The sequence below is a fragment of the Sphaeramia orbicularis genome, chromosome 5 (genome assembly GCF_902148855.1).
Source record: "Sphaeramia orbicularis chromosome 5, fSphaOr1.1, whole genome shotgun sequence".
In the NCBI taxonomy this organism is placed as follows: domain Eukaryota; kingdom Metazoa; phylum Chordata; class Actinopteri; order Kurtiformes; family Apogonidae; genus Sphaeramia; species Sphaeramia orbicularis.
The window spans coordinates 2,538,267-2,682,445 of record NC_043961.1 but is presented as its reverse complement, the minus strand read 5'-3'; the positions used below and the strand labels follow the sequence as shown (position 1 = coordinate 2,682,445).

The 144,179-nt window shown below is 36.5% G+C and overlaps 1 protein-coding gene and 1 long non-coding RNA gene across 2 annotated transcripts; both read right to left on the bottom strand.

Moving 5' to 3' along the window:
* Positions 1-45,921: 45,921 nt before the first annotated feature.
* LOC115420243 (protein Wnt-4a) lies at positions 45,922-122,443 on the bottom strand. The gene is made up of 6 exons (XM_030135510.1): positions 121,903-122,443; positions 59,545-59,626; positions 57,184-57,337; positions 52,498-52,629; positions 51,028-51,170; positions 45,922-46,832 (listed from the first exon to the last, which is right to left on the bottom strand). The coding sequence occupies exons 1-6, from the start codon at positions 121,977-121,979 to the stop codon at positions 46,362-46,364; spliced, it is 1,059 nt and encodes a 352-aa protein (XP_029991370.1). The 5' UTR covers positions 121,980-122,443; the 3' UTR covers positions 45,922-46,361.
* Positions 82,871-92,698, bottom strand: LOC115420245 (uncharacterized). Its single transcript, XR_003935525.1, has 3 exons — positions 92,687-92,698; positions 85,424-85,430; positions 82,871-82,972 (listed from the first exon to the last, which is right to left on the bottom strand). It is a non-coding gene; the product is annotated as an uncharacterized LOC115420245 (long non-coding RNA).
* Positions 122,444-144,179: the final 21,736 nt, after the last annotated feature.

The following is a 144,179-nucleotide window of genomic DNA, read 5'->3' as shown; positions in this document are numbered from 1 at the left end:
AGGTAAAAATGTGGCGCCTCAGAAAAGCAAAAATACTAAAGTATAAAAATGTAACAAAAAAATTCTAAAGTAAGAAAATTTATAAGTTTGTTTTTTTTATGTAAAGTATTGAGATAAAATAGAAGCAGTAAAATCCAGTAAAATGAGGCGTGTCTAATGTGGAGTTACTTGAGTCACAGGAAATGGAAGAATTTTAGAAAAAAAAAAAATGCAGATTTTTATTTCCCATGAAAATATAAAATGTGTAATTATTTTATTCAGAGACAGTACACAATAAAACATTTTAAATAATGTGGATTTTAAAAAGTTGCTGTTTTTTGAGCATGCTTATCACTTTCCTAAAATAATTGCCTTACTCATTTTTTTGAGGAAACACAAAAATCTTAAACAGAAAGTGGGTATTTGATGATTCAGGCAAAAAAGTCAATTTGTCAAAAAAAAATGAGGAAGGTGACGATATGTGAAACAGACAAACAATCATGGATTTAAATGTATTCCTCATGGATGATGTTTAGTGGGAAGTAGGTAAAAATGTGGCGCCTCAGAAAAGCAAAAATACTAAAAGTATAAAAATGTAACAAAAAAATTCTAAAGTAAAAAATTTTATAAGTTTGTTTTTTTTATGTAAAGTATTGAGAGAAAATAGAAGCAGTAAAATCCAGTAAAATGAGGCGTGTCTAATGTGGAGTTACTTGAGTCACAGGAAATGGAAGAATTTGGAAAAAAAAAAAAAAAAACATTTGTTTTTCCCATGAAAATATAAAATGTGTAATTATTTTATTCAGACCGTACGCAATAAAACATAAACCTCAAAACCAGGACAGATGTTTGTTCCAGGGTTGTCCTGCTCGTTCCCACCTGCAGTTCCTGAACCAGTGGAAGTTTCAGAAGATGTAAGTATTTGATTCTTTTATTTAGTTTTTTTATTTATTTATTCTTCTGTACAGCACTTCTGTCCTCTGTGGTTGTTTTAAAGTGAAGATGGATTGAATTAGATGTAAGTGGAGACAAAAACCACTACAGCACAGGTGTCAAACATGCGTCCCGGGGGCCAAATCTGCCCCCCCCCCATCAAAGGTTCCATTGCGGCCCTGCAGGATGAAAGTGCATAAATGAACCTGAACAGTCCAGGTTGAACAGATCCTTTTGGTTCAGGTTCCACATCCAGACCAGTGTGATCTACAGTCAAAAGAACAACACAATAACCCATGACTAATGACAACTGCAAATTTACTGTGAAAAATTATGTGGAAAAAATTTAAGTGAAAAAAAACATAAGATTACACTGTGAAAATATTTACATTTACAAAACTATTCTTTCACAATAAAAATGCAATAAAAAAAAAAAAAGATGAACAATCCGAAATGTGCAATTGTAACAATATTCTGCCTGTTCCTAAATGTTTGGTGCATTTATGGATCCACTGTGATCTGCAGTTGTGTTCAGAATAACAGATGGAATATTGGAGAAATTGTTCAAATTTTAGTTCCAAACTCCAAAATTTGAACAATATTCTGTCTGTTCCCAAATGTTTATGGAACACTGTGTGTAAATGTACATGTACAAATAAGAAGTCGAGGTATCATTTTGTTAAAATTGCACTAATTTTTCAAATGAAATTTCTGTTTTTTTCAAGTTATTCACTTTTTTTTGTAAAATGTAAATATTTTCATAATTTAATTGGGATTTTTTTTTGTACTAAAACAAAAAGAAAAACTTGGATTTGTCATTATTTATAGGTTATTAAGTCATTATTTCACTGGTTCTGGCCCGCTGCAGATCAAATCGGGCTGAATATGGAACTGAACCAAAATGAGTTTGACAGAACTGCACTAAAGTTTTCAGTTGTTGGTTGAACAGGACAGAGCAGCACAGCCAATGACCTGGAGGGGGCGGGGTCTGAAGCGTCTCCTGTGCATTTAAAGGGCCAGCGCTCCAAACCACCTTTCTGGTGTCATTCCTCAGAAATAGTGTTGAAGATGGACCTGTGGAGTTGAATGAATGAAGAATTCAGAGCCAAGCAGCAAGGTTATTATCGTTAACGAAAACTAACGAAATGACAACAACTAGAATTGTAAAAACATTTTCATTAACTGAAATTAAGAAAAACTAGAATTAAAAAGAAAAAACGATAACTGAAACTGTATTGTGTGTTTACAAAACTAACTAAAACAGATAAAAATTATGGATAAAATTCCCTTCGTTTTCGTCTTTGTTAACGTCAGATTGATATAAAATCGATTTATTTCGCTCTAGCAATTTTAGCTGTTGTCACCATACGACACTTTTTGGTCCGTCGCTTGTGTTCACTTGTGGTTTCCAGTCGTCTTCTGGTCCCCACTCTACCTGGAAACATGGAGACTAAAGCAGCAGAGTCCTGTCTGGGATTGATTTGAATACGACCACAGAGAAGAAGAGAAAAGAGACCACTGAACTAAAACTAATACTAAACCAAGGATTTAGAAAATAATGGAAACTAATAAAAACTAGTAAACCTGCTGAAAAAACTAATTAAAACTGAATTAGAGAAAAAAAAGTCAAAACTAAATAAAACTAAACTATAATGAAAAATCCAAAACTATTGCCAAGCAGAGCATGTACAGTTCATGTAGACCACAGGGAAATGTTTGAAAAAGAAGAATTCCATTTAAAAAAGCAAAATATGACCCGTTTAAATTACACTGGTCAACAACAAATTTATTGTTTCAGTTTTTGGAGCTGATTTAGGATAATTTTGGTGCTGAATCCAAAAATCACATTCATTTTGCTCAGTCAGGTCAACTTTCTGAACTATGCTACATATTGGCTTTTGAACATTTTTGCTTACATTTATGGGCATTTTCACATCATATGATACAAAATTCCTTCATATTTCTTACAATAAATGAGTTCTGAAGATTTTACTTTTGCCAATTCATGATTAATGTTTTTTTTAATCTTACAGGTGAATGAAATGGCTTCGACTAGAAGATCTTGCAAAAATAAGCCTGATGTATTCTGCTACATCTGCACTGAATACATAATAAATAATAAATACATCCTGTTAGAAAATGATTTTTTTTTTTCTTTTAAAACCTATTTTGGGTGAGAACTACAGGGTGGGGAAGCCAAATGTACACTGAACATTTAGTTGTTATTTCTCAGCAGACACTACGTCAGTTGTTTTGAACCCAAACATATACTGATGTCATAATCATACCTAACACTATTATCCATACCTTTTCACAAACTTTTGCCCATATGAGTAATCAGGAAAGCAAACGTCAAAGAGTGTGTGATTTGCTGAATGCACTCGTCACACCAAAGGAGATTTCAAAAACAGTTGGAGTGTCCATAAAGACTGTTTATAATGGAAAGAAGAGAATGACTATGAGCAAAACTATTACCAGAAAGTCTGGAAGATACTATTAAAGAAGAATGGGAGAAGTTGTCACCCCAATATTTGAGGAACACTTGTGCAAGTTTCAGGAAGCGTGTGAAGGCAGTTATTGAGAAAGAAGGAGGACACATAGAATAAAAACATTTTCTATTATGGACATTTTCTTGTGGCAAATAAATTCTCATGACTTTCACTAAACTAATTGGTCATACACTGTCTTTCAATCCCTGCCTCAAAACACTGTACATTTTGCTTCCCCACCCTGTAAATAAATAAAAATGATAATAAAAAAAATACATAAAAAACAATAATGAAAAAAAAAAAAATTCTTATGAACCTATTTTTCATGAAGTTGCAAAAATGTCCACTCAGCTGGATACCATGTGTTTAATTTTTGACGCAGAAACATGTATTTACTGATAAATTGTGTGAAAACTATGGGGAGGGCTTATGATTCTGGGGGTTTATCCTCAGGACAGATCTACACAATGTTACCAACTCATGTCAGAAAAGATATGTAGTGTCTTAAAACTTTAATAAAGATATGTGTAAAAAAAAACAAAAAAATCCATGAATATACAAGAGAACAGCTGTAGAAGAGCTGTCCACTGTAGTGACCAGTGTGCATGAAAGGGTTAATGCATTGTACAAACTATGTGAAACAAACACTGATATTTCATGTAGTAATTTAATAATTAATGACAGTTTCAGCAAAGTAGAATTATGGACGTTTATTAAAGCTGCACTAATCCATATTTTTACACATACAAGCGTATAGAAGCACAAAAAATGATTTTTGTCAGTTATACAGAGTTGTTTTTTTTTACTTATTGGATTGGATTTCCAACCTTTAAATATCCACTTTCAGCAGGTAAACTAAACAATATCCTGCCTTAAAACAAAACACAATTAACCCATAAGGACCCAGTGGTGCTTTGGTGGCAGTTCCCAAATGAATTTTTCTCTATATTTAACGTTCTTTTAGTAACTTATCACCATTTATTATAATATTATCTTCTGTATTTTGTGTTTCTTCAGCGACAGTCAGGTATTGTTGGTAGAAAGAAGGAGGACACATAGAAGAAAAACATTTTCTATTATGGACATTTTCTTGTGGCAAATAAATTCTCATGACTTTCAATAAACTAATTGGTCATACACTGTCTTTCAATCCCTGCCTCAAAATATTGTACATTTTGCTTCCCCACCCTGTACATAAAAAGTCAACTGATAAAGTCACAAAAATGTCATCAATTTTGTAAGAAGATCAAATTTTTCAAAATCAAATTAGCAAAAAAAACCTGACCTGATTGAAAAAAACAGATGTCATTTTTGGATTTAGCGGTGCAAAATGGTCCGAATTCAGTTGAAAAAACGAGACAACTTGCACAAAACATTTCTTTGTAACCCAGTGTAATCAGAAACAAAACGTGGTCCGGTTCTGAACTGACAGATGGTGTTTTCTAGTGGTTCATAATAAAATCTCCCCAGCTGCATTTATCCCACACACACACACACACTCATTGTTTTTCAGTGTGTTTCTGTAAAGTCCATGCTCTCAGATCAGTATCACTTTCACAGCTTTACACAGATGTCCAAGAATTCCTCCGAAACGCGGCCGATGAGGGTTAATATCCCAGGTTCGGTGACCTGGATCATCTGCGGCGTCCACCCTCATCCACCCCACCAGGCCTTCACACATTCCCTGCCTTTCTGGAGTGCTGTCTGTCAGCGCCTTCTTCTGCTAAAGAGACGCTGACAGCCATTAATTATCACACAGGCTGAACCGAATGCATTCCACTGAGCTGAACGATCTGCATGTACGTCTGTGCACACACACACACACACACACACACACACACACACACACACACACACACACACACACACACACACACACACCACCTGGCCTCCATTGGTCTTCATCATGTTTGACAAATGAGTCCAAATGTTTTGTCCTCTGGGATCGTCCAATCACAGCGGAGCCTGGCCGAGCATCTCCTGTGGGTGGGGCCAGCGTCCAACACACACACACACACACACACACACACACACACACACCAGGATCCACTTCCACACAGTTCGACACAACCTGGTCTGAGTGGAATGTATGGAACTGTACACAAACCAGCGTCAACACAACATCACACTGTGTTCTCCAGTTAACGGCTGCTTCAGGGTTCAACAGTCACATGCAAATAGAAACAAACACATGTTTTACCATTAAAGAGTGAACCACTTATACCAGCAGAGTCACAGTCGTTTTCTTCCAGGTTCCACGTTCAGCTCAGTATGATCTGCAGTGGGCCGGACCAGGCACATACCTGCATAATAACCTGTAAATAATGACAACTCCAAATTTTTTATGTGCAAAAAATAACATGAAATGATGAAAACATTTATATTTTACAAACTTTCCAAACAAGAAAGATGTGAATAACCTGAAAAAACTGACATTTATGAAGAAAAATAAGAAGAAAAATCAGATCTACCCGGACACTAAACAGACAGAATGTGGTTAAAATTGCACTGATTTTTCTTCAGACAGTTCAGGTTGTTCATATTTGTTCAGGTTATGGATGTTTTATTATTAAAGGAGATCAGAATTTATTGTTCTTTGCAATAAACCACAGAGAAAAAAATTGGTGTTGTCATTATTTAGAGGTGTGATGTCAGATTATTTTTTTCACATGAAACCAAGAAGAACATTTGGAGTCATTTTTTTAGGTGATTCTGCTGTTTGACAGTTCAACGCCCTCAACTGTTCATATCTGCTGCACTCTGCAAAGTCATCCTGTGGGCCAGTTTAGGCCCCCTAACCCCTAACCCTAACCCCCTAACCCCTAACCCTAACCCCCTAACCCTAACCCCCTAACCCCCTAACCCCTAACCCTAACCCCCTAACCCCTAACCCTAACCCCCTAACCCCTAACCCTAACCCCCTAACCCCCTAACCCCTAACCCCTAACCCTAACCCCCTAACCCCCTAACCCCTAACCCTAACCCCTAACCCTAACCCCCTAACCCCCTAACCCCCTAACCCTAACCCCTAACCCCCTAACCCCCTAACCCTAACACCCTAACCCCTAACCCTAACCCCCTAACCCTAACCCCTAACCCTAACCCTAACCCTAACCCTAACCCTAACCCCACTAACCCCTAACCCTAACCCCCTAAGCCCCTAACCCCCTAACCCTAACCCTAACCCACTAACCCCTAACCCTAACCCCTAACCCTAACCCTAACCCACTAACCCCTAACCCTAACCCCCTAACCCTAACCCCCTAACCCTAACCCTAACCCCCTAACCCTAACCCCCTAACCCCTAACCCCTAACCCCTAACCCTAACCCCCTAACCCCCTAACCCCCTAACCCCTAACCCTAAGCCCCTAACCCTACCCTGGTGTCCACATACTATTGGACATTACACACTTCAGCTCATATTTGCTTCAGCACACACACACACACACACACACACACACACACACACACACACACACACACACACACCTGTTGAAATCAGGCTGTCTGTGTTTTGAGGTGATTGTACGATGATCAGAGCAGATACTGACTCATGATGAAAAGCACACTCAGGCTGTTTGTCGTTCTTCAGCAGTAAGTCACAGTTCAGATATTGCAGCTACACATATGAGGGCATGTGTGCAGTGAGTTACATAAAAACACATCTGAGCCTCTGTCACCGGCTGGACCAGACCTGTTAGACCTGCCTCTGCTGGACTGGACACCGTCTGTGCAGGTCCAGAGTCCACAGGTCCAGAGTCCACAGGTCCAGAGTCCACAGGTCCAGTGTCCACAGGTCCAGAGTCCACAGGTCCAGAGTCCACAGGTCCAGAGTCCACAGGTCCAGTGTCCACAGGTCCAGTGTCCACAGGTCCAGTGTCCACAGGTCCAGAGTCCACAGGTCCAGTGTCCACAGGTCCAGAGTCCACAGGTCCAGTGTCCACAGGTCCAGAGTCCACAGGTCCAGAGTCCACAGGTCCAGAGTCCACAGGTCCTGCCCACACATGGAGTGCAGAGGGGGGTTCATGGAGATGCTGGCACTGGAGGATACACCCTCCAACAGGTAGGATGGCTGCAGGACCCAGAGGATACACCCTCCAACAGGTAGGATGGACCCAGAGGATACACCCTCCAACAGGTAGGACGGCTGCAGGACCCAGAGGATGGACACCATGTCATTGACAGCTCAGACATCCTGTAAACCAAGGACAGTATGAGACAGCTGGAAAAGAAAAGGTGTGTCTGAGTTGTTGAAGCTTTAAGTCAGACCAGGAGAGTAACAACAGCTCCTGTTCATGTGGAATGTTTCAATTGTCAAGTTCTCGTTGGATGAATAACAAATTTATTACAGATATTATACACATGCAGACAGGGGTCAGAACATCGTACCAGAAACGATTCAAAGTGGTTCAACCGAAGAAAAACTACCTCAGGTGAGTTAATTGTCAGAAGTTTTTAAGCAAATTTGAATAATTTCACAAAATGACCATTTTTGAAACACATACTATAGCCTTACCACATGACCACTGGGGGGCTCTAATGAAAGTTGGAATAAATGTTTAAAACACCTTGTAAAACATCCAGATTGCCTTTTAAAATAACAATGTGCACTTTTTGAGCAAATTTGCAAATTCTTTGAAAATTGAAAATTTTGAAGCACATACTATAGCCTTACCACATGACCACTGGGGGGCACTGATGAGTCTTGGTGAAACAGTTTAAAACACCTTTAACACATCCAGATGGCCTTTTTAAGTAATCATGAGCACTTTTTGAGCAAATTTGCACATTTTTCTGAAATTGGAATTTTTGAAGCACTTACTATAGCCTTACCACATGACCACGGGGGGGGGGGGGGGGCACTGATGAAAGTTGGAATAAATGTTTAAAACAACCTGAAATGTGTCTGGATGTTCATTTTTATTTACCGTGAACACTTTCAAATGTATTTGAAGAATTTTCTGAAATTGAAAATTTTGAAGCACATACTATAGCCTTACCAGATGACCACTGGGGGGCACTGATGAGTGTTGTGGAAATAGTTTAAAACACCTTGTAAAACATCCAGATTGCCTTTGAAAATAACAATGAGCATTTTTTGAGCAAATTTGCACATTTTTTGAAAATTGAAAAATTTGAAGCACAGACTATAGCCTTACCACATGACCACTGGGGGGCACTGATGAAAGTTGGAATAAATGTTTAAAACAACTTGAAATGTGTTTGGATGGTCATTTTTATTTACCATGAACACTTTTAAATGTATTTGAAGATTTTTCTGAAATTGAAATTTTTAGAGCACATACTATAGCCTTACCACATGACCACTGGGGGGCACTGATGAGCGTTACAGAAAATGTTTCAAAAACCTAGTAAACCATCCAGACGGCCTTTTTAAATAACGAGGAACTCTTTTTGAGCAAATTTGCACATTTTTTGAAAATTGAAATTTTTGAAGCACTTACTATAGCCTTACCACATGACCACTGGGGGGCACTGATGAAAGTTGGAATAAATGTTTAAAACACCTTGTAAAACATCCAGATTGCCTTTTAAAATAAGAACGTGCACTTTTTGAGCAAATTTGCAAATTCTTTGAAAATTGATTTTTTTGAAGCACATACTATAGCCTTACCACATGACCACTGGGGGGCACTGATGAGTGTTGTAGAAATAGTTTAAAACACCTTGTAAAAAGTCCAGATTGCCTTTTAAAATAAGAACGTGCACTTTTTGAGCAAATTTGCAAATTCTTTGAAAATTGAAAATTTTGAAGCACATACTATAGCCTTACCACATGACCACTGGGGGGCACTGATGAGTGTTGGAATAAATATTTAAAATACCTAGAAATGTGTCTGGATGGTCATTTTGATTTCCCATGAGCACTTTTTAAACATACTTGAAGATTTTTCTAAAATTGGAATTTTTGAAGCACATACTATAGCCTTACCACATGACCACTGGGGGGCACTGATGAGTGTTGTAGAAATAGTTTAAAACACCTTTAACACATCCAGATGGCCTTTTTAAATAATCCTGAGCACTTTTTGAGCAAATTTGCACATTTTTCTGAAATTGAAATTTTTTAAAGCACTTACTATAGCCTTACCACATGACCACGGGGGGGCACTGATGAAAGTTGGAATAAATGTTTAAAACAACCTGAAATGTGCCTGGATGGTCATTTTTATTTGCCGTGAACACTTTTAAATGTATTTGAAGAATTTTCTGAAATTGAAATTTTTGGAGCACATACTATAGCCTTCCCACATGACCACTAGGGGGCACTGATGAGTGTTACAGAAAATGTTTCAAACACCTAGTAACACATCCAGACGGCCTTTTTAAATAACGAGGAACTCTTTTTGAGCAAATTTTCACATTTTTTGAAAATTGAAAATTTTGAAGCACATACTATAGCCTTACCACATCACCACTGGGGGGCACTGATGAGTGTTGTGGAAATAGTTTAAAACACCTTGTAAAACATCCAGATTGCCTTTGAAAATGACAATGAGCATTTTTTGAGCAAATTTGCACATTTTTTGAAAATTGAAAAATTTGAAGCACATACTATAGCCTTACCACATGACCACTGGGGGGCACTGATGAAAGTTTGAATAAATGTTTAAAACAACTTGAAATGCGTTTGGATGGTCATTTTTATTTACTATGAACACTTTTAAATGTATTTGAAGAATTTTCTGAAATTGAAATTTTTGGAGCACATACTATAGCCTTACCACATGACCACTGGGGGGCACTGATGAGTGTTGTAGAAATAGTTTAAAACACCTAGTAAATAGTCCAGATTGCCTTTTAAAATAACAATGTGCACTTTTTGAGCAAATTTGCAAATTCTTTGAAAATTGAAAATTTTGAAGCCCATACTATAGCCTTACCACATGACCACTGGGGGGCACTGATGAGTCTTGGTGAAACAGTTTAAAACACCTTTAACACATCCAGATGGCCTTTTTAAGTAATCATGAGCACTTTTTGAGCAAATTTGCACATTTTTCTGAAATTGAAATTTTTGAAGCACTTGCTATAGCCTTACCACATGACCACGGGGGGCACTGATGAATATTGGAATAAATGTTTAAAACAACTTGAAATGTGCCTGGATGGTCATTTTTATTTACGGTGAACACTTTTAAATGTATTTGAAGAATTTTCTGAAATTGAAATTTTTGGAGCACATACTATAGCCTTCCCACATGACCACTAGGGGGCACTGATGAGTGTTACAGAAAATGTTTCAAACACCAAGTAACACATCCAGATGGTCTTTTTAAATAACGGGGAACTGTTTTTGAGCAAATTTTCACATTTTTTGAAAATTGAAAATTTTGAAGCACTTACTATAGCCTTACCACATGACTACTGGGGGACACTGATGAAAGTTGGAATAAATGTTTAAAACAACCTGAAATGTGTCTGGATGGTCATTTTTATTTACCATGAACACTTTTAAATGTATTTGAAGAATTTTCTGAAATTGAAATTTTTGAAGCACATACTATAGCCTTACCACATGACCACTGGGGGGCACTGATGAGTGTTACAGAAAATGTTTGAAAAACCTAGTAACACATCCAGATGGCCTTTTTAAATAACGAGGAACTCTTTTTGAGCAAATTTTCACATTTTTTGAAAATTGAAAATTTTGAAGCACATACTATAGCCTTACCACATGACCACTAGGGGGCACTGATGAGTGTTACAGAAAATGTTTCAAACACCTAGTAACACATCCAGACGGACTTTTTAAATAACGAGGAACTCTTTTTGAGCAAATTTTCACATTTTTTGAAAATTAAAAATTTTGAAGCACATACTATAGCCTTACCACATGACCACTGGGGGGCACTGATGAGTGTTGTAGAAATATTTTAAAACACCTAGTAAATCATCCGGATTGCCTTTTAAAATAACAATGAGCACTTTTTGAGCAAATTTACACATTTTTTGAAAATTGAAATTTTTGAAGCACTTACTATAGCCTTACCACATGACCACTGGGGGGCACTGATGAAAGTTGGAATAAATGTTTAAAACAACTTGAAATGTGTCTGGATGGTCATTTTTGTTTACCATGAACACTTTTAAATGTATTTGAAGAATTTTTTGAAATTGAAATTTTGAAGCACATACTATAGCCTTACCACATGACCATTGGGGGGCACTGATGAGTATTACAGAAAATGTTTCAAACACCTAGTAACACATCCAGATGGCCGTTTTAAATAACGAGGAACTCTTTTTGAGCAAATTTTCACATTTTTTGAAAATTGAAATTTTTGAAGCACATACTATAGCCTTACCAAATTACCACTTGGGGGAACTAATGAGTGTTGTAGAAATATTTTAATACACCTACTAAATCATCCGGATTGCCTTTTAAAATAACAATGAGCACTTTTTGAGCAAATTTGCACATTTTTTGAAAATTGAAAATTTTGAAGCACATAGTATAGCCTTAACACATGACCACTGGGGGGCACTGATGAGTGTTGTAGAAATTGTTTAAAACACCTTTAACACATCCAGATGGCCTTTATAAATAATAATGAGCACTTTTTGAGCAAATTTGCATATTTTTCTGCAATTGAAATTTTTGGAGCACATACTATAGCCTTACCACATGACCACTGGGGGACACTGATGAGTGTTACAGAAAATGTTTCAAACACCTAGTAACACATCCAGACAGCCTTTTTAAATAACGAGGAACTGTTTTTGAGCAAATTTTCACATATTTTGAAAATTGAAAATTTTGAAGCACATACTATAGCCTTCCCACATGACCACTGGGGGGCACTGATGACTGTTGTAGAAATATTTTAAAACACCTAGTAAATCATCTGGATTGCCTTTTAAAATAACAATGAGCACTTTTTGAGCAAATTTGCAAATTCTTTAAAAATTGAAAATTTTGAAGCACATACTATAGCCTTACCACATGACCACTGGGGTTTACTCATGAGCATTGGAATAAATATTTAAAATACCTTGAAATGTGTCTGGATGGTCATTTTTATTTCCCATGAGCACTTATTAAACATATTTGAAGATTTTTCAAAAATTGGAATTTTTGAAGCACATACTATAGCCTTACCACATGACCACTGGGGGGCACTGATGAGTGTTGAAGAAATATTTTAAAACACCTAGTAAATCATCCGGATTGTCTTTTAAAGTAACAATGAGCACTTTTTGAGAAAATTAGCAAATTTTTTGAAAATTGAAATTTTTGAAACACATACTATCGCCTTACCACATGACCAGTGGGGGGCACTGATGAAAGTTGGAATAAATGTTTAAAACCACTTGAAATGTGTCTGAATGGTCATTTTTATTTACCATGAGCACTTTTAAATATATTTGAAGAATTTTCTGAAATTGAAATTTTTGAAGTACATACTATAGCCTTACCACATGACCACGGGGGGGAACTGATGAAAGTTGGAATAAATGTTTAAAACAACTTGAAATGTGCCTGGATGGTCATTTTTACTTACCGTGAACACTTTTAAATGTATTTGAAGAATTTTCTGAAATTGAAATTTTTGGAGCACGTACTATAGCCTTACCACATGACCACTGGGGGGAACTGATGAGTGTTACAGAAAATGTTTCAAACACCAAGTAACACATCCAGATGGTCTTTTTAAATAACGAGGAACTGTTTTTGAGCAAATTTTCACATTTTTTGAAAATTGAAAATTTTGAAGCACATCCTATAAACTTACCACATGACCACTAGGGGGCACTGATGAAAATTTGAATAAATGTTTAAAACAACCTGAAATGTGCCTGGATGGTCATTTTTATTTACCATGAACACTTTTAAATGTATTTGAAGAATTTTCTGAAATTGAAATTTTTGAAGCACATACTATAGCCTTACCACATGACCACTGGAGGGAACTGATGAGTGTTACAGAAAATGTTTCAAACACCGAGTAACACATCCAGACGGCCTTTTTAAATAACGAGGAACTCTTTTTGAGCAAATTTTCACATTTTTTGAAAATTGAAATTTTTGAAGCACATACTATAGCCTTACCACATGACCACTGGGGGGAACTGATGAGTGTTGTAGAAATATTTTAAAACACCTAGTAAATCATCCGGATTGCCTTTTAAAATTAAAATGAGCACTTTTTGAGCAAATTTGCACATTTTTTGAAAATTGAAAATTTTGAATCACATACTATAGCCTTACCACATGACTACTGGGGGGCACTGATGAGTGTTGTAGAAATTGTTTAAAACACCTTTAACTCATCCAGATTGCCTTTTTAAATAATCATGACCACTTTTTGAGTAAAATAGCACATTTTTCTGAAATTGAAATTTTTGAAGCACTTAGTATAGCCTTACCACATGACCACTGGGGGGCACTGATGAGTGTTACAGAAAATGTTTGAAAAACCTAGTAACACATCCAGACGGCCTTTTTAAATAACGAGGAACTCTTTTTGAGAAAATTTTCACATTTTTTGAAAATTGAAAATTTTGAAGCACATACTACAGCCTTACCACATGACCACTGGGGGGCACTGATGAGTGTTACAGAAAATGTTTCAAACACCTAGTAACACATCCAGATGGTCTTTTTAAATAACGAGGAACTCTTTTTGAGCAAATTTTGACATTTTTTGAAAATTGAAAATTTTGAAGCACATACTATAGCCTTCCCACATGACCACTGGGGAGCACTGATGAGTGTTGTAGAAATATTTTAAAACACCTAGTAAATCATCTGGATTGCCTTTTAAAACAACAGTGAGCACTTTTTGAGCAAATTTGATAATTTTTTGAAAATTGAAAATTTTGAAGCACATACTATAGCCTTACCACATGACCAGTGGGGGGCACTGATGAGTGTTGTAGAAATATTTTAAAACACCTAGTAAATCATCCGGATTACCTTTTAAAGTAACAATGAGCACTTTTTGAGAAAATTAGCAAATTTTTTGAAAATTGAAATTTTTGAAACACATACTATCACCTTACCACATGACCAGTGGGGGGCACTGATGAAAGTTGGAATAAATGTTTAAAACCACTTGAAATGTGTCTGAATGGTCATTTTTATTTACCATGAGCACTTTTAAATATATTTGAAGAATTTTCTGAAATTGAAATTTTTGAAGTACATACTATAGCCTTACCACATGATCACGGGGGGGAACTGATGAAAGTTGGAATAAATGTTTAAAACAACTTGAAATGTGCCTGGATGGTCATTTTTACTTACCGTGAACACTTTTAAATGTATTTGAAGAATTTTCTGAAATTGAAATTTTTGGAGCACGTACTATAGCCTTACCACATGACCACTGGGGGGAACTGATGAGTGTTACAGAAAATGTTTCAAACACCAAGTAACACATCCAGATGGTCTTTTTAAATAACGAGGAACTGTTTTTGAGCAAATTTTCACATTTTTTGAAAATTGAAAATTTTGAAGCACATACTATAAACTTACCACATGACCACTAGGGGGCACTGATGAAAATTTGAATAAATGTTTAAAACAACCTGAAATGTGCCTGGATGGTCATTTTTATTTACCATGAACACTTTTAAATGTATTTGAAGAATTTTCTGAAATTGAAATTTTTGGAGCACATACTATAGCCTTCCCACATGACCACTAGGGGGCACTGATGAGTGTTACAGAAAATGTTTCAAACACCAAGTAACACATCCAGATGGTCTTTTTAAATAACGAGGAACTGTTTTTGAGCAAATTTTCACATTTTTTGAAAATTGAAAATTTTGAAGCACATACTATAGCCTTATCACATGACCACTAGGGGGCACTGATGAGTGTTGTAGAAATATTTTAAAACACCTAGTAAATCATCCGGATTGCCTTTTAAAATAAGAACGTGCACTTTTTGAGCAAATTTGCAAATTCTTTGAAAATTGAAAATTTTGAAGCACATACTATAGCCTTACCACATGACCACTGGGGGGAACTGATGAGTGTTGGAATAAATATTTAAAATACCTAGAAATGTGTCTGGATGGTCATTTTTATTTACCATTAACACTTTTAAATATATTTGAAGAATTTTCTGAAATTGAAATTTTTGAAGCACATACTATAGCCTTACCACATGACCACTGGGGGGAACTGATGAGTGTTGTAGAAATAGTTTAAAACACCTTGTAAAAAGTCCAGATTGCCTTTTAAAATAAGAACGTGCACTTTTTGAGCAAATTTGCAAATTCTTTGAAAATTGAAAATTTTGAAGCACATACTATAGCCTTACCACATGACCACTGGGGGGAACTGATGAGTGTTGGAATAAATATTTAAAATACCTAGAAATGTGTCTGGATGGTCATTTTGATTTCCCATGAGCACTTTTTAAACATATTTGAAGATTTTTCTAAAATTGGAATTTTTGGAGCACATACTATAGCCTTCCCACATGACCACTAGGGGGCACTGATGAGTGTTACAGAAAATGTTTCAAACACCAAGTAACACATCCAGATGGTCTTTTTAAATAACGAGGAACTGTTTTTGAGCAAATTTTCACATTTTTTGAAAATTGAAAATTTTGAAGCACATACTATAGCCTTATCACATGACCACTAGGGGGCACTGATGAGTGTTGTAGAAATATTTTAAAACACCTAGTAAATCATCCGGATTGCCTTTTAAAATAAGAACGTGCACTTTTTGAGCAAATTTGCAAATTCTTTGAAAATTGAAAATTTTGAAGCACATACTATAGCCTTACCACATGACCACTGGGGGGACTGATGAGTGTAGGAATAAATATTTAAAATACCTAGAAATGTGTCTGGATGGTCATTTTTATTTACCATTAACACTTTTAAATGTATTTGAAGAATTTTCTGAAATTGAAATTTTTGAAGCACATACTATAGCCTTACCACATGACCACTGGGGGGAACTGATGAGTGTTGTAGAAATAGTTTAAAACACCTTGTAAAAAGTCCAGATTGCCTTTTAAAATAAGAACGTGCACTTTTTGAGCAAATTTGCAAATTCTTTGAAAATTGAAAATTTTGAAGCACATACTATAGCCTTACCACATGACCACTGGGGGGAACTGATGAGTGTTGGAATAAATATTTAAAATACCTAGAAATGTGTCTGGATGGTCATTTTGATTTCCCATGAGCACTTTTTAAACATATTTGAAGATTTTTCTAAAATTGGAATTTTTGAAGCCCATACTATAGCCTTACCACATGACCACTGGGGGGCACTGATGAGTGTTGTGGAAATAGTTTAAAACACCTTTAACACATCCAGATGGCCTTTTTAAATAATCCTGAGCACTTTTTGAGCAAATTTGCAAATTTTTCTGAAATTGAAATTTTGTAAAGCACTTACTATAGCCTTACCACATGACCACGGGGGGGCACTGATGAAAGTTGGAATAAATGTTTAAAACAACTTGAAATGTGTCTGGATGGTCATTTTTATTTGCCGTGAACACTTTTAAATGTATTTGAAGAATTTTCTGAAATTGAAATTTTTGGAGCACATACTATAGCCTTACCACATGACCACTGGGGGGCACTGATGAGTGTTACAGAAAATGTTTGAAACACCTAGTAACACATCCAGACGGCCTTTTTAAATAACGAGGAACTCTTTTTGAGCAAATTTTCACATTTTTTGAAAATTTTGAAGCACATACTATAGCCTTACCACATGACCACTGGGGGGCACTGATGAGTGTTACAGAAAATGTTTCAAACACCTAGTAACACATCCAGACGGCCTTTTTAAATAACGAGGAACTCTTTTTGAGCAAATTTTCACATTTTTTGAAAATTAAAAATTTTGAAGCACATACTATAGCCTTACCACATGACCACTGGGGGGCACTGATTAGTGTTGTAGAAATATTTTAAAACACCTAGTAAATCATCCGGATTGCCTTTTAAAATAACAATGAGCACTTTTTGAGCAAATTTACACATTTTTTGAAAATTGAAATTTTTGAAGCACTTACTATAGCCTTACCACATGACCACTGGGGGGCACTGATGAAAGTTGGAATAAATGTTTAAAACAACTTGAAATGTGTCTGGATGGTCATTTTTGTTTACCATGAACACTTTTAAATGTATTTGAAGAATTTTCTGAAATTGAAATTTTGAAGCACATACTATAGCTTTACCACATGACCATTGGGGGGCACTGATGAGTATTACAGAAAATGTTTCAAACACCTAGTAACACATCCAGATGGCCGTTTTAAATAACGAGGAACTCTTTTTGAGCAAATTTTCACATTTTTTGAAAATTGAAATTTTTGAAGCACATGCTATAGCCTTACCAAATTACCACTTGGGGGAACTAATGAGTGTTGTAGAAATATTTTAATACACCTACTAAATCATCCGGATTGCCTTTTAAAATAACAATGAGCACTTTTTGAGCAAATTTGCACATTTTTTGAAAATTGAAAATTTTGAAGCACATAGTATAGCCTTAACACATGACCACTGGGGGGCACTGATGAGTGTTGTAGAAATTGTTTAAAACACCTTTAACACATCCAGATGGCCTTTATAAATAATAATGACCACTTTTTGAGTAAAATAGCACATTTTTCTGAAATTGAAATTTTTGAAGCACTTACTATAGCCTTACCACATGACCACTGGGGGGCACTGATGAGTGTTACAGAAAATGTTTCAAACACCTAGTAACACATCCAGACAGCCTTTTTAAATAACAAGGAACTGTTTTTGAGCAAATTTTCACATATTTTGAAAATTGAAAATTTTGAAGCACATACTATAGCCTTCCCACATGACCACTGGGGGGCACTGATGAGTGTTGTAGAAATATTTTAAAACACCTAGTAAATCATCCGGATTGCCTTTTAAAATAACAATGAGCACTTTTTGAGCAAATTTGCAAATTCTTTGAAAATTGAAAATTTTGAAGCACATACTATAGCCTTACCACATGACCACTGGGGTTTACTCATGAGCATTGGAATAAATATTTAAAATACCTTGAAATGTGTCTGGATGGTCATTTTTATTTCCCATGAGCACTTATTAAACATATTTGAAGATTTTTCAAAAATTGAAAATTTTGAAGCACATACTATAGCCTTACCACATGACCACTGGGGGGCACTGATGAGTGTTGGTGAAATAGTTTAAAACACCTTTAACACATCCAGATGGCCTTTTTAAGTCATCATGATCACTTTTTGAGCAAATGTGCACGTTTTTCTGAAATTGAAATTTTTGAAGCACTTTCTAAAGCCTTACCATATGACCACTAGGGGGGCACTGATGAAAGTTGGAATAAATGTTTAAAACAACCTGAAATGTGTCTGGATGGTCATTTTTATTTACCATGAACACTTTTAAATGTATTTGAAGAATTTTCTGAAATTGAAATTTTTGAAACAAATACTATACCCTTACCACATGACCACTGGGGGGAACTGATGAGTGTTGTAGAAATAGTTTAAAACACCTTGTAAAAAGTCAAGATTGCCTTTTAAAATAACAATGTGCACTTTTTTGAGCAAATTTGGAAATTCTTTTAAAATTGAAAATTTTGAAGCACATACCATAGCCTTACCACATGACCACTGGGGGGAACTGATGAGTGTTGGTGAAATAGTTTAAAACACTTTTAACACATCCAGATGGCCTTTTTAAGTAATCATGAGCACTTTTTGAGCAAATTTGCACATTTTTCTGAAATTGAAATTTTTGAAGCACTTACTATAGCCTTACCACATGACCACGGGGGGGCACTGATGAAAGTTGGAATAAATGTTTAAAACAACCTGAAATGTGCCTGGATGGTCATTTTTATTTGCCGTGAACACTTTTAAATGTATTTGAAGAATTTTCTGAAATTGAAATTTTTGGAGCACATACTATAGCCTTACCACTTGACCACTGGGGGGCACTGATGAGTGTTACAGAAAATGTTTCAAACACCTAGTAACACATCCAGATGGTCTTTTTAAATAACGAGGAACTCTTTTTGAGCAAATTTTTACATTTTTTGAAAATTGAAAATTTTGAAGCACATACTATAGCCTTACCACATGACCACTGGGGTGCACTGATGAGTGTTGTAGAAATTGTTTAAAACACCTTTAACACATCCAGATGTTCTTTATAAATAATCATGAGCACTTTTTGAGAAAATTTGAAAATTTTTCTGAAATTGAAATTTTTGAAGCACTTACTATAGCCTTACCATATGACCACTGGGGGTACTGATGAAAGTTGGAATAAATGTTTAAAACAACTTGAAATGTTTCTGGATGGTCATTTTTATTAACAATGAACACTTTTAAATGTATTTGAAGAATTTTCTGAAATTGAAATTTTTGGAGCACATACTAAAGCCTTACCACATGACCACTTGGGGGCACTGATGAGTGTTGTAGAAATAGTATAATACACCTTGTAAAACATCCAGATTGGCTTTTAAAATAGCAATGTGCACTTTTTGAGCAAATTTGCAAATTTTTTGAAAATTGAAAATTTTGTAGCACATACTATAGCCTTACCACATGACCACTGGGGTGTACTCATGAGCATTGGAATAAATATGTAAAATACCTTGAAATGTGTCTGGATCGTAATTTTTATTTCCCATGAGCACTTTTTAAACATATTATAAGATTTTTCTGAAATTGGAATTTTTGAAGCACATACTATAGCCTTACCACATGACCACTGGGGGGCACTGATGAGTGTTGGTGAAATAGTTTAAAACACCTTTAACACATTCAGATATCCTTTTTAAATAATCATGAGCACTTTTTGAGCAAATTTGCACATTTTTCTGAAATTGAAATTTTTGAAGCACTTACTATAGCCTTACCACATGACCACTGGAGGGCACTGATGAAAGTTTGAATAAATGTTTAAAACAACTTGAAATGCGTTTGGATGGTCATTTTTATTTACCATGAACACTTTTAAATGTATTTGAAGAATTTTCTGAAATTGACATTTTTGGAGCACATACTATAGCCTTACCACATGACCACTGGGGGGCACTGATGAGTGTTGGTGAAATAGTTTAAAACACTTTTAACACATCCAGATGGCCTTTTTAAATAACGATGAACTCTTTTTGAGGAAATTTTCACATTTTTTGAAAATTGAAAATTTTGAAGCACATACTATAGCCTTACCACATGACCACTTTGGGGCACTGATGAGTGTTGTAGAAATTGTTTAAAACACCTTTAACATGTCCAGATGGCCTTTTTAAATAATCATGAGCACTTTTTGAGCAAATTTGCACATTTTTCTGAAATCGAAATTTTTGAAGCACATACTATAGCCTTACCACACGACCACTGGGGGACACTGATGAAAGTTGGAATAAATGTTTAAAACAACTTGAAATGTGTCTGGATGGTGATTTTATTTAACATTAACACTTTTAAATGTATTTGAAGAATTTTCAGAAATTGAAATTTTTGAATCACATACTATAGCCTTCCCATATGACCACTGGGGGGCACTGATGAGTTTTGTAGAAATAGTTTAAAACACCTTGTAACACATCCAGATTGCCTTTTAAAATAACAATGTGCACTTTTTGAGCAAATTTGCAAATTTTTTGAAAATTGAAAAATTTGAAGCACATACTATAGCCTTACCACATGACCACTGGGGGGCACTGATGAGTGTTGTAGAAATAGTTTAAAACACCTTTAACAAATCCAGATGGTCTTTTTAAATAATCACAAGCACTTTTTGAGCAAATTTGCACATTTTTTTTTAATTGAAAATTTTGAAGCACTTACTATAGCCTTACCACATGACCACTGGGGGCCACTGATGAGTATTTGAAAAAAAAATATTTAAAATACCTTGAAATTTGTCTGGATGGTCATTTTTAATAACCATGAACACTTTTTTAACATGTTTGAAGATTTTTCTGAAATTGGAATTTTTGAAGCACATACTATAGCCTTACCACATGACCACTGGGGGGCACTGATGAGTGTTGTAGAAATAGTTTAAAACACCTTTAACACATCCAGATTGCCTTGTTAAATAATCACGAGCAGTTTTTTTAGCAAATTTGCACATTTTTCTGAAATTGAAATTTTTGAAGCACATAGTATAGCCTTACCACATGACCACAGGGGGGCACTGATGAAAGTTGGAATAAATGTTTAAAACAACTTGAAATATTTCTGGATGGTCATTTTTATTTACCATGAACACTTTTAAATGTATTTGAAGAATTTTCTGAAATTGAAATTTTTGAATCACATACTATAGCTTAACCATATGACCACTGGGGGGCACTGATGAGTGTTGTAGAAATAGTTTAAAACACCTTTTACACATCCAGATGGTCTTTTTAAATAACGAGGAACTCTTTTTGAGCAAATTTTCACATTTTTTGAAAATTGAAGTTTTTGAAGCACATACCATAGCCTTACCATATGACCACTGGGGGGCACTGATGAGTGTCGTAAATATAGTTTAAAACACCTAGTAAAACATCCATATTGGCTTTTAAAATAACGAGGAGCTCTTTTTGAGCAAATTTTCACATTTTTTGAAAATTGAAGTTTTTGAAGCACATACTATAGCCTTAGCACATGACCACTGGGGGGAACTGATGAGTTTTGTAAATATAGTTTAAAACACCTAGTAAAACATCTGGATTGGCTTTTAAAATAACGATGAGCAGTTTTTGAGCAAATTTGCACATTTTTTTGAAAATTAAAAATTTTGAAGCACATACTATGGCCTTGCCACATGACCACTGGGGGTCTTTCTGAATGACCAAAAAAATGTCTTTTTCAAATATCAGTTTCCATTTCGAGTTACAAGTTTGTATCATGTTTGATACATCGGGTCTCAGTGCTCAAATATTATTTTTGAACAAAAAAACCATAATTTAACACAAACATGTCTGACAAATTTTTAATTCTTTTTCTAAATGGTCCCAGTTCTTCCTCCTTCCTCATTAATGTCAGTCTCTTAGTGTCACTGGAAAGGCCTCTGGTGAATGAACTCCTCCCCCTGGTGGATTATCTATGTATTGCATGTATCTAATTGTATACATCAGGGTTTTCACGACAAAAAAAAAAACAATCACACTGATCATTTACACTGTAAAAGAAATCTGTAATTTAACAGAATTTCCACTTTTTATTTTACAGATTTTTCTTGTATTTTAAAGATACAGGAAAATATCAATGAAATGACAAAAACAGACTGTGATTTTACATGTCAAATGGAAAATAACATGAAAAAACTGTAACTGTGAAGAGCCATAAAATTTCATTTTTCAAAAGATTTTTTTTCACAGAAAAATACAGTTAAAATAAATTTTTGCAAATCTATTGTAATTTCACAAATATTTCTTTTCAATTTATAAGATTAAACTGTTAATTTAAAGTTTAATACTTAAAAAAAAAACAATAAAACATGATAAAAATTACTGACAATTAACTGTAAAAGAAGTATTTGTTTTGTCAGTTTAGGAAGACTTGTTTGTTAATTGACAAATATCTTGTGTAATTACAGGAGGTTTCACAACAAAAATGTTGAGTAAATGTATTTTTGTGAACGTATAACGTGTATAAGCACTGATAAACTGTCCAAATACAGTTTTTATCAGTGGATTGGACAACTGAGTCTCACTGAAAATTATTTATATATATATTTATAGGGAATTTGTTTGTTTTAATACATGGAAATATTATTTATTAAACATTAAAAAAAAAAAAAAAAAAAAAAAAAAGCAAAAGCTCATGTAAAGTTAGGGCAAAAAGCTGTATTTTAATGTTGGAAAATTACTGTATTTTTATGAGATAGTTTTTTTCCATTATTTTACAGTATTTTTTTAAGCACCCCTGCTGCTGGAATATTACTGTTTTTTTTTTTTAATGTTTTTTTTTTTTTTTTTTTACAGTGTAGGGCAGGGCTGTCAAACTCATGCTAGTTCAGGGGCCACATACAGCCCAATATGACCTGCAGTGGGCCGGATGATTAAAATAATAACATTATAATACATAAATAATATCAATTCCAAAATTTGTATGTCTAATTTCTATATTTTAGAGTGAAAAAAGTAAGATTGTATTATTAAAATTTCTACATCTACAAACTATCTTTTAAAAAAATATGGAAAAACATGAACCATGACCAAAATGAAATTTATTACAAAATAAAGTGCAATTTTAACAATTTATGCCATTATTTGGCCTCAGCTTCTCATTTTTACATGTTCATTACAACGTACAGATCACAGTGGATCTACAAATACACAGAACATTTAATTACAGACAGAATATTGGTAAAATTACTCTTCAATCTCTTAAGACATTTCAGGTTATTCATATTTGTTCAGGTTTTTGTGTAATTTTTCTTTTTTGACACTAAAACAAAGAGAAAAATATGTGGTTTTCGTTATTTATACTTTATTATGATTGTATTTTACTGGTCTGACCACTTTAGATGGAACTGAACTAAATTTATTTTGACATCCTTGATTGTTAATATCTTCAGTGTAATTTTTGTATTTCACCTCTTCATCCCGCGGGCCGGTTTTGGCCCTGGGGCCGCATGTTTGACACCTGTGATGTAGAGGGCTTCAAAACTCACGCATCAAATATGATACGTTTGGTGTTATAGGGTTAATTTACATTGAATCTCAGTTTTCCAGAGGGTACACACCTCCTCTTTATGTGCAACACATGGGCTCCTCCAATTTAACATCCTTCACCGTTTACATATTTCCGAGGAAAAGTTCGTCAAATTCTATCCGGGCACTGACCCGCTCTAAGTCGTTGTAAAGCAGATACTGGTTCACTTTTCCACACTTTTTGGACATGTCCTAATCTTCATAACTATTGGGCTTCTATATTCACTACATTTTCAAAAATATATGACATTAACTTTCCACCTTCAGCCCTGACAGCACTTTTTGGAGTGATTCTCCCAAACATTTATATTTCTAAATATTATTTAAATGCTATTGCGTTTGCTTCTCTACTTGCACGATGTCTTCTACTTTTGAGGTGGAAACAGGAAACCCCTCCCACACATGATCAGTGGATCGCAGACATTGGGTACGGTTACATGACGTTTTTTAAATCCGATTTATTTTTCCAGAAGAAATAAATTCGGAACTAAAGTATTTTGTCTTCTGTTTCCATGGAAATGTTAAACCCGAATAAAGGTTTACATGAGAAACATTTATTCGGTTCTGGCAGCCCTTCTGTTAGCTTAGCTTAGCCCTTCTGTTAGCTTAGCTTAGCTTAGCATAGTCACTGCATTTCCATGGTCACATGTAGCCAGTTTTTTGAAGGTGATTTGTCGTCTTTTGTCAGTGATTTTGTGAAATCCGATTCTCTCTAATTATTTCTTTAGATCTGCGACTTACTGCACTCATACAATCTGTGGACTGTTGTGTTGACGGAAGTTGGAAAATGTTTTTGTTGGACGGGATGCATGCGCTAAATTAGCTTTGCTTTAGCGTTTTAGCTTTGCATTAGTTTTTATTTCCCAGATTTTCTTCCTGCAGTAAGTCACATGACCATGATCTGAGCCTCAGTTTGTGACCATATTGACCCCAGCGGACTAAAGGAATGATTAGAGAGAACTGAATTGACCCAAATCACTCATAAAATACTACAAATCACCTCTAAAAGCTTGGCGACGTCTGAGTGATTATGCTAAGCTAGGCTAAGCTAAGCTAACGTTCGGGCTGCAGTTCAAACTGTTTGTCCCACTTGTGGAACTCATTAGTTCAGGACAAATGAATGAATCCAAAGCCAGTGTTGAACTGTTCCTTCAGGGTTTTCCAGGCTGGTAGATCCCATCAGAATATTCCACTGGAACGCTTTGGGAAGACTAGACTGCAGTGCAGATTCTTCCACCGGCGCAGAATGTGTGCGTCATCGCCACAGGACAAGACACTGAGCATGTGCAGAATGGAAGGAATAAAGTCCAAACGGAATAAAGGCTTTACATGTCCAGGAAGAATTTAGAGCGCATTCTAAAGTGGAATAAACCAGTGACTTTAATCAGGTTTAAATTTAATCCCAACTTTTCTTTTCAACTGGAATAAGGTGTTTACATGGACATCTGAAATAGGATCCACCGTTTATTTAGATCAACGTTTGATTTTCAGTTTGACGTTTTTACATAAGGAGAAGATGAGATGTACATTAGCAGGATCAACTGCAACATTCTATAAAGCATGGCAGCCTTTTCTAAAATTCACAGAAACTTATAAAATGAGCAATATATCATGACTTTAACACCAAATCACCACTCATCGCCTGGAGAACTGTAGGTATGGTGCAGATTTTATTTCTGTCTTTTTTTTTTTTTTTAATATATGTATAATTGCTATCTATTCAATTTTATTTTATATATTTATTTTTGCTCTCATAATCCTGATATCTTCTGGTAAATATATTTACATGTTTATGTTTATATGTAAGTTGGGGGTGGGGACCTGTGTTCAAAAACATAGTAAAAATGTACAGATTGTATGATGCATCCATGTAATGCTGTTAAAAATCTACAAATATTGGTAACCATTGGTTACCAGTGCGTTTTAGAGTTGATTTTAAAATTCTTCTATTTGTTTTTAAATGTTTGAATGGCCTTGTCCCCTCCTACCTGTCTGACCTGATCCACCCCTGCGCCCCCCCCCCCGTGCTCTCAGGTCAGATCAGCTGCAGCTTGTGGTTCCAAAAAGCAGCTTGGTGGGGATCGTGCTTTTTCTGTTGTCGCCCCAAAGTTGTGGAACCAGTTGCCCTTAGTTGTTAGACAGGCTCAGTCTCTACGTGTCTTTAAATCACGTCTAAAAACGCACTTTTTCTCATTAGCTTTTAATCAGTGAGTGACATGTCTGGTTTTGTATGCTGTTTTAGACAGATTTTACTTTGTCTTTGTTTTTATGATGGTTGTATTTTGGTGTTCTTAGCCCGATTTACACCCTGTGTTATCACTAGTTTTATTTCCTTATTTAATCCCTTGTTTTATGTTTGGTGTACAGCACTTTGGCCAGCTGTAAAGTTCTTAAAGTGCTTTATAAATAAAGTTGGTATGGTATGGTAAATAAAATTATATATAAAAAAAAAATTACATTGAATCAGCCTAATGATGACATGGAAGAACACTGAGTCTCACTTAAAGATGTGAAGCCCGTGTGTTTTCTGAGCTGAGTGCATATTTGACGGTCTGTGGCCCATCAGCGGCTGCTTTCACCGGTCACTGGTCAGATTATTTAGACACAGAAGGATGCCGTCGGCTAACAGATACATGTAACACACATCCTCGGACCACCTTCAGCCCGCATCCACGCTCGTCCTCAGGTGTGTGTTCGGTGTCCAGGTGTAAAGGGAAAGTTCTCCACACCTTCAGTTCAGCTCAAATCTCCCTGATGACAGACACTGGGCTATAACCAGAGTGTGTGTGAGTGTGTGTGCAGAGGTGAGATCTCCAAACCTGCATGTAGAGATGAAACTGTGACGGCTAAAGCCCCTATCAACAGGTTTATCCACCGTGTGTGAGAGCGTCACCACTTTTGTTCCTTTTCACTGATCCTTCATCATCTGATCTGTCCATGTTTGGATTAAATATGGTCTGGTAACACGTGTGGAAAACAGATGTGGTTAAAGTACGCATGAAAAGCAAACAAATTAACCCATTTGATCCCAGTGGCAACGGCTTCTCCATAGTTATTTTTTGTTTTTTTTAGACTATGAAATACAGAAATTGCATTGTTGCAAGTGTGTGTACATCCCTAAACTTTATTTAACACTTTTCCATGGGGGCAGCCGTGGCTCAGATGGTAGAGTGGGTCATCCAATAACCGATGGGTTGACGGTTTAAATCCCACTCTGTCACTGTTGTGTCCTTGGGCAAGACACTTCACCCTCCTTGCCTCCAGTGCTGCTAGTCATGCTGTTATATGAATGTTCGGTGGTGGTGGGAGGGGCCATAGATGCGAATTGTCAGTCACGCTTCCGTCAGTCTGCCCCAGGACAGCTGTGGATACAGATGTAGTTTACCACCACCAGAGGGAGAACGTGAGAGCCAATGAAGAATGGATCCACTGCACACACTTTGAGTATGCGTTCATAGAAAAGCACTATCCATTATTACTATTAGTAACAGATGCTAAATGCTAACACTGGGTTACAAAAAAATGTTTTTTGTAAGTTGTCTAGGTTTTTTCAACTGAATTAGGACCATTTTGCACCGCTAAATCCAAAAATGACATCTGTTTTTCTCAATCAGGTCAGGTTTTTTTACTAATTTGATTTGGAAAAATTTGATCTTCTCACAAAATATAATAATTAATACCAAAATCAGATTGGTAAGCACACTTTATGAAACTTGTGACTTGATTCCTGTTAGGTACAATGGTGTATTCACCGCAGATGTAGCAGAATACGTCAGGCTTATTTTTGCAAGATCTTCTAGTCGAAGCCATTTCATTCACCTGTAATATTAAAAAAAACATTAATCATAAATTGGCAAAAGTAAAATCTTCAGAACTCGTTTATTGCAAGAAATATGAAAGAATTTTGTATCATATGATGTGAAAATGCCCATAAATGTAAGCAAAAATGTTCAAAAGCCAATATGTAGCATAGTTCAGAAAGTTGACCTGATTGAGCAAAATGAATGTGATTTTTGGATTCAGCACCAAAATGATCCTAAACCAGCTCAAAAAACTGAAACAATAAATTTGTTGTTGACCAGTCTAATTCACAAACTTATGACAGCAATGTTAAGACAGTCATGATATGATGTCTTTTACCATATTCGTCTTAGTTTTTGCATGAAAACATGGATGGAATGTTGCTATTTCATGTCTTAGCTCTAAACAAACTGGAAAGATAGAAATGGTGGATTAACTAACTTGTTGTAATCATTCTGACGGGACATGTTGGTCATCATACAACTCATCTAAACATTGAAAACTAGAAAAGCACTTGGAGAGCACAGACCTCCACCAAGGAAAATCAGCCCCCCCCCCCCCCCCCCCCCATCACCACCAAAATTGTATCATTTGGTCGTTGTCCCAGAATCAACATTTACGGAAAATTTCATCAAAATCCGTCCATAACTTTTTGAGTTATCTTGCTAACAAGCAAACAAACAAACAAACAAACAAACAAACAAACAAACAAACAAACAAACCCAGATGAAAACATAACCTCAGCCGTTCCTTGGCTGAAGTAATTATGACTCACAGCCACTGCTTTAATGGTTTTAATGGCTATGGCAATACTATTTATGCACAGCTTTGGAAATCTTTGTAGGTCTAAATAGACTTTCATGGCTTTTGGGGACTTGAAAATGCATGGACTTTAAACCCTAAGACTAAAATGGTCCAAGTGGAATTTTATTCTTATTTTAACTAAAAGGTTAGAAAACATGCTGTGAGTCCGTTTGCCCATTTTTCCACAGCATTTTTTCCTCCAGATCTTTCAAAATCTAGCAGTCATTTACAATTTGCTGCATATTATAATACTGATAAAATGGCACTTTCTTCAGCCTCTAATACAAGCATGAGTGAAATTACCAGAATGACCAACTAAAACCTATAAAGCACAACATCTCAGGTTTCAGAAACTGTTCAAATTTGTCCAGTTTTGCAAACAGTGAAAGAATTAAAGCCATCCAAACTGTGAAGGGTGTGTCAGCGATGACATGCTAGGTTTTAAAGAGTTAAAGACTTGTACAAAAACAAATACAATAAGAAAAGCACTCGGAGAGACCTCTGCCAAGACAGATCTGTGCCCCCCCCCGATCACCACCAAAATGTAATCGTTTCTTCCTTGTATCAGTATCAACATTTCCTGAAAATTTCATGAAAATCTGTCCATAACTTTTTGAGTTTTCCTGCTAACAAACAAACACGCAAACACACATAACAAAGCGATCACAATACCTCCTGGCAGAGGTAACAAACCTAAACTTCATGTAAAAATAGAAGTGATTATTTTTTTGTTATATGTTTAATCTAATTACAATTAATTCATCGTTCTAATGGTACCGTCTGTGTATCAGTCCAGTTTGCGCTGACAAAATGTCCCCTCACTTCAGCTCAGCGGTGAAACCTGCTGCAACACGGCTGTAATTAGAAGGAAATAGTGCAAACCTGGGACTAAAACAAATGATATTCAGCTTAAATTAAACTGGACAGTGATCCTTCCAACCCACCAGAGAACCACTGGTCCATGGACACTGGCTGATGTGGTTTCCTGACATTTCTATGCACTTGATTTCGACGCCAGAGAAAAACACAAAGCAGAGCCTTCTTTGTCCACAGTGAACGCTGACACTCACATTATCTGTGAGTAAAGTCGTTCTGCTGTCGATGTGAAGCAGGGAGGTTTTAGATGTGTTTGGGTCTTTGTGTGCCATTCACGTCTGTGTGGGTGTGACTGCAGCGACGTCCACCCACTGTGTCATTAAACACTATATAGACCCAGTATGAAGACGGCTGTAAGGACAGAACCTGAGGCCAAACTGGACTGTGTTCAGGTTTATGTCATGTCTGTGGTGCACACATTCTATTTGTCTGTGCCGTACACCTCCATTAGCTCCTTTTCCACCAACATTTCAAGGACTTTATTTACCTGGGTTTAAAATATATATATATATATATATATATATATATATATATATATATATATATATATATATATATACATTTATGAATTTTTGAAAATTTTATGAAAAATTTGAATATAGAAAAACAGGAATAATAAAATTCTGCTGCTATAAATCAAATAGAAAATAAAATAAATTATTAATCTTACTAAATGTATTTTAAACATTAGTTTTGCACTTTTTCCTGACAGGTAGTTTTGAACAAACAACAAAAATCTAATCTCAGTTCTGTCAGTTCACATTCTGCATAAAAATAACAAAAAAATTCCACTTGAAGTGCAACATTAACAAGAGGACAAACTGGTATTCTGTTTAAATAAACTGAAGAGAAACACTGACAACAAAAAATTGACCAAATTATCTATTTAGGACAGAGAACAAACTGTTTAGGACACTGTGTGTATGTGCGCGCGTGTGCAGGGTGCGATTTGTCGGGGGGGATTTTTTTTTTTTGTTTTTGTCGGAGCTGGGGGGGTGGGGGGGTCCATAACGAATGTAACAAACGCTGGCATGAAACGAAAGTGAAACTTTATATTCTTTCAACGTCCAACTCTGGGTTCTATTCCTCTGTTATACAGCGTGTGAGAGAGAGAGAGAAAGAGACAGACAGACACACAGAGCTAGTGTCAGTGTTTTAGAACTACCGTAGTTCCTCGGGGCCAAACAACGTCCGTCTTATCTCCGTCTCTTTCCTGGTTGTTGTCTTTCACCTGAACCTGAACTGATCCAAACTGGACTGGACTGATGCTGGAGGGTCTGCAGTCTGTTCCTTCCAGGTTCACATCATATTTGTTGTTTTTTTTAACCTTATATCAGCTGCTATTTCGTATTTCGGGTCAATGTGTGCGTACTTCAATATGTCCGTGTGAAACTTGCGCGGATTTAAAGTTCCGCATCAAACAACGGTTTTCATTCCTTTTTCTTTTTCTCACCATAATGTGCCGTTTCAGCACAGCTGTGTACTGAACCGAACAGGTGTGTACTGAAACGGTTTGGTTCAGTTCGTGTACCGTTACAGGCCTAGTTTAAAATGATGTAGTTCAGGTTTATGTTCAACACAGAAAATAGAAAATGTCTAATAAATGTGTGATGACCTACACTTACTCTGATCTGTCCCATGAAAAGAGTAAGTGCTCATACGTGTACGTTTCATTCTGAAAAGCTAATGTGAGATGACAAATAATCACGTTCTTAGTCTCTTTAATATGCACTTGTGCAGTTGAATTTACACTGTTTATTCAGAGGCTGTGCACTTGTCATGGGGTCCCGTCCATGTCCTGTCCATGTTTATGTTTATGTTTATGTTTGTGCATTTGGCAGACGCTTTTTTCCAACGCGATTTACAGGGGAAACCAATCAAATCACTCAATCAATCAAATTTTATTTATATAGCGCCAGATCACAACAAAAAAAGTTCTCTCATGACACTTTATATATAGAGTTGGTCCAAACCAGACTCTAAGGCAATTTACAGAAACCCAACAGAATCCTCCAGGAGCAAACACTTGTGACTGGTGACAGTGGCGAGGAAAAACTTCCCTTTAACAGCAGAAACCTGGAGCAGACCCGTCCCCAACTATCATCACAAACAAGAACCATCTGTCTCATGTCCCCTCCATGTCCCGTCCATGTCCCGTCCATGTCCCCTCCATGTCCCGTCCATGTCCCCTCCATGTCCCCTCCATGTCCCGTCCATGTCCCGTCCATGTCCCCTCCATGTCCCGTCCATGTCCCCTCCATGTCCCCTCCATGTCCCGTCCATGTCCCGTCCATGTCCCCTCCATATCCCGTCCATGTCCCCTCCATGTCCCCGTCCATGTCCCCTCCATGTCTCGGTGTCCAGGACTCGGGTCGAGCCTCAGCCTGTTCCCCTTGTGTTGCACAACGTGGCCGTTTTTCGGGGCAAAAAACAGCAGAGACACCAGAGGAAAGCCGAGAGGGAAAAGGAGGGGAGGAGGGCCGGAGGAGAAAGAATTGCAACTGTCATCACAAACAAGAACCATCTGTCTCATTTGTGTAACTTGTTTTCTTTTAATATGAGAAGTATGCTGAAGAGATCTGGGAGTTTGAGAGAGGCCTGGGAGGGCCGGGCCCTGGGCTAAAGCCAGCCTTCTCCTGGGTTCTCTGAGAGTGGCATTAATATCCAGCCAACCTGCAGTGTTAACCCCTCACACTCCCAACACACACGACTCACAGAGAGACAGCAAAGAGCTTTAACGTCAGGTATGCAGAGGCACCTGAGGTGGAACAGGAACTACCTGTTCTCTTTGACCTGGGACGGGTCTGATGGGTGATTTATGAGAAGGTGAGGGGTCACACCAACCTTCTGCAGTCATCTTTCATAACTGGAGAAAGCATGTAAAGCACGGTTCTCCAACTCCTGTTCTTTCAGGTTCCACATTCAGCCTGATTTGATCTGCAGTGGACCGGACCAGTAAAATAATAACAGAATAACCTATAAATAATGACAAATCCAATTTTTTGTCCTTGTTTTAGTGCAAAAAACCATTAAATTATGCACATACTTATTTTATAAACTATCCAAACAAAAAAGATGTCAATAACCTGAAAAAACTGAAATTTCTTAAGAAAATTAAGTGCAATTTTAACAATCTTCTTCCTCCACTTCTCATTAGTCCATGTGCATTCTGGATCAGATCTACAAAGACACTAAACACTGAGGAACAGGAAGAAAAGAGTTCAAACTGGACTGAATTTAATACAGACATTTCAGGTTGGTCATATTTGTTCAGGTTAGTCACATTTTATTGGTACAGGAGAGTTTGGAAATGGAAATATTTTCATAATTTAATGTTATTTTTTGCTCTAAAACAAAAACAAAAAATTGAAGTTGTCATTATTTACAGACATAATGTAATATTATTTTCCCATCAAACCCAGTAGTAAATCTGCAGTGGTTCTTTTGTGTGGGTTCTTCTGCTGTTATTATTGGACTGTAGATCAGATTGGTCTGTCTGTGGAACCCACACTAAAATGAGTTCCACAGCCTGGACTGTGGAATTTATACACTTTGCAAATTCATCCCAGGGGTCGGACTGGAACCTTTGGTGGGACACATTTGGTCCCTGGGCCGCATGTTTGACACCCCTGATGTAAGGCATGGAGTGTGTAAATGGTAGGTTCATGGATCTGTGGGTTTTATACGTTTACTTTATTATGTGAATCTAACACTACATTCAGATGGCAGGTCTTAATGCATGAGGCACAAATCCAATATTTTTGTGTGCTCGTTCATATTACACATTAAATGCAACTTCTGTCAGTATGAGTATGAACAGAATGTGACCCTGAAGTGACCCTCATGTGCTGATGTAATACGTGACCACACAGACACACACTGTGTTTACAGAAGTAAATATGGAGGCATCTCGTCTGAGTGCAGAACTGTGACGTCTGTCACATTTCAACGACTTAAAAGGTCGGATAAATGTGACCTGGACGTTCAGACTGAAGTCGCATTGCAAAATATCTGATAAATATTGGATTTAGGACCACATGTGAAAGTGCGCTGGGTCGGATTAGTGCTGTTCAAACTGTCTGTAACAGATCAGATACAGGTCACATACAAATCTGGACCTCCAGTCTGAACGGAGCCTAAATCATTTACTGCAACCACTGGGAAAGATGCACTCTTTACTGTTTAAAGTATTGTCCATATCACCTCCTGCACACTCATTATCATTATTATTCATGACATTCAGTCACTTTAACAAATTTTTATATATATACTGTATGTATTTACATTTTTTTAAAATCTTTTCTCTATATTTCTCTTGTATTTGTTGTTTATTGTCTTGTGCTGCTGTTCACATGAATTCCTCCTTTGGGGGTTCAATAAACTGTCTTATTTCAGTACAAGATGACATTTGCGTGCGCTAAACTGATTAATTCTACGTATGTTTATTGCAGTAATATAATAATAATAATGGATTAGATTTATAGAGTGCTTTTTGATGAATGCATACTCAAAGCGCACAGTGGATCCATTATTCATTCACTCTCACATTCTCCCTCTGGTGGTGGTAAACTACATGTGTAGTCTGGGGTCAGGGTTAGTATGTAGTCCTGCCCACTCAAATGAAACTCTGCACAGATTCAGCAGATAAGGAAAAGGTAGATGAGCCTTAAGTTTCACTTTTACTTCCGCCAAGTACAAGTGGCATGGATCACTTCTGTATACCCCCCCCCCCCCCCCCCAGCCGAACCACAGACACCGGACTACAGAACCCCCCCCACACCTTTCAGATTACACACCGCTACATGAAGAGGTCACTTCCACAGAAAACACTGAACTACAAGCAGATACCATGGACAGAGACAAGTCCTACACCAGTACCAGGTCTGTTCACCAGGGCCAGGAGGAGAGACCACAGCCCGGCCCCGGGAGAAGACACCGCCGGTCTGGGACCGGGTGCAGACGGCGGTCCCGGCTCTCAGTGGTTCTTACGGTGGTCAGTCTAAGGCAGAGTCAGCGTCGGTCTTCAAATCCTTCTCCTCTGTCAGTCGTCTCCATGTTTCTAAATCTTCTCCTCCAGATCCTTGTTTCTTTTCTCTCTTTGTCTCTTTGTCGTATTTGGAATAATCCCTTTAGTCCTTTTCGGTTTATTAACGTCAGATATTTGAGCTCATAAATGTTCAGCTGCAGCTCAGTGGAACTGCCAACCTGGATGAACAAAGGTACTGACTCTGTGATTGGATGACAGGTGATGGGCGGAGCCTCAGACCAAAACACACAGTGACATCACAAACATCATTTGGGGCTGACACTGAGCTTTTCAAAGGTGAATCTTCTGTCTGGACTACAACTGTCAGTGAGATCAGGATTGAAATGAACAGGATTCCTTCATGTCTGTGACAGTCAGGGCCATTTTAGAACGACTGAGAACAGAACTTACAGACTGCACCTTTAATGTAGACAGAGGAAATTCAAAGGTTATTTTTATCAAACAGAGAAAACTGAAGAAAAAGTGACTTTTTCAGCAAAATCTCTCATTAACTGAACATAACCCCAGTGTGTCCATCCACTGTCATTGATCCAACTCCATGGGTTTTACTGGTGAATCAGTGTTATAGAAGATGATGGTGTTTCCACGGTAACTGCAGAGCCTCTGAACGTCCAAATGGGTCAAATCTGATGACCACGAAAAGATGACAAACTGCATTTTACACCAATTATTGACAGGCACTGATAGGATTTGTGGTTTAATAGTTTTTAAATATTTTAGATCAGTAGATGCTTTTAGTTGCCAGTGGATGTTTGAGTCTTTATGGGTTAAAAAGGATGGATGTGAAATGGTTAAACCTGTTTTTTAAAATGTTAGCAAAGCCATTTTGTTTTAGCTTACACCATGTTTTGGGATGTCAGTCTGTGAAAGCTGTATCTTTTCAACAGGCCAAGGCCAAGGTTATTATCATTAACAAAAACTAACGAAATGACGAAAACTACAATTGTAAAAACATTTTCGTTAACTGAAATAAATAAAAACTATAATTAAAAGAAAAAAATGATAACTAACTGAAACTACAGGGTGTCCCATAAGTCTCCATACATAGGAGACATAATACATTCCATACATATATGGTTCTAACATGTATTTCTTAATATTTCTTCTTTATAGTTCTTCAGCAGTGGAGGACACGCATTGAAATTTGTTCCCGACAAAATGGCAGTCATATAGAGCATATTATAGAAATAAAAATGGTTTATGTCAAGAAACGTTTATTTTTCCTATGTATGGAGACTTATGGGACACCCTGTACATTGTGTGTTTACAAAACTAACTAAAACGGATAAAAATCCTGGATAAAATTCCCTTCGTTTTTGTCTTTGTCAATATTGGATTGATACGAAATGGATTTATTTCGCTCTAGTAATTTTACCTAGCGGCACCATACGACACTTTTTGGTCCGTCACTTGTGGTTTCCAGTCGTCTTCTGGTCCCCACTCTACCTGGAAACATGGAGACTAAAGCAGCAGAGTCCTGTCTGGGATTGATTTGAATACGACGACAGAGAAGAAGAGAAAAGAGACGACTAAACTACAATTAACACTAAAACTAAGCATTTAGAAAAAAATGAAAACTAATAAAAACTATCAAACCTGCTCTAAAAACTAATTAAAACTAAACTATAATGAAAAATCCTAAACTATTTTAACCTTGGATGCTATTTGGAGCCAGAGTCGTTAGGTCTGCCCACCAGGGCTGTAATTAGTCCTTTCAGCTGTCAGTCTCCCAGTGGTAACACATTAAATAACTCACTGAAAACAACATAGAAGTTCTTAGTCACAGTTCCATTGGACATCTGCACAAAACTTTACCGATATTTACTAAATGTCAAAAAAACTGAAGTGCGTAATGTCGGTTTCTCCATTAAATCACAAATGCGTCATGAGTTGTTATGTTGCTATTGATGCTATTTGGAGTCGTTAGGTCTGCCCACCAAGGTTATTATCATTAACGAAAACTAACAAAATGACGAAAACTGGAATTGTAAAAACATTTTCATTAACTGAAATAAATAAAAACTATAATTAAAAGAAAAAAACGATAACTGAAACTGTATTGTGTGTTTACAAAACTAACTAAAACGTGTAAAAATTATGGATAAAATTCCCTTCGTTTTTGTCTTTGTCAATATTGGATTGATACGAAATGGATTTATTTCGCTCTAGTAATTTTACCTAGCGGCACCATACGACACTTTTTGCTCCGTCACTTGTGTTCACTTGTGGTTTCCAGTCGTCTTCTGGTCCCCACTCTACCTGGAAACATGGAGACTAAAGCAGCAGAGTCCTGTCTGGGATTGATTTGAATACGACGACAGAGAAGAAGAGAAAAGAGACCACTGAACTAACACTAAGCATTTAGAAAAAAAAAGAAAACTAATAAAAACTATCAAACCTGCTCTAAAAACGAACTAAATCTAACTGAATTAGAGAAAAAAAAAGTCAAAACTAAATCAAACTAAACTATTATGAAAAACCCAAAACCATTAGAACCTTGCAGCAGGCCTGAAAAAAAGCCAGAAATGCCAAGGTATCAGAGCGAAACTATCACCTTTAAGTCGCTTCATTCCATAAATATTTGCATTAGCCTTGATATTTGCCTGTATTTGTTGTGCCTTAGCTTTGACACATTGCCACATACACACACATGCAGTAAGTGGTAAAACCTCACTGTCAGCCTCTTGTCTCTGCCACAGTCGCGGTGAAACCACAAGAGGCATTAGAGTCCTTTGACTGACTGTCTGACTGTACATCTGGCTGACTGACAGACTCAGCACACACACAAAAGCCCACAGACATTCCCAATCAGTGTGGCCACCACCACCACCACCCACCCACCTCATCTAGGCCATCATGGTGGCTTAATGAAGGACAGATCCTCGCCGGTGCAGACTCTGAGAGGTTAGAGTTTCACTTTCCGCAGAGGGGGAGCCGACTGGAACCGGCGTAAGTCAAAGATATTGCGGGAGAAAGAGCAAGAAAAGCCAGAGTAGGGGGGCATTTTGATATTGATAGAGACAGAAGGAGGGAAAAAGCTCGTGCCATGTGGTCTGCATTTCGCTGTAATCCCTGTTCGAGCCCAGTGTTCCTGCCTCTGTTCCCTTCTTCAGCCCAAACCCAATCAGACGGACGCTGAAACCCAAGCAGCTTCTCCGGTTCGTCCCAAAAAAGCAGACTGCCAGGTTCCCAGCAGCGCCGCGGGAAACACATCCATCTATCTGTACTTGATATACTCTACGCCGTGATATATGGAGCATAAATTGTTTTTATCGGTGTCAGGGGGTGCAGGGAAGGACCTCGGGGTGTAATGTACCTCACACACACAAGCAGTACACACACACACACACACACACACACACACACACACACACAAATACTGCACAAATTCTGCACCGTGCACAATGTGGTCACATAATAATGCAGCTGAAAGACACGGGAAATGGACGATTTTATTGAAATATGTGTATGTCCGTCAGCAGGGCTCAGTGTGTTTGTGTGTGTGTGTGTGTGTGTGTGTGTGTGTGTCAGTGCTCGGAGCTGGAATAGGATCTGCCCTCTTATTCATTCTCCACTTTTCTGTCCTTTTGTGTTCCCTTTTTCTTTGTGTTCGTTTGTCGTGCCATGGTCTTCCACACACTTGCCCATGCACCAGTGTTGTATTGCTTGAAATCTCTGACTTTTTGAAGGTTTTCGTCTGTTTTTTTTTTTTTTTTTGCTCGGCCTCGGCTCAGTCTAAAGCAGGGTACACAAAGATAATTGGGCTGTTGGGCATGTGGAAAAATGATATAAAAGGCAATGTATAATGAATGCATTGTAATTCTGCTCCTGTGTATGTACTGTTACATTGCTCATAAAAAGATAAATAAAATACATATATATATATATATATATATATATAAATAATCAGGCTGTTTTTGTCCCGATTTTCCCAGTTCTCGACCAAAGATGGAAAACACCAGATTATCTTCTCTTTCATAAATTTGTCCAATCAGATTCTCCTGTGGTCTGAGGTGTGTTCAGAGGGAATTTGTCCCGATAATCAGCTCTGAAACTTTTCGGGGCCAACAATCGTAAATATTGAACAAGTTAAATATTAAACTTGTTCAATATTTATGACAAAAAATCCTCTTGTGAAGATTTTTCCTTGTAAATACTGAACTAGTCTCTTTGCCTTGTTCACTCTGTCACAGCAGATTAATGTGAACAGCTGATGTGTGGATTTGTCACTGGTATTATTTGGGTGAACGTGGTGGATGATATTTACCTCCGCCAAGGAGGTTATGTTTTTGCCAGGGTTTGTTTGTTTGTCTGTCTGTCTGTTTGTCTGTCCGTTAGTGTGCAACATAACTCAAAAAGTTATGGACAGATTTTGATTAAATTTTCAGAGTTTGTTGGAAATGGGATAAGGAAGAAATGATTAAATTTTGGTGGTGATCGGGGGTGGGGGGGCCCACGGGGGGGCCCATTTCCAACAAACCCTGAAAATTTCATCAAAATCTGTCCATAACTTTTTGAGTTATGTTGCACACTAACGGACAGACAAACAGACAAACAAACAAACCCTGGCAAAAACATAACCTCCTTGGTGTGGGGAGGGGGGGGCACTGATCAGTTATGGCGGAGGTCTGCGCTCTCCGAGTGCTTCTAGTCTGTTCATGCTTTCTTTTCTTATATTCATCATTTAATAGGTCTTATGTATTTTATTTTATTGTAGTTTTGTTTGTTTGTTTTGTTTTTTTCTCTCTCTCTCTCCTCTGCCCAGTTTACTCAGTTGTGGTTGTAGTTACTGTTTCCATTATACACTGACCAAAACTTCCAACGCAACACTTGGGTTTATTGCAACACATGTCATTTTCTTACGCTATTATTTATTATTATTATTTGTTGACCAAATTCTGGAAGGACTGGTCAACGAGTTCTACTCAACCTGACAGGATAGGCAAAATTCTAAACAATGTGCAATCATGCGGAACGAGCTGCCCACATGACAAAATCAAAACGATTTTCGGAGCTTTTAAGGTGTAGCTGATGTATCATGACTCAAAACCAATATCCCATTTTATGTACACCAAATATTTCAGAATCGTATGTGTTGCGTTGGAAGTTTTGGTCAGTGTAATTATCACCATGGTTGTTACTGTTTGTATTGTTGATACTTTCTTGTGAGGGTCTTCACCACCTTCTTCTTTCTTGCCCCCACCCCCACCCCTATGTCAGGTCCGGCATCGAAATGTGGTTCAACAAAACTCATAATTAAGTCAGTAGAATATCAAGGGGAGCTTCATATACTTTATGAAGTTTCCTTTGGCAAAGCAAATTTGTTCAGCACCAAAAGGAGCCAGAAAACCATTCTGCTGTTAGGATGATGGATGAAACAAGTAAAAAATAAATAAAGATCTTTGTGTGTGGTGAAAGCCGACGACTGCAGAGTCCTGCATGGGTCCACTTTTCCAAACCCACACCCACCTGTACCCATGTACATTAGACCCACAACCTGACCCGACCCGTGATTAAACACATAGTCTACATAGAACTCACTGTTAAGGGCTTCATTTTTGCCTAAAACACACGCTATCATTAAATCTCTAATATGTGCTGCTCAATGACATCTGTGGCCGGATGTAAATAGATGTGAAACTCACTTCAAAATAAAACCGGATGTGGATTAACCACGGTGAAATTAGATGATCATCATCATTAAATGTCCTGCAAATGATTTTAATCCACAAATTGTTTCTTATTATTATTTTTTGTTAGATCACATTTGATCACACAAGATTTCTGGCTTGGAGGACTAGATTCTAGATCGGTGGTGGGACAGAGTCGTTATGTGTGTGTTGTGTTGAGATTATCGGAGCACACCACACACTGTACGATCAAAACTGTCTAATGCCTGATTTTTTGTCTTCATGTGTGGGGTCTGTACCAGATAAAAAAGGTCCTCAGATTTTGAAAATGCTTAGGTGTGTACCCCTCCTTAGGCTACATTCAGACTGCAGCCAAATGTGGCCCTAATCTGATTTTTTTATCCATATGTGACCTGTATCTAACCTGTAAAACACAGCTTGAATGGCACAAATTTGATTTTTTCAAATCCGACCCAGGTCATTTTCACATGTGGTCCTAAATCCAATACAGGTCAAAACACAGTAATGTCCCATCAGAGAGCGAACTTTAATTGATCGCCATTCCAACATTTATTTCAATTTAAAGTAGTTCCTTGTTTTGGATGATCCCTTATGGTCCAACTAAAGCAAAAAGGAATTTAAAAGTAAAAATGTGGGTCATTTAGCAACACTAATCTGTCAAATTGTCTCTAAAATGTCCCGTCAGAGAGATTTCAAATACCATGTTTTGACCCTTACATATTGGACATTTTTCAACGCGACGTCAGTCTGAACGGCCAGGTAACATTTATCCGACCTGTACATCTTTGAAATGCCAGTACAGCCCGACTGCAACACGCTCGCAAACAGATAAAGGTCACTGGAGATGAGTGTCTTGTTGTGAGAGTGTTACGAAGAGGCGGTCACAGATATATTTCAACGTTCCTCTTGTCATTTTAAAATTACGAATGAAGTCTGTGTCAGTAGTCGCTTTTCCAATGACCCCCAAAACGACAATTTCGCCAGAAGTCTTAGGTGTCAAACATGCGGCCCGGGGGCCAAATCTGGCCCGCAAGAGGGTCCAGTCTGGCCCCTGGGATGAATTTTTGAAATGTAAAAATTACGTTGAAGATATTAATCATTTTAGTTCAGGTTCCACACACAGACATATTTAATCGGGTCGGATCAGTCAAATACTATCATAATAACTTATAAATACTCACTGATCTGCCTTGGTGGAGGTCTGCGCTCTGAGTGCTTTTCTAGTTTACTCTGATTTTGTCTCCATTTAGTTCCTCTCACTCCAACACAAACACATAAACTCAACTTCCTTCTCTGCTCTGATTTAAACAGAAAAAAAATGCAACAACAGCCAGTTTTGACACAGCATATATTCCATATTAACATACATTCATAGGCAGTATAGTCTTCAGTGTATACGTCTTTACAGATCTACAGTATGACTCTATAATGATAGCACGTTATTATTATAGGAAAGCTTGGCTTTATGGTGGTGGTACACGTTGGCCCAGACAACAATACAGTCCTGACAGTGGCATGGGAAAGTGTGTGTGTGTGTGTGTGTGTGTGTGTGTGAGTGTGACGGACGGGGAAAATGTTACCATATTTGTTGCTGTGGGGCGAGGGCTCTATGTGCGCTTGGAGAGAAAGTGCTTCAGTCGTCATGCATGGCGAACATGCTCGGCAACCCTCTGACAGACCCCTTTGCGTGAGTTTACATTGTGTGTGTTTTGCCTGTGCATGCATGTCTCTGTGTGTTTACTCATATTTGCTTTAAGCCGACTAGTTTCTGGCAGACGGCGTCATGCAGGACGAGGCCGACATCGACGTGAGTCCAAATGTGTTTCACAATACGATGTTCTGAAAAAGTCGATGTTAAATTTGTCATGGGAAAGTGGTGTAATGATTCTGTTCTGACTGAAGGCTGCAGGTAGACGTTGTGGAGTGATACAGGTATTGATTTGCAATGCTTGATGGGTAATGTTCAATGTGTCTGATGCTGGTGCTAAAGCTGGCAGGATCGGACAAAAGCCATGTTTCCATGAAATTTGAGGTCAATTTTTGAAATGATGCAAAAAAAGAGGAAAATTTATTTATAACATTATTATTTTGTCAACTTGTTTGGAGCAGATAAACATGTCTGTAGTGTTGTCAGAAGGTGGCATTACCGGATATGTTAAGCATAGATCTAATAAACACAGTAGAAGAAGAAGAAGTCATGAACCAGGAGTATTTTGAGGTGAGACTTTTGCCACGTTTTCACTGCGTGGAACCGGTTCAACTCGACTCGACTCTGGTACCAGGTCCTATTCCTGGAGACCATTTCCGTTACAGGATACTACCCACTTTCCAGTACCTGGTCGTCATAGCGATGTGGCACGTTACTTCCATGTCGTCTGCTCAGAGTTGCTGATAAACTCACTCGTTACGTGTTGTCTCATCAAACTCATGCTGAATTTTTATGTCAGCCACCAAAGACTGAATCTCCTGACTGAATGGTGTAGTTTTACAGACTGTCATCATGTGGATTAACCTACCGTTATATTTACTGTAAACTTCTGCATCTGGTACTTGTAAAACGGCGGGTCACAGAGATGACTCTCTGACCAGTCAGTGGTCTGCAGTGTTTACATGTCATGTTTTTGTATCTGGTCCCCAGTCCTGGAACCTCGGTGGAGGTGATACCAAAAAACTAGTACCAGGTATCAGATTCCAGGTCCTTTTTCGTAATGGAAACACGAAAAGGTCGAGTTGAGTCAAACTGGTACTGTGCAGTGGAAATGTGGCATTTGTCTGATAATCCGTCCACATTTCCTGTTGCTACTACCAGCCATGTTTTTATACTTGAACATAATATCTGGAAGAGCTCCAAAACATCCTCTGCCACATTTCCACTATGTGGAACCGGCTCGACTCGACTAGATACTATTCCTGGAGACTGTTTCCATTACAGGATACAACAGACTTTCCAGTACCGAGTCGTCATAGCGATGCGGCGCGTTACTTCCGTGTCGTCTGCTCAGAGTTGCTGATAAACTCGCTCGTTACGTGTTGTCTCATCAAACTCATGCTGAATTTTTACATCGGTGACCAAAGACTGAATCTCCTGACTGAATGGTGTAGTTTTACAGACTGTCATCATGTGGATTAACCTACAGCTGTATTTACTGTAAACTTCTGCATCTGTTTCTTGTAAAAAGTCACAGAGACGACTCTCTGACCAATCAGTGGTCTGCAGTGTTTACACGTCACCTTTTAGTATCTGGTCCCCAGTCCTGGAACCTTGGTGGAGGTGATACCAAAAAACTAGTACCGGGTACCAGATACCGGGTCCTTTTTCGTAATGGAAATGCAAAAAGGTCGAGTCGAGTCGAGTCGAGCCGGTACCATGTAGTAGAAACGAGGCATTTGTCTGATAATCCGTCCACATTTCCTGTTGCTACTACCAGCCGTGTTTTTATACTTGAACATAATATCTGGAAAAGCTCCAAAACATCGTCTATAAGCAGAAACAGCTGATCAGAAGTGTTGTAATACTTGAAGCTGGTCTTTGTCTTACAATCACTTTTGAAGATCTTGGTCTTGTTGAAGTACTGACTCATCTTGGACCAGACAGGACCACAACTGCAGGAGTGTCAATACATTTCCTGTACAATGTCTGATTTTTTTCCTTCTCAGTCCTGTATTTTTGATAGAAAACCTCTGCTTCTCATTTCTCGTTTATATTTCATACAGAAGCTGGGTCTGTCTGGAGGCGATACCGGCCAAATGTGGGGTAAGAAAATGCGTCAAACTAAACCACAAAGAGTTCATCTGTAACAACACACAACACGGAGTAAATCCTGTAATGCAGCGGTTTCTCAGACGAATGGGACCATGTCAAACGTTTACCAAGTATTATTTATAGAAAACAGCATTAGCAAAGGGTCAGCTGTGATGTTAATTTGTGAGATGCCAGTAAAATTAATAAGTGTAATGTGATTTGACACGTGCTACCTTTTCTTGTACATTCAATTGTGGGTTTATCGTTCTATAGAAGGGCAACCTACTCCTCCAATTAGGGCTGTGCGATTAATTGATTTTAAATCGAAATCGGATTTTTCAATTGAGACGATTTTTAAAAAAGGGAAATTGTCAAATCGATTTCATCTCTCACGTGTCTCCAGGCTACCGTAGGCTCCTCCTCCAAACTGTGAGAGCACTCTCTCACAGAAGTCCATGTAATGACCACAGACCTTAAATCAGCGATGGGTCTGCAGTAGTGATACCAATGTAAGCTGTGGTCCACGCACAGATCCCCCAATTCAAATATAACAACATGGGGATCACTCATCTTACATTGTCCATGCAACGATTCGTACCGTACCATCTTCTTCCGATCCAGGTCCAGGTTGCGGGGGTGGCAGCCTCAGCAGAGGAACAGGGGAATCCTGAGGCGTTCCCAGGCCAGACCAAAGATATAATCCCTCCAGCGTGTCCTGGGTCGGTCTCTTCCATGCATGGATCCCCCAATTTTAACAGAACCACATGGGGATCACTCATCTTATGTGGTCCACACATGCACATATGACTGATGCCCGTCTCTGACTTACATTGGTATAACTTCTGTGGGCCCATCACGGAATTTTTGGGGATTCCATGATGCCATCACAGATTTGAGGTAGGGAGCAGTGCTATGAAAACGACATGCCGACTCCTGATGTCTTTTGTAATTTTACCCAAAAATGGAAATCGAAAATCGAGTTTTTAGAGGAAAAAATCTGGATTTTATTTTTGGCCAAAATCTTGCAGCCCTACTTCCAATACTAGTAAGAAGCTAATTTAAGCAATCTACGTAAATCTCCTCATCCCTCACTCCAAAACAACGCAGCAAATATTACCTAAACATATTAGCCATCCACAGTGATGTTTAGCATTGAGTTAGCATAAGCTGAACGATGGGGCTAATGCTATGTAAAATTTTGCTGGCAAACTGTTGTTCCAGTGACACAATTATGCTCATGATAAACAATGATATGCAAACAGGTGGGTCATAATGACCTAGGGGTGTCTAGTCTCGTGATCTGGTCCTGGTCTTGATTTGGATTGACGTGGTCTTGACTACAACACTATCAGTCAGTTGTGTTAAATGTTTGCTTCATTAGATTTTATTTGGAAAAAGTGTTCGTATTTCCCTTTAAGCAAATGATCCCTTTTTCCCAAACAAAAGGTGAGCATCAAAACCCTTCTGTGAAATTTAATAAGTTTCGTTTTGCTGTTTTCATCAGTCTTTTCTAACGTGAAACTTCCAAAATATTGATGGAAACACGACTTGTGGCTTTCACCTGCCCATCCTCATCATCATCCTCCCTCAGTGAGTGTGTTTGTGTGAGTTAGTGGAGCAGCATCAGGGCATCGAATGGGGCAAAAACAAACAAAAAAAAAAGACTCAATAGCAACTGAACCTCAGCGCAGCACAGTCATGTACACTCTGGAAGCAAATCGCATAAAGTCCGCTAGCGATATGTTCCTCTTTGTTGCTCGAGTCGGTCCTCTGACGGACTCGTGTCTCCCTTTTGGACATCCAGCACTCCTAGTGAGTCCCCGAAGCAGCAGCAAGAACAGAGGGCGTACAACCCTCCTCTCAACTCCACCCCAGTCCCTTAATCCCACCCACCCGTTACCCACCCATGCGTCCAATTCTTCCCTTATGGTCCGTCTGTGCCCTTCTTCTCCTTCTCCGTCAGCCCCCATCAGTCTCCTCACTCTCAAGAAATAAGTTAAACATTACAAAAATAAGAAGCATCGACAACAATGACAAACCAAATGTGAGAGTGATGGAGGGAGACAGAAAGTGAAAGATGCTCTCTACTTTAGAAGAAACAAACTGCCTCTGTAGTTTTGGAGGAAATCCCATGCAAAATGTACTTTATAGCCATTACTGTGGCAAAAGAATGAACAGGATGACCTTTGGCCTCTGAGTCTGTTCAGATTCGGACCAATAACTGGAGGAGTGGGATGGATTCAAGCAGGATTAAAGGGCGTTTCCTACGTCCTCCCTCCGGCCTCAGTGGAGGAGGAGGGTGCGGGGCGTTTTGCTCATCAGCAGTTCCCAGCCGTGCCCCCACGTCCATCACCGGCACGTGTGCATCTCCACCATTTTGCGGCACTGTTTGCATTTGACGTAGCAGCACCAGTGGAACTTACAGCTGCACCTGTCCACCACCTCCACCTCCTGCGTCTGGAAGCCGCGGCCGCAGCACATCAGCTCGCAGCCGTCAATGGCCTTGGACGTTCTGTTACACTGGCGGCCCACTGTTCCCAGCATGCCCGGCGTTCGCGGGTCGTAGTCGCAGAAGTCCGGACTAGGGTCCAGGTAGACCAGGTCTTCGTCTGTGTGAGGCTTGAACTGGGAGTTTCGGGGCACCAGGACTTTGGTGCTGCCCACCTTGCGCTGCTCCACCTCGGTAGCGCCGTCAAACTTCTCTTTGATGACGTTGCCCACCTTACGGAACGGCGGCATGGCCTTCCAGCAGGTCTTCACCTCACAGGAGCCGGACACGCCGTGACATTTACACTCCACACGCATGTGTGACAGGATGGCCTGCAGAGATAACGAAACACTGTGAGCTGAAAACTGTTGAACGTGGGTTGATAACACTGGTCAACAACACATTTATTGTTTCAGTTTTTTGAGCTGATTTAGGATCATTTTGGTGCTGAATCCAAAAATCACATTCATTTTGCTCAATCAGGTCAACTTTCTGAACTATGCTACATATTGGCTTTTGAACATTTTTGCTTACATTTATGGGCATTTTCACATCATATGATACAAAATTCTTTCATATTTCTTGCAATAAATGAGTTCTGAAGATTTTACTTTTGCCAATTCATGATTAATTTTTTTTTTAATATTACAGGTGAATGAAATGGCTTCGACTAGAAGATCTTGCAAAAATAAGCCTGACGTATTCTGCTACATGTGCGGTGAATACACCATTGTACCGAACAGGAATCAAGTCACAAGTTTCATAAAGTGTGCTTACCAATCTTATTTTGGAATTAATTATTATATTTTGTGAGAAGATCACATTTTTCAAAATCAAATTAGCAAAAAACCTGACCTGATTGAGAAAAACAGATGTCATTTTTGGATTTAGCGGTGCAAAATGGTCCGAATTCAGTTGAAAAAACCTAGACAACTTGCAAAAAACATTTTTTTGTAACCCAGTGTAATCTACTTTTTCATCCATTATTACTATCATGTGCCATCATTGAGTCACAGCAATTATTGTAACCAAAGTTTCTACAGTTTTCCATTTGGACGTTCAGAAGTTCCACATTTATTCACCAAAAAACCCATGGAGTTGGATAAATGGCAGCGGATGGACACCGAGGTTATTATCACTAACGAAAACTAACGAAATGACGAAAAAATAGAATTGAAAAAAACATTTTCGTTAACTGAAATAAATAAAAACTATAATTAAAAAGGAAAAAAAAAGACAACTAACTGAAACTGTATTGTGTGTTTACAAAACTAACTAAAATGTGTAAAAATTATGGATAAAATTCCCTTAATTTTCGTCTTTGTCAATGTCGGATTGATACGAAAGCGATTTATTTCACTCTAGCAATTTTAGCTAGCGGCACCATACAACACTTCATGGTCCGTCACTTGTGTTCACTTGTGGTTTCCAGTCGTCTTCTGGTCCCCACTCTACCTGGAAACATGGAGACTAAAGTTGGGAGAAAGCAGCAGAGTCCTGTCTGGGATTTATTTGAATACGACGACGAGGAAGAGCAAAGAGACGACAAAACTAATACTAAAACTAAACCAAAACTAAGCATTTAGAAAAAAAAATTAAAACTAATAAAAACTATCAAACCTGCTCTAAAAACAAATTAAAATTAACTGAACTAGAGAAAAAAAAAAGGCAAAACTAAATAAAACTAAACTATAATGAAAAATCCAAAACTATTAGAACCTTGGTGGACACACTGGGTTTATGTTCAGTTAATGATATACAGGGTGTCCAAAAATAATGTATACACACTTTAAATAACTGCAAAGTAGGTGTTTATTAAAATTAATTCAATTTTCAAAATGTAATAGAATTTAAAAACATATATATATATATATTTTTTTTTTGTCACTGCCTGTTCTCAAACTGACGTCTGTTCTGGTCCAGACTCTGCTGACAACGACAACCAATGGAATCACACACATCACCAAACAGTTCCCCATAAAAAAAAGTCTAGTGGTCTGGTGCAAGGTTATTATTGTTAACGAAAACCAACGAAATGACGAAAACTGGAATTGTAAAAACATTTTCGTTAACTGAAATAAATAAAAACTATAATTAAAAGAAAAAAACGATAACTAACCGAAACTGTATTATGCGTTTACAAAACTAACTAAAACAGATAAAAATTATGGATCAAATTCCCTTCGTTTTCTTCTTTGTCAATGTCGGATTGATAGGAAATTGATTCATTTCGCTCTTGCAATTTTATCTAGCGGCATCATAGATATTTAAGGGTCCGTCACTTGTGTTCACTTGTGGTTTCCAGTCGTCTTCTGGTCCCCACTCTACCTGGAAACATGGAGACTAAAGCAGCAGAGTCCTGTCTGGGATGTATTTGAATACGACGACAGAGAAGAAGAGAAAAGAGACGACTAAACTAAAATTAAAACTAAAACTAAGCATTTAGAAAATAACAAAAACTAAGAAAAACTAGCAAACCTGCTCTAAAAACTAATTAAAGCTAACTGAATTAGAGAAAAAAAAATAAGTCAAAACTAAATAAAACTAAACTAGAATGAAAAATCCTAAACTATTAGAACCTTGGTCTGGTGAAGGTGGAGGGTATTCAACCAAACCCCTCCGTCCAGTCCACCTGTTTGTCCAGTTCACCAGACCTCACACCACTAGACTTTTTTTTATGTGGATCCCTAAAAGACAAAGTCTACACCATGAGACCTGCAACAGTCACTGAATTGAGAGCAGCTATTGAACATGAATGAACACAAATACTAAGGGAACTGTTTGGTGACGTGTGTGATTCCACTGGTTGTCGTTGTCAGCAGAGTCTGGACCAGAACAGACGTCAGTTTGAGAACAGGAGGAACAGACCAAACAATAAAAGGATGTTTGTAAATTCTGTTACATTTGGAAAATTTAATCAATTTGAATAAACACCTACTTTACAGTTATTTAAAGTGTGTATACATTTTTTTGGGACACCCTGTATTTTACTGAAAAAGTCGAATTTTCTTCATTTTTTTCTGTTTTTGACATAATAACCTTCAACTTCAATTTGAATTTCAACGAACATCTACATGATCAGTGAATTAAATACAAGAAAATACCTGATATTCACTTAAAATGTAAAACATACAATGTGGTATGGCATCCTTATATTTATTATGCAGAACAGCTGACAGTTTACCTTGACTCTGGATAACGTGTGCTGTGTACAAAGTGACTGGGTAATTACACAGAGGAACCTTTTAATTTCAGTTTTTCATTTTTATTTTTATTTTCCTTTTTATTTTTATTTTTGTGGCGTCTTATACCTCTGTTATATGTCTCAGTGTTTGTCTTACTTTTTGTATGTTTGAAAAACTTAATGAAAATACATTGATCGAGAAAAAAAAAAAAAGCTAAACATAGAGCATAATATTAGAGTAAATGAATGAATGAATGAATGAATGAAATCTTTATTTTGAACATGCAGACAGTTAAATAAAGACAAAAATCAACCAACAAAATGTAAGTACTGGTACATAAATGATTGATAAGCAAACAACCAACAACAACAAATAAAAATAGATAGATAGATAGATAGATAGATAGATAGATAGATAGATAGATAGATAGATAGATAGATAGATAGATAGATAGATAGATAGATAGATAGATAGATAGATAGATAGATAGATAGATAGATAGATAGATAGATAGATAGATAGATAGATAAATGATGATTTGTGTAATGTGTAATTTTGATGATTTGTAATATGGATTACATTTTTATTGTTTTTACTTTAGTTTATTATTTCAGTTATATTGTATTTTTTAATTCTTTTTTTTTTTTTGTGTGTGTATTGTTCATTTCGGGGGAGGTATTCATATAAACCTTCTTTTTGGCTTCTAACCTCTCCTGCACAATTTTGTTACTTGTTTGAATGTTGTTTTTTCTATTGCTGTTTTTATTTTGTGCAAATAAATTAAAATTAAAATTAAATAAAAATAAATAACTAAAACAAATGAAATGAAATTATACATGCTTGAAATAAGTAGGAAGAAGTACAAACTTATGTACTCCTACCCCCAATTTCTATTCCTTATGATCACTATATAGCAATTATTATTTTGTATGAATATCAATATAATAATAATAACAATAATAATAATAATAATAATAATAATAATAATAATAATAATAATAATAATAATAATAATAATAATATCACACATCCTTTTTCCTATATACACTAATAGGATAATACACATTTACAACTTATCCTACCAGATAATAATACCAGATATTAATAAAAATGAAAAAAAAAAAAAAAAAAATAGTGGTAAATCGCACAACAAAAGTTAAATATAGAGAAAAAACTATTTTGGAATTGCCTCAAAAGTAGCTCTGGGTCTTTATGGGTTAAAAGTGATCATTCCCATTCATTTCCATTGATGAAAAGTTATAAATTATTTGGACCACAGAGCAGTGTTTGGCTGATTTCAGTGGAATAAATGGGTTAAATTCAGGTCCCAGCAGTGCGTTACCTTCCTGCCAGCCTCGTTGTTGTGCAGGTTCATGAGGGCCCGACTGGACGACTGGCCTTTACTCCTCTCCCTCACGTCCACAAAGGACTGAGAAAAGGCCACGCCATATGCGATGTTATCGCTGCAGCCGGACCACTGGAACCCTGGAGAAGATAGACGGAAATGAACTGAGCAAACACACACATCTGTTTAGGCCTCGAAATGTCCATGTTTCAGACTAATGAAAACATGACTGTGAATATTATCTGCCCTTGAACATTAGATCTTTCAGAATCCTCTAGATCTTAAACGTACATTGGACCTTTAATACAAATAAATGTCAAGGGAAGCACATATAAAGTATCATCAAGTCCAGATAACTACATGAGTGAGAAGCTTTAGAACAGGGGTGTCAAACATGCGGCCCGGGGGCCAAATGCGTCCCACCAAAGGTTCCAATCTGGCCCCTGGGATGAATTTACAAAAATGCCACATTCTTGAATTGAATTAAGCAAAAAAAAAAAAAGTTTGAATTAAGGAAAAAATCTTGAATTAAGCCAAAAAAAATCTCAAATTTAGCAAAAAATCTTGAATTGAGCCAAAAAATCTCAAATTTAGCAAAAAATGTTGAATTAAGCCAAAAAACATCTCAAATTTAGCAAAAAATCTTGAATTAAGCAAAAAAAAAAAAAACATCTCAAATTTAACAAAAAATGTTGAATTAAGCAAAATATCTAGAATTAACAACTTAAAAATATATAATAATAATAATAATAATAATAATAATAATAATAATAATAAAATAATAATAATTAAAAAACAAAACATTAAATTATGAAAATATTTCCATTTCCAAACTCTCCTGTAACAATAAAATGTGACTAACCTGAACAAATGTGATGAACCTGAAATGTCTGTATTAAATTCAGTCCAGTTTGAACTCTTTTCTTCCTGTTCCTCAGTGTTTAGTGTCTTTGGAGATCTGATCCAGAATGCACATGGACTAATGAGAAGTGGAGGAAGAAGACTGAGAAAATTGCACTAAATTTTCTTTCTTTTTTTTTTTTATTTATATTTAATTTTTTTCAGGTTATTCACTTTTTTTTTTTTTTTTTTTTTTTTTTTTGGATAGTTTATAAAAATAAGTATTTTCATAATTTAATTGTTTGGGGTTTTTTTGCACTAAAACACAAAAATTTGTAGTTGTCATTATTTCTAGGTTATTCAGTTCTTATTTTCCTGGTTCCATCCACTGCAGATCAAATCAGACTGAATGTGGAACCTGAAAGAACATGTGTTTGAGAGCCCTGTAGTACAATAAATACAATAAATATAGTAAATAAATAAGTCATCATAGTTAACGGTGCATTGTCCCCAACAAGCTCGTCTATAAGCTGTTTAAAAACTTACCGGCAGATCTTTTGATGCATGTGTATATGTGTGGAAAAGTTAGAGCGAGAAAGAAAAAGAGAGAGAGAGACAGTGACATACCCTCTGGACTGACTCCATGCACATTGTGGTCACAGCCACATTTTTCCAGCTCTCCACTGCTGCAGGCCCTGGTGACCGCAAACGCCACACTGGCTGCTGAGATGGCATACACAAAGGCCGCCTCACGGGTGCCTAACACACACACACAAACACACAAACAGAGAAAATGAAGAGCAAAATGCAGTTTGTATACACGGAAAGACTGCATTAAAGTCTAACGGAAGGAGTCGAGCACGCGTCTGACATTTACATGACATTTACACGTCAACGTACAGTCAGTGGAAAGCAGTTTAATTTTGGAGGAATATTCAGCAAACATGGGATGGATGTGAATATGTTAAATCAGCTGAGTTTTAAGGTAATTCTAGTGATAATAAAGGGGTTCTATGTCGTGTTGATTTTCCAAACTCTACATTAACCCTTTCATGCACGAATTATGAGACCCTCAATCAAGATTTTTTTGTTTTTTCCTTCGTGTTTTTATTCCTCTTTAGGCATGAAAAAAAAAGCATGCCTAAAAAAACTTTTCTTATGAACCTGTTTTTCATGGAGCTGCAAAAATGTCCACTCAGCTGGAAATCATGCGTTTAATTTTGGGAGCTAATAAACATGTATTTACTGATATATTGTGTGAAAACTATGAAATAAAAACATTTTTAATGCTTATTATGGGTCATTCATTTCTCAGACAGGGGTAGTTGTTTGTTTACTTGCTTTACTAGTTTGTCTGATAAATGAATTACCTACAATAATTACATGCAGAAGACAGTATGAACTTTTACCAGACATGTTTAATGCTGTTAATCTGATGTTTTCTCACATTTTAACACTCTAATACCAGACATTACTCACTTCGTGGAGATAATATGCAAAAAAAAGAAAAACAAAAACAGAACTTTTACAAAAACTGTTAATTACAGACTAATAACAACAACTGATTTACACTTAAACATGTTACTCTAGATCAGGTTTATCAAGAACAGTAAAGTTACAGCAATGGTCTGAATGTCAGTGTATGAGATGATGCATGAGCGTCCACTGTGTTGGCTGATATGGAACTAAAAGTACTAAATTCATGAATATACAAGAGAACAGCTGGAGAAGAACTGTCCACTGGAGTGACCACTGTGCATGAAAGGGTTAAACAGAGGGAAGCTATGAACACTATCTCAGCCATTAAAGATAATAATGGACATCTCCTTTTTGAGCCTAAAAGAATTAATGTTACATTTACCAAATATTATACAGACCCCTATAGCTCAGAGTCAAACGCTTCCGAAAACGACATCAAAAATTTTCTTCTACCCCTAAATCTCCCTAAGGTGACAGCTGACCCGCTTGAATATCTGAATTCTCCCATTACCATTGAGGAGATATTTGGTGTTATTAAACACCTGCCTTCAAGTAAGGCTCCAGGCTTAGACGGCTTCACACCTGAGTTTTATAAATCCTTTCCTGAAGAACTGGCACCTTTACTACTAAATACAGGGTGACCCAAAAAAACGGGAATTTTTGAAGTGCGTATTGGCAGCAAGGTTATAATAGTTTTGGATTTTTCATTCTAGTTTAGTTTTATTTAGTTCTGCCTTTTTTTCTCTCTAATTCAGTTAGTTTTAATTCGTTTTTAGAGCAGGTTTAATAGTTTTTATTGGTTTTCGTTATTTTCTAAATGCTTAGTTTTAGTTTAGTTTTAGTTTTTTTTATATCTTTTCTCTTCTTCTTTGTCGTATTCAAATAAATCCCAGACAGGACTCTGCTGCTTTCTCCCGACTTTAGTCTCCATGTTTCCAGGTAGAGTGGGGACCAGAAGACGACTGGAAACCACAAGTGAACACAAGTGACGGACACTTAAATATCATATGGTGCCAGCAGAGAAAATTACTAGAGCGAAATAAATCGATTTTGTATCAATCCGACATTGGCAAAGACAAAAACGAAGGGAATTTTATCCATAATTTTTATCTGTTTTAGTTAGTTTGGTAAACACACAATACAGTTTCAGTTAGTTATCATTTTTTTCTTTTAATTATAGTTTTTATTTATTTCAGTTAACGAAAATGTTTTTACAATTCTAGTTTTCGTCATTTTGTTAGTTTTCATTAACGATAATAACCTTGATTGGCAGACATGAGCAAGTGGCAGCACTGCGAGACAGTGCCCTTGAGCAAGTAAACACACCCCCATGATAGTAACCATGGATCAGTGGAACGGGCAACAGTGTGCGTTAGCCATAAAAATGTTTTATAAAAACGGTGATAGTTTGACAGCTGCGCAGAGGGAGTTCCGACGTTTTTACAACTTAAGACGTCATGGTGCTGTTCCATCAAAACACGCGATCAAATGTTGGATTAATAACTTTGAAGAGACTGGATCCGCCCTAAAGAAGAAACCAACAGGACGACCAAGAAGTGCTCGTACTCCTGGCCCCCTAGATCGCCAGATTTGTCCGTTTGTGATTTTTTCTTGTGGGGCTATCTCAAGAGTAAAGTGTACACGACTCGACCAAGAACTGTGGATGAGTTAAAACAGAGAATTCAGGATGAAATTCACAGTATCCCAGCTGAGATGTTGCAGCGGTCAATGAGGAATCTCAACAGCACATTTCAAGAATGCATTCGTACAGGAAGGAATTTTTAAAAAATGAAAATTCCATCATTGTTTCTTAAATGGCATGTTTTAAGGTTTCAATTACTATGAATAAAATATTTTTCTTCCATCACTCTTGGTTTTATTGGATTGTTAAAAAGTTCCCGTTTTTTTGTGTCACCCTGTACCTATAACGAATCCTTCCAAAAGGGAGCGCTCCCACCTTCTCTGTCTGAGGCCAGTATCACACTCATTTTAAAAAAAGATAAAGATGCATCTGATGGTAAAAGCTACCGACCGATAAGTTTGACTTCATATGACAGCAAAATGTTATCTAAAATCCTGGCTAATCGATTAGACCGAGTAATAACCTCTCTCATCCATGCAGATCAGGTTGGTTTTATACAGTAACATTAGGAGGTTGACTGATATCATGTGGGCAGTTCAGGACAGTCAGGCTCCTCTGGCCGCGGTCTCATTGGATGCTGAAAAGGCCTTCGACAGAGTTGAACCGCAGAGGTACGTTTTAGACCAGAACACACTTAGGACCAAAACAGCCAACGACTGTGTACCCACAAACTGTCATTCACTGAATAAAATATGAAGCTCATTGTTTACACACATTTGTATAATGATATCATCAAGTTTTTTTCTTCAAGCGTTCAGTTTCTATGCTCCGTATATCTGGAACAAACTACCAGAAAATATCAGGTCTGATATCTGAGAGTCTGAGTTCTGTTCAGTCCAGGTTCCAGACTCTCCTGTTCACTGCTGCCTTTGACTAAAAGGCTTTGGACTTTTTAAATGTTATATTCTCTTTCAAAACTTTGCACTGCAACTCTTACTTTAATATGTGTGTTTTTATAGTTTTGGATTTTCCATTTCAAAAGGGGACAGAAATGGCTCTCAAAAAAGTACACCCCCAGAGACAAGCATTTGTACCCTTTTAAGTACAAGCTGGTACCTCTGTTTTTGAGAGTGTACCATACCATACCATACCATACCATACCATACCATACCATACCAACTTTATTTATAAAGCACTTTAAGAACTTTACAGTTTGCCAAAGTGCCGTACACGAAACATAAAACAAGGGAATAAATAAGTAAAACCAGTGATAACACAGGGTGCAAAATGGGCAAAGAGCAACAAAACACAACCATCATAAAAACAAAGACAAACAAGAAAAGCACTCGGAAAGCACAGGCCTCCGCCAAGGCAGATCAGTGTGCCCCCCCCCCCCCGATCACCACCAAAATTTATCTATAAATAATGAAAACCACAAATTTTTCTCTTTGCTTTTGTGTAAAAAAAGTAAAATTAAACAAAAATGTTAAAATTTACAGACTAGCCTTTTACAAGAAATGTGAAAAACCTGAACAAATATGAACAACCTGAAATGTCTTAAGAGAACTTAGAGTAATTGTACCAATTTTCTGTCTGTTATTAAATGTTTTGTGTTTTGTAGATCCACTGTGATCTGTACATTGTAATGTACATGTGTAAATGATAAACTGAGACAGAATATTGTTAAAATTACACTGATTTTTTTCAGTTTTTTCATGTTATTCACATGTTTTGAAAGGATAGTTTGTAGATGTAAACCTTTTCATAACGTAAATTTACTTTTTTCGCTTTAAAACATAGAGAAAAGTTTGGAGTTGACATTATTTCTATATTATTCTGTTATTATTTGACTGGTTCAGCCCACTGCAGATCAGATTTAGCTGAATGTGGAACTGAACTAACATGAGTTTGACAGCTCTGCTTTAGAGTATAAATACCACACACAGCCCATTTGACGCCCATGTTTTACCCAGTTTCCATCATACACTACAAACAAAAAGTTAAGGATATTTTTATTTTTTGGGCTATTTTTTTCAGTTGGGATTCTTGCACAGCACTTTTTTTTTTACTTTTTCTGTGTGTGAATTGAATTGAAACACATTTTTTTAAATGACCAGACATAGTTTTATTTACAAATGGCAAAAATGACTGAAAAAAAAGACAAAAAAAAAAAAAAAAAAAAAGAAATATCCTTAACTTTTTGTTTTATACTGTATATAAAGTCTGAGTGCTTGCTAAGTGAATAGTCTTACCCTGGGTGACCACTTTGCCAAACACTGGCATGCTCTCCAGAGTGGAGCAGTTCCACCGACGGTTGCGGAACTGGAACTGACACTCGTCTATGGCCAGCTGGGCTCCGCGCCGTACAGCGTCCATCACCTCCACGCTGCGCTTACAGATCTGAACCTAAAGCACAGACACACAGACAGGAGCGACATCAGCCACAAAGACCCCCGATTAAAAACACTGCTGTGGTTTAAGTGGGTTTGTCCAGGAGGAAAAAGGACGCTCTACATTAGCTGACATCCTGTTCAGCACCCACGGCACTGCAGACCTGATCCAAAGGCTCAAACTAGGCAGAGAGCGACTTTTTTGACATTATGTAGTTCTGGTTTTCTACAAATTGTGCGGTGTGAGGACATTAAAAGTTAAAGGATCATGTACAGAAGCTCCTTTTGCACCTATAAATATTTTTGTAAGGTATTCATGGTTTTTCTGTTTTGTTGAAATGCATGCATAGTTATATTCTCTGTTTGTTTATTGTTTATTTATTTATTTCAAATATAACATTAAAACCAAACAACAAAAGGATTTAAATAAAAAGAAAGTCAAACATTCAAAAAGGAGCGGAGTGAAGTTTAACTTATAATCTCCCACCAGTGTAGTATCTTCAGTGTAATTTTTGCACCTTCAAATTCACCCAACGGTGCAAAACTCTAAATGTTACCAAGTGTATTTTTCTTATTTCTAGTCCTGAGTACCTTCAGTCTGTGGATGTGCAGGACTGTCTTGGCTGACCCGTCTGTGTAACATGACGTGGCATTCAGGGACAGTCCCTCTGGACTGGCAGACCGGGGTGGTGGTCCCCCTTTTTAAGAAGGGGGACCGGAGGATGTGCTCCAACCACAGGGGGATCACACTCCTCAGCCTCCCGGGGACAGTCTATTCCAGGTACTGGAGAGGAGGATCCGACCGATAGTCAAACCTCGGATCCAGGAGGAACAATGCGGTTTTTGTCCCGGTTGCGGAATGCTGGACCAGCTCTATACTCTCCATCAGGTGCTCGAGGGTTCATGGGAGTTCACCCAACCAGTCCACATGTGTTTTGTGGATCTGGAGAAGGCGTTCGACCATGTCCCCCGTGGTATCCTGTGGGGGGTGCTTCAGGAGTATGGGGTCCAGGGCCCTCTGCTCAGGGCAGTCCGGTCCTTGTATGACCGAAGCAGGAGTCTGGTTCACATTGCTGGCAGTAAGTCAGACCTGTTCCAGGTGCATGTTGGATTCCGGCAGGGCTGCCCCTTGTCACCGGTTCTGTTCATTATTTTTATGGACAGAATTTCTAGGCGCAGCCAGGGGCCGGAGGGGGTCCGGTTTGGGGACCACAGGATTTCATCTCTGCTTTTTGCAGATGACGTTGTCCTGTTGGCCTCCTCGAACCTGGACCTTCAGCGTGCCCTGGGGCGGTTTACAGCCGAGTGTGAAGCCAGCGGGATGAGGATCAGCACCTCCAAATCTGAGGCCATGGTTCTCGACCGGAAAAAGGTGGTCTGCCCTCTCCGGGTCGGTGGGGAGTCTTTGCCCCAAGTGGAGGAGTTCAAGTACCTTGGGGTCTTGTTCACGACTGAGGGAAGGATGGAGCAGGAGACTGACAGATGGATCGGTGCAGCGTCTGCAGTGATGCGGTCGCTGTACCGATCGGTTGTGGTTCAGAAGGAGCTGAGCCGAGAGGAGAAGCTCTGGATTTACCGGTCAATCTACGTTCCTACCCTCACCTATGGTCATGAGCTTTGGGTCAGGACCAAAAGGACAAGATCCCGGATACAAGCGATCGAAATGAGTTTCCTCCGCAGGGTGGCTGGGCGCACCCTTAGGGATAGGGGGAGGAGCTCACTCACCAGGGAGGAGCTCGGAGTAGAGAAATCTTACCAAGATAATTTTCACTTGTTCCATTGGCAGATTTTTTTTCCTTGAATTAAGCAAAAAATCTTGAATTAAGCAAAAAAAAAATTATCTTTAAGCAAAAAAATCTTGAATTATGCAACAAAATCTTGAATTAAGAAAAAAAAAATCTGCCAATGGAACAAGTGAAAATTATCTTGGTAAGATTTCTTGAAATCAGATTTCCAGATCTATTGTCTATAAATCAGTTTTTAGATCTCACTGAAAAGTTCCTCTTCAGGTGATTCTGTCTGATTTTAAGTGCGATGACATATTTGGACGAGAAATGAGAAAAATACACTTGGTACGATTTAGATTTTTTTCCAGTGCAGTATCTTCAGTGTAATTTTTGCATCTTGCAAATTCATCCAATAGGCCTGACTGGACTCTTTGGTGGGCTGGTCTTGGACCTCGGGCCGTATGTTTGACACCCCTGCATTAGGCGGTAGTGGTACCTGTCTCTGGATAAGGCCTCGTAACCTCTCACACGTCTCCTCATCCCTGATGCTTCCCACGGACGACAGTTTGGCGAGGTACCTGACAGAGGAACATACAACAGAAACATTTACACATACAGTTGGACACAACACAATTCAGGCAGTTTTTATCTTAAAAAAAAGGAAATGTAGAAAATGGAAAGAGAACCCAGGAGAAGGACAGGCTAGTCTGTGACACTGGGTGAAAGTCATGAATACACTGAAAAAATCTAAATCTTACCAAGTGTATTTGTCTCATTTCAGTCCAAATATAAGATCACACTTAAAATCAGACAGAATCACCTAAAGAGGAACTTTTCAGTGAGATATAAGAACTCATTTATAGACAATACATCTGGAAAATCTGATTTCAAGAAATCTTACCAAGATAATTTTCACTTGTTCCATTGGCAGATTTTTTGCTTGAATTAAGCCACAAAATTGAATTAAGCAAAAAAAAAAAAAAAAAAAAAAAAAAAAAATAACTTGAATAAAGCAAAAAAAAAAAAAAAAAAAAATCTTGAATTAAGCAAAAAAAAATCTTGAATTCAGCAAAAAAAAATCTAGAATTTAGCCAAAACAAAATCTTGCATAAAGCCAAAAAAATCTTGAATTAAGCAAAAAAAATCTTGAATAAAGGAAAAAAAAAATCTTGAAATAAGCCAAAAAAAATATCTTGAATTAAGCAAAAAAATCTAGAATTAAGCAACAAAAAAAACTTGAATAAAGCAAAAAAAAACAAACAAACTTGAATTAAGCAAAAAAAAAAAAAAAAAAAAAAACTTGAATAAAGCAAAAAAAGATCTTGAATTAAGCAAAAAAAGTTTAGAATTTAGCAAAAAAAAAACTTGAATAAAGCAAAAAACAAAAAACAAAAAAAAAAACAACTTGAATTAAGTTAAAAAAAAATCTAGAATTAACAAAAAAAAAAAAAAAACTTGAATGAAACAAAAAAAAATCTTGAATTAAGCAAAAAAAAAAAAAAAAAAAAAAATCTGCCAATGGAACAAGTGAAAATTGTCTTGGTAAGATTTGTTGAAATCAGATTTTCCAGATCTGTTGTCTATAAATCAGTTCTTGAATCTCACTGAAAAGTTCCTCTTCAGGTGATTCTGTCTGATTTTTTTATTTTTATTTGAAGTGTGATGAGATATTTGGACTAGAAATGAGAAAAATACACTTGTTAACATGTAGATTTTTTGCAGTGCAGTTCGACATCCCAACATAAAGTCTCTTCGTTTTTCAAGGATTGGTTTGAACTCCTTCCAGACGAAGCAGACCTGGTGCAGGGGCTTCTGTTTCCCATGACGTTGTGGGAATGTTTTGGATAAAAGTCTACTTGTGAAGACGCTGAGAAGACTGAAAGTGTCTTATCAAACGCAGCACCTCCAGGCCAGACGGGTCAGCTCGGCTCACTTCAGCGTCCTATCTGCAGGGCCAGCTGCTCCGCACAGAAATAGGCTTCCTTCTAATCTGACACTGAGTCTGCTCCACGCTGCTTCATGTGCATCCACACGTCATCCAATTACATGTTGAGTCTGAAAACTGCAGCTGGATTCAAACATTTGAGCTTTTGTGCCTCTGGGTTCTGATAACTGGACTTGTTTGTCTTGTGGTTTCTCCATGTAGACCAGGGGGGTCAAAGTCATTTTAGTTCAGGGGCTGAATCCTCCCAATATGATCTGACGTGGGCCGGACCAGCCAATTAATAACATAATAATATATAATTAACCCTCTGGTATCCTGTCCAGCAAGGCCCTTACTAAGCACCAAGTGTACCTTTTTTGCACACTTGTGGAATAATGGGGGAAAAAAAATTCATACAGTTTGTTTTCAATTGTTTTGCACTTTTGTCTATTTCATCAACTTGAGCTGTAAATAAAAATACCAAATACTCAATAACTGTCACATTTTTTAACCCTTGAAATGCCGTGTTTGTAATGTAAACAAACCTTTTTTGTTTTTTTGGATGCAAAAAACATTTTTTTACTTATTTCTTTTTTTTGTTTTGTTTTTTCTGAATTCAAGAAAAAAAATCTGCCAATGGAACAAGTGAAAATTATATTGGTAAGATTTCTTGAAATACAATTTTCCAGATCTATTGTCTATAAATCCGTTCTTATATCTCACTGAAAAGTTCCTCTTTAGGTGATTCTGACTTATTTTAAGTGTGATAAGATATTTTGACTAGAAATGAGAAAAATACACTTGGTGAGATTTAGATTTTTTCCATTTGACGTGGTGTGAACATACACTCGGACAGCTTATAATGCGTACAAATAACACGCCAATTAATGTCAATTAAAGTGGCATGCAGACTATATTTAACCCTTTGTAGGGCACTCATTGAAATAGTCTGAAATTCAAAATTTCAACCTTAGTGTATTAGACATCATCATCTACCTCCTCTTGCCTTAAAACATCTGAGCAGCACTTGCTACAAAGTAAACACATGCAATAAAACAACTGTTATAAGGTCATAAACTGACAAAAAACACCCATATTCACTGTTTACAGCTTCAAAATGATCTATAAAATCTGTCTGAATCACAGTATAATGTTATAAAAAAAACACTTGAAGTTGGCCCCATATTTAATGTTTGAGGAAATTACCAAAAATAGTCACTTGCCCAATAAAGGGTTAAGCAAGTCATGATATCACATTGAAATCTGTGCAACAACAGACCCATCCATCCAAAAGCACCAGAACCGTTTCACTTCATGTCTGGAGGCTAAATGCAAATGTTCAACACGTTAAATATTGTATAAAGACGATGCAGAGTCTCACAGAACTGAAAATAACTAGTGCTGGGCAGCGATTAAAATTTTTTAATTGCAATTAATTGATGTTCAGTTGTTCAAAGTAAACAAAGGGGGCCCTCTAGTGGTTGGAATAAGATGCACTAACGTATGTTTTGTCCTTGCGGTGTTCCCATAGTCAGTTCGGACATAAGAAGGAACTAACAGACACGTTTCTTTCACTCTGTTTGTATGGCCCCAAAAACGTTTGCCTGTGAGTATTTTCTGTTCAGTTGTTGTCAGAATGAATAGTATCAAATATCTCTGATGTGAACCTTTGTTACTGGATAAAAAGAAGTTGTAAATTTTAAGTAAATCTGTAAATGCTAATCGTTAGCATGTTTATGGATTTTCCCATTCAAGTTAGCATCGAGCTAGCAGTCTTTTTTCCATTCATTTAAATGCATAATGCCATGTAAATGTACTAAGGCAGTGAACAGAACTCAGACATATTTAGTTTGTATGTGTCAGTTTTACAGTGAGTCTAAAGGAACAGATTTGGACACAAGTTTTGGGCGTCCGTCTTTTCTTGGTAAACCTGTTGTCTATCTGCAGCTAATCGCTACACGCACACAAGCAGAAGAATAGGAGTTAGAATAAAACCGCATTAACGGGAGATAAAAAAAAAAAAAAATTGTCGGCGTTATTTAATGAATGCATTAACGTGGTAATAATGCATTAACTTGCCCAGCCCTAAAAATAACTCGAACCAATCCACCGGTGTATATTTTCCAACAATGAACTCAAGTAGAACTATTCCTGGAACACGTGGACCAGCAGTGGACGGTCTGAAAACCAAAACGAGCCTCAGTAAAAGGACATTCCAGCAGAATTAGCTCTGAGGCTGTTCTCTATAAGTGGACATGTTTCTCTTTAAGGTTCCTCGGGCTTGTTTTATGAGTCTGGGGTTATGAGTTCCCAAGACGACACATACCTCTGTAAAGCCCTGTTCGCCCCACTCTGGCAGCGCTCCGGGGTGCATGAAACAAAATTCAGCTGGCAGATTACCGACAACACAGAGTCATGTCAACAGGTGTAAAAAGGCCTGATTATTTAACACACAGGTGTGTTGAGCCGCATTATGTAATAAATTCCCATTATGAAATAAAAGTTCAAAATGTAATAAGAATGTCACGTCATCTTGTGCTAAAGCCGCATTATGTAATAAACTGACGCATTTTGTAATAAACTACGTCAACGCATTATGTAGTAAATTTTTTCACATTATTTTAAGAAGTTATTACAATTTGAGAAATTTATTACAAAATGCACTTGACACATTTTTATTTAAAAAAAAATGTAATAACATGGTTCATTATGTAATAACAATCCAAATTAATATAATTTCAGAGCAATTTAGAAGAAATTAGTCACAGGAGCTACAGGTAATGGAATCAGAACTTTAACCACAGTTTACAGATGAATTTAGCACATTACATTTTCCTGAAAATAAAAATGTGTCAAATGCATTTTGTAATAAACTTCTCAAATTGTACTAACTTACTACATAATGCAAAAAAATTTACTACATAATGTATTGAGGTAGTTCATTACAAAATGCGTCAGTTTATTACATAATGCAGCTTTATTACAAGATGACGTGACATTCTTGTTACATTTTGAACTTTTATTACATAATGGGAATTTATTACATAATGCGGCTCAACCAGGTGTCAAACATGCGGCCCGGGGCCAAAACCGGCCCGCTAAAGTGTCCAGTCTGGCCCCTGGGGTGAATGTGTGAAATGCAAAAATTATACTGAAGATATTAACAATCAAGGATAAAATAAATTTTGGTCAATTCAATCCAAAGTGCATCAGACCGGTAAAATACTATCATAATAACCTATAAATAATGAAAACTGCAATTTTTCCATTTTGTTTTTGTGTTAAAAAAAAGTAAAATTACACAAATACACGGAACAAAAATATAAATGCAACACTTTTGTTTTTGTTCATGAGCTGAACTCACAGATCTAAAACTTTTTCTGTGTACACACAAGGTTTATTTCTGTCAAATATTGTTCACAAATCTGTCTAAATGTGTGTTTGTGAACATTTGTCCTCCTCCTCACAGCTGTGGCAGATCCAGATGCTGATTGGACAGCAGGATTATTGCACAGGTGGGCCTTAGGCTGGCCACACTAAAAGGAAGGCCACTCTAAAATGTGCACTTTTCTCACACAGCACAATGCCACAGAAATCACCAGTTTGGAGGGAATATGCACTGGTCATGTGACTTCAGGAATGTCCAGCAGAGCTTCTGTCTGTGAACTGAATGTTCATTTCTGGACCATCAGCCATCTGCAAAGGTGTTCCAGAGAATTCATGAAGAAGACTGTGTGAGGAAAATGGTGGTCACACCAAATACTGACTGGTTTTATCTGACCCCCCCTGGACCAGCCACTACAGTAAAAGTGCACATTTTAGAGTGGCCTTCCTTTTATTGTGGCCAGCCTAAGGCCCACCTGTGCAATAATCCTGCTGTCCAATCAGCATCTGGATCTGCCACAGCTGTGAAGAGGAGGGATTATCTCAGCAAAAGAGAAAGGAGAAGTGTTCACCAACACAGATTTAGACACATTTAGGAACAATATTTGACAGAAAGAGGCCTTTTGTGAACAGAGAAAAAAGTTTTAGATTGTTGAGTTCAGCCCATGAAAAATGGGAACAAAAACAAAAGTGTTGCATTTATATTTTTGTTCAGCGTATGTTTACATTTACAGACAAGACTTTTAAATAAAATATGATCAACCTGAAATGTGTTAAGAAAAGTCTGTGGAATTATACCAATATTCTGCCTGTTATTAAATGTTTTGTGTATTTGTGTGATACACATGTATAAATGATAAACTGAGGCGTAACATTGTTAAAATTGCACTTATTTTTCTTCAGAATTATCAGGTTGTTCATATTTCTTCAGTACAGTTCGTAGATGTAAACATTTTCATTATGGAATTTAACTTTTTTCACTCTAAAACATACAGAAAACTATGGAGTTGACGTTATTTATAAGTTCTTATCCTATTATTTAAATGGTTTTACTGGTCCGTCCCATTTTGTATCATATTCGGCTGTATGTGGCCGCTGTACTAAAATGAGTTTGACAGCCCTGATTGAACATATCCAGTACTTGTTCAGTGTCATGTGACCTGTAACATGCACCAGGACTGATGGACGTCCATCTGCAGATGTACTTCCAGTCTGTAAAGAGTTGGCTTTCTGGGTTTTCTGAGTTTTCTTTGCCAAGAAGGAGGGTCTAAGGACGAGGGATGCCCGGGACATTAATCCAATCCCTTCTTCTACTGTTTATTTGACTGTTGTTTGTTTTCATATCTTTTTATGTATGTATGTATTTATTTATTTATTTATTATCTAAGGCAGGGGTGTCAAACTCATTTTAGTTCAGTTCCACATTCAGCTAAATTTGATCTGAAGTGGGCTGGACCAGTAAAATAATAACATAAAAATATATAGATAATGTCAACTCCAAAATTGAAAAAGTAAGTGTAATTTTAACAATACTCTGCCTCAGTTTATCATTTGCACATGTACATTTTAACTTACAGATCACAGTGGACCTACAAATACACAAAACATTTAATAACAGGCAGAATCTTGTTAAAATTGTACTTCTCTTTCAGGTTTCATGTTCATATTTGTTTAGGTTATTCACATTTTTTGCGAAATTATACTCTTAGTGTAAATACATGAAAATATTTACATTCACAAAGAGAAAAATTTGGAGTTGTCATTATTTATATGTTATTATAATAGTATTTCACTGGTCCTGCCCACTGGAGATTGAATTGTTCTGAATTTGGAACCTGAAATAAAAGGATTTTTAATATCTTAGTGTAATTTTTGCATCTCACAAATTCATCCCAAGGGCCGGACTGGACCCTTTGGTGGGCCGGATTTGGCCCCCGGGCCGCATGTTTGACACCTGTGATCTAAGGGACTATTCATACATTATGCTGATAGGAAGCTAAAGGATAAACTGTTGTGTGAAGAAGGTGTGGGGTTAAATAAGTTTTACTTCCTCCCACTCCTTTCAAGGTAATTATCGTTATTGAAAACTAATGAAAGTACGAAAACTAGAATTGAAAAAAACATTTTTGTTAACTGAAATAAATAAAAACTATAATTAAAAGAAAAAAAACATAACTAACTGAAACTGTACTGTGTGCTTATAAAACTAACTAAAACGGATAAAGATTATGGATAAAATTCCCTTCGTTTTTGTTTTTTTGTCAATGTCAGATTGATACGAAATCAGTTTATTTCACTCAAGCCATTTTAGCTGGTGACACCGGACGACACTTCACGGTCCGTCACATGGTTTAGAGTCGTCTTCTGGTTCCCACTCTACCTGGAAATATGAGGCCCTTTCCCACCGCAGGAACTTTTGCAGGAACTTTCTGTATTACCCTGAACTTTCAAAGTTCCTGGTGCGTTTCCACCGAAAATTACCCTGGTAACTGACCCTCCCCCGGCCCCGAATTTACCCTGAAGAAGTTCCTGGTACAGAGGTAGTACTGTTCAGATTACCAGGAACTTTAGGGGGCGGGGCTGTGTGCTGGAGAAGGCTGAGTGGTGGACTAGACTGGCAGCGTTTCCGCATTCTGTTCACCACCAATATTTAACTCATTTAATTTCCACAAGCTTTGGATTTTGATAATTCGGAAAATGGACCAAAAGAGAAGCTACAACAAGTGGACGGACGACGAGGAAATTCAGACGGACTTTGAATCGCCGACACGAAACGAGCGAGTAAAAACTGTCGGAGCCAAATATAAGACACAACCTAAAGAAATACGAGGAAAGAAGAAGAAACTGATGCAGGATTAAAAGAAACTAAAGGAGCACAACAGTCGCAGTGGATCCGACTGTCGAACAAACCAATGGTCTGAATATGGCACAAATATTCACTGTTTAGTCGGTTCCATGCTGTAACAGTAGTCAGCGGAACATCAGCTGTTTAGTCTAAAGTGAAGTCCAGTTAACCTGAGACTAAAGCAGCAGAGTCCTGTTTGGAATTTATGTGAATATGACGGAGAAGAAGAGAAAAGATACGACAAAACTAAAACTAAACTAAAACTAAACTAAAAGTAAGCATTTAGAAAAAACCCAAAAACTAATAAAAACTAGCAAACCCGCTCTAAAAACTAATTAAAACGAACTGAATTAGAGAAAAAAAGTCCAAAGTAAATCAAACTAAACTATAATGAAAAATCCAAAACTATTCGAACCTCGACTCCTTTTCGAATATGCAAATGAAGTCATGTATATGTATAAGTTTTGTTTTTGTTTTTTTGTTCTCTTCCATGACTTTTTAATACCTGTTTTATTTCTAAGGACTAAGTAAGATTACTTTGTCTTGTTGCGTATTTGAAACAAACTGAACAAAAAAAAGAAAAAAAAAAAAATCATTTCGAACATGCAAAGAAAAAATAAAACAAAACAAAGCAAAATAAGACAAAAACAAAATAACATTCAAATCAACAGAATCTATCTTCAAGTACATGCGAGTCCGAATTTTGCAAAAGGAGCAGAAAAAAGTATAAACTATCCGACTAACTGTAACTCTTTGGAACTTCAATCAACATCTATGTTATCATTGTTTAAAAAGCATCTGAAAAGGACTTTAATTCATGAAAAAATGCACAGCCATATATCATTTGATTTGTATTTGATGATTTGTAATGGGATTTACATTTTTATTGTTTTTACTTTAGTTTATTAATTCAGTTAGATTGTCTTCTTAATTCTTTATTTCTTTTTTCTTGCGTATTGTTCATTTCTGGGGAGGTCTTCATATCAGCCTTTTTTGGCGTCTAACCTTTCCTGCACAATATTATCACTTGTTTGAATGTTGTTCCTGTTCTTTTGCTGTTTTATTATGTGCAAATAAATAAATAAATCAAATAAATAAAGCCCTGTGTGTCCTTTTTTTTCTTTTCTTTTTTATGTTTTTATGTTACATACCTGTTGTGAGTCTGCCTTGTGCATGAAATGTGCTCGATAAATAAAGTTGAATTGAATGAGACCTTGCATTGCCTTAATGACAACAGTAATGACAGCAAAAGCAGTGCGGTAATAATAGCTTTAGTGAACATTATACAGTTTGCGATGATGGTATAATTAGTAAACGATCCTCCCAGGAGTCTTCGGGTCAAACAGCTCCTCCTCTCCACTCACCCTCTCATCTCCTCCTCTCAACATTTCAGATAATGCCCTTCTTTTTCACTTCCCTTTCAGACACTGTCAGTATTTAGCACTCGTCGCTACGATAACCCTTCGCTCTGCCACTCCATTCATTTCAGCCACGTCCACTTCCATCCAGCCTCTGGGATGACTTCACTGTGTCATAGAGCTGCTGGGTTTTCTTTAATCACCTCCACGGCCTCTTTATTACACCATCAGTGTCTTTTTTTTTTATTCTACAACCTCTGACATTTCATTTAGCAGCCTAACCACTGCTTCTAAAGCAAAATTTGATGCTAAGTTCCCCACCAAGATTTAGCATTTAGCGTCTTCCCAGACCAAGTTTTTGCTTGTTACAAAAAAGATAAACACTAAAGTTTGTCTAAGTTCTGCAAAATGTCAGGCTTCATGCAGCATGCACACAAAGTTAGCAGCACACAAGGTCATTAATATAGTGGCTGAGATATTGTTAACAGGAGTAGAGTTCATTATAAAGATAAGAAAAGACACTATAAACTAGCATTTATGTTTCTGTTAAAGTGTAAATAAGCAACTACACTGTAAAAAAAAAAAAAATCTGTAATTGAACAGAATTTTCACTGTTTATTTTACAGATTTTTCTTGTATTTTTAAGATACAGGAAAATATCAATGAAATGACAAAAACAGACTGTGATTTTACATGCCAAATGTAAAATAACATGAAAAAACTGTAACTGTGAATAACCAAAAAATTTCCATCTTTTAAAAAAAAAAAAATTCTTTTTTTTTTTTTTTACAGAAAAATACAGTTAAAATACATTTGCAAATGTATCATAATTTCACAAATATTTATTTTCTATTTATGAGACTAAACTGTTAATTTAAAGTTTAATACTGTAAAAAAAATAATAATAATAATCATAATAAAATGAGATAAAATTACTGACAATTAACTGTAACAGAAGTATTTGTTCTGTCAGTTGAACCAGACTTGTTTGTTAATTGACAAATATCTTGTGTAATTACAGGAGGTTTCACAACAAAAATGTTGAATAAATGTATTTTTGTGAATGTAGAACATGTATAAGCACTGATAAACTGTCCAAATACAGTTTTTATCAGTGAATTGGACAACTGAGTCTCACTGAAAATTATTTATATATGTATTTATAGGTAATTGGATTGTTATAATACATGAAAATATTCTTTATTAAACATTAAAAAGTCCCCCAAAAAAAAAATCTCATATAAAGTTAGGGCAAAAAACTGTATTTAAATTATGGAAAATTACCGTATTTCTATGAGATGGTTATTTTCTGTTATTTAACAGTATTTTTTCGGAACCCCTGCTGCTGGACTAATACTGTTTTTTTACAGTTTTGTTTTGTTTTTTTGTTTTTTTTTTACAGTGCAGCTAAAACATTAACTTCGAAAACATGATAAAATGTCATCTATTACAGCTCGTTCTATCAAAGTTTAAGTTAAAAACGTCTTTGAGACCATTGTTGAAGCAAAATTATAACACTTTTACTAAATCTTAAGCCAATAAATGAGAAATTCACCAAGGTTCAGTGTTAAGATAGCATTCGCCAACACAGACCAGCTAACTATTCATATGAGAAGTAATGTTTTATTTCATGTTTTTTGACACTGCCACACTCAAAAACTGGGAGGTCTCTGAGACTGAGTAAAAGTGACCAATGAGGAACGGTAATTGTAGAATGAAGTGAAAATATCATTTCCAGAGGCCGCCATTTGTTTGTCATCAAAATGACCTTTACTATGGAATATTTCACTTCATTCTTTGAGATGGAGGTAAAAGGTAACAAGAGGTTAAAACCACTTCAAGTCTGGGGATGTTGAAGTTCCAGAAACATCTTCAGGTGCGTCATCTTTACATTTATGTATTTTTACAGTCGAATAGTTCAATAGTTTTACAACAAATTGCCAACGTCTATAACACTGGTCAACAACACATTTATTGTTTCAGTTTTTTGAGCTGATTTAGGATAATTTTGGTGCTGAATCCAAAAGTCACATTCATTTTGCTCAATCAGGTCAACTTTCTGAACTATGCTACATATTGGCTTTTGAACATTTTTGCTTACATTTATGGGCATTTTCACATCATATGATACAAAATTCTTTCATATTTCTTGCAATAAACGAGTCCTGAAGATTTTACTTTTGCCAATTTATGATTAATGTTTTTTTAATATTACAGGTGAATGAAATGGCTTCGACTAGAAGATCTTGCAAAAATAAGCCTGACGTATTCTGCTACATCTGCGCTGAATACACCATTGGACCTAACAGGAATCAAGTGATGAAATGATTTTTTTTTCTCTTAAAACCTATTTTGGGTGAGAACTATATAAAAAATCAACTGATAAAGTCACAAAAATGTCATCAATTTTATGAGAAGGTCAAATTTTTCAAAATCAAATTAGCAAAAAACCCTGACCTGATTGAGAAAAACAGATGTCATTTTTGGATTTAGCGGTGCAAAATGGTCCGAATTCAGCTGAAAAAACCGAGACAACTTCCAAAAACCATTTTTTTGTAACCCAGTGTAATTAGTTTGGATTTCGTTGATAAATCTAATCCTAACCCTAACCCTAACAGGCCTGTGGATTTTCTGACTTCTGATAACAGGGCGCCCCCCCACACACAGTACGTAGCACTGGCATTAATGATTAGCATTAGCACGTAGCACACATAAGGAGCAATGAGCTGCCACTGAAGGGGTTCAGGGACCAACTCCAGATCTTCATCAGTCCTGTGGTCAGCAGGAGAATTAACCTAACTGTTTTTAATGGCAGTGGAAACAGGAGCGTCTGGAGGAAACCTGTGCAGCATGTGGAGAACAGGTCAACTCAACACAGAAGGACTTCTACAGGTGGAAACACTAACCACGACGTCCACACTGAGGGACGTTTACATTTGGGTTTTTTTAGTTGGAGTCGGACCACCAGACCTATCTGATAAAAAGGCTTTAACATTCAATTTGATTTCACACGGACACAAAAACAAGCTTTTCAGAAAAATCGTATCTTGACCTCAACTAGGGATGTAATGATTACCGGTATAATGATAAACGGCGGTAAAATTGCAGACGGTTAGTATTGCCGTTTAAATTCTAATTCTCATGATAACTGTGTTTGATTACCGCACTTTTAGGGGAGAAACCCTATGGAAAGATCTGCTTTTATGTCAAATATTAGAGTATAGTTTTAATTTATTACAATTTTAATTTTCTATACCTGATATTTGGAACCAATATTCACTTTTAAAGTCTGTGAAAAGGTTCATTAAGCATCTGTGTGTTATTTATGCAATAAATTATATACATTTTTCAAATTGGATTTTAGATGTTTTTGTGTGTTTTCTGTCCTTTTATGTTTTTATAGTAGGTTAAAGTGAAAAAATAACAGACAGATGATATAGATGAAGTTGTGCTGAAAAAACAGATCCCAAACATGGGTATAGTAACATTTGTTTCTATAGTATATAAAGGCCAAATCAAAAGGCCTGAAAAACGGACAAAATAGACTCAGACCACTAAGGGTTAATATTGGAATGTTTCTGACACAGAAGGGACATTGGGATGATTATTTTATTTGTTTGTTTTTTGTTTTTGTTTTTTTTAATACAACTTGGTTAAATTATTTCAGTATATTAGTACTTTTTGAACATTTTGAGCACAATTTCAATAATACTGCGATAATAATGATAATCATGATAATTTTGGTCACAAGAACCGTGATAAGACATTTTCACATCGTTACATGCCTAACCTCAACATAACATTAGAAAAGATTTATCCTCCTGACACTCGGTAAACTAAAGGTTTTTGGCTTTTTTTTTTTTTTTACCTTAAATAATTGCCTGGATTGGAAGCAACATGATTCAGCAGTCTGCTCAGATACAATTTAAATTTCTTTTGTATGGAATGTCCTTTGCAGTGGACAGTATTCTTTTAGTAAAGCTGTGAAACTCTTGTCGCCTACAGAGGACAAAAATACATGAATGCATCTTAGGAGAATATTGAACAGCTATGTTTAAGTCTGACTGCCATCAGAATATATCCTCTTGAGACCCAGTAATGCAGTTTTGTCCTCTGTAGGGGACAAAAGTCATTAAAAAAACACTGTCCACTGCAAAGGACCTTCTATAAAATATTAAATAAATACAAAAAATTATATAAAAAAATAAATAAATAAATAAAATAAATCTGAAAAAACAAAACAAAAAACTGTTGCATCATGCTGTTTCAAATCAAGACAATTATTTAATGAAGAAACCCAAAACTTTTACTTTCCTGGTCTCAGGAGGTTAAACTGTATGTATGGCTTCAGTTTCAGTATCCGCCCCTCTGTCCATCTTCATCTTCGTCTAAGAAAAGACATTCAGGCCAAAGATGAGCTGTGAAATCATTTGACCACGAGGGAAACTAAAAATGTGTATGTCGACTAAACTTCTAAAGATGTGAGTGGAAAGAACAAAACCTGGTGATTTAAAAGTCATTTTCTACAATCTGTTAATTCAACAAAGTTCCACGTCAGTCGCAGGGGAAACCTGGACCGACCAGACCGTCCAGGACTCTGCTCTGACCCCGCTCTGATTTGTGCGATTGTGCAGTTGTGGGTCTTTCATCAAAGCCATGTGTGGTGTTTGATCCTCCTTTGTAGTTGGCCGTGGCCTTGGGCAGGGCGCTGCATTTGAGTGGAGGCGTCCAGCTGGGAGACCATCAACAATAGTCGCTAACTTTTTACTCGTCTCTTTTCTCTTCTTCTCTGTCGTCGTATTCTAATAAATCCCAGACAGGACTCTGCTGCTTTAGTCTCCATGTTTCCAGGTAGAGTGGGGACCAGAAGACGACTGGAAACCACAAGTGAACACAAGTGACGGACCCTTAAATATCATATGGTGCCAACAGCTAAAATTGCTAGAGCGAAATAAATCGATTTTATATCAATCTGACGTTAACGAAGACGAAAATGAAGGGAATTTTATCCATAATTTTTTATCTGTTTTAGTTAGTTTTGTAAACACACAATACAGTTTCAATTAATTATTGTTTTTTTCTTTTAATTATAGTTTTTATTTATTTCAGTTAATGAAAATGTTTTTACAATTCTAGTTTTCGTCATTTCGTTAGTTTTCGTTAATGATAATAACCTTGGTGGGCAGACCTAATGACTCCAAATAGCATCAATAGCAACATAACAACTCATATGACGCATTTGGGATTTAATGGAAAAAACGACATTACGCACTTCAGTTTTTTTGACATTTAGTAAATATCGGTAAAGTTTTGTGCAGATGTCCGATGGAACTGTGACTAAGAACTTCTATGTTGTTTTCAGTGAGTTATTTAATGTGTTACCACTGGGAGATTGACAGCTGAAAGGACCAATTACAGCCCTGGTGGGCAGACCTAACGACTCTGGCTCCAAATAGCATCCAAGGTTAAAATAGTTTTGGATTTTTCATTATAGTTTAGTTTTAATTCATTTTTAGAGCAGGTTTGATAGTTTTTATTAGTCTTCGTTATTTTCTAAATGCTTAGTTTTAGTTTAGTTGCAGTTTAGTCGTCTCTTTTCTCTTCTTCTCTGTGCTCCTATTCAAATCAATCCCAGACAGGACTCTGCTGCTTTAGTCTCCATGTTTCCAGGTAGAGTGGGGACCAGAAGACGACTGGAAACCACAAGTGAACACAAGTGATGGACACTTCAATATCATATGGTGCCAACAGCTAAAATTGCTAGAGCGAAATAAATCGATTTCTTATCAATCAGACATTAACAAAGACGAAAACGAAGGGAATTTTATCCATAATTTTTATCCGTTTTAGTTAGTTTTGTAAGCACACAATACAGTTTCAGTTAGTTATCGTTTTTTTTCTTTTAATTATAGTTTTTATTTATTTCAGTTAACGAATTTTTTTTTACAATTCTAGTTTTCGTCAACCTTTCATCAACTGCATCAATAGCAACATAACAAGTCATATGACGTATTTGTGATTTAATATAAAAAAAACGACATTACGCACTTCAGTTTTTTCAACATTTAGTAAATACTGGTAAAGTTTTGCGCAGATGTCCGACGGAAAAGCGACTAATGATAAAAACAACGCTTTGAAAAACCACAAGACGACAACACACACCCACACTGCTGGACGGCATCCCACTACCCTGACACTGACCCTGGAAACATTTAATAAACACTGGATAAGCTGTTATTCAGGTGATTTTCAGGCGAATATGTGTGCATGCATGGGAAATGTGCTCCACAGGCCTTGGGCCAGTGTGTGTGAGCATTCCGCCTCGCTTTATCTGCTCATTTCGCTGGTGTTTCCATTCACTTCCCAGAGATGAGGTTAACAAAATACCTCGACAAGGAGACAGAGGGGGGAACCCGTGGAAGGGCAGACCAACACACACACACACACACACACACACAGTCCCATCTCGTCCTCATTCCTCCTCTTTCCTCCCTTGCGTTCCGGCCTCTGGTGGTTTGCGTGCTTCAATCCCAGGGGTCTAAGCCCGCTGGAGCCAGTGGTGTTGTGAAGGCTGCCATGTGTAATGCAACAAAAACACACAGGCCAGGTGGAATGCTCCGTACCTCCCACCCAGAGCCCCCCCACGGCCTCACAGGAGCTGAAAATAAGAGATAATTCTAAACAGAGGAGACGCTCATGACGCAGGTTGTTATCTACGAAAAGGAAATGTGTCCCAGAACTTTGAACACAACGCGAAAATCCGACACTTTACGTTCGGTGCAGACGAAGATGAAGACGGACGCTGATAATCAGTGAGTCGGTTTCCAGGTGCAGAACGCCGAAGAGCAGCTTTTCTCTGTATTCTATCAAACGTCTTTGGGTTTCTCTGTTACGCTTAGACAAAATAAACGGTCTACAGACATCAGTTCTGTTCCTCTTCAGACTACACAGTTACTCAGATCAACAAAAGGTTAAACAGGTTCATCAGCTCTATTGGACAAAGCAATACTCCGCCTAAATGTACCTGTAAATATCCCATACCGTCTGTATAGAGGCTTTTATGTTGTATATATTTCAGCTAAAATGTGCTTACAGGTCTTATTTCTGTCTGTGTTCATATTAAATCAGTCTCAGTGAATCCAAAGGAACTTTGTGTTGGTAAATGACAGTTGTTCAAATGGACAGGATTTCAGTTCTGTTCAACATGTTGATGCTCATATGAACTATGTTTTCAGCTCCAAAATGAACCATTTCAGCACAATTAATGCTATATTTTCATGTCACAAATGGACAAGTTCTATTTGAACTGAATTTGCCTGAAAAACAAATCTTCTCTTCTTTTAGATTCCCCAGTTTTTCTTCCCAGATTCTCTCCTCCATATCACATGTTTTATTTGTACAGGTTCAATCTGGAGTATGGTGCTGATCCATCCTGCTTCTGTTCCACCAATACATACATGAAGAATGGCACACAGCACTGTTTAAAAACCCCTTCAACCCTATCAGCCCGCCCGCAGGCCGAAAAAATTCTATTAATATTCATCTACTATAAAAATATAATAAATCAAGACAATGGATGTTTTTTTCAACTTTTGCTCAAAGTTTAGACCCTAATGTTAATAAAACTACATCAAAAGTGTATTTTAGTGCAAACTTTAATGTTCAAACATGAGTTTTATTTATCTAGCGCCAGATCACAACAAAAAAGTTATCTCATGACACTTTATATATAGAGTTGGTCAAAAACCAGACTCTAAGCCAATTTACAGAAACCCAACAGAATGGTGATAAATCACTTAAGAAAGGTTAAATATAGAGAAAAAATAATTTGGGAACTGGCACAAAATTAGCACTGGGTCTTTATGGTTTACAGCAGGGGTGTTAAACTCATTTTAGTTCAGGGGCCACATTAAGCCAAATTTGATCTGAAGTGAAATAATAACATCATAATTTATCAATAATGTGAACTCCAAACTTTCCTCTATGTTTTAGAGCAAAAAAAGATAAAATTATGTGATGAAAATGTTTACCTCTACCAACCATCCTTTAAAACAATGGGAATAACATGAACAAACTGACATTTCTTCAGATAATTAAGTGTAATTTTACCAATATTCTGTCTCAGTTTAACATTTACACATGTATATTATAACTTACAGATCACAGTGGATCTACAAATACAAAAAAAACATTTAATAACAGGCAGAATATTGGTAAAATTACACTTCAGACACATATGAAAATGTTCATATTTGTTCAGGTTATTTGCGTTTTTGTTAAATGATAGTTTGTTTTAGTGTAAATACAGTAAAATGACATGAAAATATTTACATTGACAAAGAGAAACATGTGGAGTTGTGAGTTTTTATAGGTTATTATGATAGTATTTTAACCCTTTCATGCATAATGGTCACTACAGTGGACAGATATTCCACAGCTGTTCTATTGTATATTCATGGATTTTGTTGTTTTAGTTCCATATCAGCCGACACAATGGACGCTTATGCATCATCACAAACAATGCAATTCATACCATTACTGTAACTTTGCTGCTCTTGATAAACCTGATCTGCACTAACATGTTTGAGTGTAAATCAGTTGCTAATTGTTATTAGACTGTGATTAACACTTTTCTGAAACAAGAAGTTGTTTTTTTTTTTGTTTTTTTTTTTGCATATCCTCCTGAGACCCAGTAGTGCATTTTGTCCTCTGTAGGGGACAAAAGTTTGACAGTTTTACTTTAAAAATGCTGTGCATTACAAAGGACATTCCATTAAAAAATCAATCAATAAATAAAAATTATTTTAAAAATGTTTCTGAAAAAACTGTTGCATTATGCAGTTTCCAATCAAGACAATTTTTTAGTGTAAAAAAGCTAAAACGGTCAATTTCCTGGGTCTCAGAGGATATTATCTCCATGAAATGAATAATAACTAATATTAGAGTATAATAAAATGTGAGAAAATATTGGTGATTTAGCAATTAGGGGCATTAAAAATGTTTTTATTTCATAGTTTTCACACAGGGCATCACTTTCTGATGATGAGTTTAAATACATGTTTCTTTGCTTCAAAACTTAAATGCATGGTGTCCAGCTGAGGGGACATTTTTGTTATCCCACAGAAAATTGGTTCATAACAAAAAAATTCATTTGCATTGTTTTTTTCATGCCTATAGAGGAATAAAAACACTCAAGAAAAAATATTGACTAAGGTTCTCATAATTCAAGGGTTAACAATCTGACCATTTGAGATTAAACTGGTCTGTATGTGGAACCTGAAATAAAACGATTAATATCTTCAATGTCATTTTTGCATTTTATAAATTCATCCCAGGGACCGGACTGGACCCTTTGGGGGGCCGGATTTGGGCCCCGGACTGCATGTTTGACACCTGTGATTTAAAGGCTGCTTATATTTATGTGTTGAAGTCGAGGTGTTTTAACTTTTAACCATGTAATAGAAACATAAAGTAGATGATCCTTTTCAGATGAATTAATGCACAGGTGTCAAACATGTGGCCCGTGGACCAAAACCGGCCCTCCAAAGGTTCCAATCCGACCCACGGGATGATTTTATGGAACGCGAAAATTACACTGAAGATCTGAACAGTCAAAGGTGTTGAACTGGTTTGAGCCCAGTGTGATCTAAAGTCAAATAACAGTCTAATAATCCTTACAATAAAATGTGAACAACCTGAAAATGAAGTACAATTTGAACAATAGTCTGTCTGTTACTAAATGTTTTGTGGATTTGTAGATCCGATTTGTAAAGAAGGTTATTATTGTTAACGAAAACTAACGGAATGACGAAAACTAGAATTGAAAAAACATTTTTGTTAACTGAAATAAATAAAAACTATAATTAAAAGAAAGAAACGATAACTAACTGAAACTGTATTGTGTGTTTACAAAACTAACTAAAACGTGTAAAAATTATGGATAAAATTCCCTTCGTTTTCGTCTTTGTCAATGTCGGATTGATATGAAAATGATTCATTTTGCTCTAGCAATTTTCTCTGCTGTCACCATATGACTCTTGACGGTCCGTCACTTGTGTTCACTTGTGGTTTCCAGTCGTCTTCTGGTCCCCACTCTACCTGGAAACATGGAGACTAAAGCAGCAGAGTTCTGTCTGGGATGGATTTGAATACGACCACAGAGAAGAAGAGAAGAGACCACTGAACTACAACTGAACTACAACTAAACATTTAGAAAAAATGAAAACTAATAAAACTATCAAACCTGCTCTAAAAACTAATTAAAATGAACTGAATTAGAGAAAAAAGTCAAAACTAAATCAAACTAAACTACAATGAAAAATCCAAAACTATTAGAACCTTGTTTGTAAGTTGTGTTAATAAGTTGACACATAATATTGTAGACATTCTTGTTTTAGTTACACATTCCAAACTTTAAAAATTTAATCAGTATTATGTTTGTGTAACATTGTGTGTAACACACATGTACAAGTGATAAGTTGAGGTAAAATATTGTTAAAACTTAGCTTATTTTTCTTAAGATATTACATTTTTTGGTTATTCACATCTTTTTGGTGAAAAGATAGTTTGTAAATGTAAATATTTTCATAATTTAATGTTTTTTTATTGCACTTTTATTGGAGTTTTCATTATTTATAGGTTTTTATGCCATTATTTTAATGGTTTGGCTTGAGATTGAATTGGGCTGAATGTGGAACCTGAACTAAAATGAGTTTTAGACTCCTGTAGAAGCCAATAACGTATTAACGACCCATAACGTAATAAATTTGCCATTCTGCTAAAAGTAATAGGCCAATAATGTAATAACTGGCCAATAACATAATGAAAGTCCTGAACCGATAAATAATAACTTTTGGCCAATAACGTAATAACTTATTAAGATTTTTTTTTTTTTTTTTTTACCAGGCCAATAACGTAGTAACTTATTCAGAATTTTTTTTTTTTTTTTTTTACCAGGCCAATAACATAATAACTTAATAAGAATTTTTTTTTTTTTTTTTTACCAGGCCAATAACATAATAACTTAATAAGAATTTTTTTTTTTTTTTTTACCAGGCCAATAACGTAATAACTTATTAAGATTTTTTTTTTTTTTTACCAGGCCAATAATGTAATAACTTATTAAGAATTTTTTTTTTTTACCAGGCCAATAACGTAATAAACTTATTAAGAATTTTATTTTTGTTTACCAGGCCAATAACGTAATAACTTATTAAGAATTTTGTTTTTTTTTTTACCAGGCCAATAACGTAGTAACTTATTCAGAATTTTTTTTTTTTTTTTTTTTTTTTTTTTAACCAGGCCAATAACATAATAACTTAATAAGAATTTTTTTTTTTTTTACCAGGCCAATAACGTAATAACTTATTAAGATTTTTTTTTTTACCAGGCCAATAATGTAATAACTTATTAAGAATTTTTTTTTACCAGGCCAATAACGTAATAAACTTATTAAGAATTTTTTTTTTTTACCAGGCCAATAACGTAATAACTTATCAAGATTTTTTTTTTTTTTTTTTACCAGGCCAAAAACGTAGTAACTTATTATGATTTTTTTTTTTTTACCAGGCCAATAACATAATAACCAACCGATAACGTAAGAAGTTATTACGTTATTGGCCTATTACGTTTTAAAAATTGCAAATTAATTATGTTATGGGTCGTTATTACGTTATTAGCTTCTACAACCCCTGAACTAATGCATCCTACAATTCTTAGCCAAAGTTCCATAAAAAGGGCTGGATGTAAAGAGGTTCGATTTTCTGCTAAATGGGGGTAAAATAAAAATAAAAAATAAAAAAAACAAACTAGAGCTCCATTGAAAATCCAGAGAAGCAGAGCTAAGGAGAACATGTCAAACTCCTCCGCTGTCTTGTCAGCAGGAACAAACTGCAGCACTTTCTGCACCTCCATCATCTGTAATGTGTATTTATATGAAAATATCTTTGTGTTTGCCTTTCCAGCTCTGAGTACACAGCCCAGGTACACAGTGACAGGTAAATATAGCATGGATGGGAAGTGCAGGAGCAGAGCTGCAAGAAGCGTCTTTTCTACATCTGCAGGAAACGCTGCCACGACTTACTGTCGACTCCTGAACTTGATGCACCGACAATATTTTTCTTTGCTTTTAAGCCGGTAAAATGTCATAAAGTGAAATGAAATGATTGCTTAGTTTCACAAGAACAAACAGAAAATGTTTCCATTGAGCCGACGGGCGGAACACGTTTGAGCGGCTCATAAAGACAAGTGTGAGTGCAGAGTGACCTGAGCTAACCCCCCTGTCCCCTCACACTGGTCACCCACACACTGCAGGACATGGAGTCACCTGTAGAGGGCGCTGTTCACCCACAGTCTAACACTGAACCGGCTTACACGCACCTGGTCCAGATCCGGATGGCTTCAGAGGTCCTCTCAAGACAAACAGGGAACATTCACTGCAAAAATCTGAATCTTACCAAGTGTATTTTTCTCATTTCTAGTCTAAATATCTCATCACACTTAAAATAAGACAGAATCACCTAAAGCAGGGCTGTCAAACTCATGTTAGTTCAGTTCCACATTCAGCTAAATCTGATCTGCAGTGGGCCGAACCAGTCAAATAATAACAGAATAATATAGAAATAAAGTCCACTCCAAACTTTTGTCTAGGTTTTAGAGCAGAAAAAGTACATTTACAGTATGAAAAGGTTTACGTCTACAAACTGTCCTTTGAAAAGATGTGAATAACATGAACAAACTGAAAAAATAAGTGCAATTAAAAAAAAAAAAAAAAAAAAAAGCCTCAATTTTTAACAGTACAAAACAATCTCCTCAGGTTGAGGAGCAAGAAAAGAGCAAAAAAACAACAACAAACAAACAAACAGATGAAGAGAACAGCCTGTGATGGTGACGGAATATTTAAGGTCCCTTAATAGATACATTTGTCTCTGAATGTCAGCCATTTTCCCCAGTTTTTCATAAAGAGATTTTCTTTTAACTTCAGTTTATATGTCAGATGTTCCATGACAAGTTTATCATCTATGATTGAAAGCCATCGTTTATCAGACGGAGCATCAGTCTTCAGCCAGTTCTTTGTTATGGTCTTCTTCCCGGCCACCAGAAGGATCTTGACAAGATATCTGTCTTCTTTATGCACTGATTCTTCCAAATGTCCGAGGTACAGAACAAGACAAGAATTGGGGATTGTATATCCCAAAACCTCAGAGAGCTGAGTGAACCTGCCCCCAGAAGGGTTGGATATTTGAGCATTTCCAAACGTGTGTGTGATCTGAATCCATGGGATTACATAGTCTCCAACAGGGCTGTTGAGTATTCATTTGTTTACTGAAAAAATAAGTGTAATTTTAACAATATTCTGCTTCAGTTTATCAATTCCACACGTACATTATAATTTACAGATCACAGTGGATCTACAAACACAGAACATTTAGTAACAGGCAGTCTTTGTAATTTGACATTTGTTCAGGTTATTCACATTTTTTTGCGAAACTATACTTTTTTTTTTAGTGTAAATACATGAAAACATTTACATTTACAAAGAGAAACATGTGGAGCTTATGATAGTATTTGACTGGTCCTGCCCACTTGAGACTGAATTGTTCTGAATATGGAACCTGAACTAAAAGGATTGGTCATATCTTAGTGTAATTTTTACATTTCACAAATTCATCCCAAAGGACCAGACTGGACCCTTTGGGCCGGTTTTGGACCCCAGGCCGCATGTTTGACACCTGTGACCTAAAGAGTAAGTTTTCAGTGAGATATTAGAACTGATTTTTAGACAATAGATCTGGAAAATCTGATTTCAAAAAATCTTACCAAGAAAATTTTTATTTGTTCCATTGGCAGATTTTTCTTTCTTGAATTAAGCAAAAAAAAATCTTGAATTAACCTCCTCAGACCCTGCTCTGGGTTTTCTGTCCACATTTGTGGACAAGAGTTTCACAACTTTATTAAAAGAAAAGAAAAGAAAAGAAAAGAAAAGAAAAGAAAAGAAAAGAAAAGAAAAGAAAAGAAAAAAGAAAAGAAAAGTGTCCACCAAAAAGGACATTCCATAAAAAATTTTAAAAACTGCATCTGAAAAAACTGTTGCATCATGAAGTTTCCAGTGTAGGCACTTATTAAATAAAAAACACAAAAAAACTGGTACTTTGCTGACATTTCCTGGGTCTCGGGAGGTTAAGCAAAAAAAAAATCTTGACTTAAGCAAAAAAATCTTAAATTAACCAAAAAATCTGCCAATGAAACAAGAGAAAATTTTCTTGGTAAGATTTCTTGAAATCAGTTTTTCCACATCTATTGTCTAAAAATCAGTTCCTCTTTAGGTGATTCTGTCTGATTTTAAGTGTGATGAGATATTTGGACTAGAAATGACAAAAATACATTTGGTGAGATTTAGCTTTTTGCAGTGAACCTCCATTCAGACCAAATCACCACAGCGCTGGGGTCCAGGGGTCACACTAGGACAAAATGGGTGTTGCACTGGAAAAAATCACAATCTTACCAAGTGTATTTTTCTCATTTCTAGTCCAAATATCTCATCACACCAAAAATAAGACATAATCACCTAAAGACTAACTTTAGGGGCAGAATTTTTTCCTTAATTCAAGATTTTTTTTTTTTTTTTGCTTAATTCGAGCAAAAGTTCTGCCGGTGGAACAAGTGAAAATTATCTTGGTACAATTTCTTGAAATCAGATTTTCCAGATCTATTGTCTATAAATCAGTTCTTATATCTCACTGAAAAGTTCCTCTTTAGGTGATTGTGTTTATTTTAAGTGTGATGAGATATTTGGACTAGAAATGAGAAAAATACACTTGGTGAGATTTAGATTTTTGCAGTGTTTTAACAGGCAACATTTTCATGGAACATTGGAAAACAGTAACAAGAAAAGAAAAGTAAAACTTAAGTCGGTGCATTTCAAAGAGAACATCCTTTAGTTTCAGTTTCTACATGTGATTAACCCTTACAGACCCAAACATCCACCTGTGACCAAAACCATCTACTGATTTAAACTGTTTAATTCCTGTTGATCCACTAATCCTATCAATACATGTAAATACTTGGTGTAAAATACAATTCTTCATCTTTTCATGGTCATCAGATATGACCCATTTGGACGTTCAGAGGCTCCATAGTTACCATGGAAACACCGTCATCTTCTACAACATTGATTCACCAGTAAAACCCATGGAGTTGGATCAGTGACAGTGGATGGACACACTGGGTTTATGTTCAGTTAATGAGAGATTTTACTGAAAAAGTCACTTTTTCGTCAGTTTTCTTTGTTTTGTTTTTTAAAATAAAAATAAATAATAATGATAAAATACAGACCCCAGACCTGATCACCTGTTCCCAAAATAGCTTTAACAACGTCTGCAACAACAAAAACACACGAACCGCTCCACATTATAACGTCCTGTGTCTTCAATTTCATGCCAAGGAGAACTTTATGTACAATTTCTGACACAAACTTTACTGATATTTACTAAATGTTGAAAAAACAGAAGTGTGTAATTTCAGTTTTTCCACTAAATCCAAAATGCAATAATTTATTTATTTATTATAGTGAGATGACACGAGAAGTCATTCCATAAACATGGCAACAAACGTAAATACAGTGTTGATTTACAGATATATTCATTATTATTATTATTATTATTATTATTATTATTATTATTATTATTATTATTATTATTATTATTATATATTACCGCTCTATCTCCTACTAGATTAAAAAATGATTGGGTTTCCTGGTGTGTCCACATAGGTTTCTTTTAACCCTTTCATGCATGAATTATGAGAACATTAATCAACATTTTTTTCCTTTATTCCTCTTTAGGCATTTAAAAAACAATGAGATTATTTTATTTTTTTATAACGCTATTTTTCATGGAGTTGCAAAAATGTGCGTTTAATTTTTAAAGCAACGAAATGTGTTTTTACTGATATACTGTGTGAAAACTACGAGATAAAAACATTAAATGCTGCTAATTTGATGTTTTCTCACATTTAAACTTACACTACAAACAAAAAGTTATGGATATTAAAAGTTTTTGGGCTTTTTTTTTTTTTTTTTCAGTTGGGATTTTTGCACGTTTTTTCCTTTTTTTGTGTGTGAATTGAATTGAAACGCATTTTTTAAATGACCGGACATAGTTTTATTTACAACTGGCAAAAATGACAAAAAAAATAAATAAAATAAATAAATATCCTTAACTTTTTGTTTGTAGTGAAATCCAATAGTAGTCACTTCATGGAGATAATATGCCAAAAAAAAAAAAAAAAAAACCTTTTGTTGTTAATTACAGTCTAATAACGATAACAAGGAATTGATTTCCACTCAAACACGTTAGATTTGGTTTTTCAAGAACAGCGAAGTTACAGTAATGTTATCAGTGTCAGTGTATTGTGTATTGTGTTGGCTGATATGAAACTAAAATAACAAAATCCATGAATATACAAGAGAACAGCTGGAGAAGAACTGTCCACTGGAGTGACCACTGTGCATGAAAGGGTTTAAACACTTCTTCTTCTCTTGTTGTAACGTCCGTCAACCTGTTTTTTTTTCTTCACATAACTCTAGTTGCAGAAAAAGGTCTTTCCATTGCAGTTTTGTGTGATATACCAATTTTGCTACGCCCAAAAAAACACCTCTTGCCAGCGTAAAAAGTTTTAATTTAAAAAAAATGAGAGTTTTGGTGAAATTGTCGTTTTGTACTGTAAATTAGGTAAAAAATTTTTGTGCAAGTTATGTTCATGCAATTCAAGCGACTACTCTAAATATTCAGTTCATGTCTATAATCCAATACATTGGAAAAGTTGGTTAAACATCAAAGCAGTTTTTTCTAAACACTCTGATAACTGTAGGTCTTCAGTTTAGTTTTTTTTTTTTTTTAATATGAAAGCAGAGATACTTCATACAGACCTTTTAAAATAGACAGAAAACTTCACATGGACTCATTTGCACAAGTAAAACCTTCTGAAAGTTTTGGTGAAATTGTCGTTTTTCCATGAGGTAAATTTTTCTGCGCAAGTTACATTCACACAATTTGAGGGTCAATGGAAAAGTGACTAGTGACACATTATTGTGCATTTATAATATCCTCATGCATCCATCCCACACAAACTTGTTTTAATGTGAAAAAAAGTAAAATCACCTGATGAAAATGTTTATGTTTACAAACTATCCTTCCATCCACCTGAAATGTCTTAAGATAAATAAGTGGAATTTGAACAATATTCTTTCTGTTGTTAAATATTTAGTGCCTTTGTAGATCCACTGTGATCTGTAAATTGTAATGTACATGTATAAATGGTAAGTTGATGTTAGGGATGTAACGATTACCGGTATAACGATAAACCGCGGTAAACTTACCAACCGTTAGTATTACCGTTTAAATTCTAATTCTCATGATAACCGTGTTTGATTAACGCACTTTTCTGGAGAAAACGCAGATGTAAAAATCTGCTTTTATGTCAAATATTGGAGCATAGTTTTAATTTATTACATTTTTAATCTTATATACCTAATATTTGGAACTAGTATTCACTTTTAAAGTCTTTGAAAAGGTTTGTTAAACATCTTTGCTGCAATAAATTACATACATTTTCCAAATCGAATTTTATATTTTTTTTTGTGTGTTTTTTGTCCTTTTATGTTTTTATAGTAGGTTAAAGTGAAAAAATCATAGACAGATGATATAGATGAAGTTGTGCTGAAAAAACAGATCCCAAACATGGGTATAGTAAACATTTGTTTCTATAGTATATAAAGGCAAAATCAAAAGGACTGAAAAACGGACAAAAAAGACTCAGACCACTAAGGGTTAATGTCTGAATGTTTCTGACACAGAAGGGACATTGTGGCAATTATTTTATGTGTTTTTTTGGTGTTTTTTTTGTTTTTTTTTTTCAAAATACAACTTAGTTAAGTTATCTCAGTGTGTGTATTAGTACTTTTTGAACATTTTGAGCACAATTTCAACAATACCACAATAATAACACTGGTCAACAACAAATGTATTGTTTCAGTTTTTTGAGCTGATTTAGGATCATTTTGGTGCTGAATCCAAAAATCACATTCATTTTGCTCAATCAGGTCAACTTTCTGAACTATGCTACATATTGGCTTTTGAACATTTGTGCTTACATTTATGGGCATTTTCACATCATATGATACAAAATTCTTTCATATTTCTTGCAATAAACGAGTTCTGAAGATTTTATTTTTGACAATTTATGATTAATTTTTTTTTAATATTACAGGTGAATGAAATGGCTTCGACTAGAAGATCTTGCAAAAATAAGCCTGACGTATTCTGCTCCATCTGTGGTGAATACACCATTGTACCTAACAGGAATCAAGTCACAAGTTTCATAAAGTGTGCTTACTAATCTTATTTTGGTATTAATTATTATATTTAGTGAGAAGATCAAATCTTTCTAAATCAAATTAGCAAAAAAACCTGACCTGATTGAGAAAAACAATTGTCATTTTTGGATTTAGCGGTACAAAATGGTCCTAATTCAGTTGAAAAAACCTAGACAACTTGCAAAAAACATTTTTTTGTAACCCAGTGTTATGATAACCATGATAATTTTGGTCCCAGTAACTGTGATATAAATTTTCATACCGTTACATCCCTAGCTGATGCATATTATTGTTAAAATTTCACTAAAACAAAGTGAAAGTTTTGGAATTATTATTATTATTTTCCTGGTCTGACCCAGTTGAGATCATACTGGGCTGAATGTGGAACCTGAACTAAACCCACTTTGACACTCCTGCTCTAATCAGTAATAAAACAGAAACACACTGGGATTTTTGCCATTTAACAAAATAATTGTTTATTTTACACTCTGACTAAAGGTCCTAAATGTGCATCTATTAGTGAAGTCTATGAGGTTGTAAATTCTTTTAACAGCCTGTGCAGGTCTATAAAATAACAGGGATTAGATTCGGTCCTGATCCTTCCTGGTTGTGGTTTGTGCAGTAATTACAGTAGATTTAAAAGAAGATTACTTTAGATTTGTGGTTTGACTCTAACACAGAAGAACTAACAATATGATCCAATGTTGATTTTCACTATACTGAAAAAAACAAACAAACCTGCTCACGCTTCAACAACTACTTTTTAAGTTCATACAGCATAATTCTGCAAAAAATACATGTACTGGACCTGTAAATTAGAATTCTAGTATAATTTCACACCATATGCATTAATATGCAGGTAAATAAATGCCACATTACTGTTAAACCCACTGACCACAGCTGAAAAGCACCACATTTCTTTAGTTTTCTTCCATTCCCTTTACTTTTTATTGCAGACGGTGACGGAATATTCATGCAGCAGAAAGCAAATAAAAAACAGCCTCAAAGACAGGCTGTAGGCCATTAACCCTATGACACCAAATGTATCATATTTGATACATGAGTTTTGAAGCCCTCTATATGATCAGTGTGATTTTTTTTTCTTCAAAACCCTGATGTATACAATTAGATACATGCAATACACAGAAAATCCACCAGGGGGAGGAGTTCATTCACCAGAGGCCTTTAGTGACACTAGACTGACATTAATGAGGAAGGAGGAAGAACTGGGACCATTTTGAAAAGGAATTACCAATTTGTTAGACATGTTTGTGTTAAATTATGTTTTTGTTTGTTCAAAAATAATATTTGAGCATTGAGACCCAATGTATCAAATATGATACAAAATTGAAACTCATACATGGGAATTGATATTTGAAAAAACATTTTTTGGTAGTTCAGAAGGACCAATAAAGGCTCCAGTTTCAAAGGACTGGAATTTTCCGTCAATGATTTAATGGACATTTAGTCTATATAATGTCTATTATTGTGGACAGAGGCAGTAAATCCAGGTGTAGATTACTGCACAAAGGCTCAGGATCTGTCCAGTCAGTCCAGCTGGGATTTACAAGGAGGACAATTAATACTGAACAAACAAGAACTGAAACTATGAATTATGAAAGAGCTGCAGCATCTGAAACTGACCACAATGAACATTTGACACACAAACAGAACCACAGTGCTGCAGTTTCAGCTTCAGTTTGTCTTTTATGGATTGGGATTGTCTCTCAATTCACCATATATTTTTTATTAGTAATTTTTTTTTTTTCTTTCTTTCTTTTTTTTTTTTTTTTTATTAATTAGTTGAAATTTCAGGCGACCCCATTTGAATTCCAGGTGACCCCACGTGGGGTCCTGACCCCAAGGTTGAAAAACACTGCTTTACAGGGTTAACAAAATAAATGTCTATTTTTACACTCTGACTAAAGGTCCTAAATGTGCATCTATTAGTGAAGTCTATGAGGTTGTAAATTCTTTTAACAGCCTGTGCAGGTCTATAAAATAACAGGGATTAGGTTAGGTCCTGATCCTTCCTGGTTGTGGTTTGTGCAGTAATTACAGTAGATTTAAAAGAAGATTACTTTAGATTTGTGGTTTGACTCTAACACAGAAGAACTAACAATATGATCTAACTTCACTATATTGGAAAAATAAACAAAAACAAAAACCTGCACATGCTTCAGCAACTACTGTTTATGTTCATACTGCATAATTCTGCAAAAAAAAAAAAAAACATGTTTCTGGTCATATATTGGACATGTAAATTAGAATTCTAGTACAATTTCAGCCCATATGCATTAATATGCAGGTAAATAAATGTCACATTACTATGTAAACCCTTTCATGCCCAGTGGTCACTCCAGTGGACAGTTCTTCTCCAGCTGTTCTCTTCTACATTCATTAGTTTTGTTGTTTTAGTTCCATATCAGCCGACACAGCACCATCCTGTACACTCCGATTCAGACCATTACTGTAACTTTCCTGTTCTTTTATCTAAATCAATTGCTAATTGTTAATAGACTGTAATTTACAGGGTTTTTTGGGTGTTTTTTGCGTATTATCTGAGTGAGTAATAACTAGTATTATAATATGTTCAAATGTGAGAAAACATCAGATTAACCTTCTGAGACCAAAGAAAATGAAAGTTTGAGCTTTTTTTCCATTAAACAATTGTCTTGATTGGAAACTACATAATACAACAGTTTTGTTTTTTGTTTTTTTCTGAGAGATTTTTTAAAATTATTTTTATTTATTTATTTATTTATTTAATGGAATGGTTTTTACAATGGACAGCATTTTTTAAGTGAAACTGTCCCACTTTTGCCCCCTACAGAGGACAAAAATGCATTGCTGGGTCTCAGGAGGATAAAAAGTGTGTCATAGATTTGACACACTATATCAGTAAATGCATGTTTCTTTGCGTAAAAAATTAAACAAACGGTGTTCAGCTGAGTGGACATTTTTGTAGCGCCATGGTTCATAGGTTCATAAAAAAAAAATAAATAAAAAAAAAATTCAATTACATTATTTTTTCATGCCTACAGATGAATAAAAACACCCAGGAAAAAAATCTTGATTAAGGTTCTCATGAAGGGGTTAAATCCATTGACCTCGTCTTTAGTTTTCTTCCATTCCCATTAACTTTTATTGCAGACGGTGATGAAATGATCATACGGCAGAAAGCGACCAAATAAAAAATAGTCTCAAAGACAGGCTGTAGGTGATTAATAACAGATACAAGGACAGATCTGCAGTCATTCACAAACAGACTGAAAACCATTCTTCCTCATAGCGAACAGGCGATGTCGGAGGAGGAAACCACAGTCCCTCAGGGGGGAAGAGTTATCAAAAAGACGACAACAGGCAGAATATGAACCCTTTGCACCTCATTGCTCAATCACTGGCAGAGTAAACACAACAGCACTGACATGTAATTTAACAGGGGTTCACAGAAATATGACAGGACGGACTGTTGTCTTGGGATTTTTTGGTTCTATTTAACCCTTTCATGCATGAAATTTGGGAACATTAGTCAATCATTTTTATTGAGCGATTTTATTCCTCTTTAGGCATGAAAAAACAACTTTTAACAACTTCTTTCTCTTGTGTTTAATTTTTGAAGGAAAGAAACATGTATTTAAAACCCATCATCAAAAAGTAAGATAAGACAAGACAAGACAAGATAAGATAAGATAAGATAAGATAAGATAAGATAAGATAAGATAAGATAAGATATAGAGCAGTGCAAGACAGTATGCATTAATACAATAGAAAAATAAAGAGATAAAAACATAAACAATATAAAGAAGTTTGTTAAAGTGGCTAAAGTGACAAAAATAGCAATAATAATAATAATAATAATAATAATAATAATAATAATAATGTGATATAGTAATGTGTGAAAATTATGATATAAAAACATTTTCAATGCAGCTAGTCTGATGTTTTGTCACATTTTAACATATTCTAACACTAGTTATTACGAACTTCATGGAGATAATATGCAAAAAAAAAAAAAAAAAACTTTTTGTTTAAGAAAACTGTTAATTATAGTCTAACAACAATTAACAATTAATTTATGCTAAAACATGTTAGTGCAGATCAGATTTATCAAGAACAGCAAAGTTACAGTAATGGTCTGAAATGAAGTGTATGGGATGGTGCATAAGTGTCCACTGTGTCAGCTGAAATGGAACTAAAACAACAAAACCATGAATATACAAGAGAACAGCTGGAGAAGAACTGACCACTGGAGTGACCAGTATGTATGAAAGGGTTAAAATAAAAAAGGTTTGTATGACGTGGGTTCTCTCCGGGTACCCCAGCTTCAACCCACCATCCAAAGACATATAAAGATGAATAAACTGTATTTTACACCAATTATTTACATGTATTGATAGGATTAGTGGATCAACAGGTATTAAACAGTTTAGATCAGTAGATGTTTCTGGTCGCTGGTGGATGTTTGAGTCTTTATCGGTTAAAAACAAGACACAAGTTGACTTGAAAAAAATGATTAAGCTAACATGTATAACTGTTGCAACATTTACACTGATGATCCACACTTTTCTATCATTTTAACCCCACGAAAACATAGAATATTATTAAATACAACTGGGAAATATGACCAAAAACATAATCTTACACTGAAAAGTATTTGGTTCTTTCCAAGTTAAGAAAAAAAACAACAACTTAGATTTGAAGTGATTTGAAATGAAGTCACTTAAGTTCGCATGTTTATGGAATGACTTCTTGGGTCATCTCGCAATAATATGCGAAAAATGCGAAAATAAATAAATGTATTATTATGTTTTTTAAATGTATTGTTGTGTTTATTCTGTTGTTTTACTTGGTATTTTTACTTTACTGTTTTTAATTGTACAGCTGCTTTTCTGTCTTTTTAAAGTATTCTTGTATTTTAGTCTATCATTTTGCTTTTTATTCTGATGAATGACACCGTTTTAATTGTACAGCTGTTTTATGTTTTTAATCTATTCTTGTTTTTTTTTTTTTTTTTTTTTTTTAGTTTTTCCCCTGGAAGTCACTTTGGAAAAAAGCATCTGCCAAATACATAAATGGAAATGGAAATGAAAAAATCATCTCAATCCATGTATCATTTGTTCTTCAACTTAAAACCAAAAATCCAAAAACACAAAAATGAGTCGTTTTTTTTGTTTTTCATTTTCAAAACCAGAATGAAAAATGGATAACGGTTCATTTTTCCATTTCCCGATTTTGTGCTCAAATGAAAAATGGAAAAAAAATGGATAACGGCCAATCCGTGTATCATTTGTTCATTCGTTTTTCAATTTAAAACCAAAAATCAAAAAAACTATTTTTTTTTTTTTTACTTTTGGTTTTAAATTGAAAAACAAATGATGCACAGATTCACCGCATTTGTGATTTAATGGAAAAACCGACATTACGCACTTCTGCTTTTTCGACATTTAATAAATATTGGTAAAGTTTTGCGTAGATGTCCGATGGAAAAGCGACAAGTGACAGTGAATCAGACGAACATCCACAGAGTACAGAGGGAATTGTTTTACCGAAAGAAGTGAGAGTAGATTGAAACACAACAGAGAATAGAGCTGAGTTAATTACTGTGCAGCCGTAGTCAGTGGACGTACTGAGGTGTGTGTGTGTGTGTGTGTGTGTGTGTGTCTGGGTGTATTTATAAGCTGCTGGCTCCACTAGAGCTCATTTCCCCCTAAAAATAACACACTCTGCCAACACCACAACCTTCACCTACACACACATGTTCACACAAAAACACGCTTTCACACACGTTTGGGAACAGATCCAGTGAAAGTCCTGAAAAAGCCATGAAGAGCCAATTAGTGCCAGTGTGTGTGATATTCATACCATCCTCTTCCTCTGTCCTGATGCACTTCCACAAACTGACTTCTCATACTCTATAATTCTATCATTCTTCCAGACCTAAATTATGAATATCTAAAAACGAAATCATATATATGTAAAAGTTTTGTTTTTGTTTTTTGTTTTCTTCCATGACTTCTTACTACCTGTTTTACTTCTAAGGACTAAGTATGTTGTCTTGTGGCATATTTGAAATAAACAAAAAAAAGGTCCAGAAATATGGGGAAACAACTACTATTCAAATATTCATCCAATCTTTTTACTTAAAAAAAAAAAGACGATAAGAATGATTACTTATGTAGATTTCGATGCTCCAACAAACTCTATTTTTACACAATTTAATTTACTGAAAATACATGATCTTGTTGACCTTCATAGAGCGGTACACTCTCAAAAACAGAGGTACCAGCTTGTACTTAAAAGGGTCCAAATGCTTGTCTCTGGGGGTGTACTTTTTTCAGAGACATTTCTGTACCCTTTCAAAATGGTCCATTTTTGTACCTTCAGTACTTTACATAGAAAGAAAACTCTTGATTAGTTGATAATAGGGATGTCCGATAATATCGGCCCACCGATATTATCAGCCCGATATTGGCATAAAAATGTAATATCGTTGAATATCGTTATCGATTTTTTTGCCTATCATTAAAACCGATAAAATAATGCCTTGATTTCACCGGCATTTACCGACACATAAACAAAGCATTGTTTGTAGCTGAAAGGAATGTGCAGTTTTCAAAACTGTACAGTAGAGTTGCCACACTGTCACAGACTCATGGAGGGAGGGAGAGAAAAGAAATAAATATGGCATTTTTTTCACAACTTAAGTTGAAGTATGTATTCTGTGCACAGACAGTGTTTACATTTTAAAAGCCTTGTTGCATTTGAGAATGCATCCAATGGAGCATCACAATAAAATTAGGCATGATGTGTTAATTCCATGACAGGAGACATGTGATGTTACCGAAAATTAGTTTAATATCCCACATATATCGCCAGTGGTATCGGTAGATATCGGAATCAGAAATTAAGCATTGGACAATATCGGCATATCAGTTTTTGGCAAAAAAGCCAGTATTGGACATCCCTAGTTGATAATGCCATGATGTTTAAAGTTTGAACCGCTGGCCTAATTGAGAAAAAAAACAAGCAAACAAAAAAAAAAAAACAGCATAGGAAAGCTACGACGTCAATACATGGAGGTGTGAATGAAAACTGGATCAAACACAGATTATGGCAATAATCAGAGGTTCTAATAAGAGAAATAAACTATTAGGCTATTATCATTGAGCTAATTGGGCTATTAAATTAAAACACAAATTATTATTAAATATAATATAGAGTAATTACAGTATGATATATAATAAATAATGTGCTCAGCCTAATGTTTGAACTCTAATTGGTCCTACTGTTCAGTTCTAGTCTAGAGCCTATTCTCATGGTCTACACACAGGTTTCACTGCTGCAGGGTTCCTTAGAGTACACATTTGGACTGGACAGAACTCTGGAGCCTTTTTCATCGTCTGAAGGGGACATTCTGGCCTCCTACAGACCAATACTGTACTTTTGAGAGTACATTCTGAAAAAATGTACTTATAGGTACAGAAATGTTCTGATCTCGTACCTCTGTTTTTGAGAGTGTAGTGCTGCATAAGGCACACAATAATCTTCTCCCTCCCTTCTTAACCCTCCAATGACAGAGGGGGTCAGACCTGTGTGGAGGTAAGTCTGGATATGTGAGACTAGTCCTTGATCATTGGCGCAGTTATTGGGTAAAGTAGTGGTCCCCAAGCCCTGGTCCCCAGACCAGTACCGGTCCGTGGATCATTTAGTACCAGGCCACAAAGAAAAAAAAATTGTGGTTAATATTAAAGCAATTTTTTCCATTAGTCTTGCAGAGATTTTATTTTGAAAAGCGACCGTTTCTGCCCTCGCCTCAACTGCTCTTCACTCTGGTGCCATTTCATGAATCAGTAGAAACACAAGCTGAAGAAATGAGCCAAAAACTAAATTCACTGAAGAACTTTTTTGGGAATAAACGAGGAAACGATGAGTCTATAGATAGGTCACAGACTGCCTGCAACCCCCCCCCCCCCCCCCCCCCCCCGCCTCCCCACACCCAGTCACCACCAAAATGTAATCATTTCTTCCTTGTGCCAGTATAATCCGTGTATCATTCGTTCATTAGTTTTTCAATTTAAAACCAAAAGTCTAATTCATTTTCAAAACCAGAATGAAAAACAGATAACAGTTCATTTTTCCATTTCCCTGATTTTGTGCTGAAATGAAAAATGGAAAAAACGGATAACGACCGTTTCATTCTATTTTGCTATTTTCAATATAGTTAAGGTGTCTGACCCAGAAGTAGTCGTTACTAGGGAAAAAAATAAACAAATGGGATCATGGCCGGACTGGAGGAATATTTGGCTATAATTAAGCAGCTGTTTGATACGTACGGAAGTGTATTGCATTCACACAAAAAAATAAATTCCGCTCTATTTGTCTCAATTAACAAGATAATGTTCTCGTTAATTTAGAAAAACAGAACCGAATGTAATTTTTTTCACAAAACAGTATCTCATTCATTCAGAAAAAGAGCCAAATTTATTTTTTTGTGTGAATGATATATGCTTCTGTATCAAACAGCTGGTAACGTTTTCCCTGGTAACGACTACTTCCGGGTCAGACAACTGAGCGATATTGAAAATAGCAAAATCAGATGAAATGGTCGTTATCCATTTTTTCCATGTTTCATTTGAGCACAAAATCGGGAAATGGAAAAATGAACTGTTATCCGTTTTTCATTCTTGTTTTGAAAATGAAAAACAAAAAAAAAAAAAAAAAAGTTTTTTTTGTTTTTTCACTTTTGGTTTTAAATTGAAAAATGAATGAATGAATGAATGATACACGGATTCAGTATCAACATTTACTGAAAATTTCATAAAAATCTGTCCATAACTTTTTGAGTTATCTTGCAAACAAACAAACAAACACGCACACGAGCACACACACAAAGCAAAGTGATCCCAGTGGTGGTGGAGGTAATGACACTCTTTGCCTCTTGTAATATACACTGTTGTCCATAAAGTTGGAAAAACTAATTTTTACATCTTCTCATGAAATGTTTGTGACACTGTGATTTATTCCTGATAGATAAAGTATAAGTTAGTATGTAACCATTGCACCGCTTCAAAGATGATTACTGATGTGTAGAAATAAGTATAAAAACAGAAATGTGCCTAAAAACAAAATAATTTCAAATTATTGGGCAACAGTGTAGATAGAAACACAAGCCACAAACATGTATATAATAATATAAGTGCAGCAGAGATTAAAAACTTGACCATTTTATCATATGATTTCATGCAAAGTTGCAATTGAACAAGTTGCATTGTTGAGAGGAATGAGTCTGAGAACAAAATAACTCCAACTTTATAGGTAATGGTGTGTTAAAAAGAAGAATTAAGTTTTGTGCCAGTTTGTGCAGCTGGAAAATCATTCCAAATCAAACAAAACTTCGAGGTTAGAAAATCACACTGCAAAAAAGGGGTTTCTAAAAACAAGATAAAAACACTAAATCTGAGGAAATAGGTTCTGAAAACAAGTGAAATATCTGTCCATGCAGCAAAAGAATTTCCCTTGATAAGATTTCTTCAATTAAGATTGTTAAATAATGTTAAATAAGCATGTCTTCATATGAATGCACACTTCAAATAAGAAATTAACTCTTAAAACAAGTTAAATTATCTAACACTTCTAAAGCTAAGGGTTTTTTTTATTTTTTTTTTAGCTTAGTTTAGTTTATTTCGAATATGCAACAAAACAAAGTAATCCTTTTTATTTAGTCCTTATGAATGAAACAGATTATAAAAAAAACAAAACAAACAAAAAACAAAACCTATACATATACATGGACACAAAGTATGACTTCATTTCAAATCTAAGTTTTTTTTGTTTTTTTTTTTTTCTTGAAAAGAACCAAATACTTTGCAGTCCAAGGTTTTGTTGTTGGTCATATTTCCCAGTTGTTTTTCTTAATATTCTATGTTTTCTTGAGGTTAAATGCCAGAAAAGTGTGGAACATCGGTGCAAATGTTGCAAAACTTATGCATATTAGCTTAACTCTTTTTTTCAAGTCAACTTGTATCTGTTTTTTTTTAACCCATAAAGACCCAAACATCAACTGATCTAAACTGTTCAATACCTGTTGATCCATTAATCCTATCAATCCATGTAAATACTTGGTGTAGAATACAGTTTGTCGTCTTTTCATGGTCATCAGATGTGACCATATTTGGACGTTCAGAGGCTCTGTAGTTACCGTGGAAACACCATCATCTTCTACAACATTGATTCACCAGTAAAACCCATGGAGTTGGATCAATAGTTGCTTTTCCACTGGACATCTGCACCAAACTTTACCCATATTTACTAAATGTTGAAAAAACAGAAGTGCATAATGTCAGTTTTTCCATTAAATCCCAAATGCGATGATTTGTTTTTTAATGATCACAAGATGACACGAGAGGTCATTCCATAAACATGGCAACAAAAGTAAATATGGTGTTGATTTACAGATATATTCATTATTATTCTATTTTACCCCTCTATCTCCTACTAAATTTAAAAAGGATTGGGTTTCCTGGTGTGTCCACACATACCGCACCATGTTTCTTTTAAAACTCTTCTTTTTTGCTTATTGTAACATCCGTCAATATCCTTTTTTCTTTTTTTTTTTTTTATTCACGTGACTCTAGTAACAGAAAAAGGTCTTTCCATTGCAGTTTTGCATGATATACCAATTGCACTACGCCCAAAACCCACCTCTTGCCAGCGCAAAAACGAGAGTTTTGGCGAAATTGTGATTTTTCCATTAGGTACATTTTTGTTTATATTTGTGCAATTTGAGGGTGAATAGAAAACTAATGACAGTGGATGGAGACACTTTTATGTTCAGTTAATGATATATTTTACAGCAAAAGTCACACTTTCCTTCAGTTTCCTCTGTTTCTTATATTATAACCTTTAACTTTAATCTGAGCTTTTATGAACATCTACATGATCAGTGAATTTAGAAGAAAACACATGATTTTTACTGAAACAATGCAAAACATGGAGGATAATATTATTTTTTTGTAATTCACTTTTGATTGTTTTTTTCTTTCCCTTCACCCATCAAACATCCCACAGTGATACAGCAGGATATGTTTACAAGAAAATATATCAATAAAAATATGAAAATCAAGTGTAAAAAAAACCCCAAAGAACTAGAAAAGCACTCGGAGAGCGCAGACCTCCGCCAAGGCAGATCAGTGCCCCCCCCCCAATCATCACCAAAATTTAATCATTTGTTCCTTGTGCCAGTATCCACAATTCCTGACATTTTCATCCAAATCTGTCCATAACTTTTTGAGTTATCTTGCACACAGACAGACAGACAGAGAGATAAACCAACGCCGGCAAAAACAGAACCAGGAAATTAACACCAAGAAAACGACCAAAACACCCCCACAAAAACCCACATTCAACAAAAAAACAGAGAAGAAAACAAAACAAAAACAAAAAGGATAATATTATAATAAACTAGGGCTGAACGATATGGACAAAATTTCATATCTCTATATTCATGCCAGATATCTCGATATCAATACGAAATGATATGACTACGGGTTCGGTGAAAACTAAGCATTTATCAGAAAAACATCATAATACAAAAGGATGTGGAAAGTGCAGTTTTATTTAGAAGAACTCACTGCCAGTCATCAACATTAACATAAAGTACGAATAAATAAATTAGAAATCAAACATTTTACTGCAGAAAATGTTTTTTTACTGCAGAAATCTATATCGTATATATCGTTGCTTTGTCGATATCACTGGTCTACAATTTTTTAGAAATGATTTGCTTCAGAGATTAAATGTGCTAAATGTTATGTATTTTAATAAGATTAAATGGAAAATAAATGACAAAAGTGCCGGTTTGCTGATGTTTTCAAGGTATATGATTAAGTGTTATTACACATATATATTGGTTTATGTACATTTATATACAGGAGGTCCTCGGGTTACGAACGAGTTCTGTTCCTACGCCGGCGACGTAACCCGAATTTCCGCGTAAGTCGGAATTAACCCTTTAATACCCCCTAAATACCCCCTAAATCTCTGAATAAGTATCCAAATACACGTATTAGGCTTTACCGATGTTCGTCGGCGTCTCGCCTTTCTCCGACCTTTTGATGGTATCCAGCTTCGTTTCCATCGTAATGGCTTTCCTCTTGGCTGGACCAGCATCGCTAGAAGATCCTGCTTTCTTTTTTGGGGCCATGATGTGAAAAAGGAGGGGGAAAAAGGCGAGGATACTGAGAAAATTCCGGAGCACAAACACAGACACTCTACACTATGGGGCTGGAGACAAACTGGTGGATGAGACTCAGGCGTCGTAAAGTCGAAACAGCGTAGGTCGAGTACCGCGTAACCCGAGGACCTCCTGTAATAGTTTTATAAATCTTCCACTAAATAGAACCTGTAAAGTGAATGTATTCTAATGTGCAGACAGTGTTTTGAAGTAGATCTTGTAGCTCTGAGACAAATATTCCTTTTGACTCAAACCCATTCTCTCGTTAATTCTTGAATTTCACATTTTGACCCAAGGCTGTATCTTGGAAAGTTCAGCCAACCAGCATTTATGACTTGATTTTTCTTTATCAGTGACTCTCATGTGGTAAAATTTCATTACTTTTATTCTGGAAGCATTTTCCTTGTAGACCAGTGATATTAATATCTCAAACGTTCATATCTAGATATCGATACGGTAATGATATATCTTTCAGCCCTATAATAAACAGTGAAAAATTCCTTCAGGAAGGTTAAATTTAAGGAAAAAAATCCTATGGAAGCTGCCGCAGAAGCAGCTCTGGCTCTTTGTGGGTTCATGTGCTTTGGTTTCAGCTCCTAAAACCATTAGTAAATGTCATTGTTTATGGTGTGATCCCGGCCGCCCTCCAACATGGCCGCCCTGTGTGAGGCCCTGTGTGTGGACCTGCCAGACCCGGCCCTCATCTGTCATCACACCCCGGTGTTTCCTCGTCGGGTCGGGCCGTCCACGCAGTAATTCGGTCATCCCGAGCGATTCCCCGCGGCTCCAAGTGTGTCACGTTAATTGTACGCACTCCGGTGACAAGAGGGCTGGAAATAACAGGCGGCGGCCGTACATCACTGGTGTGTACATGTGTGAGGCGCCAGCGTGGACCGCAATGCCAAGGTCTGTGCTTTCTCTGGTTACCCATCAGCTGCCCCCCCACCCCCACCCCCCCACTCTGCACCTCACCATGCTCATCCAGGACGGAGGCACGTACCTTCATACGGAATCACACGAGGAAACGACAGACGGAAAACAGGAATATACCAGCGTGGAGACCAGAGGAGGCCAATGAAGGAGTAAAATAAGAACAGAATAACCTATAATCGAGGAAAACATTATCTGACCGCCCGTTGTTTTCTTCAGTTTCTTGTTCATTTTAATGCCGGGTCCAACTAAAGGTCCATTTGTTCATACTGTGTTCCAGTCATGCAACACATTTTTGTTCAAGTGCACTGTTTATTTTACACGTCCTGGAATGACAATAAAGTGATCTAATCCGTGTATCATTCGTTCATTCGTTTTTCAATTTCAAACCAAAAATCAAAAAACAAAAATACGACTCATTTTTTTCTTTTTCATTTTCAAAACCAGAATGAAAAACGGATAACGGTTTGTTTTTCCATTTCCAGATTTTTTGCTAAAATGAAAAATGGAAAAAAAAACGGATAACGACCATTTCATCCGATTTTGCTATTTTCTTTATAGTTCAGTTGTCTGACCTGGAAGTAGTCGTAACTATGGAAAAAATAAACAAACGGAATCGTGGCTGGACTGGAGGAATATTTTGCTATAATTAACCCTTTCATGGACAGTGGTCACTACGGTGGACAGTTGTTCTGCAGCTGTTCTCTTGTATATTCATGGGTTTGGTTGTTTTAGTTCCATATCAGCCAACACAGTGGACGCTTATGCACCATGCCATACACTGCAGTTCATACTATTACTTTAACTTTGCTGTTCTTGATAAACCTGATGTGCACTAACATGTTTAAGTATTTTTTTTATATATTTTTTGTATTATCTCCATGAAGAGAGTAATAGCTAGTATTAGAGTATGACCCCTAAGGGTTAAAATGAGAGAAAACATCAGATTAGCTGCAATAAAATTATTTTTATTTCATAGATTTCACACAGTATGTCAGTTTTTGATATTGCGTTTTAAATACATGTTTCTTTGCTTCCAAAATTAAGCACATGGTGGACATTTTTGTAACTCTATGAAAAATAGGTTCGTTAAAAAAAAAATTCAATCGCAATGTTTTTTTGTTCAGGTCTAAAGAGGAATAAAAACACTCAGGAAAAAAAATGTGACTAAGGTTCTCATAATTCATGCATGAAAGGGTTAAGCTGCTGTTAATCTCATTAATTCAGAAAAATAGAGCCGAATTTATTTTTTTGAGTGAATGCAATAAGCTTCCGTATCAAACAGTTGCAGATTTATAAGGAGGACAATTAATACTGAACAAACAAGAACTGAAACTATGAATTATGAAAGAGCTGCAGCATCTGAAACTGACCACAGTGAACATTTGACAGGTAAACAGAAACACAGCGCTGCAGTTTCAGACTCAGTTTGTCATGTCTTTTATGCATTGGGATTGTCTCTGTCAACTCACTGTATATTTTTATTAGTAAATTGTTGTTTTTTTTTGTTTTTTTCATCAATTACTACAAATTTCAGGTGACTCCATTTGAATTCCAGGTGACCCCACATGGGGTTCTGACCCCATAGTTGAAAAACACTGACCTATAATAATGTCAGTGACGATCCTAGTGTTTTTTTTTAGTCCAGACATTCAGGTTTTTCATGAATCTCAGTCTCATTCCAGGTCTTGTATGTAACCCATCGTGTCCACTCAGATTACATGCAGAACCTGCCCATTTAAACACAAATACATCAAGAAAGATTTTACAACAGTGGCCATTTTTGTGAAACACTCTGTCTTGCATAATTAGTTCAATTCCCATAATTTACCTGTGAAAGAATAAAAAGATATTCGAAAAAATCATAGTGTGTAATTTTTGTGTCCTTTTTACTGTGTTACATGCAGATTTTTGTATAAAAAATAATATAAAAATGAGTTTTATCTGAAAAATAGTTTCTCTTTTATCTCAGTAAATATTTATTTTAAAAACAGACCCAAAGTGCTTCCAAACTTGCTTCATAGCATTAGTCTACATCTGGTTTGAATGTTTAGCCCTCTGTTCTTTTTTTAGGACCAGTTTCATAGAAGAACCCATTTCACAAATTCACCCCATGGGCTGAACTGGACCCTTAGGTGGGCCAGTTTTGGCCCATGGGCCGCATGTTTGACCCCCTGGTTTATGCTTTTCATCCAGTGAAATTCACTGATAAGCTGCTACTGACCTATGTGTAACAGTGTGTAACTACTGGACGTCGCAGCGACAACAACTCTGCTACATTTATAATCGGACGCCTCCTCCCAGAACATTCCGACAAAACTCGACCTTTCAGCCGTTACGTCCATAATCTATCTGACAGTAGCTGCTCTCTGTTCGCCACTAAAAGTGAAGCCCGCTCCAAAAGCAAACACTCAACTCTTTCTAGGTTTTAAGGGGGATGTGCTTTCTTGAGCAAATAAATGGGGATTATGATCCTCTCACCGGAGCAGGTTCATGACGTTTTAACTAAACAAATAAAAGAAAATGAGCAAAGGTTCTCTGGTTCCTGTCTTTTCTTTAGACAGATGCCAGGTGTTTCACCACAGCAGCGCTAAGAGTAACTATTCACAACCTCCACGGTCACTTCTTCTCACTTTTTCCACTGTTTAAAGGTTTTGTTTAGAGCAGAGCTGCACGAGCGTGACTCAGTATTAATATTAAAGAAATCAGTCAAAAGTTGGACAGTAAGTGGGTGCTCATGAACTTTCACTAAACATTTATAAAAACTGTTTTCTCTTAATGAAACGACGACGCTGTGAACTTTGTGACACACACATTAGCGTCTTTATCAGTACATGAGAAGCTTTAACTCTTTATCAGGCAAGTGACTATTTTTGGTAATTTCCACACCCATTACAAGACAAAAAAATGTTTATTACAAGACAGTAGTCGCTTTTCTATTGGACATCTGAGCAGAACTTTACCGATATTTACTAAATGTCAAAAAAACAGAAGTGCATAATGCCGGTTTTTCCATTAAATCACAAATGCAATGATTTGTTTATTTATTATCGCAAGATGACAGGAGAAGTCATTCCATAAACATGGTGACGAACGTAAATATGGTGTTGATTTACAGATATATTCATTATTATTCTATATTACCCCTCTGTCTCCTACTAAATTAAAAATGATTGGGTTTCCTGGTGTGTCCACACATACTGCGACATGTTTCTTCTTCTTCGCTTGTTGTAACGTCCGTCAACATCTGTTTTTTTAATTCACCTGACTCTAGTTGCGAAAAAAGGTCTTTCCATTGCAGTTTTGTGTGATATTCCATTTGCGCTACACCTGAAAAACCACCTCTTCCCAGCGCAAAAACTTTTAATCGAAAAATTAGACTTTTGGCGAAATTGTCGTTTTTCCGTTCGGTAAATTTTTATGTCCAAGTTATATTTGCGCAATTTGAGGGTCAATGAAAAAGTGACTACTGACAACAACAGTTCCAGTGAGGACAGTGAGTCAGCTATAAGGATTTTTCGTGTTTGTTAATCGGAAACTCCAAGGACGTGTTCAGGATGCACTTGGTCTCAGTTTGAGAATTTATTCTGATCACATGTGAAACATAAACTCCAACGCTGGTCTTTCTGGACAAGGGCTCCCGCAGGAACTCAAGTCGCAAAAAGCCCTGAATTCCGGGTCCGACTGACAATTAACTTCCTGGATGTCTTCATCCCGAACAATGGGCTGGACTTCGCAAAGTCATCTGAGTCCATCTTCTGATTGGACCTCAGCTCTTGACGTGATTGGCCAACCGTCAGTTCATGTCTTCCTACTGGAATGTGTGACGCAAAGTGTTATGATTGTTGTCGTAGACGTGTATCTATTGGAGTCAGGTCCAATGTGGTTTCCAGGGTCTGTAAGGTCCAATGTGGTCCACAGGGTCTGTAAGGTCCAATGTGGTCCACAGGGTCTGTAAGGTCCAATGTGGTCTACAGGGTCTGTAAGGTCCAATGTGGTCTACAGGGTCTGTAAGGTCCAATGTGGTCTCCAAGGGTCTGTAAGGTCCAATGTGGTCCACAGGGTCTGTAAGGTCCAATGTGGTCTCCAGGGTCTGTAAGGTCCAATGTGGTCCACAGGGTCTGTAAGGTCCAATGTGGTCTACAGGGTCTGTAAGGTCCAATGTGGTCCACAGGGTCTGTAAGGTCCAATGTGGTCTCCAAGGGTCTGTAAGGTCCAATGTGGTCCACAGGGTCTGTAAGGTCCAATGTGGTCTCCAGGGTCTGTAAGGTCCAATGTGGTCCACAGGGTCTGTAAGGTCCAATGTGGTCTCCAGGGTCTGTAAGGTCCAATGTGGTCCACAGGGTCTGTAAGAATCGATTTACTGGGATCCGGTTCTCAAAAAGAACTGGTTCTCGATTCCCATCCCTAGCTATTGTATTCCAAAATTACAAATATCTCCCAAAATACTGATCCTATCAACTTGCTGTTTTCACTAGTCTGTTCCTGGACCAAAAATGCATAAGTATGACAAACTGCAGCAGTCAGCTGTGTACGGGTTTAGTGTGAATCCCCAAACAGACACACACACACACAGAGGCCACTTGGCTTTTATAGCGTAGATAAAGCTAACATAACAATCAGAACATTTCAGTAACAGTCATTTTTAACACACTCATTACACTGGTCAACAACAAATGTATTGTTTCAGTTTTTTGAGCTGATTTAGGGGAATTTTGGTGCTGAATCCAAAAATCACATTCATTTTGCTCAATCAGGTCAACTTTCTGAACTATGCTACATATTGGCTTTTGAACATTTTTGCTTACATTTATGGGCATTTTCACATCATATGATACAAAATTCTTTCATATTTCTTGCAATAAATGAGTTATGAAGATTTTACTTTTGCCAATTTATGATTAATGTTTTTTTTTTTAATATTACAGGTGAATGAAATGGCTTCAACGAGAAGATCTTGCAAAAATAAGCCTGACGTATTCTGCTACATGTGCGCTGAATACACCATTGTACCTAACAGGAATCCTGTTAGAAAATGATTTTTTTTCTCTTAAAACCTATTTTGGGTGAGAACTATATGAAAAATCAACTGATAAAGTCACAAAATGTCATCAATTTTGTGAGAAAATCAAATTTTTCAAAATCAAATTAGCCAAAAAAACCTGACCTGATTGAAAAAAACAGATGTCATTTTTGGATTTAGCGGTTCAAAATGGTCCGAATTCAGTTGAAAAAACCCAGACAACTTGCAAAATACAGGGTGGGGAAGCAAAATGTACAATATTTTGAGGCAGGGATTGAAAGACAGTGTATGACCAATTAGTTTATCGAAAGTCATGAGAATTTATTTACCTCAAGAAAATGTCCATAATAGAAAATGTTTTTATTCTATGTGTCCTCCTTCTTTCTCAATAACTGCCTTCACACACTTCCTGAAACTTGCGCAAGTGTTCCTCAAATATTGGGGTGACAACTTCTCCCATTCTTCTTAATAGTATCTTCCAGACTTTCTGGTAATAGTTTTGCTCATAGTCATTCTCTTCTTTCCATTATAAACAGTCTTTATGGACACTCCAACTATTTTGGAAATCTCCTTTGGTGTGACGAGTGCATTCAGCAAATCACACACTCTTTGACGTTTGCTTTCCTGATTACTCATATGGGCAAAAGTTTCTGAAAAGGTATGGATAATAGTGTTAGGTATGATTATGACATCAGTATATGTTTGGGTTCAAAACAATTGACGTAGTGCCTGCTGAGAAAAAACAACTAAATGTTCATTGTAAATTTTGCTTCCCCACCCTGCACATTTTTTTGTAACCCAGTCTTATCTTTCATTCATTCAAAGGCCTGTGACCCACTGAAAACAAACCCACCAGTTGAGAACCACTGATCTATACCATAAATACATGACCTGTCAGTGTCCACTAATGCATTCTTGTCCTTAAATTACATCCAAACACATACAGACTCTGTTGTCGTGGTTTGTCTTTAAGTTGCGCAGCTGCAGAAATGAGGCGAGCGGCTACTGTCGTCTACAATCAGTGTGTTAATGACTGAGTGTAACACACAAACAAACACATGACGGAGCTGCAGTGTGTGCAGGTGCAGCACAACCAGGTGGCGTGGGGCATAAAGGGGGGGGGGGGGGTGACGAAGGACAAACTAATGAAAAGTAGCATTGAGACGGCTGTTCGGCAGAGGGACACCGAGCGTGACTCAGCAGCCGCACAGATTTAAGAAAGTGATCACATCCTGAGCTGCAGGTGAAGTAAACAAACACACCGGTCCAAACGGCGGCGTGATGCGGCGCGAGGACGACGGCGACGACGACGGCGACGACGACCACGTTTTCATTTACAGGTAGATATAACAGAGCAGCAACTGAAGAGTCATTTCAACACTTAAGATTAATGACTGTCTTGATGAAAAGTTACAGCAGAAATAGTTCCATCTGTTTCTCACAGCTGACGTTCACATTCCGGCAGAAATCTAAAATTCAAACATGTTCAAATGACAAAAAGAGGAATAAATACACATTAAAAAAAATTTAATACACACTATAACCCATAAAGACCCAAACATGTACTGATCTAAACTGTTTAACACCTGTTGATCCACTCATCCTAACAATACATGTAGGTAATTGGTGTAAAATACAGTTCTTCATCTTTTCATGGTCATCAGATATGACCCATTTGGACGTTCAGAGGCTCCATAGTTACCATGGAAACACTGTCATCTTCTACAGCATTGATTCCCCAGTAAAACCCATGGAAGTGGATCAATGACAGTGGATGGACACACTGGGTTTATGTTCAGTCATTGATAGATTTGACTGAAAAAGTCACTTTTTTTCTACAGTTTTCTCAGTTTTTGATATAATATCCCACAACTTTAATCTGAGCTTTTATGAATAGCTACATGATCAATTAATTAAATATAGGAAAATACATTGTTTTCACTGCAAAAGTACAAAATAAGGAGGATAATATTACAATCAGTGGTGATAAATCACTTAAGAAAGGTTAAATATAGAGAGAAATTAATTTGGGAACTGTCACTGAAATAGCTCTGGGTCTTTAGGGGTTAAACACATTAAATACACATTAAATACTGAAGCTATTTTTTTTTTTTTTGCAATTTTGCATGAAATCAAATGATAAAATCCACAACAGGGGAATGAAAGACACTAAAATATGCTGCTAGAACTATTTTATAGACTTTTAAACCGATTTTAGACTTTTAAAATACATTCTTTAATAGTATGCACATAGCACTTTTATATACAGAGTTTGAATATTTGACAACTGTATTTAATTTTACCCCAAAGGGGAGGCAAGGGCTATTGTTTTTGGTTCGGTTTGTTTGTTAACACTGTAACAACAAGTACTGGTTGAATTCATACTAAATTGGGTTTATAGATTGCCAGTGACCCAGAGTAGATGTCATTACATTTTGAAAAAAGTAGGTCAAAGTTCAAAATTTGTATGAGTTTTTAAAATCTTTTTTTTCTTCCCTCCCATTTACTTATGATGGGCGACATTTCACATGTTTATACAAACATCAATTTTGTTTCAATCTGCTTCAAACTTTGCAGATATACAGTCGAAGAAATTCTTAGACCATTAAGTCATCAGAAACAATGATTATTCAATCCAGTCCTAACTGCTGTGTGTGTCATGTGACTAAAACAGACAGAAAAGAAAACATGGAATGAATAAAAGCACTGTTTTTGTGTCAGTACAATGACACAGATACTGATGGAAGAACTGAAGGGATTTTGGTTTTTATCAAGAAAAAATGTTAAATGGATAGATATCAGCTGTGAAATTAAACTACTATGAGCTGTTTTTGTTGGTATCATTATATTTGTCCAAACAAATGGACCTTTAGTTGGACCAGGCATTAAAATGAACAAGAAACTGAAGAAAACAAGGGGTGGTCTAAGAATTTTTTCCACGACTGTATAGAGACAATTAATATGATGACATCAGCTGGATCGATGCCAAAATAAACTACAATACATGTGAGGACCTATCTATCTATCTATCTATCTATCTATCTATCTATCTATCTATCTATCTATCTATCTATCTATCTATCTATCTATCTATCTATCTATCTGTCCGTCTGTCTGTCTGTCTTTTTTTTTTTTTTCCATTTTCTTGTCTATTTTGTTCATTTTTAAATTAATTTGGTCTAATTTTGTTAATTTTTTCACTAATTTTGCTGCTTATTTGTTGTCTCTACCTATTTTGATGATTATGTTTTCTATCTATCTATCTATAGCAACAAAATGTTAATTTTACCAGTTTGTTCATTGTGCTACTGATTTGGGTTCATTTTTCTCCATTTTCTTTCCTATTTTCTTCAGTTTTTGTCTCATTTTGTTCCTTTTTCACTAACTTTGCTGCTTATTTTTTTGTCTTTACTAATTTTGATGCTTACGTTTGTCCATTGTTGGCAACTTTATTCTTTATTTTGTGAACTTTTTTTAAATCAATAAGGCATTTTTCCCATCTATCTATCTATCTATCTATCTATCTATCTATCTATCTATCTATCTATCTATCTATCTATCTATCTATCTATCTATCTATCTATCTATCTCGCTAGCTATCTCGCTAGCTATCTCGCTAGCTATCTAGCTATCTTTCTTTTTTTTTTCCATTTTCTTGCCCATTTTGTTAATTTTTTAAATTAATTTTGTCTTATTTTGTTCATCTTTCACTCATTTTGCTGCTTATTTGTTGTCTTTACACATTTTGATGATTACGTTTGTTTATTTCAGTCACATTGTTTTCTTATTTTGTTAACTTTTATTAATTATTCTAGCATTTTCCCCCCATTATCTATCTATCTATAGCAACAAAATGTTAATTTTACCAGTTTGTTCATTGTGCTACTGATTTGGGTTCATTTTTCTCATGTTTTTCTTGCCTATTTGTTCAGTTTTTGTCTCATTTTGTTCATTTTTCATTAACTTTGCTGCTTCTTTTTTTTTTTTTTTATCTTGTTTGTCCTTTTTTGGCAACTTTATTCTCTCTTTTGTAAACTGTTTTTAATCTATCTATCTATCTATCTATCTATCTATCTATCTATCTATCTATCTATCTATCTATCTATCTATCTATCTATCTATCTATCTAGTTTCTTCATTTTCTTGTTCATTTAAATGCGTGGTCCAACTAAAGGTCCATTTGTTTGGACAAATATGATGATAACAAAAATGTCTCATAGTAGTTTAATTTCAGAGCTGATATCTACCCATTTAACATGTTTTCTTGATAAAAACCAAATTCACTTCAGTTCTTCCATCAGTATCTATGTCATTGTACTGACACAAAAAACAGTGCTTTATTCATTCCATGTTTTCTTTTCTGTCTGTTTTAGTCACATGACACACACAGGAGTTAGGACTGGATTGAATAATTTTATTTTCGATAACTTTTGATGGTCTAATATTTTTTTTCTGTGACTGTATTTGTTTCTGTCTACACTGTTGTCCATAAAGTTGGAATAATTGTGTTTTCAGACACATCCTTCTCTTTATTCCTATATATACACATCAGTAATGACCTTTGACCTGGTCTAATGGTTACATACTGAGTCCAGTTACTCTTCATCTATCAAGAATAAATCCCATTGTCACAATCATTTCAATGAGAACAAGTAAGAATATTTTAATCCAACTTTATGTGCATTAGTGTATTACAACGTGAGTTTGTGCAGGTATAAATATACAAACTGTTCACATTTCTGAACCTGGTCTTTGTTAAAAATTGTGCAAAACTGGACGTTGCATAACATTACATTTCTATTATTTCTCCTTTTTTTCTACGTTGAACTGACTTTTGGCTGTGGAGTGGAAAACAAACATCCTATCGATGCTGTTAATTAAAGGTCTAATCCACAGTGGTGTAACGTTGTGACTGTTTTTGCTGTATTTAGTTTCCTGTATATAATTCTTTTCTATTATTGGTGTCATGAGGAATGAGCAAAACAAAGCCTTTCATTATAGACTGAGATTAAAAAGGAGCTAAATAGTAAACAGACATTTATTCTTATTTATTCTTTTATTCTATTGTTTTATTGTTTTTTCATTGTGGGATTCTGTCTTTTAATGACTTTTATTCTTTTATTTTCATTGTGATGCTTGGTCTATTATATTCTTTTAGTGGTTTTACTGCTTTGATTTTTTTATTACAACATTGCTTTTTTATTGGATTCACTGTCTGAAAGGTTATTTTCACTTTGTTTTCTCTCAGTCAAGCATCATACATCTTTTTATCCTCTTGTTTTTAACTCCATCATCCCAGTTTTATATTTCTTTGATTTTATGGTTTTGCTCTTTTTGCTGCTGCATTGTCCTCTGAGTTCCCTGTCATTGGTTATGGTATTGGTTATGGTCTACCGTATGAATAAAGTTTTCAGTGCTGGAGTCGATAATTATTATTGCTGCCATTGTTGTTGTTGTTGCAGCAAATGGAAAGTTAGTCATGGTTTCTTGTCTGTTGCATAAGTCTTTTATCTGTTTTTATGCCGCTGGGCATGTGCAGTCTGTTACACTGACACTTATTTCATACAGAAACAGATGAACTTTATTGAACCCCAGGGGGAAAAGAAAGAAAGAAAGAAAGAAAGAAAGAAAGAAAGAAAGAAAGAAAGAATCACTATCATTTATCTTGGGTGTTTTGATAAATGTTCATTGTCTAATTCTATTTTTATCGGCAACAGTGTCTTGTCTTGTCATTTCTTTCCTTATTTTGACCCTAGTGACTAATTTATTCCTCTAATGCACCATGTACTCATTCAGAGCCACAAGAAAGTCATCTTGAAAAATAAATAAATAATAAATAAAACTGAAAAAAAGAAAGAAAACAAAAAAAGAAGATTTAAAAAAAAAAAGTCACCTTGAACCCTTTACAGCTGAAGGTGTTAAACATGCAGTCCGAGGGCCAAATCCGGCCCCCAAAAAGGGTCCAGTCTGGCCCGTACACTACAAAAATCAAAATCTTACGAAATGTATTTTCTCAATTTCTAGTCCAAATATCTCATCACACTTAAAATCAGACATAATCACCTAAACAGGAACTTTTCAGCGAGATATAAGAATTTATTTTTAGACGATGGATCTGGAAAATCTTATTTCAAGAAATCTTACCAAGATAAATTTCACTTGTTCCATTGGCAGATTTTTTTTGCTTGAATTAAGCAAAAACAATCTTGAATTCTGCAAAAAAAAAAAAAAAATCTTGAATTAAGCAAAAAAATTCTGTAAATTTAATTAATTAATTTTTTTAAAGAATAATTAGTAATTAATTAATTAATTAGAATTAATTTAAAAATTAATTCTCTAAAGTTCATCTTTAGGTGATTCTGTCTTATTTTAAGTGTGATGAGATATTTGGACTAGAAATGAGAAAAATACACTTGGTAAGATTTTAATTTTTGCAGTGAACCTCCATTCAGAATCACAGAGCACTGAGGTCCACGGGTCACACTATGAGAAAATGGGGTGTTACACTGGAAAAAATCTAAATCCTAACAAGTGCATTTTGTCATTTCTAGTCCAAATATCTCATCACACTTAAATAAGACATAATCACCTAAAAAGGAGCTTAGGGGCAGAATTTTTGCTTATTTCAAGATTTTTTTCCTTAATTCAAGATTTTTTTTTTCCTTAATTCAGTTTTTTTTTTTTTCTCCTAATTCACGATTTTTTTGCTTAATTCAAGCAAAAAAAAAAAATCTGCCAATGGAACAAGTGAAAATTATCTTGGTAAGATGTAGATTTTTGCACTGTGTTGATTCATCAGTAAACCCATGGAGTTGGATCAATGACGGTGGATGGACACACTGGGTTTATTTTCAGTTACTGATAAATTTTGCTAAAAAAAACAAAATTTAAAATCTTACTTTTCTTAAGTTTTTCTTTTTAGATTTTAGATTTTTGCCGTCAGAATCACCACAGTGCTGGGGTCCAGGGGTCACACTATGACAAAATGGGTGTTACAATGGAAAAAATCTAAGTCCTACCAAGACTATTTTTCTCAGTTTTCTAGTCCAAATATCTCATCACACTTAAAATAAGACATAATCACCTAAAGAGGAACTTTAGGGGCAGAATTTTTGCTTAATTCAAGCCAAAAAAAAAAAAGAAAAACAAATCTGCCAATGGAACAAATGAAAATTATCTTGTAAGATTTCTTGAAATCAGATTTTCCAGATCTATCGTCTAAAAATCAGTTCTTATATCTCACTGAAAAGTTCTCTTTAGGTGATTATGTCTTTTTTTAAGTTTGAGAGATATTTGGACTAGAAATGAGAAAAATACACTTGGTAAGATTTAGATTTTTCCCAGTGAGGCGTTCGTGCACAGATCCACATACAGTGGGCTTACACTGCAAAAAATCTACATCTTACTAAGTGTATTTTTCTCATTTCTATTCTAAATATCTCATCACACTTAAAATAAGACAGAATCACCTAAAGGGGAACGTTTCAGTGAGATATAAGAACTGATTATAGACAATAGATCTGGAAAACCTGATTTAAAGAAATTGTACCCAGATTGTTTTCACTTGTTCCATTGGCAGATTTTTTTTTTGCTCAATTCAAGATTTTTTTGCTTAATTCAAACAAACAAAAAAAAATCTGCCAATTGGAACAAATGAAAATGATCTTGGTAAGATTCTTGAACTCAGATTTTCCAGATCTATTGTCCAAAAATAAGTTCTTATATCTCATTGAAAAGTTCCTCTTTAGGTGATGTCTGTCCTGATTTTAAGTAGGATAAGCTGACTAGAAATGACACAGAAACACTAGAAACACACTTGGTAAGGTTTAGATTTTGTCCCAGCGAGGCGTTCTTGCTCAGATCCACATACAGTGGGCTCAGCTCCACTGTGTAATCTGTCGGAGCAGACTGGCAGCTCCGCAGCCCTGCCCGTACATGTCCTGCTGTCACCACGCCTTCAGCCCCGAACAGCACAATCACCCTGCATTCAGCCACGGGGTTCACCGTAGGCACAGCCGTTTGGCAACACCTTCACTTCACTTATTGGGATGAATCTGTCAGCGGTGTATCAGTTAGAACCCTGGCAGAGCTGATCTCCTGATAGTAAACAGTCAAAGATGAAATATGAAATGAAGGCTGGGTGTCGGAGTTAACCCTTTAAGCCCCTCAGACATGAGTCCAGTGTGAAGAGGTGAAGGCGCTGCAGTGAATCTGTGTCATAAAAGCTGCTGTGAGTACGTGCTTGGGCTGTTTTTCTCAGTGGTTTTGCGTTATTGTGTGTTTTAGGGTCAAAACAGGGGTGGAATAAAAGAAAAAATGCAAAGAGAGGAACTGAAGTTTGACAGGTTTTGAATAAAAAGGCACTCAGAATTAAAACTGATGTTCCATTAATACTCTGTCTTAAATGTTAATGTGTGTTTTTGTTTCATCTAGTTTGTCTGTGTTGTCCTTTACCATCTGGTATTGTTCTTACACTCTCAAAAACAGAGGTACGAGATCAGAACATTTCTGTACCTATAAGTACATTTTTTCAGAATGTTCTCTCAAAAGTACAGTATTGGTCTGTAGGAGGCCAGAATGTTACCTTTAGACGATGAAAAAGCCTCCAAAGTTCTGGAAAGTACAAATCTGTACTCTAAGGAACCCTGCAGCAGTAAAAACTGTGTGTAGACCATGAGAATAGGCTATAGGCTAGAACTGAACAGTAGGACCAATTAGAGTTCAAACATTAGGCTGAGCACATTGGGTTACAAAAAAATGTTTTTTTTAAGTTGTCTAGGTTTTTTCAGCTGAATTCGGACCATTTTGCACCGCTAAATCCAAAAATGACATCTGTTTTTTTCAATCAGGTCAGGTTTTTTTGCTAATTTGATTTTGAAAAATTTGATCTTCTCACAAAATTGATTACATTTTTGTGACTTTATCAGTTGATTTTGTATATAGTTCTCACCCAAAATAGGTTTTAAGAGAAAAAAAATCATTTTCTAACAGGATTCCTGTAGGTACAATGGTGTATTCACCGCAGATGGAGCAGAATACGTCAGGCTTATTTTTGCAAGATCTTCTAGTCGAAGCCATTTCATTCACCTGTAATATTAAAAAAAAACTTGAATCATAAATTGGCATAAGTAAAATCTTCAGAACTTTTTTGCAAGAAATATGAAAGAATTTTGTATCATATGATGTGAAAATGCCCATAAATGTAAGCAAAAATGTTCAAAAGCCAATATGTAGCATAGTTCAGAAAGTTGACCTGATTGAGCAAAATGAATGTGATTTTTGGATTCAGCACACCAAATGATCCTAAATCAGCTCAAAAAACTTAATAAATTTGTTGTTGACCAGTGTTATATATCATACTGTAATTACTCTATATCATATTTAATAATAATTTGTGTTTTAATTTAATAGCCCAATTAGCTCAGTGATAATAGCCTAATAGTTTATTTCTCTTATTAGAATCTCTGATTATTGCCATAGTCTCTGTTTTATCCAGTTTTCCTTCACACCTCCATCTTTTGATGTCGTAGTTTGCCTATGCCGTTTTTTTTTTTTTTTTTCTCAATTAGTCCACCGGTTCAAACTTTAAACATCACGGCATTATCAACTATACGAGAGTTTTTTCTCTATGTAAAGTACTTAAGGTACAAAAATGGACCATTTCCAAAGGGTACAGAAATGTCTCTGAAAAAGTACACCCCCAGAGACAAGCATTTGGACCCTTTAAGTACAAGCTGGTACCTCTGTTTATGAGAGTGTACCATCGCTGGGATGTGCCGCCCTTTACCATTATGCTATTGCAGTTTTTTGTTTTTTTCTTACGATTGCTGGTCTGTAATTATTGCGGTTCTCAGGTCTCTACACTGGCTCCCTGTCTCTCAGAGAATAGACTTTCAAATTCTCTTACTAGCGAATAAAGCGCTGAATAGTTTAGGCCCAAAACACATCAGAGACCTTCTAGTCCAGTATGAACCATCCAGACCACTCAGGTCATCTGGTGCAGGTCTGCTCTGTTTCCCAATGTCAGAACTAAACATGGAGAATCAGCGTTCAGTTTCTATGCTCCGTAGATCTGGAACAAACTACCAGAAAAAATCAGGTCTGCTGAGAGTCTGAGTTCTTTTCAGTCCAGGTTAAAGACTCACCTGTTCACTGCCGCGCTTTGACTAAAAGGATTTTGACTTTTTACATTTTATATTCTCTTTGAAACTCTGCACTGCAACTCTTACTTTAATATGTGTGTTTTTATTTTTTTTGGATTTTATGTGTTGTTTTCTTACTTGCTGTTTTTAATCACCTTTACATGTTTCTTTTATAATGTTTTAAATGTGTTTCTTTTTATTTCAATGTCCTGTGTGAAGCACCTTGAATGCCTTGTTGCTGAAATGTCCGATACAAATAAACTTGCCTTGCCTTCTTTACCACTTGTGCTATTGCAGTTTTTTGTTTTTACCATTGTTGGTCTGTAATTATTATCATGTAAATTGACAGTTAACTGTTACCATGGTAACACCACCAGGAATGTACTTTGTTTCTTTTTTTTTGTTTTTTTTTTACAAACATTTTGTTTATGTAATGTAAATACTGTCAAATGAGTTTATTCTAATTTGGTTTTAGGCCTATTTTGTTCTATTTTGTTCATTGTTTTGGTTTGAAGTCAAAAGACAGGAGTGAGGATTTAAAACCTTATTATGTTCAGTTATTTGATGATGAGAATGGGGGTGGGATTAAATAAGTTTTTCTTCTTCCCACTCCTTTTCGAGTATAAATGAATGACTTTTTTATTTTTTTTATTTTTTTGGGGGGGGGGGGTTGAATTTGCTTGTATACTATAAATGCTTGAAATAAACAAATGAATGAGAATGTCGATTAATAAGAGATGTAAGATGTTTAACACACTGAACAACATGGATTTGAATTTTGGCTCTGCAGTTTTTGTTTTGGGCTCTTTTTTTTTTTTCTAAATCAGCTGCTTTTTGACCTCCGTGAAGCAGTTACATGATCAAAACTCAGTAAAAACACAGTAAAATAAATAATAAATATAGGAAAATCACCTTAACACTGGCAAATAGTAAAAACAAAAAAACATAAAGAAAAGCTCAAACTGTCTATTCTTACAGTGAGTCGGTCTCATTCATTGCTCCAGGTTTCAACCCCCCATTCCACAGCTGGGGGGGGGGGGGTGCAATGAGCATGCTCAGATGTCTATAGAAAGAACAAAGTCTATTCTATCAGCATGTTCTGAAATCGCTCCTATTGAGCAAACGGTTGAATTGTTCATGAATATTTCCAATAATCCCACATTCAGAACGCTCAGCACAGACACGTCAGGGGTTAAAGGGTTAAAACCAGTGAACGCACACAGAGAAAAGCAGGGCTTTTGTCATGACTAGACGGTTCCATGTGAGAGAAGCTTCACCCTGTTGTGTGCGTCTGGCTCGTTTCTGTCAGAGACGACAGTAAATGATCAGCGCCGCTTGTAAAATTCGCTGAAGGTATGAGAAATGAATGGCAGCAGAAAATGGAGCGGAGCCTGCAGAGGAATGTAAAAAACCCACCTAACCACCTCCCACAGGCTGAGCAGGAAAACACAAACGACCAGCGAGGAAGAGGTGCACCACTGCAGGGACCGAGGCAGTTCAGCTCCAAAAACAGCACGACGACACGAGGTAAAGGGAGTCGAAGCTGCGTTCGATCACCTGAGATCAGCCACTCAAACCTGCTCATTCATTCATTCACAGCCATGTCATGACACACACTTTTAACAAACTTATTCCACTTTTATACATCTTAAAACTGCACATTATTGAACTTTTAACACGATCAGAGTCTGTCCTTGTGTTGACCTCTATCTGGATGCCAAACTTCAGTGTTTTTATGGCACAAACACCAACAAATACCAGAAAATATCTTGGCATTACCTCCACCAGGAGGTATTGTGATCACTTTGCTTTGTGTGTTTGTGTGTTTGTTTGTTTGTTTGTTTGTTAGCAACTTCAGGGGAAAACTCTTCCAACCATCTTTCCCAAATTGTACCCACAAATAGGCCTAGGCCCAGGGACCAACCCATTAAATTTTGGGCCAAGGATTTGTTACTGGTATTATTTGTTACTAGGGATGTAACCATATGAAAATTTCATATCATGGTTATTGTGACCAAAATTATCACGGTTATCATTATTATGGCGGTATTATTGAAATTGTGCTCAAAATGTTCAAAAAGTGCTAATACACACACTGAAATAATTTAACCAAGTTGTATTTAAATAAATAAATAAATAAATAGTCCCAATGTCCCTTCTGTGGCAGAAACATTCAAATATTAACCCTTAGTGGTCTGAGCCTATTTTGTCCGTTTTTCAGTCCTTTTGATTTGGCCTTTATATACTATAGAAACAAATGTTTACTATACCCATGTTTGGATCTGTTTTTTCAGCACAACTTCATCTATATCATCTGTCTATTATTTTTTTCACTTTAATCTACTATAAAAACACAAAAGGACAGAAAACACACAAAAAAATATAACATCTGATTTGAAAAACGTATATAATTTATTGCATAAATAACACACAGATGCTTAACGAACCTTTTCAAAGACTTTAAAAGTGAATATTGGTTCCAAATATTAGGTATAGAAAATTAAAATTGTAATAAATTAAAACAATACCCAAATATTTGACATAAAAGCAGATCTTTACACAGGCGTTTTCTCCCCTAAAAGTGCAGTAATCAAACACAGTTATCATGAGAATTAGAATTTAAACGATAATACTAACCATCTGTGATTTCACCGTGGTTTATTGTTATACCAGTAATCGTTACATCCCTACTGGTATTATTTGCGCGAACATGGTATACAATATTCTGTTCATGCTTTCTTTTCTTATATTCATCATTCAATAGGTCTTATGTATTTTATTGTATTTTGTAGTTTTATTTGTTTGTCTGTTTAGTTTTTTTTCTCTCTCTTCTGCCCAGTTTTACTCAGTTCTGGTTGTAGTTATTGTTTCCATTCTAATTATCACCATGGTTGTTACTGTTTGTATGGTTATTTTGTTGAGGGTCTTCACCACCTTGTTCTTTCTGCCCCCCCCCCCCCCCCCCCCCCCCCCCCCCCATGTCAGGTCCAGCATCTAAATGTAGTTCAACACACTCATAATAAACACAGTAGAATAGGAAGTGGAGCTTCATATACTTTATGAAGTTACTCTTGGCAAAGAAAAATGTGTTCAGCACCAAAAGAGCCAGACTACCATTCTGCTGTGAGGATGAGGACAAGACAAGTTAAATAAAAAAGAAAAAATAATATATATATTTGGTCCCAGTAGGGCCAAAGTTCAAGGTCACAGCAAGGTCACACACTCTACAATTTTCCATCTGTCATCACTGAGACATTTTCCAAAATTCATCAAAAATTCTAAACGACTCCGATTCTCCTCCAGTTGGATCCACCTGTAACTTAGAACAATCTCTTGTATCTGGAACTAAACTGTCCACATCCACTGTGGAATGTGGACTCTGTGGACATTTACATTGAACACTGAAAATCCCATTTACCACACATTTAAAATTAGAACTCAACTAATATTGATGTGAATTGAATCTAATTGGACAGACACATGACTGGGACCAGCTTCCACTGTTTCTGCTGTATGGAACAACCTGGAAACTGTTGAATTTAAACAGAAAGAGTCGATCCGCACATGCACACCGTTCAGGGTGCTTGGCGGAGGTTTGCGTTCTGAACACTTGTTTCAATATCACATTAATAAATCTCATCAGTGTCAGTGCATGCAGAACGTATCCAGCTTTTATACGTTTGTATTTGTGATATCAGGAGTTAAAGTTGCAGCAAAGTGGGTTCTATTTAGTGACATGCAACTGCAAGTGAGCTGAAATATATTTTATTTTTTGCTAAAACTGTCAATAAAAGTATTGTTTAAGAACAAGTTTTGGAGATAAAGTTTCAGTGCAAAACATATTTTCATGATACCAAGTCTTAGCAGTTGATAGAAAAAAGGTTTATATTCTCCAGAGACCCAGGAAAGTGAAAATTTTAGCTTTTTTTTTTTTTTTTTTTTACATTAAACAATTGTTTTGATTGGAAACTGCATAGTGCAACGTTTTTTTCACATACATTTTTAAATTACTTTTGTTTTTTTATTTATTTATTTATTAATGGAATGTCCTTTGCAATGGACAAGATTTTTTTAAGTAAAACTGTCAAACTTTTGTCCCCTACAGAGGACAAAAATGAATCGCTGGGTCTCAAAAGGATATAGTTTAAGCACCTAAAACTACAAAATTAAGAGTGTTTAAGTCAGTTTTCAGAAATGTAAATCTTTAGTTTCCTTTTAAAAGACAAGATGTGTATTTATTGCTATTATTTGTCTTTCTATTTACACTAAAAGGAGCATTTACCGTCTCAATTCTCCACTCTCTACTGATACCAAACCCTACTTCATGCATGTGGAACCGACTTTTTGACCTTTTTTCCTTCAGTTTGTGCGTAAAACTTACTGACACATTCCCACCTGCCATTAAATAAAACCAATTCTCAAATAAAAGGTGAGTTTTTACTCGCAAAGATACAATGTCAGAAGGAATCTAAAACCTTTCTGCATAAAAGAACCATGTGCGTTTTCACTTGTGGGTCTGTGTGGGTGGGGGTGAAGCTGCGTTGGTGAGTTATTAAGTCTGGGGGAGAGTGTGTATATGTGATGGTTAACCATTAACCTGGGGGGGTCAGAGGAGGAAGATGAGCAGGAGGAAGAAAGAAGGAGAAGGAGAAGGAGAAGGAGAAGAGGCGCAGGTGAACTGTAAAAGTGGAGATGTGGAAGGTGAAAGTTTAGAAAAGTGACACTGTTTGGAATGTCCTGATCTTCATAACTACTGGACTTCTATATTCACTACATTTTCAAAAATTTATGACATTAACTTTCCACCTTCAGCCCTGACAGCACTTTTTGGAGTGATTCCCCCAAACATTTATATTTTTAAATATTATTTAAATGTTATTGCATTTGCTTCTCTACTTGCACAACATCTTCTATTTTTGAGGTGGAAACAGGAATCCCCTCCCACACATGATGGATTACAGACATTATGAGGTTTTTACATGTGGAGAAGATGAGATGTACGTTAACAGGATCAACTGCAACATTCTATAAAGCATGCACTGTAAAAATAATCCTGTTGTTTTTACGGAAAAAAAAACTGGCAGCTGTGGTTAGCAGAACAATACTGTAAAAAACACGTCCAACTGTAAACATATTTATGGAGTAACATGTAGATTTAACAGTTTAAACATGTAGATTTAACAGTTTAAACATGTAGATTTAACAGTTTAAACATGTAGATTTAACAGTTTAAACCTGTAGATTTAACAGTTTAAACATGTAGATTTAACAGTTTAAACATGTAGATTTAACAGTTTAAACATGTAGATTTAACAGTTTAAACCTGTAGATTTAACAGTTTAAACCTGTAGATTTAACAGTTTAAATGTGTAGATTTAACAGTTTAAACATGTAGATTTAACAGTTTAAACCTGTAGATTTAACATTTTAAACATGTAGATTTAACAGTTTAAACATGTAGATTTAACATTTTAAACATGTAGATTTAACAGTTTAAACATGTAGATTTAACAGTTTAAACATGTAGATTTAACATTTTAAACATGTAGATTTAACAGTTTAAACATGTAGATTGAACAGTTTAAACATGTAGATTTAACAGTTTAAACATGTAGATTGAACAGTTTAAACCTGTAGATTTAACAGTGGATTTAAATGGTAAATGTTCTGCACTTCTTTAGCTCATTTTCTCCTCCTTCATGGTGTCCACAGCTCTTTCCAAATCCACCAGGTCCAACTGGGACCAGTTTAGGGTTCAGTGTCTTCCATGGACACTTGGACATATGGACAGTTAGAGCCAGGATTGGAACCAACAACCCTTTGGTTATTGGACGAGCCGCTCTACCAACTCTACCAACCCATTCATTTACAAATTTAAAATGGTACATTGTTAAATGTTTACTTTTTTATAACTTTTACACATGTATAAAAAATCAAATATGCCATTATTTCAGCATTATGGTCTTTGCAGTTTAAACGGCACCACATTGTTTTTCAATTTACAGTTTTATTTTCTAAAAACAATAGAAATCCTTCATTTCTACATACAAATCTGCTTTTGTTCACATACTCTTCCTGTAAAAACTACAGCTATATTTGATTCAATCGTTAACACAAAAATCTTTTCAAATAAAAACTTTGCATTGTATTGTCACTTACAGTTTTTTTATGTTGTAATTTTACAACTTTTTGGTGTTAACTCTACAGTCATTTTTTACAGTGTGGCAGCCTTTTCTAAAATTCACACCAACTTATAGAATGAGCAATATACCAGGACTGTAACACCAAATCATCACTCATCACCTGGAGAACTGTAGGTATAGTACAGATTTTATTTCTGTCTTTTTTTTTTTTATATATGTATATTTTTTTATCTCTTCAATTTTATTTTATGTATTTATTTTAGCTTTTGCTACGTTTTCACATGTAGACTTTGTATGAATGCTCTATGCCTCCTGTTCATTTTGGTAGATATATTTATATGTTTATATTAAAGTTGGGGGGGGGGGGGCTTGTGTTCAAAAAGACACTAGAAATGCACAGACTGTATGATGCATCCGTGTGATGCTATTGAAAATCCACAAATAAAATTACATATTAAAAAAAAAAAAAAAGTTTAGAAAAGTGGAGTCCAACTTACAGCCAGTTACTCGCGTTGGCCGAGAGGAGCGCAAAGCAGAGCATCAGGACGCACCGCAAAACATATTCCTTGGACATCTCGAGAGGGAGTCAGGAGAGGGTCTGTGAGAGCTGAAGTAATCCGGAGGAGGACAAGGGTGGTGGTGGGTGGGGGGGTGTGGGGTTAGGGTTGGGATTGGGGTGGGATGGGGGGGTCTGGGGAAGTCAGAAAGAAGCAGCGGCGGAGGTCCCGGAGGAGGCAGTTAATCCATCATCCCGCATCCAGTGGACATCCACCGGGGCCGGGGTGGCTGGGGCGCAGCTTCACGGTCCGTCCGCCCGGGTCTCCCCTCCCTCCCCCTCTCTCTGTCTCTCTCTCTCTCTCTCTCCTCCACTCCACAGCCAAAAAGGGAAGGGGGACGGGGAGAGGGGAGGAAAAGAAGGATGCTAAAAATACGGTCCAAACTCAATCGGAGCCTTCTTCTTGTTTGTTTTCCTTGTGCGCAGAGCGCGTGGAGAGCCAGTCCAGTAAAGGCCAGATGAACGCGCCGGTTCTTCCTCCTGTTCTGGGGTTTCTGGGCCGCTTGCCTGGCCGCCGGGTCCCGGGTCCGGTCCCCTGTCCTGTCTCCTCTGTCCTGTCAGCCGGGCTCTCCACCGCCTCACATGCGGGCGTAAATACGCACGGCTCGGCTCCGCTCCTCCACTCCACCGCTCTGTCGGCGCGTCTGCCGGAGAGAGAGTGTGCGCGCAGGCTTTAGCTGAGGGGCGGCGCGAGGATCTAGAGGTATGGCAACGAGATGGGAGTTTTTAGGGGATGGAGGAGGCGGGTTTAAGGTGGTGTGTGTGCGTAACAGGACTGTGTGTGTGTTTTTAGAGGTCCCCTGGGAGGATGCAATAGCACAGCCATTCACTAATGCCCCCCCCCCCCCCCCCCCCAGCCACCCTCCGCTCCTGTCCAACACACAGAAACACACTCTTTCACACACATGCGCACACACTTCCACTACACGCACGCGCACTCCTCAAACCGCACGCACTTCTTGGCAGCTCCTCACTCTCCCTGTCACACACTCCACCAAATATTCTGCGGTCAACAGACTATTTAAAGCTTGGCTGCAAAACGTGCGCATTTGAAAAGCAGCAAATCCTACTAATATGACAAATGTCAACTACACACTATTGATTGATGCAAACATTGTAGGAGGATAATAAGGAGAGGCAGCCATGCTGGCCTCCTGCTTTTACCTCAGACTCCTCCTCCACAGATGACTCACCTGGTCCTGGATGGAGGAAAGGTGCGCGAGCCACCAGTGCAAGATGATACTTAATTATTATGGATATAACGTTTCCTGATAGTTTCGAAATCAGGGAAATAGATTGATATTATTTACAGAGCAGGGATCCACCATTATAAATGATCACTGAAAAAAAAATCACACTGTAAAAAAAAAAAAAAATCCTGTTGTTTTTACGACAAAACAAAACAAAACAAAACAAAACAAAAACAAAAACAACTGCAGCTGTGGTTAGCAGAATAATACTGTACAAAACACAAACAGCTGTGAGCATATTTACAGAGTAACATGTAGATTTAACTGTTTAAACATGTAGATTTAACATTTTAAATATAAGGTGACTTGTGATTTGTACCCGTGGGTAGATTTGTTTTGTAGCACGCTTTCGCTCACTGCCGGTCGCTGCGTGCGCATGCGCCCAACACAAATCTTTCGAAAGAAAGATAAGAGACAATGCAAGCACATACATCACATACATAAGACATACGACATTATAAATATAATATATATAAATATGTAGATTGAACAGTTTAAACATGTAGATTTAGCATTTTAAATATGTAGATTTAACAGTGGGTTTAAATGGTAAATGTTCTGCACTTCTTCAGCTCATTTTCTCCACTTTCATGGTGTCCACAGCTCTTTCCAGAACCACCAGGCCATGGACATATGGACAGTCAGAGCCAGGACTGGAACCACCAACCCTCTGGTTATTGGACGAGCCGCTCTGCCAACTCTACCAACCCATTCATTTACAAGTTTATAATGTTAAATTGTAAATGTTAGCTTTTTTATAATAACTTTTTTAAATAAATAAATAAATAAATAAAAGTAAATATGCTGTTACTTCAACATTATGGTCTTTGCAGTTTAAACGGCACCACATTTTTCAATTTACAGTTTTATTTTCTAAAAACAATAGAAATCCATCATTTCTACATCCAAATCTGCTTTTGTTCACATACTCTTCCTGTAAAAACTGCAGCTATATTTGATTTAATCGTTAACACAAAAATCTTTTCAAATAAACAACTTTGCATTGACATTATCAAGGACCACTTTCATCCGGGTCACTGCCTGTTTGAGCTGCTGCCATCAGGAAGACAGTATAGAAGCATTAAAGCCAGAACAAACAGACTGAAAAATAGCTTCTACCCCACTGCAGTTAATGCACTGAATGCTGCTAAAAGATAGTGCAATAGGATGTGACTGTCTGTGTGTTTTTATTTTGATTTTCTTTTATTATTATTTTTTTTTTAATCTATTTTACGGTAGTGTGATCGTGTCTGTGTGTTTTTACTTTCTTTATCTATTTATTATGCAAGTGTGATTGTGTATGTGTGTTTTTTTTATGTCAGGGATTGTACCTTTTAGAATCGCACTTTTTAATTTCGTTGTACAATGTACAATGACAATAAAGTTCTATTCTATTCTATTCTATTGTCACTTACAGGTTTTTTTTATGTTGCAATTTTACAACTTTTTGGTGTTAATTCTACAGTCATTTTTTACAGTGCACAGGACTTTATTTTTAACACCGATGAGGGTCCCAGAGTTTCCAAATATACCAGATATGTCAGGCTGAATTATGGGGAAAGGTGTATAAAAAGATGCACAAACATGCAGAGTATTTCTGTTTGAGACATCACACACATCAAACACATTCAACATCATGGACCCAGCAGATACAGACTGTGGAGGTTTTAGAACACAGGGGTCAAACATGTGGCTCATGGACAAAAACCAGCCCGCCAAAGGGTCCAATCTAGACCCATGGGATGAATTTGTGAAATACAAAAACTACATTGACGATATCACACTGGGTTACAAAAAAATGTTTTTTGCAAGTTGTCTAGGTTTCTCAACTGAATCAGGACCATTTTGCACCGCTAAATCCAAAAATGACATCTGGTTTTTTTCAATCAGGTCAGGTTTTTTGCTAATTTGATTTTGAAAAATTTGATCTTCTCACAAAATTGATGACATTTTTTGTGACTTTATCAGTTGATTTTTAATATACTTCTCACCCAAAATAAGTTTTAAGAGAAAAAAAAAATCATTTTCTAACAGGATTCCTGTTAGGTACAATGGTGTATTCACTGCAGATGTAGCAGAATACGTCAGGCTTATTTTTGCAAGATCTTCCAGTCGAAGCCATTTCATTCACCTGTAATATTAAAAAAAAAACATTAATCATAAATTGGCAAAAGTAAAATCTTCATAACTCGTTTATTGCAAGAAATATGAAAGAATTTTGTATCATATGATGTGAAAATGCCCATAAATGTAAGCAAAAATGTTCAAAAGCCAATATGTAGCATAGTTCAGAAAGTTGATCTGATTGAGCAAAATGAATGTGATTTTTGGATTCAGCACCAAAATTATCCTAAATCAGCTCCAAAAACTGAAACAATACATTTGTTGTTGATCAATGTGATCAATCAGTGGTGTAGTCCAGGGTAGATGGCAGTATAGGAAGTATACCTACTTATTTTTCAGTCAGTATTGCGTATACCCACTCCTAAATCCCCCTGATTCGCACCATTCACTAGTATCTATATATAAAATATCTGCAGCCAAACTGCCCAGCCTTGACCCGCCCTCCTCTGCCTCTAATTGGCTAGTACTCGCTGCCTTCACTGATTAGATTGGTTAACTTTAGGCATGAGGACTGATGAGCCAATCAGAGGCAGAGTAGGGCGGGTCATGCCAGGAAAATATTGCTAACTGGCTCTGTCCTCCTCTGGAACCTGATTGGACACTTCCTCAGGTGTCAGTGCCACCCCAGCTGATTGACAGGTCAATGCACATTTCTTTGAAAGATGCGCGATTATTGGAAATGTGAACGAGAAAGGCAGAATAAACGTCTTACAAGTGAGTGACACATATGGAGAGAACCTGCTTTGATGGAAGACAGAATTCTGAGGTCAGTTTTAAGGTGGTTTCAGAATGAGTCACTGTTTTAAACAACTGGACACATGACTGCACATTTAGAGAAGAGGTTTTGTCCCAATAGTTAAACTGTGTCAATAGGCTAATGTTATGAAAGGCTAATGTTATGAAAGGCTAATGTTATGAAAGGCTAACATTTTGAAAGGCTAACGTTATGAAAGGCTAACATTATGAAAAGCTAACGTTATAGAAGGCTATCATTATAAAAGGCTAACATTTTGAAAGGCTAACATTTTGAAAGGCTAATGTTATGAAAGGCTATCATTATGAAAGGCTAATGTTATGAAAGGCTATCATTGTGAAAGGCTAACATTATGAAAGGCTAACGTTATGAAAGGCTATCATTATGAAAGGCTAACATTATGAAAGGTTAACTTTATAAAAGGCTAACGTTATAAAAGGCTATCATTATAAAAGGCTAACATTATGAAAGGCTAACGTTATAAAAGGCTATCATTATTAAAGGCTAACGTTTTGAAAGGCTAATGTTATGAAAGACTAACATTATGAAAGGCTAACAGTATGAAAGGCTAACATTATGAAAGGCTAACGGTATGAAAGGCTAATGTTATGAAAGGCTAACGCTATGAAAGGCTAATGTTATCCTACCTTTTCGTCATACTGAATCCTCCATTCATACAGTATACTTGTGTGTTCAGTAAAACCTACAAACTGCTGCTGATCAAGTCATGAAAATTTTATAAAAGGGAGCAAATACTGGATGGATTTTTGGGTGAACTAAATACAGTAGTCTTAAATGTCACTGTTTCTAAAACAAGATGTTTTCTGGACTGCTTAAAAAAATAATAAAAAGGCAAAAATTGAGTGTAGACCCTCTTCTCCAGGGACCACTACACCACTGTTAACACTCTAGGACGTTAAAATCAGTTTAGTTCAGGGTGCCACATACAGACAAAGTTTGTCTTTGTTTTAGTGTAAAAAAAGTAAATTTACAAAACAATCTTTACATTTACCAACGAGAAAAGCACTCGGAGAGCGCAGACCTCTGCCAAAACAGATGGCCCCCCGAGCACCATCAAAATTTAATCAGTTGTTCCTTGTGCCAGTATCAACATTTCCTGAAAATTTCATGAAAATCTGTCCATAGCTTTTTGAGTTATCTTGCTAACAAACAAACAAACAAACAAACACGCAATTCAAACAATTCACGTGACTCTAATTGCAGAAAAAGGTCTTTCCATTGCAGTTTTGGGTGACACACCAGTTGCACTACACCTGAAAAACCACCTCTTACCAGCACAAAAACTTATAATCAAAAAAGGAGAGTTTTGGCAAAATTGTCATTTTTCCATTAGGGCAATTTTAATGCGCATGTTTATATTTGCACAATTTGAGGGTCAATGAAAAAGTGACTAGTGACAGTTAATGTCAAAATAAAACCTTCAAGTCATGGCTCAGTTCAGTCTGTGACTGTTTTATACATTACACTTACTGTACTGCACTTATTCCACTGAACTGCTTTGAACTGGACAGATCACTGTTTTTTATTTATTAAGTGGGACTGCAGATGAAAATTAGCACTGACACTAACTCTGGTATATTTACATGTGTATACTGAAATGGAATGTGTAAATGTGTTCATTAATGTCCACTGTCCCGCCTAAATAAACTTTTAATAATAATAATAATAATAATAATAATACTTATTCTAATATATGTTGAAGTTACATCTCAGCTTCAGGTGATAACATTTGGATTTTGATTTGATTTTTAAAACATTTCTGACAAAGTCAAACAGTAAAATTTCATAGGGTGTTTAACAAAGATGCCAAATACAACATATGCCCATATTTTCTTAAAATCTATCGAAAACACACAACTGTTTAGAACTGACCTTTGAAAATTTGGGGCCAGCGCTCGAAATATGTACAGTCGAGGAAAAAATTATTAGACCATCGAAAGTCATCCAAAACAATGGTTATGCAATCAAGTATTAATTCCTGTGTGTATCATGTGACTAAAACAGACAGAAAAGAAAACATGGAATGAATAAAAGCACTGTTTTTGTCAGTACAATGCCATAGATATTGATTTATTTGGTTTTTATCCAGAAAACATGTTAAATGGATAGATATCAGCTCTGAAATTAAACTACTATGAGCTATTTTTGTTGTTCTCATTATATTTGTCCAAACAAATGGACCTTTAGTTGGACCAGGCATTAAAATGAACAAGAAATTGAAGAAAACCAGGGGTGGTCTAAGAATTTTTTCCGTGATTATATGTATGTTTCAAGTGTATAATAGAACAATATTGATATGATATGGTATGATGGTATGAAGTCACAGAGAAGATCATTATTTTTTACTCTGTTTGTCTTTTGTCTTCAGATTTCTGCTTGTTTTGTTTGTGGAAAAGTCAGTTAAAAAAAAAAAAAAAAGGTTGATTTTAAGCTGATGTATTCACTTCACTTTCAGGGTTGGAGCTGAAATCATTCCCTGGTTGTGAATAATTCTGTCGCAGCCTTTATTCTAATGGGAAACATGTCGTCTGGGGTTGGAGTACTTGGCTCTGTGTAAACAAACTGTATTTTCAAAGACGATCTGGAAGGAAAACCATCCAGAATTTATTTGTAAGTGTCAGACGGAGCGGGATAAAGATGGGATTTCCAGCATTTAAGATAATGAAGTGATAAAAGAGGGAAACTTTGTGTTAAACGGTGGGGATGCTGAGCGTCTGACTTTTCCATTGGACATCTGCGCAAAGTTTTACCGATATTTACTAAATGTCAAAAAACAGAAGTGCGTAAAGTCGGTTTTTCCATGAAATCACGAATGCGATGATTTGTTTATTTATTATCGAGAGATGACACGAGAAGTCATTCCATAAACATGGCGACGAATGTAAATATGGTGTTAATTTACAGATATATTCATTATATTATATATTACCCCTCTATCTTGTACAAAATTAAGAAATGACTGGGTTTCCTAGTGTGTCCACACATACTGCAACATTTTTTTTTTTTATTCTTCTTCTTCACTTCTTGTAATGTCCGTCAATGTCCATTTAATTTTTTTCACGTGACAGTAGCTGCAGAAAAGGTCTTTCCATTGCAGTTTTGCCTGAAAAAACCATCTCTTGCCAGTGCAAAAACTTTTAATCAACAATCAAACATTTTGGTGAAATTGTCGTTTTTCCATTCAGTAAATTTTTTATGCGCAATTTGAGGAAAAATAAAAATTATTGATTTTAAGCTGATTTATTCACTTCACTTTCAGGGTTGGAGCTGAAAACGTTCCCTGGTTGTGATAATTCTGTTGAACCCTTTATTCTAATGGCAAACATGTCGTCTGGGGTTGGAGTACTTGGCTCTGTGTAAACAAACTGTATTTTCAAAGACGATCTGGAAGGAAAACCATCCAGAATTTATTTGTGAGTGTCAGACGGAGCGGGATAAAGATGGGATTTTCCAGCATTTAAGATAATGAAGTGATAAAAGAGGGAAACTTTGTGTTAAACGGTGGGGATGCTGAGCACATACAGTGGGCTGGTTTGAGTGCAGATGTGGAAACGCCAGTAAAAAAACACACACACTGCAGACACTTCACACATGGGCCATGTCTGAGGCCTGTGTGTGTGTGTGTAGGTGTGTTTGTGTGTGTGTGTGTGTGTGTGTGTGGGTGGTGGCAGCGGTGGTTGAGGTTTAGCTTAGTGTGTGTTTGTGTGTGTGTAGTAATCTCATTTCACTTATTGGGTTTTGGGGAGCTAAGAATACACCCTGCTGGGACGGGACGCTGCAGCCACGCCACCGGCTGTGTGCACTGTAGGTCCTGGAAACCAGAAACACACACACACACAAGAATTGAGTAAGTCATGTATCAGAATGTGGATAAGATAAGATAAACGTGTATTGATCCCCGAGGGGAGATTTAGCAGCAGCGGCCAAAGTAAATGAGTTCAGTGCTGGGAAAAGAGTGGAATCTGAGCCGCAAATACAGCGAAACAGTGAAAACAGTATCTGACCAGAGCTCGCAGGTTTTCTTCTCATCTGAGCGGAAAGTCTGCAGGTTCCTCCGACAAAGCCGCAGCTTCTGGACGGCAGAGCGCAGCTGCTGTGGGAACATGCTGCTGTGCCGAAAACTGCTCGCCCTTCCAAAGTCAGCCACGAAGAGGACGATAATGCAGTTCTGTTTTTTGTCCGTTTAATATTAAAGAATGTGCCAACTGTAAGGTACATACAACTTTATAAAGTTAAATCTGAGGACACACAACACACAAAATATACAACAATAACAAGTGTTCAGAGAACTCAAACCTCTGCCAAGCACCTCCAACGGTGTGCATGTGTGGATGGACTATTTCTGTTTAAATTCAACAGTTTCCAGGTTGTTCCATACAGCAGAAAAATTGCGGTCAAACATGGTAATAAATTTTTATAGGTAATTTAACATTGTTCAGTGTAAATGTCCACAGAGTCCACATCCCACAGTGGATGTGGACAATTTAGTTCCAGATACAAGAGATTGTTCTAAGCTACAGGTGGATCCAACTGGAGGAGAATCGGAGTCGTTTTGAATTTTGGATGAATTTTGGAAAATTACTCAATGATGACAGATGGAAAATTGTAGATGTTGTGACCTTGCTGTGACCTTGAACTTTGGCCTACTGGGACCAAAATTGAATGGGTTGGTCCCAGGGCCTAGGCCTATCTGTGGGGAAGATTTGGGAAAGATGGGTGGAAGAGTTTTACACTAAAGATGCTAACAAACAAACAAACAAACAAACAAGAAAAGCGCAGACCTCCGACAAAACAGGACCCCCCCCGATCACCACCAAAATTTAATCATCTCTCTCTTGTGCCAGTATCAACATCAACTGAAAATTTCGTGAAAATCCATCCATAACTTTTTGAGTTATCTTGGTAACAAACAAACAAACAAACAAACAAACATGCATGCAAACACACAAAGCCAAGTGCTCACAGTACCTCCTGGTGGAGGTACTATAAACAGATACTGCCAAAACTACATCGCCTGCAGCTGGGGATGCAGTTTTTGGTACCAGCTTATACTTAAAGGGTCCAAATGCTTGTCTCTGGGGGTGTCCTTTTTGGAGAGATATTTCTGTCCCCTTTGGAAATGGTCCGTTTTTGTACCTTAAGTACTTTACATAGAAAGAAAACTCTCGTATAGTTGATAATGCCATGATGTTTAAAGTTTGAACCGGTGGCCTAACTGAGAAAAAAAAAAAAAAAACGGCATAAGCAAACAACGACATCAAGACCATGAGGTGTGAATGAAAACTGGATCAAACACAGATTATGTCAATAATCAGAGGTTCTAAAAAGAGAAATAAACTATTAGGCTATTATCATTGAGCTAACTGGGCTATTAAATTAAAACACAAATTATTATTAAATATAATATAGAGTAATTACAGTATGATATATAATAAATAATGTGCTCAGCCTAATGTTTGAACTCTAATTGGTCCTACTGTTCAGTTCTAGTCTAGAGCCTATTCTCATGGTCTACACACAGGTTTTACTGCAGCAGGGTTCCTTAGAGTACACATTTGGACTGGACAGAACTTTGGAGCCTTTTTCATCGTCTGCAGGTAACATTCTGGCCTCCTACAGACCAATACTGTACTTTTGAGAGAACGTTCTGAAAAAATGTACTTACCGGTACGTAAATGTTCTGATCTCGTACCTCTGTTTTTGAGAGTGTATGGCTGACTTGGGAAGGGGGAGCAGTTTTCGGCAGCTGCTGCACGATGCACTTTTCGGCAGGGAGTAGAATTCGGCACAACACCGCCGCCAAAGCCGCAGCTTCTGGACGGCAGAGCGGAGCTGCTGTGGGAACCTGCTGACCTACAGGGGTTGGACAAAATAATGGAAACACCTTCACCTCAAGATGATAATGCCCCAATCCATACAGCTAGAACTGTTAAAGAATGGCATGAGGAACATTCTAATGAAGTTGAGCATCTCGTATGGCCGGCACAGTCCCCAGACCTCAACATTATTGAGCATTTATGGTCAGTTTTAGAGATTCAAGTAAGACGTGGATTTCCACCACCATCGTCTCTAAAAGAGTTGGAGGGTATTCTAACTGAAGAATGGCTGAAAATTCCTTTGGAAACAATTCACAAGTTGTATGAATCAATACCTCAGAGAATTGAGGCTGTAATTGCCGCAAAAGGCGGACCTACACCATATTGAATTATATTTTGTTGATTACCTCCACCAAGGAGGTTATGTTTTTGCCAGGGTTTGTTTGTTTGTTTGTTTTTTTGTTTGTCTGTCCGTTAGTGTGCAACATAACTCAAAAAGTTATGGACAGATTTGGATGAAATTTTCAGGGTTTGTTGGAAATGGGATAAGGAAGAAATGATTACATTTTGGTGGTGATCGGGGGTGGGTGGGCCCACGGGGGGGGCCACTGATCAGCCTTGGCGGAGGTCTGCGCTCTCCGAGTGCTTCTAGTTTTTTAAGGTGTTTCCATTATTTTGTCCAACCCCTGTACATTCAGGGCCTGTCAGCTTCCACCAAACGTACGTCTGAGGCCTTTACAGTGAGACGGATGGCACCTGGGGAGGAGGGTGGGGCACCACCGTCAGCGTCCGACCCTGAAGCGAACGCCATCCCCGAGTCCATCCAGTCGTTGCCTAAAGGTCACATCACAGGCTCTGCCACCGATCGGCCAACAGAGGGAGGAAGTGAGTAAAGCAGCTCATCGATGATCAGCTGAGCATCAACAACACACAAGCATTTAGGACAGTGGTTTTCAACCTGGGGGTCGGGACGCCACGTAGGGTCGCCTGGAATTCAAATGGGGTCGCCTGAAATTTATAGTAATTAATAAAAAAACAAAAAAGAAGTTTTGGGGATGTACTGACACTAGCAACAATGTCATTTCTGTATTTCATAGTCTCATACAACAATAAAATAACCACAGAGAAGCTGTTGCCAATGCCACCACGCAGGGTTGCCTGGATTCAAATGTGGATGCCTGAAATTTTTTAGTATGTGATAAAAAAAAACAACTTACTAATAAGAAATATATGATGAGTTGACTCAGACGATCACAATCCATAAAAGACATGACAAACTGAAAGCTGACAGTGAAGTACGTAGTAACTAAGGGAAGTAAGTACTATAATGTTGTTAAAAATACATTTATTTCTCATAATTTCAGGTAGTTCATGATATTCATATTTTTTAAAAGATAGTTTGTAGATTGAAATTTGCTTTTTTCACTCTAACACAAAAATAAAAGTTTGGTGTTGACATTATGATAGGTTTGTGTTTTCAGCCTTGGGGTCAGAACCCCATGTGAGGTCGCCTGGATTCAAATGTGGTTGCCTGAAATTTATAGTAAGTGATGAAAAAAAAACAACAACTTAGGAATAAAAAATATATGGTGAGTTGACAGAGGACGATCATAAACCATAAAAGACATGACAAACTGAAGCTGAAACTGAATACGTAGTAACTAAGGGAAGTAAGTAAGTAAGTAAACAGTAATGTTGTTAAAATACATTTATTTCTCAAAATAAATTTCAGGTAGTTCATGATATTTACATTTTTTAAAGGATAGTTTGTAGGTGGAAACATTTCATTATGTAATTTTGCTTTTTTCACTCTAACACAAAAATAAAAGTTTGGCGTTGATATTATTATAGGTTTGTGTTTTTCAACCTTGGGGTCAGAACCCACGTGGGGTCGCCTGGAATTCAAATGGGTTCACCTGAAATTTCTAGTAATTTATGAAAAAAAAAAAAAAAAAAACCCCAACAACTTACAAACCTTAAACACGTGATTTTAAAGGTAAAACCCCACATTCTAGTTTTAAAAGAGGAAAGAAAGAAATAGAGACAAAATTAATCTAAAAACTGCAGGATTTTGCTCCCATTTAGTATTTACAATCATATTTAATCATCATGCATTTATGTGTATTTGTCTATTGGACTTTGTATTTGATTTGAATTTTACTGATATTATTTGTTATTGTACCGACCAAGAACTGAAAAATGTGTGAGCAAAGGGTGTAAAGTCAATGTTCAGTGTACACATTCTGCATGTTATTTTCTAAGGGTGTTTGCTAGAAGTAAATGTAACAAAAAAAAAAGTGATTTAGAACCACAATATAACAATAGAACTGATAACATTATGTAGTTTCTGTGGCATCAGTTGCAAATATTAGAGAATAGTTTGCCATAGAAGCTGCACCTATAATATAAATACGTTTTCTATTTATTCTGTATTTAACCTTCCCAAAACACACTATGAATTTAAGAAATTCATATTATTTTTCAACTCTAACTCAACAAATTTCTGCCAAAACCCTGAAATTCCACCAAGATCCTGCAATGTCACAAGCCACAACATGAGGAGACGCAGCCAAAGCAAAGTGAAATGAAGTGAAACCTAGAAACGGGACACGTTACGTAAGACCCGTCCAAACAATAAACTTACTTGTTCTACTTAATAAAAAATAAATAATGGGAGAATAGCTTTTACATCCACCTCATTTACCCAAATTTGATTCTTTTTATTAGTTAATGGAATGATTTGATCGGCCGAAGCCACAGCGTTTGGGCAAAAGTGATCGATTCAGTGAGAAGGTAATTACGTATATAAATCTGTATCCTGTTGTTTCCAAAATGGTCTTTCTGGCTGCGAACACAATGATTTTGTTGAATATTGTGACTCTGACGCCAAACTGTTGATTTAAAAGCACTTAGTTCAGTATTTGATATGAAAAAAATGAAAACAAAACAAAAACAAAACTATAAATATGGTTAAAATATGGCATAATTTCCTTGATTTATTAAATTGAACTGTGATTGGACCCACACTGTCACAGTCTCACTTCATTTTTTACTTTTTTATAATCACGTTTTCTCTCACAGGTCACATATGACTCATATCTAATGCAGATCTTCCTTTAACCCTCCGGTATCCGGGTGCACATTTTAGGCACACTGTGCACTTCGTTTTAAAAAACTTCAAATTATTTTTCACAGTTTAACCCTTTCATGCATAGTGGTCACTCCAGTGGACAGTTGTTCTCCAGCTGTTCTCTTGTATATTCATGGGTTTTGTTGTTTTAGTTCCATATCAGCCAACACAATGGACACTTATGCACCATCCCATAATAATACACTGACATTTATATCATTACTGTAACTTTACTGTTCTAGATAAACCTGCACTAACATGTCGAGTGGAATCATTACTAATTGTTATTAGACACTATTACCAGTTTCCTTAAACAAAAAGTTGTTTTTTTGCATATTATCTCCATGAAGTGAGTAATAACTAGTATTAGAGTATGATAAAATGTGAGAAAACATCAGATTAGCCCATTAAAAATGTTTTTTTTTCATATTTTCACACAGTATATCATTTTCTGATGATGGGTTTAAATACGTGTTTCTTTGCTTCAAAAATTAAACGTATGGTGTCGATCTGAGTGGACATTTTTGTAACTCCATGAAAAATAGGTTCATTAAAAAAAAATCTCAAATGCATGTTTTTTCACATGCTTAAAGAGGAATAAAATTACTCAAGAAAAAAATTATTGACTAAGGTTCTCCTAATTCATGCATGAAAGGGTTAAATAAGGTTAGAATTCAAAAGTTGTTCATTTTTGCATGATCTTTAAAATTCCGGCCACCAACTAAAATGTGCACATTGTAAACCAAAGAAAATTACCAGACTAGCATCTGTCTGGGACACAACGAGAAGGGGCGGGGCTTCAGCTCTATGAACGACATCGGAAAAGACGCTCACGTGCACAAACACGGACAGAAACAGAGTTCAGTCAAAAACTGCAAACACAGACCAGGAGTGGAAGCCAAGTCTCATGTCCTCTCACACCACCTCAATTACAATATGTTGAAAGGTAATTATGTTTTTTTTCCCCAGCGATGTTAAAAAACTATCACCACAGCAGCTTTAACCCCTTAACAGGCAAGTGACTATTTTCGGTCATTTCCGTATAAATTACAAGATGGTAGTCGCTTTTCCATTGACCCTCATATTGAGTGAATATAACTTGCGCATGAAAATTGACCAAATGGAAAAATGAACATAGTCGGGAGGTCACTCGGGCATCTGAGGAATTTTGTCGTGATGTGCATTGTGGGAAAGGGAGGTTTGCCCCGCCCCCCTGGCAACAGCAGTAGCAGTACAACCACATGATATTATAAGGATGAAACAAACATGAGGGGAAACGGCTGAAATGCGGAAACGGCTGGAGGAATATGCACAGAGGGAACACTGCAAAAGTGGAGAGTTGAAATTTCAGGGTTAAACATTTGAGAGTCAATTTTAATAATAATAATAATAATAATAATAATAATATAATAATAGTAATAATACTAATACTAATAATAATAATAATAATAATATGGATTGGATTTATATAACGCTTTTCTAGACACCCAAAGCGCTTTACATTATTGATTTCTTCTTCATTCACTCTCACATTCTCCCTCTGGTGGTGGTAAACTCCATCTGTATCCACAGCTGTCCTGGGGGGGGGGGGGGCAGACTGACAGAAGCGTGGCTGACAATTCGCGCCTACGGCCCCTCCCACCACCAAACATTCATACACATTCATACACCAGTGTGAGTGGCACTGGAGGCAAGGAGGATGAAGTGTCTTGCCCAAGGACACAACGGATGGACTAGGATAGAACGGGATTTGAACCACCAACCCTTCGGTTTTTGGACGACCCGCTTTTCCACCTGAGCCATGGCCGCCACTTTTCACTCATTTTCACTCTCAAAGTGTTGTCTGAACTCACTGCGAGTTAAACGTCATTCAGAGTTGGGGTTAATGAAAAGACTTTCGTCAAGCCTGTGGAAATTAACTCAGGACAAGTGTTGTTTTGCATCTCTCCAGTGTTAATTAGCCTGGCCCCTGCATTTCAAACCAGGTGAACCTGTGCAGTTTCTCTCAGACTGTCATTGTCAGAGAAAAAGAGGAAAAGAAATGGTCTAAAAAAAAATGCATCAGCTTTTTTGAATCATCCTGTTCACATTGAATTTTAAGTCATTTTTAATGGATTCATTTTTTTATGATTAAATTAACACTACTTTCAGAGTGAAAATTCAGTAAAATGAGTGTTATTTTTGTTACTTTCATGGTGTTAATTTAACTCTGTTTGAGTTAAAGGAGAAACTCTGACAGTGTAAAATAATAAATCCATATGGGTTCATTTAACCCAGGTCAGTGAGAGTATGAAGGGAAGCTGGCTCAGTTGGTAGAGCGGTCGTCCAATGACCAAAGGGTTGGTGGTTCAAACCCAGGCTCTGACTATCCACATGTCGAAGGTGTGTGTGTGTGTGTGTTGTGTGTGTGTGTGTGTGTGTGTGTGTGTGTGTGGTGTGTGTGTGTGTGTGTGTGTGTGTGGTGTGTATAAAGTGCTTTGGGCACCATGAAGGTGTAGAAAATGCACTATATAAGTTCAGTCCATTTACCATTTTTGAACTGTTGGGAGTTAAATCACTCAGTGTTAAGTTAACTCAGGTTTCTGAGTTAAAAAGGCAAATCTGGCATAGTGTTAAATAATTAACTCCAATGAAAATGTTAATTTAACTCTGTAAAGCGTGGACTTATATAAATTCTGAAAAAGAGTTGAATCAACTCTGTGGGGGTTGATTCAACTCTCCAGTTTTTGCTGTGAATGGAGTTCCTGCTGTTTCAGCATGGTGTCTGTAGCCGCTGCTGCTGTCAGGCAGCTGTGCGAACCTCCGTTTCCCACAATGCACGTCGTGACAGAATTCCTCAGATGCCCAGTTCCTCCTGACTCAGTTTCTTAGTTCCATCCACCACAAACAAACCATGTGTTTACAAACTGAGTCAGGAGGGAACTGGGCATCTGAGGAATTCCATCACAACGTGCATTGTGGGAACGGAGGTTCGCACAGCCGCCTGACAGCAGCAGCGGCTACAGACAGCACGCTGAAACAGCAGGAACTCCCTTCTCAGCAAAAACTGGAGAGTTGAATCAACTCCCACAGAGTTTTTAACTCTTTTTCAGAGTTAAAAACATGGTTTGTTTGTGGTGGATGGAACTAAGAAACTGTTCACCATAATACAAGAGATTCAGCTGAGTAATGACAGACAGACGAACAGACTCATGAAACTGTGGACATGACTGAGGTTTGACAGATTTGAGGAACAATTGGTCAGGCAGTCTCCCGCACCTTTAAACACCAGGTTTTAGCAGGTAGGCATCAAGTCTAATTTGCAAACACGCGAGCATGTGCCGACACTCATCAGTTTTAACGCTCTGCTTCCTCTCTAAGTGTGTGCATGTGTAACTATTGTGCGTCCAGTTGTTGAAGTGTGATTGTTGCGTGTGCGCCGCCGCAGAGAAATGCAAGCACACGCCGTCATGCACATGCGAAGGCTTTCTGTCTGTCCGTCCCACACATACGGCATGGACTGTGAAAGAAACCATTATCCCCACAGAGTCCCAGACATCTGGACTGACCACACACACACACATACACACACACACACACACACACACACACAAGGTTATTATCATTAACAAAAACTAATGAAATGATGAAAACTAGAATTGTAAAAACATTTTCGTTAACTGAAATAAATAAAAACTATAATTCAAAGAAAATAAATGGTAACTAACTGAAACTGTATTGTGTGTTTACAAAACTAACTAAAACGGATAAAAATTACGGATGAAATTCCCTTCATTTTCGTCTTTGTCAATGTTGGATTGATACGAAATCGATTTATTTCGCTCGAGCAATTTTCTGTGCTGTCACCATACGACACTTTTTGCTCCGTCATGTGTTCTCTTGTGGTTTCCAGTCGTCTTCTGGTCCCCACTCTACCTGGAAACATGGAGACTAAAGCAGCAGAGTCCTGTCTGGGATTGATTTGAATACGAAGAAGAGAAAAGATATGAAAAAACTAAAATTAAACTAGAACTAAGTATTTACAAAAAAATGAAAACTAATAAAAACTAGCAAACCTGCTCTAACAACGAATTAAAACAAACTGAATTACAGAAAAAAAAGTCAAAAAATAAAACTAAACTAGAATGAAAAATCCAAAACTATTAGAACCTTGCACAAAAAAAAAAAAAAAACGGAAATTTCATTTGAAAAATTAGTGCAATTTTAACATAATACCTTGACTTATTATTATACATGTACATCACACACAGTGTTCCATAAACATTTGGTAACAGACAGAATATAGTTAAAATTTTGGAGTTTGGAACTAAAATTTGAACAATTTCTACAATATTCCATCTGTTATTATTATGAACACAACTGCAGATCACAGTGGATCCATAAATGCACCAAATATTTAGGAACAGACATAATATTGTTCAAATCGCACATTTTGGGTTGTTCATCTGTGTTTTTATTTATGTATTTATTTGCATTTTATTGTGAAAGAATAGTTTTGTAAATGTAAATATTTTCACAGTGTAATGTGATTTTTTTTACTTACATTTTTTCACAAAGTAAATTGTTGTTGCCATTATTTCTGGGTTATTGTGTTGTTCTTTTGACTGTAGATCACATTGGTCTGTATGTGGAACCTGAACCAAAAGGATCTGTTCAACCTGGACTGTTCAGGTTCAGTTTTGCACTTTCATCCTGCAGGGCCGCAATGGAACCTTTGGCGTAGGGGGGGGGGCACATGTTTAACACCTGTGTTCCAGAAGAACTGCTGCTCTGTGAACCCAGTCCCATCCTGATCCCACTACTCCTGGCTCTGACACCACATCCACACACTCCTCTGTACAGATATTGCAGCTGTTGCTCCACACAGAGACATCATTCCAATATTCCTGTTCTTTCCTCTTCCTTCTGTTTAATTTCACCCACTCACAAATTTGCTGGCCGCCACCACACATTGTTTTTAACATTAGACCATAAAGTACACAGGGTGCCGCCATGTTCACTTCCGTAAACACCGTTGTGTGCCTGATTTCATTAATGATCAACTGCACATGCGGGTCACTGCAGGAGTTGTTCACACAGATCAGACATTCCACATTTACAAATATAACGTGAACAGCCAAGCAAAAAATGGAATTGAGCAACAAATCGTGTACAGTTTGTCCAGAACTCTGCTGAAGGCTTCTGACCCGCACGAACAGGAGAGCCCACATCACTCCCATTCTTAAATCTCTCCACTGGCTCCTGTTCTATATCGTTTTCATTTTTAAATTCTGGTGCTACATTTCGGGCTCTCCATGGCCAGGCCCCTGCGTACACTGCTGCCCTGATTCAGCCTCCAGCTGGGCTGGTAGCCTGAGGTCTGAAGGACAGAAGCTGCTGATGGTTCCACACACCTGTTTGAGCCCACGCGCTGACAGTTCTGTTAAAGCTGGAGCACCGTGGCTTTGGAAGAGCTGCCTCTACACTTACAGCCCATGGAGTCTGGAGAGAGTTTTACAAACACCTCCAAACACTCCTGTTCAAACAGACTTTTGAATTTCCCACCTGACTCTGGGCTGCTACAAACTGATTACACTTTATGTATTCATCAATTTTAACTGTATTTTAATTGTTTTGTTAACGTATCGTATTAAATGGTAGTTGAATGTGACTTTAAATTTTACAGTCAGTGAATCATACATCATGCATCATGAACCAAAATGGAGGAGAGGAAACGTAACATCATTAGTGGTGTTTAATCTTTACGTTACAAAGTTGTGTTGCTTGAAGAGTCTTTTTATTTTTGCAAGTCTTCGGTTATATTCTGAGTCATATTTTCCAAATGTATCTTGTATTTTTATTTTAAGAGGTAGTGAACAGTCCGGTTTGATTCGCGCGCGGTGTGTGTGTGTGTGTGTGTGTGTGTGTGTGTGTGTGTGTGTGTGCGTGTGCGTGCGTGCGTGCGTGTGTGTGTGGTTTTGATTGAACTCACACCTGCCTGTGATGAACTCAGAGCAGAGGTCAGATTCTACCTAAAAGATCTAATTTTACATCTTTAGAAAGTAGTTGTGGTAAAGAGAGCGTAGAGCAGAAAAAACAGAATATAAACTAGGGGGTTTTGTGCTCCAGACATGCTAGCCTAACAGTGCAGGTGTTAAGCAAAAGCGGTGCACATGCAAAAGCATGTGCTTTTCTTAGAATTAGCTTATGGAGTGACTGACATGTTCTGCCTAGTGACTACCATTAATTAATGGTCGTCTGCTTATTATTGCTTGTAAGCAATAATAAGCAGACGACGAATAACGTCATTGAATAATGGGAGTCTCCAACAGTCACTAAAGACTATAAAAAGTAACAAAGGAAACTCTTATTCATGTACGTAAGCAGGCTTTTTTGCTTTTTCTCTCTGTAACGGAATGTGTGTTTGATGCTAGATTCTTTTTTTTAATTCTGCCTGATGCAATAAACAAAGCTATTGTTTTAACTTTTTCAATCTCATCCTTGCTTTTTGGTGAATTTTCCGTCATTCTCCTGCTGTGTTCCCCCGACACCGACTTCAAGTGGTAAGTCCTTTTTACCATGTACGAGGGCCGTTCAATAAGTTCATGGCCTCACCCAGAACAGAACAACACAGACTAATAATTATATTTTATTTTTCAACATAATCTCCATTTACAGCAATGCATGGTCCATCGATGTTCAAGCATCACTATCCCATCATGAAAGAATGTAACATCCTGTATTATAACAACCAGTATTTCTGGGTGAGGCCATGAACTTATTGAACAGCCCTCATAAGTGAACCCCCATCTCCCGGCAGTTTGGGTTTTTACCCTAGCCTTTTAGACTTTACTGGGCATCTGAGTAGATAAAGAGACACCCATTTTGTACTTTGCATCACGTAGACGTTTCCTAATCCACAAAGGCACACTTCCGGTGGATAATAATGGAACATTTTGGAACAACAGTCTCTTAGGAGATCCTTGAGTCTACGTGTGTGACAGTTTTTTTACTGTGTTTAAATGGTATTTTAATTGTATTGTATTTGTACTGTTTATTTGTATTTTGCACTGTAAAGCACTTTGTGACTGTCTGTGACAAGTGCTCTATAAATAAAATGTACTTACTTTAATTACTTATAAATTGAACTGGACATTAAGGCCTGCGGTGTGAGCGTAGCCTTGGTCAGCGGTGGGTGTTGGGGTCTTTAAGGGTTAAAACAAACACATCAAACTGGGATGTTTTACTTTCACTCAGAGCAGTTTCCCAGTCGTCAGGATGTCATCACTGATATCTTCAGTAAATATTGAACAGCGTCGACCTTCCTGCTGTTTGTGGATTCTTCTCCATCAGGTGTGTGTTTGTGTGTGTCCTCCCACTTTCATGGACACACATTTGTATCCCACTTTTCACTGGGATTTTCGGGACATTTCGGAGCGTCCAATTGTCTCAGTGCAGCCTTTTTAATCCCACCTCTAGAAAATATGTCAAAGAAAAGGCTGATCTCATTTGGGACTGCCCTGCATTATTGATTTAATAATTATTGACTAGATTTAGCTCCTTCTTTAGTTAGATGAGGAAAGGAAGTTGTCGACACATTTTACTTTGATTTTGCCTGAAGAATGTCATGGTTTATTTGCATTTTTCATGCCTTCATCCTTTTTTTTTTTTTTTATATCTTTTACATCATTTTCTTCTTGTTATATCATCTTATGCTTTTTACAGCTGAAGTCTTTTCTCTGTATTTCTCATGGCTTTGCAGAGGCTGACATTTGTAGACTTTTAGTCTGTTTTAATAAGGAAAATAAATTCACATCACAATGATATTGTGATAGATTTTCCTCTACAGTCGGTAAAAACAACTGCACAACCCATTTTCAGTTCTGACTCTAAGGCTTAAAAGAATAAAATAATAATGAATCATTTTGCAGATGATAACTTTGCTGATAATTCTATTCTATTCTATCTATTCTATTCTATGTGTTCTGTTCTATTCTATTCTGTCTATCTATTCTATTCTATTCTATATTATTGTGTTCTATATTTATCTATTCTATTCTATGTTGTGTTCTATTATTCTATTCTATTCTATGTTCTATTCTATCTATTCTATTCTATTCTATGTGTTCTGTCTATTTATCTATTCTATTCTATTCTGTTCTGTTATTCTATTCTATTCTATCTATTCTATTGTGTTCTGTTCTATTCTATTCTATTATATTGTTCCGTTCTATTCTATTCTATTCTATTCTATTCTATTCTATCTATTCTATTGTGTTCTGTTCTATTCTATTCTATTCTATTCTTACACATCATAACTTCACTGGGTTTATATCATATATATTTATCTCCATCCTCCTCCTCCTGCCTCTTTTTTTCCTTTTCTCCAAAACACATCCTCTCTCTTTTATCTTCATTCTTTTGGGTGACGTGAACCTGAAGATGCAGACAGTGGGAAAAAAAAAAAAAAAAAAAAGGAAACGCAGAAAGAAAAGAGAGGAAGAGAGTGATCAGAGCAGTCATAACTCTGCCAGAGGTCAGTGTGTGCGGTGCCTCCCAGTAAATGTTAGCAGCATTAGTGTTACCGGGGCGATGGCACAGGAGTGTACAGCCTGGGGCAATAGAAAACCTGGGCTTTCCCACAATGCCATTGTGTGGGGCGTGTGTGCCAGCTCCTGTTGCCATGGGGACAAAGGGGAGGAGGAGGAGAGGGGTGTCGTTGGGGTAACACGTCCTGACTCGGACCTTTTCTCTCATGACCCTGTTTGAGTGTGTGTTTTTGTGGGATACACACTCTGTAGGTGTGTGTGTGTGTGTGTGTGTTTGTCAAGGTTCTAATATTTTTGGACTTTTCATTCTAGTTTAGTTTTTTTAGTTTTGACTTTTTTTTCCTCTAATTCAGTTCGTTTTAATTCATTTTTAGAGCAGGTTTGATAGTTTTTATTAATTTTCATTTTTTCTAAATCCTTAGTTTTAGTTTAATTTTAGTTCAGTCTCTTTTCTCTTCTTCTCTGTCGTCGTATTCACATAAATCCCAGACAGGACTCTGCTGCTTTCTCCCAACTTTAGTCTCCATGTTTCCAGGTAGAGTGGGGACCAGAAGACGACTGGAAACCACAAGTGAACACAAGTGACGGAGCAAAA

What these genes read in the sequence shown, in the direction of transcription:
- LOC115420243 (XM_030135510.1), bottom strand. Translation starts at nt 121,979, where the DNA reads ATGTCCAAGGAATATGTTTTGCGGTGCGTCCTGATGCTCTGCTTTGCG. An exon ending in TGGCAAAGTGGTCACCCAGG is followed by an intron (nt 52,630 to 57,183) that starts GTAAGACTATTC and finishes TGTGTGTGTTAG; the next exon opens with GCACCCGTGAGGCGGCCTTT. An exon ending in ACAACGAGGCTGGCAGGAAG is followed by an intron (nt 46,833 to 51,027) that starts GTAACGCACTGC and finishes TTATCTCTGCAG; the next exon opens with GCCATCCTGTCACACATGCG.